The sequence below is a fragment of the Chiloscyllium plagiosum genome, unplaced genomic scaffold (assembly GCF_037043375.1).
Source record: "Chiloscyllium plagiosum isolate Xiang-an unplaced genomic scaffold, Cpla_swu_hap1 HiC_scaffold_69, whole genome shotgun sequence".
In the NCBI taxonomy this organism is placed as follows: domain Eukaryota; kingdom Metazoa; phylum Chordata; class Chondrichthyes; order Orectolobiformes; family Hemiscylliidae; genus Chiloscyllium; species Chiloscyllium plagiosum.
The window spans coordinates 578-144,756 of NW_028270208.1; the positions used below are offsets into that span (position 1 = coordinate 578).

General features: G+C 44.0%; 1 protein-coding gene across 1 annotated transcript; it reads right to left on the minus strand.

The window, feature by feature from the left end:
- Positions 1–3,000: 3,000 nt before the first annotated feature.
- Positions 3,001–83,095, minus strand: LOC148134148 (putative G protein-coupled receptor 139). The gene is made up of 2 exons (XM_087985682.1): positions 82,957–83,095; positions 3,001–3,911 (listed from the first exon to the last, which is right to left on the minus strand). The coding sequence occupies exons 1-2, from the start codon at positions 83,093–83,095 to the stop codon at positions 3,001–3,003; spliced, it is 1,050 nt and encodes a 349-aa protein (XP_087841808.1).
- Between the last annotated feature and the right edge of the window lie 61,084 nt (positions 83,096–144,179).

Genomic DNA, 144,179 nt, shown 5'->3' on the forward strand with positions numbered 1-144,179 from the left:
CCCTGCTCGAAAACCCCACTCTCGCGCCCCTCTCTCACCCCTTCTCCCACTGTGGTCTCTTGTACCCTCTCTCTCGCCCCACTCTCGCCCCCTCTGTTGCAGCCCTCTCTCGCTCCCTCTCCCTCGCCCCCTCTCTCACTCTCTCTCTCACCCCCTTTCACTCTCGCCCCCTTTCAATCTCTCTCTCACACGCCCTGTCTAGACCCCCTCACGTCCCCTCTCTCATCAAACTCTCTCCGTCACTCTAACCCCCCTCTCTTGCACCCCTCTCTCGCGCCCTCAGTCTATCGCACCCCCTCTCTCGCCCCCTCACTCTCTCTTATCCCTCTCTCTTACTCACACCCACTCTCTCGACCACTTTCTTGCCCCTTCTCTCTCAGCCCCCTTCTCACGCCCCTGCTCGAAAAACCCACTCTCGCGCCCCTCTCTCACCCCTTCTCCCACTGTGGTCTCTTGTACCCTCTCTCTCGCCCCACTCTCGCCCCCTCTGTTGCAGCCCTCTCTCGCCCCTCCCCCTCTCGCCCCCGTCTCTCTTACTCTCGCCCACTCTCTCGCCCCCACCACTCTCACCACCCCTCGCCCCCTCTCTCGCGCCCCTCTCTCTCGCCACCTCTCTCTCGACCTCTCTCTCGCCCCACTCTCTCTCTTCCCCTCTCTCACGCCCTCTCTCATCCTCTCTCTCTCTCACCCCTCCCTCTCTTACCCACTCTCTAGCCCCTTCTCTCGCACCCCACTCGCTCCCCTCTCTCACTCCCCTCTCAAACCCCCGCTCTCTCCTTCCTCTCACTCACCCCCTTTCTCTAAAACGCCCCTCTCTCGTCCCCCCTCTGGTTCTCCTGTCTCTCGCTCCCCTCTCTCTCGCCCCCTCTCATCCCCTCTCTCTCGCCCCCTATTTCGCCCCCATTTCTCCCCATCTCTCTGTCCCCATCTCTCTCCCACACCCTCCTCTCTCTCTCATCCTCCTCTCTCTCACCAACTTCCTCTCTTTTTCACACTCTCGCCCCCTCTCTCACGCCCTTTCTCACCCTCTCTCTCTCTCGCCCCCTCCCTCTCTTGTCCCCTCTCTCGTCCCCTCTCTCGCACCCCACTCTCACTCCTCTCTCTCACTCCCTTCTCAAAGCACCGCTCTCTCCTCCCTCTCACTCACCCCTTTCTCTCGTCCCCCCTCTCATTCCCCTGTCTCTCGTTCCCCTCTCTTTCGCCCCCCTCACCTCCTCTCTCCCGCCCCCTATTTCGCCCCCATTTTTCCCCATCTCTCTGTCCCCATCTCTCCTCCACACCTTCCTCTCTCTCACACCTCCTTCTCTCTCACCACCTTCCTCTTTTTTCCTCTCTCGCCCCCTCGCTCTCGCCCCCTCTCCCTTCCCCTCTCGCTCCCCTCTCTCTCCCTAATCTCTCATCTCTCTCTCTCGCCCACTCTCTCTCGCACCCTCTCTCTCATCTCTTTCTCGTCCCTCTCTCTCCCTCACTCTCTGCCCTCTTTCTTCTCCTCTCTCTCCTCCTCTCTCTCCCCCTCTCCCCTCTCTCTCTCCCCTCTCTATCCTCATCTCTCGCCACTCTCTCTCTCACCCCTCTCTCCACTCACTCTCTCCCCTCCCTCATCCTCTCTCATTCCCTCTCTTACCACCTCTCCCCCTCTCTCTTGCCCCATCTCTCTTCCACACCCTCCTTTCTCTCTCTCTCTCACCACCTTCCTCTCTCTTTCTCTCTCTCACCGCTGGCTCTCTGACCCTCTCTCTTGCCCCTTATCTCTCTCTCACACACACATACTCACTTGATACTCTCTCCCTTGCCTCCTATATCTCTCTCTTGCCATCCCCCCCTCCCTGGTCCCCCATCTCTCAACCCCAGTCTCTCTCTCGCCCACTCATTCTCTCTCCCTGCCCGCTCTCTTTTTCCCTCTCCTCCCCTATCTCTCTTGCCCCTTTCTCTTCTCCTCCTCCCTTTCTTGTCTCCTTTCCCTCTCTCTCGCTGCTTCAATCCCTCTCTTTCTCTTTCCCTCGCACAGTCCCTGTCTCCCCTCTCTCTGATTATCTCCTCCCCTGTCTCTCTTCCCGCTCTCCCTCATCCTCATTCTCTCTTGCCCCTCTCTCTCTCTCCGTGCTCCTTCACTCTCTCTCCATCTCTCTCCACCTTCTCACACTGTCGATCCCCTCCCTCGGTGTCTCTCCCTCGCCCCGCCTCCCACTATTGCTCTTTGACTGAATCTCTCTCTTTCCTGTCTCTTCCTCTCTCTCTCTCTCTGACACTCTGTCTCCCTGATCCTTCCATCTCCCTCTGACCCAGAGACTGGGTGTGGGGTTGCTGGGGAGACTGTATATGGGTGGGGTGGGTGTGAGAGGAAAAAAGATTTGGGATGAGGGGAAATGGGGTCGAGACGGAATGGCGAGAGGGAGACGAGGCGGCAGGAGAGAGAGGGAGTGACGGGGAGGGGAGAGGAAAGAATGGAGGCAGCTGGAGAAACCGGGCTTGGGGGTTGTGTGAGAGAGAGGGGGACGAGGGAGAGTGAAAGAGAGAGGTGGTGAGAAAGAGAGACTGTGCAGAGAGAGTTAGGGGGAGAAATGAGGAGAAAGAAGAGGAGATAGGAAATGGGGAGGTCAGTTTGGAGTGGGGACGACAGCGGGAGTTAAACCCAGCTCCTGAGCTCAGGGCGCGGTGCCCCCACCTTCCCTGAGGACCAGTACTTGGGGCTGAGTCTGTCTTCCACCAGCTCAGCTTCTCCAACACAAAGACACACAACAACATCGGTCACTCTGCTGCTCAGCACGCTTTCAAGAACATTTTTTATTGTTTACAAATGGAAGTGATGGATACAGTCAGTGGGATGGTGCCTTTTCTCACCGGCCCCTGAGTTGTGAGAAACATTGAAATGTTTCCCTGTAAACCCGCTTGTGGGATAAGGATGTAAAAACCAGCGCTACCCTCAGTCTGTTACCATAACGACAGGCTGCTCCATCGCTGAAACACTGAACTGAAATAAGAAAATCCCGGATGGAGTGATTAATGAGGGAATTTGATTGATGGATGGATTTGGGTGAAGGGATATTTCAGCACATTCTTCAGCTGCTGCCTGAACTTAGTCTGGGTCACGGCATAAATCGCGGTGTTTGTGCAGCAACTGAGGAGCTGCAGCATGAAGCCCAATTCCTTCACAAAGTCATGGATAAACATAGACTTATACCCAATATTATACATCCGGTACCATATAGAATATACCATTACCGTTGACCATAACAGGATGAAATTGGCCGAGATCACAAACAGTAAAATGATGGATTTTTTTCGGTTTCTCATTTCTGTGTCAGACTGAGCGTCCCCATTGGTGTGAGTGCGGAGTCTCCTGCGGGCTCGGCTGGTCACTAAAATGTGTCTGACGGTGAGAACATTGAGCAGCAGAATCAGGAGAAATGGGACGCACGGGGTTAGAATGTGGTGGAGGAACTCGATTGTGACCCAGACACTGGAGGATGGAACAGCGTTTTTTACATCACAAAACCAGGGCTCGTTCATCAGCCGATACCGAGCCATGAGCATAAAATACCAGAAAAGGTCCTTTAAACAGCTCAGCACAGTCACTGCTCCCAGAACCACAGCCGCCGTTTTCTCACTGCAATATTTACTTTTCAGCTTCTGGCAACAAATGGCCACAAACCGATCAAAGGTGAAAGTGACGGTGAACCAGACAGAGCAGTCAGTGGCTGCATAAAGCAGGACGGCGTGGATATTACACACGGGGACGGAGTACATGAGGAAATGAAACTGTTCCCGATAAACAATGGGAATGTGTCTCAGGATCAGGTCGAGGATAATGACCAGGAGATCCGCCGCTGCCATGGCCCCCAGGTAACGTCTGACACATGGAGACAATCCACAATCTTTATAAAGCAGGACGTAGATGGTCACTACGTTAACTGTGAGGAAGGAAAACAAACCCATTATCCATCAGCCTGGAGGCAAAGGGACCCGTTTGATCGGGGACCCAGTGAGATTTTCAAATGTGTACCTGTATTCAGGGATTTATTAAAATAATTGGAGCTGGAATCACAAATGGGAAGGTCGGAATTACTGACAAAAATGTGACATAAAACACAAAAGACCCTCCCTCTCCTAACACACAGAGACACATCCAAAGGGACAGATGGTTTTTGGAAAATTCCTATCCACTCGATCACTCACGAACAGATACAGGTCACTCCTTCCCAGTTCCTAATACGGAGGATGGAAACGTTGCTGTCCTGAAGGATTCTCTCCCAGTTTCCTGAAGACACACGGCGTTTGGAAATTCCTGTATTTTTGTCTAAATTGTTGTCGATCCTGTGTTTATTCAGCAGGGTAAGGGTCACGCACTGCGTAACCATACAGAGTCAGTGTTTATTCAGCAGGGTAAGGGTCACTCACTGCATTGATCTATAATCCCGGACTAAGTATCTGTCCAGCACAGGGAGCTGTGCAGACCACAGCTCTGCATTGATCTATAAACCCAGACTACATACCTGTCCAGCACGGGGAGCTGTGCCGACCACAGCGGTGCATTGATCTATAAACCCGGACTAGATATCTATCCAGCACGCGGAGCTGTGCAGACCACAGCAGTGCGTTGTTCTATCAACCTGGACTGGATATCTGTACAGCACGGGGAGCTGCACAGACCACACCATTGCATTTTCTATAAACTGAACCAGATAGTCTTACCAGCACAGCGACCTATGCAGTGATCACCCGTGAATTAATCTGTAAACCAGGAACAGCTATCCTCCCAAAATGTAGGACTGTGTACACCACCCCAGTGCATTGATCTTTAAACCAGGAGCAGTTACCCTCCCAGCATGTAGGACTGTTTACCACATCCCAGTACATTGTTCTGGAACACTGTGTTAGATTCCTGCCCAGCGCGGGGAAACTTGCAGCCCATGCTGGAAATGACAGCATGTGCAGCCCCCATCCATTTACAGCTCCACATCTCCATTATGCCATGACAAGTGGTTGTTGTGCGTGTGAACATCACTGCCAGAGAGAGGTGGCGGGGGAATAAGTTAAAATATCACCACATGGGAGGTGTTTGGGAAGTAGACAGAGACGGGGAGACTGAGATACAGTGTCATGGAAGGATGTGTTCCCAGGGTTCAGAATGTTGAAATTGCATCCGGTAACATGAGGCAGTCTTCCTTGGAAAGATTGGGAAAAGGGATATTGGTGTGAGGTGAAATGATGGAGAGTTTTGGATGAACATTTGTTCTACAGCTTTGTAAATCGGATTGGTTTCAACAGAGTCCAATGCTCATTGAGCAGATTCGAACAATAATTTCTCTCAGTGCCATTTTCATTGAGTTTGACAGAGGGATCATCCGCACGAGACCGAGCTAGTTTCCTGGTGCTATCTTATCGGACTCACCTCATTAACTACCCACCCCACCCCATGGTGACCCTCTCATTCAATGCCAGCCTGATTCTTCTACCCATCATGACTGAAGGTACTCACCATCGCCCGGATACCCCTAGGTATTCCGTGACCCCTGGCACTCGTGCCATCTTTAAAAGGCAAATGGGCACAGAGTTGAGCTTTCTCTGTTAGGAGCTGCCCTGCACAGTTTACCCCGAGCATGGCAGATAAGTGGCAATTACACCATGGTTTGTCGACAGGGGCACAGTGGGCCTGGTAGATGCGATAGTACAGAGGGGGACCATTCTCTTCCCAGAGGGGTCCACACCAGCAGACCCACCGAGCACGGTCTGAGCTCACCACCCAGATCAGTGCAGTATAGTTCAGAAGAAATGTCCAGCAATTCAGGAAAAGCTCTGTCAGCAAAAGGGTCACCGTGTACTCTTTGCTCCCTCACACTCATTTTATATCTGTTATCGCACCTCCCCCCCCCCCCCCCCACGCCGCACGCTCTCTCTCCCCCTCTCTCCCTCTTTCTCTCCCTCTCTCTCACTCCCTCCTTCCACTTTACCCCTCACACTAATAACACTTCATGGATACAACACTGTAGACTGACTCCCTCCGGACCTCTTGCCATGTCCCCCACCTACACTGGCACTTCAATAGGGCCACCCACTCCCACCGATTCTCCATCCGTTGCTCCCATTCCAGGAGAAACAGCCTGGAATAGGACAGAAATGACCAAGCCGGGTGGTGGAGAGTCCGATATCCGTTCCCTCACCACACCCCTCCTCCCGCCATGTGGGGAGGACCCTGGTAGGAGCTGGAGAGGACAGGGACACCTCGTGTGGAGATTCTGAAACATCCACGTCCCACCAACCGAGCAAGGAGCAATTTCAGTGAAGGACAATTCTCACTTTAAAATCTCTGGCAGCTCCGTTCCCCCACCCCGCCCTCCACCGCCGCACCGGCACAACTGAGATGCCGTAACCCTGATGCCATCTCCCTTTTGTGTCGAGCTGTTACAAATGGAATCTCCACGGTCTCGGTGAGCAGGAGGGGGGGCTCACAACACATCATCACCGTCACCTCCCAGGAAGGGAGCACGGTGACTCCCTCCTACACCGTCCCCCAGTAAACAGCTCAGATACTGTAACTAATCTGGGATAGTAACTGCTCTCCTCACTTGTCCTGATATCTGTAACAATCTGTGCTCATATACACGCAGCGCTCTCTGCTCCTGCCCGCCCCCCCCCCCCCCGTTATAATGGCACAGCCTATTTTAAACTGTCTTTCATTGTCTTTCCTACCAAAGTGTATCACCTCACACAGCTCTGCACTGATCCCCATCTGCCATAAACCTGAACACTACACCAATGTGTGATTGTCCTGTTAGAGTTCCACACTGTCCTCCATAGACTTCAGAGTTCTTCCAGGTTCGGTGCCATCTACAAACATTGAAATTGTCATAGCCTCACAGTCCCCATGAAACAACTGAAATCCTGTCCCACATACACGAGTGAGAGCAAGTGAAATACTGATATATTCTCACGGACAGAGTCGAATAATGACATGCTGTCAATGGAGCAACATAAATCCTGACACATACGAGACAGAGTAGACGAAATATTGACAAACCACAGAGCAAGAGAAATCGGAGAGTTTCCATTTATCTATATTCATCAGGGTATAATGTGATGAAGTTGAAAGTGTGTACTGTATCTTAAAGCGAGGGTGAATGCTGTTCTGAACTGAGAGCTTACAAGCACCTGTGGTATGACAGGATGGCAGACCCTGAAACAGTATATTGCTGTAGAGCTGGAGTCGGTTAATAAGTGGTTAAGAAAAAGAGGGTCCCAGAGTTGTGAGCAGTTGACGTAAAATGTTCACTTCCAGAGTGGAAAAATAAATTGATGCTTTTATTTAAACAGTGGAATTTAGCAGATCTGTCACTCATATTTTAACAGTTTCCGAGACGAATTGAGCATTTCTTTATGTTTCAATTAAGTTACCAGATGAGCTTCACACCGTGTCCTAACAATTGCTGTGTGTGTATCTGTGTGTCTCTGTATGGGGAGGTCTGGCAGTCTCTGTGGTGCTTAAAGTGATGCAATACCTCCCTCTGCTGGGCTCCCCACGCCACTGTACAGGCATTGGCAGAGGGTGAAAACCAACAGAGATTCATTCAGAGAGGGGGCCGGGGAGGACAGATGCTCATAGCATCATCCAAACTGATGTCTTGTCCATGTACTGATCTAAATGTCCTTAAACGTTGCAGCTGTCCCTGCTCTCACCACTTCCTCTGGAAGTTCATTCCACACACAAGCCAGATTGTGTCTAAAATATTTCCATCTCATGACTTTTGCAGATCTTTTTCCTCACACATTAAAATATCCCCCAGTTTTGAATCCCCACTTCTGGGAAATGACATCAGCCCTTCCGCTTATCTGTACCCCTCATTATTTTATAAACCTATGTAAAGTTACCCCTTAATCTCATATTCTTCAGTGAAAAAGGCCCAGCCTATCCAGTCTCTCCTTATAGCTCAATCCCTCCTTTCCCAGCAACATTCAGGTTAATCTCTTCTGAACCTTCTCCAGCTTAATAATATCAAGGTCAATAATATCAAAGTGAATAGTCCAGGAATTTTCTAAGTGTACGGGAAGTCCAAAACTAGAGGACATCGGCTTAAGGTGAGAGGGGAAACATTTAAATGTGACCTGATGGGCAGCTGTTTCACCCAGAGGGTGGTGTGCCTATGGAATGAACGGGCAGGATGACCAGACTGGACACAGTATTCCAGAAGAGGTCTCACCAATATCCTGTACAAGCTCGACATTGACGTCCCAATTCCGATACTCAAAGGTCTGATCAATGAAGACAAGTGTGCTAAACATCTTCTTAACCACACTATCTATATGAGATGCAAATTTTAAAGAATTGTACCTGTCGGCCTAGGTCTCTGTTATACAGCACTGCCAAAGGCTCTACTTTTAATTGTATAGGTCCTTCTGTTGTTTGATTTACCAAATCCAATACCTCACATTAATCCAAACTAAACTCTATCTGCCACCCCTCAGCCCAGTGTGCGATATTACTGCCACCCCACCACCCTTCTTCAATTTTAAAACGCCCATCCCTCTCCAGGATGCCTTGATTTTCACAAAGATCCTGAGCTTGGTTTGCCTTGTGTGGTTAGGGGGAGGAGGGACAGATTGCAGACACAATCAGTGGGGAGGAGAGGTTGACTGTAATCAGCAGCCAGGTGTCATTTCATGGTTTTAGGAATAGGGCAGTCGCATGTTCGATGTGGGTAAGAGTGATCGGTGTTTTGGGACCAGAAATTAAGCTCTTCCTTCGTCTCTGGTGTTCAGTAATAAATATCTATTTGAGACCCTTCATTGGGCAGAGTGTGTCTGCAGGATTTCTTTCCCTAATATTGCAGACTACAGATAATAGCGATTAAAGCTGATCATAGTTAATTTCGATAGCACAGCACAAACACTCAATACCAACAGATGAGACAAATATCTTGCATTTGTTTAACAATACAAAGTGTTTTTTGTAATTCAGTAATGGTAACCTGATTATAATAAATCCACACCGAGCTGAAAGTGGGCACTAAAATATGACTCAAAATCTGGGTAAGGTAGTGTGGTGGATAATGTACCTGCCTCTGAGCCAGAACTCTGGATTTGATTCCAATTCCTGAACTTGTGTGGTATTGTTCCTAGCTCTGGACTAGAAGGCCTGGATTCAAGTCCTGCCTGTTGCAGAGGTGTGTCACAGCATGTCAGAAAAGGCTGATGAACAAACACACAGGAGAATACTGTTACAGCTTTATGGGTATTGCTGAATGATGTTAGTGTCCCTACCTCCGGACACAAACGTCTAGGTGTAAAGCTCACAGATGTATCGCGTGATACATGTGAACAAAATGATTAAAAGGGATTTAGAATTGTGACTTGATGGAGAAGGAAGAGGTGCCAGCATTGCATTTCAGAATTTAGGCCCAGGATGACTGAAAGCACAGCTCTTCGCGTTGATTGGGGTCACATCTTGCAGCAGTATAAACTCAGGATGGTCATGGGCGGCACGGTGGCACATTGGCACAGTGGTGAGCACTGCTGCCTCACAGCACCAGAGACCAGGGTTCAATTCCCGCCTGAGGCGACTGACAGTGTGGAGTTTGCACGTTCTCCCCGTGTCTGCGTGGGTTTCCTCCGGGTGCTCCGGTTTCCTCCCACAGTCCAGAGATGTGCAGGTGAGGTGAATTGGCCATGCTAAATTGCCCGTAGTGTTAGGTAAGGGGTAAATGTAGGGGTATGGGTGGATTACGCATCGGCAGGTCGGTGTGGACTTGATGGGCCGAAGGGCCTGTTTCCACACTGTAATGTAATGGATAGGGTGAGTAGTCAGAGTTTTCCCCCAGGTTAGGGTCGTCCAAAACTAGAGGGCATTGGTTGAAAGCGAGAGGGGAAAGGTTTTGATGAGGCCTAAAGTGAACATTTTCACGCAGAGGGTGGTGCGGGTCTGGAATGAGCTGCCAGAGGAAGTGGTGGAGGCTGGTACAACTACAGCATGTAAAAGGCATTTGGATGCTGACAGACCTGCCGAGCTTTTCCAGCAATTTCTGTATTTCTTTTTAAAAATGCGTTCATTTTAACACAGGTATTCTGAATAAATTAAACATTTTATTTTTTCAATGACTAGGGACGTTTAAATATATTTCAAATCGACCGAGACCATTTTCTGCTAAGTGTATGGCTCTCTGTATGACAGCAGCAATGCTGCACCTGCATGGAACAGGGAATGTGATGGAGACATTGTTTTGACAATGTACAAGGAGACCTCACATGATCCAGGTTGGGAGAGGATGACATTATTGTGTGGTTCAGCTCAGAGAGGGAGACAATGTAATCTGCCCGAGAAGAAACGACCTATTGCACTGTTTTTCCTTCATCGTTCCTCATCACAGCACTGTGTGCAAGCTAAAAAAACTCTACAGTCATCGTTCCCATTCTTATTTTTATAGAATTTCTGCAGTGTTGTAACAGGCCTTTCGGCCTAACAAGTCTATACCCACCTTCCCATCCCATTCCCCTATATTTACCCCCGACTAATGCACATAACCTAGAAATCCCTGAACACGACAGACAATTTAGCATGACCAATCCACCTAACCGACACAGTTTGAGCTGTGATAGGAAACTGGATCACCCATTAGAAGCTCACAGAGGAAAGTGGAGAATGTGCAATCTCGACACAGAAAGTCATCCAAGGCAGGAATCGGACCCAAGTCCCTGGTGCTGTGAGGCAGCAGTGCTAACCACCGTGCTAACCTTTGCTTGACCTTGGACCAGAATTCACTGGAATCTACTCACTGCCCGAAGCAAAGGGAATTCAGCCAAATCCAACAGTCCCAGGATGAAATCCCATTGCTAGCAGCTTTGTGAGTAGAATATCTTCAGAAGAGAATAATATGTTGGACAATCTCAATTTTTTACTTTTGTCATGAGTTACACTAATATTTGGACAAAGTTCTTTCAAATTAAAATTGCAGAGAATTTGTTAACCGGTTTGTGTGTGTTTGTGAGTGTGTGTGTGTCTCAATGTTTTAAACACGGAAATATCAATTATATATTTGCAATACCCAAACACTTTTCCATTCATCTTTCCATCAGAGCTTGAGTAACATTGCTGTGGATCATAAACTTTTTAAAGAAACTAGCCTGACTTGTTGCTAAAACTGACCCTGACACAGTCTGAGACCGATATCATCGGCCATATTACCAAGCTGGTTACATTTAACATTTGTTCTGAGCAGTGGAGGAGTGGGACTAGAAAGGAAACAGTGACCCAAAAGTCGGGGAACTATAGACCAATTAGCCTAATGTCAGTGGTGGGTAAATTGTTGGAGGAGATTCTGAGGGATAGCATTTACATACATTTGGGAAGGCAAGGGCTGATCGGGGTAGACAACGTGTCTTTCTGCATGGGAAATCATGTCTCATTAATTTGGTTAAGTTTTTTGAAGAGATGACAAAGATTGATGAAGGCAGTTTGGTAGATATTCTATATGGACCTCAGCAAGATGTTCATAACATTCCGATTGGTAGACAGATTAGTAAGGTTCAATCACATGGGATACAGGGGAAGCTGCTCACAATTGGCTTGAAGGAAGAGGGGTATTTTTCAGATTGGAGGCTTGTGAGCAGCAGTGTGCTGCAAGAATCAGTACTGAGTTCAGCATTTCGTCATTTATATCAAGGATTTGGATGTGAACATTGGGGCCATAGTTAGTAAGTTTACAGATGACATCAGAGAGATGGTGTAGTAGATTATCTCAGAGTACAACGAGACTACAATTATATGGTACAAAGGGGCAAGGAGTGACAGATGAAATTTAATTTAGATAAAGACGAGGTTTTGCATTTTGGGTAGACAAATCAGGGCAGAAATTATATACTTAATGGTAAGGTCCTGGGGAGTATTGTGGAACAAAGGGACCTAGGGCTGCAGGTGCATTGTTCCTTGAAAGTGGAGTCGAAGGTAGACAGAGTGGTGCTGAACACACTTGGCACATTTGCCTTAATCAGTCAGAGCACTGAGTATAGGAGTTGTGGTGGCATCTTGCATCTGTGGTAGGAAACTGAGCGCCCATGAGAAGCTCACACAGACAAGGGGAGAATGTGCAAACTCCACATAGACAGTCACCCAAGGCTGGAATCGAACACACGTCCCTAGTGCTGTAAAGCACCGTGCTACCCTTTGGAGTGTCCCCAACCAGAATTCACCGGAATCTCCTCAGTGCCTAAAGCAAAGGGAATTCAGCCAAATCCAACTCTCCCAGGATGTTGGTGAGGCTACTTTAAGAATACTGCGTACAACTTGGTTGTCTCCAGAAAATATTTACACGGATGTTCCAGGACTGGAGGTTTGAGCTTCGAAGAGAAGTTGATTATGTTGAGGTGCTTTCTCCTAGAGTGTCAGAGTCTGAGGGGTGACATTATAGAGGCTTATAAAATCATCGGAGGTATGGATATTTTGAACAGCCAAGTTCTTGATCCCAGGATAGGGGAGTTCAGAACAAGAGGGCGTAAGTTGAAGGCGAGAGGGAGAATGATTTAGAAAGGACCTGAAGATAAATGTTTCACGCAGAGAGTGGTGTGTGTACAGAAATTGCTGTCAGAGGTAGTGATCAAGGAGAGTACAATCACAGGAAGAATATTGGCCAAATGCTGGCAAATGGGTCTAAATCAGATTTGATATCTGATCGGAGTGAACAGATTGGACTAACGGGTCTGTTTCCATTCTGCATGACTCTCTGATTCTATAAGAGGGATGACGAAAAATTCTTAAAGGAACTTTCAAGTGGCGGTTCTCTTCACTTTTTATTGTGCCTCTATGTTCAAATGGACTGAAAGCTGTGTTAGTTAGTTATTTGACAGGGAAGTGAGTCACAGATACTTGGACACAGACTGGAAAGTGGGGCTGAGACCACAACCTGATCAGCCACAATCTTAGTGCCTGGTGGAGAAGGCACAAAATATGTAATGACCCACTCCTGCTCCTCACTCCCATGTTCCTGTGTTCCATTCAGCCCCTCAAACTTGCTAGACAGGAACAGTTGGAGGCTACATACAATTGTAATCTGATGCACAGAAACAGACGAGACCATTCAGCCCTTTAAGGATGTCACGTGCTTTGAAGTGATTTGGGAAATGAATTGAAAAATTCAGGCTGGGTATGAAAGAGGCCCGTCATCTCTCTTTACAGAGCTTCCCATCTCTGAAACTTGTGTTTCATTTGTTGATCATGTTATAGACCCAGATTCACTATGAATACAGCCCATAAACCTCACCAAAGATGTCTCACAAAATCCTCTGGTCTCACTGGCTGCAATATGCAGTAATTGCACATTCATAAAAATAACAGCCACTAACTTTCCAATAACAGAATGTGAGAACATCAGAAACAGGGGCAGGTCCTTCACTCCCCAAGCCTGCCTTGCCCTTCACTAAGATCATAACTGATCTGCTCTTGGTCTCAAATCCTCTTTCATACCCAATTCTTCTCCGCCCTCAACTCTCTGACAGGTCAATATCCATCTACCAACTCTTCAAATACTTGAAGCCATCTGGCTCCCCGAACACTCTTGCAAACAGAAATCCTGACATTCAACACCACCTGTTTGAAGAAAACACTCGCTGCTCCTATAATATGCTCCTATTGATATGAACAAAAGAGGCTGACACAAGGGTTCAGGTAAAAATGACTGGCCCTGATATCAAGGCAGTGGTTGCCTTCTGTTGACATCATGGAACTTAGAAAACTGGATATAATGGGAATCAGAGTAAACTCTCCAGTGTTTGTAGTCAAACATAGCACAAAGGAAGATGTTCGCCATCTCAGTCCTGGGTAAGCTCTGTGGGAAATCGTCAGGGTACCTTCCTCTTCACAAACAGCTGTTTCATCAATGTCTCCCCGCCCCCACCCTCCCGACCATAAGATCAGAAGTGGGGATTTTCACTGAAGATTCCACAATGTTCAGAATATTTTGTCCCCCCTCTGCTCCTGAGCTGGTCTGTGTCCATGTGCAGCAAGACCCAGACACCACTCGGGTTTGTTCTGTTAAAGTGTCTGCAACATTCGTGTAACAGCACTGCCTGGCATTGCACATTGCCACAGTAAAACAAGAGTTCATTCAGCACCTCACGCTGGTTTCACAGGAATATGAGGAAGTCATTCAGCCCCTTGACAGTATTGGAGAAGAACAGGGACAGCCCATTCAGTGCCTCGAACCGATTACTCCGGAAGACAAGGAGTGTAGTGTGATGGACCACACCAGAGCCCCGCGAAAATAATTGAAGGCGGTAGCCTAGACTCTAATATTTTCAAATTTTAAAGGAAATCTACACTGTCTGTTCCAGATGCAATGTGAATGGTCAAACTACTCGGTGTGAAACAAAACACCATTTATTTAAACACAGAAGATAAAATGAAACAAAAAAAAGAGACATTTTGAATAACGTAATTCTATTGGACAAGTTAACAGAATAATAGATCTAGGAACTATTACTAATAAACTGCTCCAATATAGGAAAATCGCATAAACACAGCCCCTGACAAAAAGGAATATTCAGACACAGATTGTCACAAACATTTCCCCAATCCAGGAATTAAAAACAGCATCAAGAGAAAATTCAGAGATAGTGGCAGCCAGGAGACATCTACTGAAGCTTCCAACTCTGTACAGACCCCAATAGTTTCTGATGTTACTGAGAAACCAAAACCCAGTGATCCTTATCTGTGAGAACTGGCCACACCCATTCAGGCTCCATTAAAATAAACGTAAGGCCTTCCTAGCTGTTTACTCCAGTGGTCCGAAGTAGCCAGCTTTGTCACAACCGTTCAATATCTCTGTTAAAAGAATCGAGTAGAAAATAACCTCTTATGCTACAGCATCACCACACTTGTCAGCACATGGAGCTGTCAAACAGGAACCAGGGGTAACCCAATCAGGCCCTTGGCCCTGTCCAATCGGACGAGGAAGAAGTCAGTCAGTCCGTTGAGTCACTGACACAGCAATAGGATGAGGCCATTCATTCCCCTGAGTCAATTACACAGGAACAAGAGGATGCCATTCAGCACCTTGAGCCACTTATACAGGAATAGGAGGAGGCCATTCCTCCTCAACGCACTTACACAGGGACAGAATGAAATAATTGATACTGATTCCTGATGAACGGCTTATTCCCGAAACATCAATTCCCCTGCTCCTCGGATACTGCCTGACCTGCTGTGCTTTTTCAGCAAACGACGCTCAACTCGGATCTCCAGCATCGGCAGTCCTCACTGTCTCCTAATAGATGCTCGAACATGATGAACAAGTGGAGCAGAGGCTGCGCAGACAGACTGCTCAACGTTGTTCCTCGTGCCTCCGTTGCTCATGATACACACATGGGACTTTAGCGTGGTTTTCTCGCGGTGAGGAGAGAAGCCATATATCTTGTGTGAAGTCTCAAGAAGGCATAAATCATCTCCGAGAAGACAGCCTGGTGTTCACTATGTAGGGCGGAAGCTGGTGGGAATGGCTACCTGTTTCAGATGGAAGGTATTGTGGCTGCTGTTGGGGATTGTTCACACGCCGACTTCACATTAATGTCGGGAGAGTTAATGTAGGCATATAAACTATTAGGAAAGTCACATTAGACTGATTAATGTACTCTCTAAGTTCAAATAATGATGATATTAATCATGTTGATCTTGTCTAGTGCACATCCTGTTCAATGTACCTGTATGCCTTACTCTGTCCAAGCCTATTTCCACCCTATGATCTGTCTGGCCATGCTTACTATGACCTGCCTCCACTGCTCATAACTAAAATGTTTCCCTGTACTGAGGTACACGTGGCAATAAATCAAACCAATTAATCCTTTGTAAAGTATGGAATTTCTCACACTATCAATGTCTCTTTTGGAAATAAGTGATCGCTGCCACTCCTCTTGTTTCAGCGTCACCATTTCTCCATCTCACACAGCTCTACAGATTAAACACTCAGCTTCTTCACTCTATTCTCATGCTACCATCATCCGTGTCTGTTGTAAGGAGATCATTCCTTACAAAGGAGATCAACTCTGGAGAGAGTGCCCCAATGCTCTCTCAACACGGCTCTACAACAGCAGGAAGATGGCTTTACTTATGCACTCGACTCATCATACAGTGAAGGACAGTATACCATTGACTGCACCCATTATTACACAGGGTTTGATTCAGAGCAGTCCGCAAAGACTTCTGAGTGGGAGATCATGCGTCCCAAATTTGTTAGAGTTCTTTGATGAAGTGACCAGGAAGGTTGACGAGGGCAGAGCAGTAAATGTAGTCTCTATGGATTTAGTAAGGCCTTTGAGAAGGTTCGAGGAGAAAGTTAGGTCTGCAGATCCTGGAGATCAAAGTTGAAACTTTATTGCTGGAACAGCACAGCAGGTCAGGCAGCATCCAGGGAACAGGAGATTCGACGTTTCGGGCACAGGCCCTTCTTCAGGTTCCTTTGAGAAGGTTCCACATGGCAGGCTGCTCAGGAAGGTTGCATCACGTGGAATACTGGGGGGACTGGCTAATTGGATACACAGTTGGCTTGATGGTAGGAAGCAGAGGGTTTAGTGGAAGGATGCTTGTCAGACTGCAGGCTGGGTCCATTACTGTTTGTTATCTATGATTTGGTTGAGAATGTACAAGGTATGATTAGTAAGTTTGCAGATGACACTAAAGTAAGTGGGAGCATGATCAGTGAGGACGTTTATCAGAAATTGCAGTAGAACCTTAATCAGGTCTGGAAGAGGGCCGAGAAATGGCAAATGGAATTTAATATAAATGTGTGTGGTCTTGCATTTTGGAAACTCAAAGCAAGGTAGGAGTTTCATGGTCAATGGAAGGGTCTAAAGGGGTACAGTGGGCAGAGAGACCTTGGTGATCAGGTGCACACGGTTTTTTAAGAGTGGAGTCACAGGGAGACAGGGAAGTGAAGAAGGCTTTTGGCACATTGGCCTTCATCAGGCAGGATATTAAGTATAGAAGTTGGGAATTTATGTTGCAGTTACACAGTATTTTGGTCAGGCCACACTTGGAGTATTGTGTTCAGTTTTGTCACCTTGTTATAGGGAGGATGTTATTAAATTAGAAAGAGTGCAGAAGAAATTTACAAAGACGTTGCTAGGACCCAATCGTCTGAATTATAGGGAGAGGTTGGACAAGCTAGAACATTTTCTTTAGCGTGTAGGAGACTGAGGGAGTCCTCATAGAGCTGTATAAGATCACGAGGGGTATGGATAGAATTAATGCTCTCAGCCTTTTTCCTCGGTGCAGAGAATCGAGGATTAGAGGAGATCAGTTTATGGTTAAAGGTGAAGGAATAAAAGGCTACCTGGGGGACCAATTCTTTACCAGAGGATGGTACGTTGTTGAGCTGCCAGCAGATGTGGTTGAGGGGTATACATTAACAACATTTCAAAAGCATTTGGTTAAATATGTTGATAGGAAAGGATTGGAAGGATGTGGGCCAACTGCAGGGAAATGGGGTTAGCGTGGATGGACATTTACAAGGTAGAGTCGAACCCCTCTGTTAATTAAAACCAAACACCCAGAAAAAGCTCACCTCACCTCATAACCTGTTAAAATATGAGTGACACAGATATCCTGAATTCCACTATTTAAACAAAAAATAACAAGTTAGTTTCTTAACTTTAATAGTGAACACTAAACAACAACTATTCACAAATACAAGCCCCTCTTTTCTTAACTGCATATTATCTGACTCCAACTCTGTAAAATTATGCTGTTCCAAAAACCCACATATTAAACATTATAATCTCAAGACCACACAGTTTCTATCTTCCCCGCTATGTTCCCTCTTCCAGCTGCTGATCTCCCTGGGTCATTTTGTTTTTTTACTGCAAGTAGGTTTGACATGAGCATATATCTTTGATAGAGAGTGTTTGAGATGTCCAGTTAGCACTCCTGCTCAACAGCAGTTACTCTGTTGTTGGATGGCAGTGGCTCTCCCTCTCGTGTTCAAAATCCTGTGTTCATATACTTCCCATGTTACAATAAATCTCATACTTCCCAGGTGTCCAAACAATAATATCGAAATTCCGTTGGCTTCTGGTCTGTTAAGCGTTATTTAAACTCTTTGGTTGTATTTGAATTGTTGCCAAAACAGCAAACAAAACTCAGGTATCCATTTCCCAGCTAATAGTGACATGTGGAACAGTGTGACCTTTAGCTGGCATCTGTGGCTGTACTTTCTATTCAGCAAAACCCGTTCTGTCTTAAAGTGACCAGACATGCTTACGGCTTAATTCCCCTCCCCCCTTCAGAAATAAAATGCACCATCAGTGTAAAAAGATGGCTTCATTTCTTTTCCTCAAATTCTTAATCCCATTATTATGAAATACAAAAGTCATTAATCTCGGTTATACCATTCATATTAATTCTGTACACATATATAACGTTGGAAAAAGTCAAATCATATCTACACTTTTTCCTTTAAATTCGCGGTAACACATCTGCAATCATATGCTTAGAACCCACAGCATGTACATTTTGTAGGTTTAAAGTCGATAACATTAGACTCCAATGAATTAGTCTCATATTTTGGTCTTTAAATAGTCTAAAAAATGCGAGAGGTTTGTTGTTGTTATCAACAACCAACTGCGACAATTTGTTTGTGACATAAATATTAAATTATTGTTAGAGCAGTACGAAACTCAATCATTCTTTTTCAATAATGGAGATTTTCTATTCTTTCTGTGGATATTTAGTTTTTTGGACAAGTAGCCAATTGGCCATTCAATTCCATCATCATCTTTCTGTATCAATGCATCTCCGACCCCATATCCCTAGCATCAGATACAATTTTCAAAGGGTTTCAAAATAGTTGGTGCAGCTAAAACTGGTGCGGGGATTAATGCTGCTTTAAAATTCTCAAAAGCCTCCTGGCATTGTTCTGTCCACCACAATTCTGTCATCTTCTTTAGTAAATCCAGCAGTGGTGCAAATACGCTGCTGAAGTTTGTAACAAACTTCCGATAGAATCCACTCAATTCCAAAAATCGAAGCACCTCTTTCTTCGAGGATAGTCGTGAAAATTCCTCAAAGCCCTTATTCTTTGTGTTCCATGGAGTCAAACTTCCATGTCCAAAGTAATGTCCCAAGAACGTCACCTCGGCCTTCGCGAATTCTGTTTTCTTTAAGTTTATTACGAAGTTTGCTTCTTGTTATCGTTCAACATGCTCTGCCAACTGTAACATGTGAACTTTCAATCACTTGCTAAAGATTACTACATCATACAGATAACCTGCACAATTTGTTCATCTGGCCACAACTCTGTCCCTGAGTCTTAAATGTGGTGGTGCATTATTCATTCGCATGACATACACGACAACGATTTTGTCATATCGAGTATCTTTACCAGACAGGTTAACTGACTCTTTTTTATTTCATTTGAAAGGGTTTTGAAGGGATTTCCTACCACTGGTGGCAATACTAATACATCGTCCCCACGGGTAATCGTCAAAGTTTCAGATGTTTTACCTTCCACCTGCTTCACTCTTTGCTGTGTCCTCTTCAGGTGCTGTTTAGCTAACTCACCTACTCCATCTAATGTTTCCTCACCTCACATACATAATCCAAGTGTGAGATCTCCGACTTCGATCTTGTCAATTAATATTTAATTAATTTCAAAGGACCTCTCACTTCATGTACGAACATTAACTCAAAGGAAGTAAAGTGAGTAGATTTATTTGGGCATCTCCGATGGCAAGCAATTTAATGGGGCACCTTTTTCCCAAACATTCAGACAATCTTGTCAGGACTACAGATGCAGTCTGAAAACTGTGGTTGGAAAATCACAGCAGTTCAGGCAGCATCCGAGGATCAAGAGAGTTGACGCTTCAGGTACAAATCTTTCATCAGGAAAGTGGGGGGCAAGGGAGGGGGAAGGATGTTGAGAAATAAATAGGAGGAGGTGTTGGAGCTGGTGGAAGGTAGCTTGGAAGGCGATAGGTAGATGCAGGTGGGTTGTGACAGTGATAGGTCGGAAAGCAAGATGAAGTGGATAGGTGGTAGGACAGCTGGAACCCTCAAGATATACAGCATCAACGTTGACTTCACCAAATTCCAAATCTCCCCTCTCCCAACCTCAGCATAGATCAAACCGTTCAAATTAGCACCACCCTCTTGAACCGTCCCAACTTTCCCTCTTCCTTCCCACCTATCTAGTCCACGTTCCCCTTCAACATATCACTATCACTCCCAACTACATCATCCGATTACCTTCCCAGTGACGCTCTGGCCAGCCCAGCTCCTCTTGTCTTATTTCTCTATCAGCCCCCTTGTCCCTCCACCACATTCCTGATGATGGGTTTATGCCTGATATGTCGATTGTTCCACTTTTCGAATGCTCCCCAATCTGTTGTGCTTTTCTGGCACCTCACTTCTCAACTGTTAGAGACTGAGCAGATCCCGTATCTCACAAATTATAATTTCTTATCCACGCCTCCCTCCCTCCCCCACCCCACCTTTCTGAGTAAACTTCATCCATAGAGGCGAATTCTTTGTCGAGATCAGGCACTGACTCCATACCCAGCCCCTGCCTAGGATGTACACTCTCCTGCAGCTCCTTGGCTCCGCTTGGGGTCTCTTTTACCGGTTTCACTAATGTCACTTGCTTAACCTCTTTTACCACACCTTTTCCCAAAGTGACTTCCTTCAACGCCCAACACGGCGTGTCCCAGCTTACTGCAGTGAAAATACCTATTCCTAGTGCCCTTCTAAAACCATCGCCACTGTAATTTTATGTGTTCCACTCCGTTATAGTGAGAACACCTGAGACCTTTCACCACCTTTCAACCCCCTTGGGTTTCTTTTCTCACCTGTGGTGAAATATTGCCACTGTGATTTACTCTATGTCATTTAGCGTAGGATCTCCCCTTCTCCCAATTTCTATTCTTCACATGATGAAAATCCTCCCAGAAGCTAAATTTCATCTCATGCACCGATGCATATTTTCCTTCCATTTCTTCCGCGCTCCTCACTGCTTGAACTCTCTGTTCATTTACATGAATTCTTCACATCTCTGGAAGTGAGTCTTTAAACTTCTCCAGCAGAATAATCTCCCTTCGAGCCCCATTTTTAAGGCCCACACCCATGTTTCAAAATATCTGTATTTAATTCTTTCAAACTCAGCATAACTCTGACCACGTTCCCTCTCTATATTTCTGAACCTCTGTCTATATGCTTCTAGTACCAATTCATAAGCACTCAAAATGGCCTGTTCGGCATCTGCATAATCTCTTGACCCCTCATCTGTTAGCGCTGCACATATCTCACTAGTTGTGCCCACCAGCTTAGTCTAAACTAGCGTTACCCACAAGTTCACTGGACACACCATCTGCCAAGCCAATATTACCAAAGTAATAAAAAAGATTTTGACATTATTCTCACTCAAATATGGCAATGTATTAACATAGTTGTATACATCCCTACGTCCTCCCTTCATCTTCATCCTGCTAATTTAACTTTCTTACCTAATTCCCAACTTCTGAATTTCAAATTCTCTCTCTTTTTCGTCTCTTTCTCTTACTCTTTTTAACTCTCTCACACTTACTGTCTCTTTCTTTATCTTCTAACTCCAGTTGCCATATTTGCAATTTAAGTTTTTCTCACTCGACTGCAGTTGCCTGTTTGTCTGATACATCAAAGTCCTTGGCCAATTTCATTACAATTTCAGCTTTCCTTTTCTCCCTGGTGAAACCTAATTCTAATCTATTTGTTAACTCTAAAAGTATGCCCTTCCTCTGTCTTTCTAAACTTTCTTGGCAAACTTGGGAATCATTTTCAAACCCCAGAACCTCTTTCGCAATGTTAAAAGCCATTTCTTTTAATTTAACCAAATACAAGGAAACAAGATTAAATGAATTTTCTCACCTGTTTTATTTAACAGTCAAGTGATGGAGTCTGCTGGGACCTTTTGTACCCCAAATGTGTCTAAATCCCATACGACAAGCCCTCAAACCGTTATGATGTCGATGTCGAACCCCTCTGTTAATTAAAACCACACAACCAGAAAAGCTCACCTCGCCTCGTAATCTGTTCAAATATGAGTGACAGAGAAGTCTCAAATTCCACTATTAAAAGAAAAATAACAATTTATATGTATGTGAGTTAATTCGCTGGGCTTGAAGGTTTGTTTTTAGATGATTCATCACCATAACTAGGTAACATCATCAGTGAAAGTCTCCGGTATACCATGGTGGTATGTCCCATCTCTCTGTTTATAGGTTTTGGTTTCTTCAGGTAGGTGATGTCATTTCCATTTCTTTTTTTGAAGGGAAGGTAGATAGGATCTAAATTGCTGTGTTTATTAATGTACTTCTGGTTAGATTGCATGCCTCTCAGAACTTCCGTGCATGTCTTGGTTTCGTCTGTCCTAGGATGTGTGTGTAGTCCCAGTCAAAGTGGTGTCCTTCTTTGTCTGTATGTATGGAAAATCGTGATAGTGAGTCATGTCTTTTAGTGGCCAGCTTGTGTTCATGTATCCTGGTAGCATGACAACAGGAGAGTTGAAATGGAGGAAAACTGATTTTATGTACACTGTTTAATCAGAGTGTGTTCAGGTAAGGAAGATTGATCATATGTGTACAACACACTCTGATTGGACAACGGAGACACAGTTAATAAAAACTGGTGCACATGATGTATAACATTTATAATTCATTGAAACATTATTTGATCCTCATCTGAAGTGATATATTCCCCTTCTCTCAAAGATCCCCCTTTTCTGGCATTCCCTACTCCTGTCTCTCATTATTATCAGGATGTGTGTTATAAATCTTGCTTATGGTGTCCCAGCTTATTTCAGTTAATCCCCTTTCTATCAGGATTTAAATATATTGGCCTGTTGGGTTCTTTCCAAAGCTAGTGTCTGTCATATTATTGGAGTGAAAAATTCTGGCATCAGACCCAGCATTTGAACATATTACTCTGTTGTACATGCACTGTACAAAGGACCACAGCACACAGGAATTGACAAAACATTGAGGGATATACATCTACTTCTTTCGATAATCTAGTTTTCGAATTTCTCACATCTCCATATCTCACATCCTCTCTCTCCTTCTCTCTTTGTATCTAGTTAAGAAATCCCCCAATTATTCTTCGTGTCCCTTCTCTCAAAACTCCTTCTTTCGGTTTATATCTGTTGCTCTCTTCTTGATGGTAATGTGATTATAATTGAGAAATGTAACTACAAAGACATTTGGGAGGAGCTGGTCACTGTTAATTGGAAGGGGAGCCGAGCAGGAATGACCATCTGGGGATAATTCAGAAGATAATAAAATTCATCCTAAAGAAGATGAAACATACACATGGGAGGACCAGGTAGCCATGAGCGATAAGACAAGTCAGGGACAGCATTAAACCAAAAGAGAAAACATACAATGTGATGAAGATTTTTGGGAATCCAGGGAATTCATTGGCTCTGAAGCTACACCAGGCTGGTATGACTGACACTACAGAGCTCTTAATTATAGTCAGGGACAGAAACAGAGGGAAACACATTTACTTTAAACACAGAAAATGGCATTACTCAATGAAAAGATTTAGATGAATTAAGCAATTGAATAAAAATCAGTTAAATGCTTTTGTGGAATGTATCAGATTGAAAGCATGACCCGGGAGAGACCCTCAGCAGAACGAAAATTTGCAAACGGAAGCACTATCATATTAGAAACCAGAGTAAGTCATTGAGTAGAGGGCTGATGGGTGAATGGGTCTCGATGTGAACTTTGGAACAGCCAGCAGAATTGCATTGCAGATAGTGCAGCTCTAAACTATGTATTCATGTAGTGCTGCAGACTACAGCAGCAGGGGAAGCAGAACTGCGTTCAATCACAACCTGCATTCAACTACAACCTGCAACATTTCTACCGAGGGATTATCCTTCAGTCTGCCATCAACACGTACTATCAACACGATCTATGGCTCAGTGACGAGTGTGGATGAACATGTCAGGGTCAGAACCACGTGAACATAAACCTGATGCTAACACATTAAAGCTATCGCACTTTACCAACAGATTTGATTGAAGCTCTGCAGTCCTGCCACATTCAGTCATAAATGGTAATGGACGATTAAACAAACGACAGAGGACAGCGCTCTATAAGCATCCCCATCCTAAATAATCAAATAGACCTGCAGCCTCAGTGTAAAAGAGAAGGATTTAGTATCTGCACTATCTTCAGCCAGAAATGTTGAGCCGATGATCCAACTTACCCTCGCCTTGAGGCTCACAGAATCAAAGATGCCAGCCTTCAACCAAGTCGATCCGCTGCAACTGACATGAAGAAACAGCTGAACGCAGTAGATACGACAAAGGAAATTGTACACCAACCCTATACACAATACTCCAGGTACAGTCTTACCAACCCTGTACACAATACTCAAGGTACAGTCTCACCCACCCTGTACACAATACTCCAGATGCAGTCTCACCAACCCTGTACACAATACTCCAGGTACAGTCTCACCAACCCTGTACACAATAATCCAGGTACAGCCTCACCAACCCTGTACACAATACTCACGTTACAGCCTTACAAACCCTGTACACAATACTCCAGATACAGCCTGGCCAACCCTGTACACTATACTCCAGGTACAGTCTCACCGACCCTGTACACAATACTCCAGGCACAGTCTCACCAACCCTGTACACAACTCCAGGCACAGTCTCACCGACATTGTACACAATACTCCAGGTACAGTCTCACCAACCCTGTACACAATAGTCTAGGTAAAGTCTCACCGACCCGGGACACAATACTCCAGGTACATTCTCACCAACCCTGTACACAATAGTCCAGGTACATTCTCAACCTGCACACAATACTCCAGGTACAGTCTCACCAACACTGTACACAATACTCCAGGTACAGTCTTACCAACCCTGTACACAATACTCAAGGTACAGTCTCACCCACCCTGTATACAATACTCCAGGTGCAGCCTCACCAACCCTGTACACATTACTCCAGGTACAGTCTCACCAACCCTGTACACAATGCTCCAGGGACAGTCTCACCAACCTTGTACACAATACTCTAGGTACAGTCTCACCAAGGCGCTGTGAAACTATTTCAACCTGTCGTTGCATCGAAATGCTGACTCCTTTAATTGAAGGTGAACCCAACTTTAACTTGCCTCTAACATACATTCTTCCTAATACCCTTCAAAAAATTCCGAATTATCAAGTATAATTTCTCTTTCAAAAATGTATACTGATTCTCTTCAATATTGCTGTTAATTTCTAAATATCCAGTATCGCTTCCTGTCTCAGATTCCAAACGTTTCTCTACAGATGTCATGCTAATTGGCCTGCATTTCTTCACGCTATCACTTTTTCCTTTCTAGATCCATTCCATTCATCTATCTACCATGCTTGGATCACGTTTATTACCTTCCATTTATCTACAATGGCTTTCCAGCCTCTCTGGAATATACAGGAAAATAAAACACAGTCATTGACAGTGAAATTAATACTTCAATGCTGATTTATTTCTGTCACTTTGAAATGAGTTACATTTGTTTCGTTAGACATGGCAATGATTAATCCAGCTATATGTTCAAGTACTACCTTGTTACTGATATGAATTGACTTATACATGAGTGCACGAAGCATTAGACATAAGATGGATGAGCTTGAGGCTCTTTTGGAAATTGGCAGATAAGATATTGTGGGGATAACTGAGACGTGGCTTCAAGTGGACAGGGCCTGGGAAATGAATATTCAAGGATACACGTGTTATCGCAAGGACAGACTGACGGGCAGAGGGGGTGGGGTGGCCTTGTTAGTAAGGGATGATATTCAGTCCCTTGCACAGGGGGACCTAGAGTCAGGAGATGTAGAGTCAGTGTGGATAGAGCTTCGAAATACCAAGGGTAAAAAGACACTCTTGGAAGTCATCTACAGGCCCCCAAACAGTAGTCTGGATGTCGGATGAAAGTTAAATCAGGAGCTGAAATGTCGCAAAGATGTCACTACAGATGTTATGGGGGATTTTAACATGCAGGTAGACTGGGAGAATCAGGATGGTATTGGGCCACAAGAAAGAGACTTTGGGGAGTGCCTCAGAGATGGATTCTTAGAGCAGCTGGTGCTGGAGCCGACCAGAGAGAAGGCAATTCTGGATCTGGTATTGTGTGACGAACCAGAATTGGTCAGAGACCTCGAAGTGAAGGAGCCATTGGGAAGTAGTGACCATAATACAATAAGCTTCAATCTGCAATTTGAGAGGTAGAGGGTACAGTTGGAAGTGACAGTACTTCTGTTGAATAAAGGGAATTATGGAGCTATGAGGGAGGAGCTGGCCAAAGTTCAATGGTGCAATACCTTAGCAGGGATGACCGTGGAGGAACAATGGCGGATATTTCTGTGTATAATGCAGAAGTTGCAGGATTAGTTCATTCCTAAAAGGAAGAAAGATCCCAGGAGGAGGTATGGGCGGCCGTGGCTGACGAGGGAAGTAAAGAAACATATGAAGTTAAAAGAGAAAAAGTATAACATAGCTAAGATAAGTGGGAAAACTGAGGACTGGGAAGCTTTTAACGAGCAACAGAGGATTACTAAGAAGGAAATACGTAGAGGAAAAATGAGGTATGAAGGTAAACTGGCCAAGAATATTAAGGAGGATAGTAAAAGCTTTTTTTAGGTATGTGCAAGGCAAAAAAATGGTTAGGACAAAAATTGGGCCCTTGAAGACAGAAACAGGGGAATATATTACTAGGAACAAAGAAATGGCAGAGGAATTAAATGGGTACTTCAGATCTGTGTTCACTTGGGAAGACACAAGCAATCTCCCTGAGGTAACAGTGGCTGAAGGACCTGAACTTAAGGGAATTTATATTTGCCAGGATTTGGTGTTGGAGAAGCTGTTACGTCTGAAGTTTGATAAGCCTCCGGGGCCTGATGGTCTGCATCCCAGGGTACTGAAGGAGGTGGCTCGGGAAATCGTGGATGCGTTGGTGATTATTTTCCAGAGTTCAAAAGATTCGGGGATCGGTTCCTGAGGATTGGAGGGTGGCTAATGTTACACCACTTTTTAAGAAAGGTGGGCGAGAGAAAGCAGGTAATCATAGACCAGTTAGTCTGATCTCAGTGGTGGGAAAGAGGCTGGAGTCTATTATAAAGGATGAAATTACTGCACATCTGGATAGTAGTAACAGGATAGGTCAGAGTCAGCATGGATTTATGAAGGGGAAATCATGCTTGACTAATCTTCTTGATTTTTTTGAGGATGTAACTATGAAGTTGGACGAGGGAAGTCCAGTAGATGTAGTGTACCTGGACTTTCAGAAAGCTTTTGATAAAGTCCCACACAGGAGGTTAGTGAGTAAAATTAGGGTGCATGGTATTGGGGGCAAAGTACTAGATTGGATTGAAAATTGGTTGGCTGATAGGAAACAAAGGGTAGTGATAAACGGCTCCATTTCGGAATGGCAGGCAGTGACCAGTGGGATACCGCAGGGATCCGTGCTGGGACCACAGCATTTTACAATATATGTTAATGATATAGAAGATGGTATCAGCAATAACATTAGCAAGATTGCTGATGATACAAAGCTGGGTGGCAGGGTGAAAAGTGATGAGGATGTTAGGAGATTACAGGGTGACCTGGACAACTTAGGTGAGTGGTCAGATGCATGGCAGATGCAGTTTCATGTGGATAAATGTATGGTTATCCACTTTGGTAGCAAGAACAGGAAGGCAGACTACTACCTCAATGGAATCAATTTATGTAAAGGGGCAGTACAGAGAGATATGGGTTTTTTTTACACCAGTCAATGAAGGCAAGCATGCAGGTGTAGCAGATAGTGAAGAAGGCTAATAGCATGCTGGCCTTCATAACAAGAGGAATTGAGTATCGAAGCAAAGAGGTGCTTCAGCAGCTGTACAGGGCCCTGGTGAGACCACACCTGGAGTACTGTGTGCAGTTCTGGTCTCCAAATTTGAGAAAAGACATTCTGGCTATTGAGGGAGTGCAGCGTAAGTTCACGAGGTCAATTCCTGGAATGGCAGGATTACCTTACACTGAAAGACTGAAGCGACTGGCTTGTCTACCCTTGAGTTTCGAAGTTTGAGAGGGGATCTGATTGAGACGTATAAGATTATGAAAGGATTGGACACTCTGGCAGTAGGAAACATATTTCCACTGATGGATGAGTGCCGAACCAGAGAACACAGCTTAAAAATACGGGGTCGACCATTTAGGACAGAGCTCAGGAGAAACTTCTTCACCCAGAGAATGGTGGCTGTGTGGAATGCTCTGCCACAGGGGGCAGTGGAGGCCCACTCTCTGGATTCATTAAAGAAGGAGTTGGATAGAGCTCTCAAAGATAGTGGAATCAAGGGTTATGGCGATAAGGCAGGAACAGGATACTGATTAGGAATGATCAGCCATGATTATATTGAATGGCGGTGCAGGCTCGAAGGGCTGAATGGCCTACTCCTGCACCTATTGTCTATTGACTTTGTTTCTTTAGTTCCAAAAGCCCTATAAGATTACTTGGTATTTCTGGATGATTTTCTGGGTCTTTCTCCATGATGGCAGATGCAGAGTAATGGTTATTTAATCGGCCATTTCCCTGTTCTCCACAATAAACGCTCCTCTCACGATTACAAATTTCCACATTTGACCTTATTTTTGTTTTGTTTCCTTTGAAATACAGATTGTAGATTTGTGCAGTCCTCGTATTCCTGTGTGTGAGCATGCAGCTTCGCTTTTTGATTTCCTTATCATTTTCATCGCCCTCCTTTTCTGTATTGTATATTTCTGACATTTCGCAGGTTTCCACAATGTCTAGAATTCTTCTGAAGTCACTTCTTATCATTAAAATAATCTTCAATTTGTTATCTTAACCATCATTAAGTCACTTTATCACTCTTTGGTGTTTTTACCTTAAAGAAATAGACTTTTGTTTCTAACTTTGCAGTTTTTCCATAAACAAATATATCGACGAACATTGCAAGAAGACAGAGAAGAGATTGCAGGGGGTCTGGCTGATATTGTTACATCATCGATGGCCACGGGTGATATCCCGAATGACTGGAGGACAGGGAATGCTGTGTCCTTATTCAAGAAGGGCGACAAAAAAAAACTTGGGAACTATAAACCAGTAAACCGGACATCTGGAGTAGGTAAGGTACTTGAGAAGAATCTGAGAGATAAGATATACATACATTTGGAAAGGCAGGGTGTGATTAGGAACAGTCAGCACGGCTTTGTGTATGTGAGAGCATGGCTCAGAAATCTTTTACAGTTCTTTGATGAAGAGACCAGCAACATTGACGAGAGCAGGGTGGTATACGTAGTCCAATTGATTTTTTTAAGGCCTTCAATAAGGGTTCACATGGTATGCTGCTATGGAAGGTTAGATTGTATGGAATGGAATGGGAACATGGCAAATTCGATACAAAATTGTCTTGATGGTAGGAAGCAGAGAGTAAAAGTGGAAGGATGCTTGTCGGACTGGAGGCCTGTCACTAGTGGAGTGCCTCAGTGTTCGGTGCTGGGACTATTACTGTTTGTCTTATGTATAATGATTTAGTTTATAATGTACAAGGCATGATTAGTAAGATCGAAGATGACACTAAACGATGTGGTCTCGTGGACAGTGAGGAAGATTGTCAGACATTGCAGCAGGACCTTGATCATTTGGAGACGTGGACCAAGAAATGGCAAATGGATTTGAATGTGGATAAATGTGAGCTCTTGCATTTTGCAAAGTCAATTCAAGGTCGGAGTTTCATGGTGAATCGTTGGGTCGTAAGGAGTGCAGTGGAACAGTCGGACTCTGGAATGCAGGAGCATGGTTCTCCGAAAGTTGATTCAGAGATAGACAGGGCAGTGAAGAAGGCTTTTGTCACACTGGCTTTCATCAGTCTGGGCATTGAATATCGAAGTTGGGGAGTTGTGTTGCAGTTATACAGGATGGTGGTGAGGCCATACTTGTCGCCTTTTAATCAGTTTTGTTCACTTTATTCTAGGAATGATCTTATTAAACTGGAAAGAATGCTCAAGAAATTTACATGGATGTTGCGAAGAACTCTATGGTCTGGATTTTAAGGAGAGGTTGGACAAGCTAGGATTTTTTTAACTTTAGAGTGTATGAGACTGATAGGGATCTGTTAGAAGTGAATAAGATCATGGGAGGCATGAACAGAGTGAATGCACTCAGTCTTTTTCCCCAAAGGTTGGGCAATCCCGGACTAGAGGGCATTACTTTAAGGTCAAAGGAGAAAGAATAAAAGGGAACCTGAGGAGCAATATTTTTACACACAGGGTGGTAGAATATGGAATGAGCTGCCAGTGGAATTGGTTGAGGTGTGTACATTAACATTTAACAGGTATTTGGACAAATACTTGGATAGGAAAGGATTAGAAGGATACTGGGCAATAGCAGGGAAATGGGATAAGTGTGAATGGACATTTTGTTCAGAATGGACCACTTTGGGACGAAGGGAATATTTTTTTACTGTACGACTCTATGACTCAAACAACCATTGCTTGTCTCTCACTGAATGTTATATTGTACTTTTATTATTCACTGGAGCTAACTTGATGCTCTAGCCTCTGGGCTTCCTCGATGCTGGATTATAATGTTCAAATTTTCTATATTGCGTCACAATTCCTCAAAGCTGCTTCAGCGCACGGTTAGTAATTAGTTCTCCAGACCACACAACACCAAATCCGAGCTAACCTGCTCTCCATATTAGTTCACAACATAGTCTCAAACTACCTGATATACACCTACGGAATTTATTTTTCACAACATGAGCAGACACTCAGTTAACGCAGTTTCGATGCAACTTGACACCATCCATTATTACTGCAGCACCCACGATTATTTGTTACTCATTCACAGGAGGAGGGCTTCGCATTTATAACCAGCATTTATTGCCCATGGCAGAGGGCAGGTAAGAGTCAACAGTGTTGCCTTGGGTCTGGAGTCGCATGCAGGCCAAACCAGGGAAGGACAGTAGTTTTCTTCCCTAAAGGACATTAGTGAACCAGATGAATTTTTCCAACAATCGACAATGGGTTACTGGTCATCATAAACCCTTGATTCCAGATACTTATTGAATTCACATTCCATCATCTGCACTGGCAGGATTCGAACTCGGGTACTCAGAACATTACCTGGGTCTCTGGGCTAAGATACCAGCGGTAATATCACTATGTCATTGCTTCCCCTTGCATATACTTGCATATCCAATTTCCAGAGCATATCATGCAAAGTATTTGCGCAACAGTTTTGGTCTCGATATATAAAACATTAATGTTTACTTCTGCTTGCTATTTGTAAGATCCACCCAAGCTGATTCTGTGGAATCTGAGGGACAGGGTCTGTGAAGTTATTAGTGATAGACTTGGACGGGATGATTGGGGAGTCTCACCTCGACATTAAGATGATCTGAAGAATTGGTCAGAAATACAGGACAAGCATCAATATCCTCCCCGCTCTGTCAGGATAAGAGTCATCATATTCTCTCTGCTCCCTCACACTCACTGTTTATCTGTTAAATCACCTACCCCCGAACAAGGCTCACACTCTATCTCCAAATAAGGCTCAAGCACGACCACTCTCACTATTGAATTCAGCACCTTCCCTCCCCCACTTTCTCTGTCACTGACGCAATAGCCCCGCACACTAATAACACTGCATGGATAAAACATTGTGGTCAGACTCCCTCCGGACATATCACCCTTACCCCGTCCAGCACTAAAAGCAGGGACACCCACTCCCAGACTCACTCCTTCGCTCCCTTCTCCCATTTCTGGAGAAACAGCCTGGAATTGGACAGCAAGGGCCAAGCCGGGTGGTGAAGTGCCGATATCCGTTCCCTCATCCCCCTACCCCGACATGTGGGGAGGATCCTTGAAAGAGCCGGAAAGGACCGGGGGGATTGTGTGGAGGTTCTGCGATCACTCTCCATTTAAATTGTTTCCTACTGTTCTATCCTTCCTACCACAATAGACAACTCACTGCATATTATTTCTGCTGAAGGTTTGCTCACGAACCTTTCCTGTCTATATCACAATGCAGATTCACTACCTCCATTCGAAGATATATTGAATGATCATATTGGTGGAAAAGGTAATTCAGTTTTGATCCACTCAGTCCCTTCATCCAGATATTTAACATGATTATTGATCAATGATGACCCCAGAGTGATCTCTGAGGCAAAACTAGTTACTGTTTTGCAAAAATATGCATTTATCTCCACTGTATATTTTCTGTTAGCGACAGCAACTCTGTTCCTCTGCTGCAGTTCAGTTGAATGGCCTCCTCCTGGGCTGTGTAATGTACTCAACGAGCTGAATTACTTATTTCTATATTCCTGAAAGCAAACTTTAAATGTAACCACTTGAGTGCTGTGGCCAATGAAATAGGTATCAGACTGGGTAAAATACATCAAAAAGTTACAAACAGCAAAGAAGTTACATTGTTGGGGCTATACTATAGGCCTCCCAATAGTGAGCATGAGGTAGAAGAACAAATAGGTAAACAGATTATGACTATTTGTCAAAGCATAGTGTGATTAAAGTCAGTCAGCATGGCTTTGTGAGGAGCAGGTCATGCCTCATGACTCTAATTGAGTTCTTTGAGGATGTGTCGAGCAGTGGATGTGGTGTTTATGGATTTCAACAAAACACGTGGGCGGTATGGTGTTATAGTGGTTAGCACTGCTGCCTCACAGCGCCGGAGACCCGGGTTTAATTCCCGCCTCAGGTGACTGACTGTGTGGAGTTTGCACGTTCCCCCCGTGTATGCGTGGGTTTCCTCCGGGTGCTCCGGTTTCCTCCCACAGTCACAAAGATGTGTAGGTCAGGTGAATTGGCCATGCTAAATTGCCCGTAGTGTTAGGTAAGGGGTAAATGTACGGGTATGGGTGGGTTGCGCTTCGGCGGGTCGGTGTGGACCTGTTGGGCCGAAGGGCCTGTTTCCACACTGTAATGTAATCTAATCTAAATCTAAAAACTCTGTGATGCAGATGTTTTTCATATTCCTGGTACATGAATCATATGAAGTCTGTCTGCAGATGTAACAGGTGATTTGGAAGTTTGTGGCAACAGGTATTGGGTTTAATCAGGAATGTTTTACTGCATCTGTACAGGGCATTGCTGAGACCACATCAGATACGCTGGGGGCAGTTTTGATCCTCTAAACTAAAAAAAACGGGTATAACTCCTTTTGAATATGTTCAAAGATGCTTCCCTTTACTCATTCCTGAAATGAAGGCCTTTTGTGATCGGGGATTATCTGCTAAGGACTGAGATGAGAAATCTTACTGAAGCACGATTTTCAGAAAAGTGTTTCAGCTGGATCCATATTTTCTCTTGTTAAGGAGACGAAAGTTAGAGATTTTTTTAATGAATATGATATGTTGATATAAACACAAATATTTTGAAGACATCAACACATTTATGAAAATTACGCAGACACATATAAAGATGTCATCAAATTATAAAGCGGGCACATTTGATTTTGCTAATGAAAGGCACTGTGCACAACAACAGCAATGAGGCTGCATTTTGCAAACAGTCTATTATCATCCATTCAGAGACTCTTCATGGAGATCGCACATGGTCCAGTTTGGTGTTCAGTTGACATTACAGTATCTTTCCAAAGCAGCAGCCTCTAAAGCAGCAGCCAATTTGACTCTCTATCGTACTTTGATGTGCCTAAAAACAAGGTGTAAGAACAGAAAATCCCTGAGTCATCTTTACCACTCGAGGGGAATTCCTGGTGAGAATTCAAAGGATTCTCTCCACTGCCCGAAGCAAAGGGAATTCAGCCAAATCCAACTGTTCCGTGAAAAATCCGTGTTCCCAGACATTTGTGTGAGCAGAATAAGTTCAAAAGCATTTGGGACACTTGATCATTTTAGCATTCGTTCAGCGTTCAAATGTCGGTGTCCTACATTTTTGTAGAAAATTACCCAGTCTGATACCTATTTCATTGGCCACAGCACTCAAGTGGTTACATTTAAAATTTGCTTTCAGCAGTAGAGGAGTGGGAAAAGATATCAGTGACCCTCGGACCTTGGTCAGTACACGATCAATAGATTCTCAAAGGGCTGTTAAAGTTTGTGATGCCTGGATATTTCCATTTATTCAAAATTGCGTATGTTAAACATTTGACAGACAAATGAGAGTAGGAAAATGGTACATAGACAGAAAACTGCTGCTGAGACCATAATCAGATCATAGTGTGTGGTGGAGCAGTGACACAGCGACTGGTGAGCCACTCTTGCTCCACAGTCCCATGTTACTATTTTGCATTCAGCCCCTCACAGCTCCTGCACAAGAGCAAATGGAGGCCACTTGCGCCAAATGCCTGATCCACAGTAGTACAGGATCTCATTCAATCCCTCCAGAATGTCACACACGGTTTGAAATTAAAAATCATACAACACCAGATAATAGTCCAACAGTTTTAATTGGAAGCACGCTAGCTTTTGGAGCGACGCTCCTTCATCAGGTGATTCATCAGGTGGACTATAACCTGGTGTTGTGTGATTTTTAACTTTGTACACCCCAATCCAACAGCGGCATCTCCAAATCATGACCCACGGTTTGGATTGGGTTGGAAAATGTTATTTCGAAATCCAGTCTGCCTTCGAAAGATGCCTCTGGTCTCTTCATAAAGTGCCTCCTTTCTGCAACTTGTGATTCATTTGTTGGTAATTGTCTAGACTAATATTAATTATGAATAAAGCCCCCTAAACTCAGACAGGTATGACTCCAAACTGCTTTGCTCTCTCTGATTGCAATATTCAATAACAGAACGTCGAGGAACATTACAACCTTTAACTTTGTAATTGCAGAAAATATGAACATAACGAATAGGAGCAGGTAATTCGGACGGTCAAGCCATTGTATACGATCATGGCTGATGTACTGTCTTTAATAGGAGCTGGCCCTGAAGAAGGGCTTATGCCCGAAACGTCGATTCTCCTGTTCCCTGGATGCTGCCTGACCTGCTGCGCTTTTCCAGCAACACATTTCCAGCACTCGTCTTTAATACCCAATCTTTCACACTCGCCAGCTCTCTGACAGGTCAAAAATACATCTACCTCCTCTTTAAATACTTTCAGTGATCTAGCTCCCTTAACTCTCTAGCCCAGATAATTCATGACATTGATTACTCTCAGTGAGAGGAAAAAACTCCCCACACAGGCACCGTCACCTATTGATATGAACAAGAGGTGAACACAGGAGCTCAGGAAAGAGTGAATGGCCTTGATATCAAGGCAGTATTTGACTGAGGATGTCATCGGGACCACCTACTTATTTGAACTTAATGGGAATCTGGTGTACCATCCCCACTGGTTGAGGTCTTTCAGAGCACAAAGGAAGATGATCTTGGGCTGTGGCTGCCAATTCTCTCAGCGCCAGGACATCTCTTCAAGAGATCCTCAGGTTAACTTCCTCAGCAAAAACATCTTCAGCTCCTTTGTCAACGTCTACGAATCCGCGGCGCCCGCCATCCATCATAAGATCAGAAGTGGAGTGATCACTAAAGATCACACAATATTCAGAAAATTTTGTCACCCCTCAGCTCCTGAACCAGTCTCTGTGTCCATGTGCAGCAAAATCTAGACAGCATTCAGGTTTGTGTTGTTAACGTGTCGTTAACATTCATGTAACAGCACGGCCAGACACTGCACATTTCCACAGTTAAAAGAGGGGCTCATTCGACACCTCAAGCTAGCTGCAAACGGATATGTGGAATTCATTCAGCTCATCGGAATGACTGATCAAGAAGAGGGGCAGCCCCTTCAATCCACCTGCCTATTCCACGGGAAGAGGAGGGGTCTGGTCAGTACATCGATGTGTTAAACAGGAACAGGCAGAGCCCAATCAGACCCTTGAACCTGTTCCATGTGAGCAGGAGGAGGCCATTCAGCCCGTTAAGTCACTTATACAGGAACAGGAGGGAGTCATTGATGCTCCAACCTGAAAAACCAATGGAGCAGAGAATGCACTCACAGACGGCTCCACGATGTTCCTCGTGGCTCCATTGCCTGTGGAACACATGATACTTTAACATGTTTTGCCGGCAGTGAGGAAAGATGCCAAATGTTTTGTGCCAAGTCTCAAAGAGGTAACTTACATCTCCGAGAAGATGGACACATGTTCTCCATGGAGGTCAGAAACTGGTGGGAATAGTTAACTGTTTTAGTATGAAGGTATTGTGGCTCATGTCGGGATTGTGCAGAACATGAAGTTCTATTCAGGATCACACCCCAAATGTACTGTGTTAATGTGGGGAGAGTTTAGTCAAAGACTGTCCCCCTGTCTCTCTCTCTCTCTCTCTCTCTCTCTCTCTCTCTCAATCGAAATGGGGAGTGGCGTGGGGTGTGAGGAACGTTCTCAGGGGCTTTTAAACTATCGAGAATCATGCAAACCAAGTAACAAACACGCCATGTAATTTATCACCGTATCAGTGTCTGTTTGTAATATAATGAGTGACTGTCCATCCCCTTAAGGTTCAATGCTGTCACCGCTTATTCCCTCAAAGCGCTACAGATGGTATAATCATCCTAACAATTAGTCTGGTGAAACTCCTTTACACGCTTTCTGCCAAGAGGATTATTCCTTATAAAGGAGAGAAAATCTGCCCACAATACCCCAAATACTATCTCAGCAACACTCTCAAGGTTGATCACAATAATTAGGTTCCCTCATTTAGCTGTCTCAGCTTCTTCCTTGTGCCGGAAAAAGCAATTTCTTCTCTCTACGCTGCAAATGTTGTGCAATTTAGAAGATCCCTACATCTGTATATGAGCATCGATGAAGTCAACATTAGAGGTGTCGATGGAGATGTATATCACGGTCAGAGGGAGACTCAATCAGAAAGAATTAACTCGAAACAGGGAATGGTCACCTACCTGAATGGAAATGACTTGCAGGGACATGGAAATCAGGCAGGGGAAGCGAGCTATCTTTTCTTTTGTTCTGCTCTCACGGGATGTGTGCAGCCCTGGTCAGACCAGCATGTTATACTGATCTTTAACTGAGTGGCTAGTTCAGCTGTTCCACAGGACAGGAAAGAGTAAAAGACATTGCTGTGGTTTTGCAGTTACACAGAGACCTGACCATGGAACGGTGACCCATTGCCTTCTCTAAAGGGCATGAGGCAAGCAGATAGGCTTCTGTTTAAAGCAAGTGGTGATGATTTCATTTGCGTTCCATCAACTTCCTTCATGGGACATCAAAAGATTATTATTCTGCACTGTCTGCCCATCTGACAGATTCTGTGGAGAGAACAGACGAACCATCTCAAGTGCAAATATTTTATGATGGAAGCATAGTTAGAAGTGATTTGAAACGGTTACATCTGGATTTAACAAAGGCACAAACAATGGGTTATTCAGCAGTTGAACTGAGGCTGAGAAGGAGACTGAAATATCCTGATAGTGGTCCTGGGCAGGATTGGTGAGTCGGGAGAATATGTAGAAACGTAAACCTGAATGAAGAAAAAAGATCATGGAGATTATGAACAGTCTGGTTTCTCCTCGCGCGTTGTTGCATAAGTTGTGAATAGTAATTTGCTAGTTATAATTTGCAAGGAATAAAATGTTTGACTGGATCTGAAAATGATGACTTCCAAATTCTAAATTTAATTATGAACAGCAATGCAGTTCAACTCAGTTTAATGGTCAGATGGAATGACTTACCAGGAACACCAACTATAGCGAGGATGGGATAGTAACCTCCTTGTATAATCCAAAGGATATCTTCGATTCGTGATGTTAATGATATCCAAGGCTGAGAAAGGTAGTCCAGACCCAAGGATAAACTCCTGTCTGTTGTAATATTCTCGTCTAATGTTCTCAGATGCTGATACATTATTGGAACATTCCAGTCTATTGTTCTCAGCGTCTGATCTCTCCTCCCCCATCTCTCGAGCTGTTGTTCAGTGTTAGTGCTGTCGGTGATGCTCCCGCCCATATTATGGGATAACACATTGAACCGAGTCTCGAATTAATAGAAGAAGCAAACCCTTCAGTCCATGGAGACTGACAGCGATCACAGACGCTGAATAAATAGCTCCAGCCAACGCCTTTCAATTCAATACTGTTTTATTAATATTCAAAACAATGATTCAAGATTTGACATTCTGGATGGGGTCTGTAAGGGTGACTGATGGAGCAAATGTTGAGGCTAGTAGATCAATTGAGTGTAACCATTCAATCTGCCTTGGATATGGGAGTAATGCTGGAGGTTTATCAGAATGTAAACATGCTTCTCTATTTAAAAATGGAAACATACATTCTGTAACTACTGACCAAGCATTATAACTTCAATAAAACACTGAGACAATTTTTATAGTCCATGATCTGAGGGGAATGTGTGCCTGAGAAACGCAGGGGTATAACAGACAAATGGCATGGATATGTTAACAGAGAATTGTACGTGTCAAGTGGAATTCAGATTGTTATTCCATGATCAGAGAGGGCAGATGAGGCATGTGCTATTGATGTTATCGATATCAATGAACTGTGATGAAATGTCATTTACTGGACTTCAATTACAGTGTGATTGTGGCATTGTGGAGGAGACAGAAAACAGAGAGAATTGGGGGACATGGCAGTTCAGACTGGAGGGAGGGGCAATAATATTCCCCAGTCATCAGTATTGGAATGTTACCCTTTATAACTCATATGAAGAACAGATTCAAGGATACATTTAAAGTGACGAATGAGGACTAAAATCTGTTTATGAACTCAAAATACAGGGACAAAATATTTTCGCTCCATACTAAAGTATGGAAAGTACAAAGTGATAAGATAGTTAAAATACACTCATGATATTGCGCTACATAAGTTGAAATGTGTATTACAAAACCATGGACGTGGTGTACAAACTTTATCAATCATTATTTGACGCGCAGCTGAGATGCTGATTTCCCCACTGTCATGATCCACCTCACTGAGTTGCTCTGGCGCAGGATCACAGTAGCGAGGGGGTTTCTCCATTTCGGCGGCTTTTCACCCAGTCTATTTAAAATAATCCACCTTCTCCCTGTAAAAAAAAAATCGCTTGGCCTTTTGCACTCTCTTTACTGTCAGCAACTCAACCCTGTGATATTATTGGTGATAAATGATCTGAGACCACAGCCAGTGTCAACCCAGTGTTCACAGGGTATGGCACAAGACAAAGGCCACGCAGTCCGTGCGAATTTCTAAATAAAACTTCCATTTTCTGTCTTTTCCTGTCTCTCACCCCTCATACTGTCTTCTGATCTATCCGACTCACCCTCGTTTAACACCTCTCCAATCACTCCCTGTTTCCAAATTGTGCAGTTGTACAGCTTGATGTTGTGGCCATTTTGGAGAAATGGACAGGAATGGTTGTTGTATGTTCTGGGGTATAGATCCTTCATTAAGAACAGGGAAGGTACTAAAAGGGGGAGGGTGGCATTTTTGGGCGGCACGGTAGCACAGTGGTTAGCACTGCTGCCTCACCGCACCAGAGACCCGGGTTCAATTCCCGCCTCAGGCGAATCTCTGTGTGGAGTTTGCACATTCTCCCCGTGTCTGCGTGGGTTTCATCCGGGAAACCACAACATCCATTTTCCTCCCACAGTCCAAAAATGTGCAGGTTAGGTGAATTGGCCATTGCCCTTGATGTTAGGTGAAGGGGTAAATGTAGGAGAATGGGTCTGGGTGCGTTACGCTTCGGCGGGTCGGTGTGGACTTGTTGGGCCGAAGGGCCTGTTTCCACACTGTAAGTAATCTAATCTATTACAGTGGCAGCAAGGATGGTTGATAAGGACTCGTCCACTGAGCTTGTATGGGAAGGGGTTAGAAACAGGAAAGGAGAGATCACCCTGTTGAGACTTTTCTATAGACCTCGGAAAAGTTCCAGAGATGTAGAGGGAAGGATTACAAAGATGATACTGGATAGGAGCGTAAGTAACAGAGTAGTTGTTATGGAGGACTTAAACTTTCCAAATATTGACCGGAAACTCTACAGGTCAAGTACTTTATACGGGTCAGTTTTTGTCCAAAGTGTGCAGAATGGTTTCCTGACAGAATATGTAGATAGGCCAACAAGTGATGAGGCTAAATTGGATTTGGTATTGGTAATGAACCAGGCCAGATGTTTGATTTGGAGGGAGGTGAACACTTTGGTGATAGTGACCTCAGTTCAGTTATGTTTACTTTAGCGATGGAAAAGGACAGGTGTATGACAGGTTAATGCAGGGAGCTTACCAAAGGATCTTCCTCGAATCTGGATTTGACATGAGAAGACAATGGTTTCCTTAATCCTCAGCTCAGATCACAAGAGAGATCAAGGGTACACTTCGGGTTTTACAGCAAAAAAACAATCATACTCAACGTAGTCAGGGTCCCCTTCTCACCCCTTCTGCAGAACCAATCTTGTAAAACAACTGATCAATGATGGACACTCCCATGGACAGCCCTAGGCATCTCTTTAAGATTTGATAATTACGTTGAAATTTGTCTCCATGGTTATTCACCAAATCTTTAACTGGAACCTATTGCTATTGTAAATAGCTTCAAATGCACAGCTAGCTTCGTAAAGATAATTTAAGTTGCTGTTTTTGTCGCTGAACACATGCTTATTGAAATCAGAATAAGTTACCTTTTGTAGTGATTCTTCAACATTTGTCTGCTACAATTTCATTAATTCATCCGCGTTCTGTTACAAATCATCAATTTAAAAAATAATTACCGTCTTTATCACTACGTTAGCATGTTTCAGAATCTTGTGAATCAGATTATTCTTTGTTTTGCCTTGGAATAATTCCCGTCTCAAAAGCCCTTTTTTCACTTATGCTGAAACAATCTATTTTAAATTCTGGCTATTTTGTTCAAAAACAGAAGTTGAAGTAGACTTTTAAATTTCGGCTACTCCATGTCTCGAAAAAAAAAGGCCGCTCCAACACCCACAATGATCTGTCAGAACTGTGTATAAACAAAGAGTTTCACTCTATTTAGATACATGCGTCAATAAATCCTACCAAATGTAATTAAACCAAATCATATGAAAGAGAGGGAGAAATTCTCGCAAGGTTAACACACCCAGATTGAAGCTCTGCAGCCTGCCGCATCCAGCCAAAACTCGTGATGGACAATTAACCAACAAACTGGTGGAGTGGGCTCCACAATTATCCCCATCTTATCAATGGATTAGCTCTGCACATCAGTGTGAAAAACAAGGAAATAGTATCTTTACCATCCTCAGCCAGGAGTGTTGAGTCGATGATTCAACTCACCCTCATCATGATGCCCACAGAATCACAGATCAGTTTTCAACCAACTCGATTCGCTGCACGTGACATGAAGATACAGCTGAACACAGGAGATACGACTGACGCCATTCCTGCAATAGGACTGAGGACGTGCTGCACAACAAGCCGTGCCCCTGGGAAATCTGTATTATTCCAGCTCCAACTCTGACATCTCCCTGGCAATGTGGAAAATTACTCAGCTATTTCCAGTCCCTGAAGAGGGGGATAATTACAATCTAACCAACTACAACTCCCTCCGTTTCATCACGATAGCCAAATTGGTGTGAATTATTTTTGACAGAGCTGTCACGCAGCCCAGAAATAACCTGCTAAGTGTGGTTTCAGATAGGTCCCCATGTCGTGATGGGCTGTTGTGGAAATGTCACTGGATTACTAATCCAGACCAGGCTAATTGTCTAGCAGCTGGGGAATGTTAAAAACAATTAATTAAATATCTAGATCTCTAATCTGGTGCCAGTAACATGACCTTGAAGCCAATGTCGATTTTACACACCAATATGTTTCCCCGATGTACTTTCAAGAAACAAATACCCTGTGCTTTCTGGCCTAAAAGTGATTCCAGACAAATAGACACGTGATAAACTCTTCAAGGGTTTCTGAAACAGTCAAGCAAGATATTGTATTGTATCAAATTGCTCCGAGGTCTTAAAGGATAAACACGGACAGATCACACAGCACGAGCCTCGATATCGGAAAAGAGAATGGGAAACACAGTTCTGTCGACCCTGCAGAGACCTCCTACCAAACATCTGAGAGTTTGTGACAACATTTACAGAGCCTTCCCACGGATTGCACAGACACATCGGGAATGGAGAAGGCCGTACTCCATTGAGCCGCCCAATTCTCGTTCATGGCTGAACATCTCCTCAATGCACTTTCCCCACAGACTGTACACATCCCTTAATGTGATTACCTTTGTGAAGCTCTAAAATAGGAACAGCAGTAGTTCCTTTGGTGTGTCGAGTTTGCTACCCAATTCAATAGAATGATCGCTGCTCCTTTATTTCCACACCGTATTCCTGCTCTCTCCCCCATCCCTTCAGCGTCTAGACGTTCTTATTAGTCTTTAGTGCCTTTTCTCCCACCACGTTACGTGGGATATAATTCCCCAGGTTCACCAGTCTGAGTGCAGTCTTTTATTCTCATCTCAATGAAGTGTCACCTGCCTGTACCGAATACTGTCGCCCCTTACTTTAGACATCCCAGTCAGGTGAATTATCATTCCTGCTTCCAATCTGTCTCACACTGTCAGGGTTTTATATATTTCAATGATATCTCCACTCACTTGCCTAAATCCCAGGTAATACAGGTCCAGTTGCCCCAAACTCTGCTCCCACAACAAGCCTGTCATCGCAGAGATCAGTCTGGTCATTCTTTGCTGCAACCCCCAATGTCAGGCTATTCCTTTATTAGGTAGGGAGAACAAAATTACACACAACACTGCACAATGTTTGAGAAGGGATCTCACCAAGGCCCTGTCCAACTGCAGTAAGACACTCTTACTCCTGGACTCACATCCCCCTGAAATGAAGGTCAGCACACCATTTATCTTCCTAATCTTTCTGCCCCTGCAGTATTGCTTTCAGTGACTGGTGTACAGGGAGATCCAGATGCTTTTCAATGTTACAGCTCTCCACTTGATGGGTCTGTGTACATTGGTCAGCGTGACAATGTATTCCCAGTATTGGCTCCTGTCTTCAGAACACACTGCCCTGCATGTAACGTGGAGGTCTGTCCAATTAAAAACAAAAAATAACCCTTTAGTTCCTTTTATAGATCGACATTTCTCAATCACTCCCTTTTAAAATGTTCTGCTGGCATTATATTGTTCCCAACAAAGAAGACAACATCACATCTATCCACACTGCTCTACATCTGTCATATATTTACTCATTCACTCAATTTGTCTCAATCACCTTCTTAGTGTGCTGCCATTCAGTGAGTACTCACCTGTCTGGTTCCTTCTTCCAAAGTACATCACATCATATTTATCAGGGTCACATTCCATCTTCCATTGACCTGCCCATCTGACAATTTCATCTGTATCTTCCTATAACATAAGGCCTTCCACCTCACTGCCAACTACCCGGTGCTTATCACACGTGCTAATCACACTCCCCCTACCCACTTCACATTCATATCACTTATGAGTACCACAAATAATAAGGGACACAGCACTGATCTCTGCGATACACCAGGGGACATTGACCACCAGTCATACAAACAGCCTTCTACCACGAAGTTGAGTTTGCTTGCAACCTGGCAAGTCACTGATATATCCTACTTGTTTCCTGGTTGTTCTAATCCACTTGACATACGTGTAGAATTAGATTAGAGTAGATTTCATTAAGGTGTGGAAACAGACCCTTCGGCCCAACAAGTCCACACCGACCCGCCGAAGCGCAACCCACTCATACCCGTACATTTACCCCTTGCCTAACACTACGGGCAATTTAGCATGGCCAATTCACCTGACCTGCACATCTTTGTGTGAAAAAAAAACAAAGACTCAGTCGAGAATTGAACCCGGGTCTCCGACGCTGTGAGGCAGTAGTGCTAACCACTGTGCCACCGTGCCGCACGCCCACATGTCTTGTTGAAATCCATAAACACCAAAGAACTCAATTAGATTCATGAGGCATGACCTGCTTCTCACAAAGCCATGCTGACTGCCTTTAATCACACTATGCTTTGCAAAATAGTCATAATCTGTTTACTTATTTGTTCTTCTACCTCATGCTCACTGTTGGGAGACGTATAGTATCGCCCCAACAATGTAACTTCTTTGCTGTTTGTAACTTAGTGATGTGTATGTATTTTTCAGACTTTGCAGTATTTCTATCAATAACAACCATTGTTTGTCTGACACTAAATGTCATATTGTATTTTTCCAATTCACTTGATCCTCTAGCCTCCGGGTTGCCATGATATTTGAGCGTAATGTTCCAAAATTGTATATTGTATGCAGACGCCCTGTAAAATGCAACATATTAATGTCACTTATCCTCAAAAGCTGCTGCAGAGCAAGGTTAGTAATTAGTCCTTCTGACCACACAACACCAAATCCGAAATAACCTGCTCTCTAGTGTTGTTCACAACATACTCTTCAACCAATCTCATATACACTTATGGAATTTATTTTTCTAGCATTAGCAATGATTTACTTAACGCAGTTTAGATGCGATTTGAGATCATCCAGTCTTACTGCAGCACAACAATATTTGCATATCTAATTTGCAAAGCATAGGACGCCCAAAATTTGCACAACAGATTTGGTTCAGATATGTAAGGTACCAATGTTTGTTCCTCCTTGCTGTTGGCAAGATCCATGCAAACTGATTCTGAATAAGTGAAGGGATGTGCTCTGTGGAGTTATTAGTGATAGACGTGGACAAGACATTGGGGAGGCATACCCCGACGCTGAGATGACCGATCAATATAGGACACGCATCAATAACCTTCCCCGCTCTGCCAGGATAAGTGTCTCCGTATTCTCTCTACTTCCTCACACTGTCTGTATATCTGTTATAGCACCTAGCCAGAAACAAGGCTCTTGATCCACCACTGTCACTATTTCATGCAACACTCTCTTTCCTTCACTCTCTCTGTCACTGAAAGCAAATTGAGTTTGAATGTATTGTTTTGCCAACATCCAGCCAGTGAGACGATCTGATGCTGGGGATATAAAAATGAAGATATTTTGAAAATTGGGGTAAGAGCAGATGCCATCGAGACGGAAGAAGCCTGGGGATCAAGCAATTTGCTCTGCAAGAAATTAGGAAATACTCTCCATCAAAGTTTTTTTTCATATGAAACATATTCACAATAAACAGAAATATGATGACCCAGGGAATTCATCAGCCAGTAGAGTGACGTCACAGAGGACGGCAGCAGCTGTGAGGTTTTGAAATTAAGTTGATGTAATCTTCATAATTGTCTTAATGTAACAGCATATTGTTATAGATTTGGAGGCAGATAATTAGCAGTTGTGTGTGTGTGTGTGGGGGGGTGTAGAGTGGCGAAAAGTGTGATGTTCACGTTTAGAGTTAAAGAAATAAATTGATGTTATTTTCTTTAAAAAGTGAAATTCGGCAGTTCTCTGTCATTCATATTCTAATTAATTACGAGGTGAGGTGAGCTTTCCTGGGTGTTTGGTTTAATTAACGGCCATGTTCACCGCCATGTCATAACATTTGTAAAGACCAACAGAGAGCAACAAAAAAAAGAAAGAAGGAGTGAGAAGATTAAATATGAAAGTAAGTAAGCCAGTCATATAAAGAAAGACTGTAGGAGTTTATTTCGAAATATAAAGGGCTAACGAGAGGCAAAAAATGTGTACTTGATCGCTAGAAATTGACACAGGAGAGATAATAGTGTGGAACAAGGAAATGGCTGAGGAGCTGAATAATTACATCGGGTCAGTCTTCACGGTGGAAGACACGAGCAATATCCCTAAATTTGAAAAGAGTGAGTGGACAAAGCTGGGTAAGGTGGACATCACCTAGGAGAAGGTGCTGGAAAAATTGCATGGTCTGAAGGTAAGTAAATCACCTGGACTAGATGGACTATACTCTAGAGTTCTATGGGAGATAGCTGCTGAGACAGTGGAAGCGTTAGTGGTGATCTTTCAGGAATCTCTCGAATCAGGGAGATTCCCAGAGAAATGGAAAATCGCTAAAGTGATACCCCTGTTTAAAAAAGGAGTAAGGCATAAGATGCAAAATTATAGACTGATTAATTTAAACTTAGCTATGGATAAGATCCTGGAATCCATTGTGAAGGAAGAGATTTCTGAATACTTGAATGTGGATGATAAAGTATAACAAAGTTAGCATGGCTTCCTTAAGGGAAGTCGTGCCTGAAAAAATCTGTTGGTAAACCTTGAGGACGTAACGAGCAGCTTCGAAAAAGGAGAGCCAATGGATGTCATCCACCTGGACCTCCAGAACGTCTTTGACAACGTGCCGACAGGAGGCTACAGTGTAAGGCAAGGGCCCATGGTGTTATAGGCAAGGTGCTGGCATGGACAGAGGTTTGGCTGTCTGGCAGGAAGCAGAGAGTGTCGATAAAAGTGTCCATCCCAGGATGACAATCGGTGACAAGTGGGGTTCCTTAAGGCTCAGTGCTGGGACCACAATTTTTACTTTATACATTAACGATTCAAATGAAGGAACTGAAGGCATTCTGGCTACGTTTTATGATGTTACAAAGATAGGTATAGAGACAAGTGACGACGAAGAAGCAATGAGGCTCATGAAGGATTTGGACAGGTTAGTATAAATGGCAAAGAAGTGGTAAATGCAGTACAAAGTGGAAATTTTAGGAACATGCACTTTGATAGGAAGAACTCAAATATGGACTACTTTCTAAATGGGCAAACAATGGAGTGCAAAGGTACTTGGGAATTCTACTCCAGGATTCTCTCAATGTAAACTTACAGGTTGAGTCAGTAGTTAGGAAGGCAAATGCAGTGATGACATTTATTTTGAAAGGATTTTAATGTAAAAGCAGGGAAGTAATTCTGAGTCTCTATAAGGCTCTGGTCAGACCACATTTGGAGTATTGTGCACTGTTTTGAGCTCTTTATCTCAGAAAGGATGTGCTGGCCTTCGAATTGGTTCAGAGGATGTTCACAAGAATGGTCCCAGGAATGAAAAGCTTAAAATATGAGACCCCTTGTGGAGTCTGAGTCTGTTCTTGATGGATTTCAGAGGGATTGGGTGGGGTGGGGGTATCTAATTGAAATATACAGAATACTGAATGGCCTGGACAGTGTGTATGTTGAGAAGACTTCCATTGGTAGGAGACTCTCGGACCTGAGGACACAGCCTTAGAGTAAAGGGAACCCCCTTTAGAACGGAGATAAGGAGATGTGTTTTCAGCCAGAGAGTGGAGAATCTATGGAATTCTTTTCTACAGAAGGCATTAAATGTCAGGTCATTGAGTATATTTAAGGCAAAGATAGTTAGGTTTTGAGTATCAGAGGGATCAAGGGTTACATGGAGAAAGCAGGAGAATATGGTTGAGAAACCTGTCAGCCATAATTGAATGGTGGATCAGACTCGATAGGCTGAATTGCCTAATTTCTGTTCCTCTGTCCGATGATCTTATTGTCGTAAGTCTCAGTCTATTGCTCCCCTCTCTCTTACTTTGTCCCTCCTGACATCAAAATGTGAGAGTAAAAAATCCCTGAGTCATCTTTACCAAACGTTGAGGATTCCTGTTGAGGATTCATGAGAATCGCTCCACTGATTGAAGGAAAGGAAATTCTGCCAAACCAACTGTTCCAGGATTAAATCTCACAGCAGCAGCTTTTTTGAGTAGTATAACGTCGGAGACAAAATAGCAATTGGGACACATTATCACATTTCCTTTTGTTATGAGTTGAACTACTATGAAATTCTGGAAACCTTCCTTTAGTGTTTTTTTGTCTTAAGACATGTGCATTGGTACACGTGTGTGACTCTGTGCCTCACATTTTTCAAGAAACTGACTTACGTTACACTTAAAATTTGTTGTAACCAGTGGAGAAGTGAGGCTGGAAAATTAAACATTGACCCTCCAACATTGGTCGGAGCAGGAACGAGAAATTGTCACGGGCTGTTCAAATGGGAATTCTCTTCCCCAGAGAGTCATCCCAAGGGGGCAGCTCAACACCACCACTTCCAGAGTAATTAGATATGGTCCATAAATGTTGGCCTATCAACAGCACCCGCATTCCATATACAAATCAAAAATGATAAACTGCAGCAAAATTAATTGAATGGGAGCAAGACTGATAGATAAAAGCCTGTCGCCTTCCAGAATTGTGCTGCCTGTGTATTTTGGCTTTGTGCAGTTTCCTAGTATTGTGCCTGGATGCTTGCATTTATTCAAAGTTGGGTTTGTTCAACATTTGACAGACATGTGAATGGAGGAACATTGTGGACAGACAGAAAAGTGCTGCGGAGACCACACTCAGATCAGCCATGATCTTACTGTCTGGCCGAGCAATGACAAAGCGTCTAATGACCCACTCCTGCTCCTCAGGTCTCTGTTCCTATGTTCTATTCAGCCTTTATAACCACCTGAACAGGAGCAGATAGAGACCACTTGCTCAAAATACCTGGCCTGCAGTAACACAGGATATCATTCAGTCCCTCAACACTGTGTGGTTTGGTGTGGGTTTGAAAATGTGATGTGAAATCCAGGATGGGTACGAAAGAGGCCTCCCACCTCTTTACAGAGTGTCTCCTCTCTGAGACTGGTGTATAGGACAAACAGGAAGACAGCTAACGATCCGGATCCATGAACACCAACTAGCCAAAAAACGACATGACCAGCTATACTTAGTAGCCACACACTCATATGACAAGCAACATGAGTTCGACAGGGACAACACTACTATTATGGGACAAGCCAAACAGTGAACAGCCAGGGAATTCCTAGAGGCATGGCACTCATCCACAGATTCAATCAATACGCACATCAACCTGGATACAATATTATGACCACTGCAGCGGACAGCTGGAACTCACAACCGGAAGCGGCAGGTACAAATCATAATAAATGCTGGAGGAAACATCTTCGAAGCGTTTCACAGGAGGCTCCCAAGACTGAGGATGTCACCCAGACAGGGGACGAAAGGTCTGCAACACAAAAACGAGCATCACTCTTGTGGAGAGACTCAGTCCGAAAGATTGCACTTGAAACAAGAAATGGTCACCTACCTGAATGGAAATGAAGTGTAGGAATAAAGAAAACAGGCAAAAGAAGGGAGCTAACTTTACTTTAGTTCTTCCCTTATGGGATATGTGCAACGCTAGTCAGGCCAGCATATTGTGCCAATCTTGAACTGAGTGACTGTTTGAACAATTCCACAGGACAGTAAAGATTAAAATACATTGATGTGGGTTTGCACAGACGTGACTGGGAAAGGATAACCCATTGACTTCTCTGAAGGACACGAAGCAAGCAGATGGGCTTTTTCTTACAAATGATGTGAGTTCCATTTCAATTACATCAGTTTTCTTTATGAGATATCGACAGATTATTATTCTGTGCATCTAGATTATGTGTCAATGACTTAAGCAGTATGCAGTGTCTGCCTGTCTGACAGAATCTGTGCAGTGTATAAGTTCAACATACTCAAGTGCAAATGTTCTGTAATTGACACATGGTTAGAAGGGACTTGATAAGTTGCATCCAGATTTAACAAAGGCACAGTTGATGGTTTATTCAGAAGTTGCACTAAGGCTGAGGAGGAGACGGGGATATCATGTTTGTATTGGACAGGATTATTGATTGGGGAGAATATAGAAATGTAGATCTCTGCAGGGCTAGAAGAACTATGGAGTTTAGAACAGTCTGGTTCCTCCGCGCATATTGGTGAGATATTTGTTGTGACTAACTTGCTCGTTATAATTTGTGAGGAATGAAATATTTCATTGGAATTGAAAATGTTGACGTCCATCTTACTACATTTTAAATAATATGAACAGCAATTCAGTTTAACCTGGCTTAATGAACAGACAGAATGACTTCGAGGAGAAAGTGAGGACTGCAGATGCTGGAGATCAGAGCTGAAAAAGGGTTGCTGGAAAAGCGCAGCAGGTCAGGCAACATCCAAGGAGCAGGAGAATCGACGTTTCGGGAATAGAAAAAGAGCTCATTCCTGAAGAAGGGCTCATGCCAAAAACGTCGATTTTCCTGCTCCTTGGATGCTGCCTGACCTGCTGCGCTTTTCCAGCAACACAATTTCAGATCTTCCGCAGCTACACTGGCACGAACCCCCAACCTTTTCCTCCGCTACATTGATTACTGTATCAGCGCTACCTCGTGCTCCCACAAGGAGGTTGAACAGTTCATCCACTTTGCTAACACCATCCACCCCAACCTCAAATTTACCTGGACCGTCTCAGACTCTTCCCTCCCCTTCCTAGACCTCTCCATCTCTATCTCGGACGACCGACTCAACACGGACGTATGTTATAAACCGACTGACTCCAACAGCTACCTAGATTACACCTCTTCCCACCCTGCCCCCGTACAAACGCCATCCCATATTACCAATTCCTTCGCCTTCGCTGCATCTGCTCCCAGGAGGACCAATTCCAATACCGAACATCCCAGAAGGCCTCCTTCTTCAAAGACTGCAATTTTCCATCAGACATGGTTGACGATACTTTCCATCGCATCTCCTCCACTTCCCGCTCCTCCGCCCTTGAACCCCGCCCCTCCAACTCCCACCAGGACAGAACCCCACTAGTCCTCACCTACCATCCCACCAACCTCCAGATGCATCGGATCATCCTTCGTTATTTCCGCCACCTCCAAATGGACGCCACCACCAAAGATATATTTCCCTCCCCACCCCATCAGTGTTCTGGAAAGACCACTCCCTCCGCGACTCCCTTGTCCGATCCACACCCCCCACCAACTCAGCCACTACTGCTGGCACCTTCCCCTGCAACCGTACAAAATGCAAAACCTGCACCCACACCTCCCACCTCACTTCCCTCCAAGGCCCAAACGGACTCTTCAATATCCACAGAAATTCACCTGCACCTCCACACACATCATTCACTGCATCTGCTGCACCCGATGTGGCCTCCTATACATTGGGGAGATAGGCCGCCTACTTGCGGAACGTTTCAGAGAACACCTCTGGCACACCCGCACCAACCAACCCAACTGCCCCGTGGCTGAACACTTTAACTCCCCCTCCCACTCCGCCAAGGACATGCAGGTCCTTGGCCTCCTCCATCGCCAGACCATGGCAACACGACGCCTGGAGGAAGAGCGACTCATCTTCTGCCTCGAAACCCTCCAGCCACAGGGGATGAATGCAGATTTCTCCAGCTTCCTCATTTCCCCTCGCCCCACCTTTTCTCAGTCCCAGGCCTCAGACTCAGCACCGCCTTCTTGACCTGTAATCTTCTTCCCGACCTTTCCGCCCCCACCCCCTCTCCGGCCTACCACCCTCACCTTAACCTACTTCTACCTATCGCATTCCCAATGCCCCTCTCCCAAGTCCCTTATCCCTACCTTTTATCTTAGCCTGCTTGGCACACCCACCTCATTCCTGAAGAAAGGCTATTGCCCAAAACATCGATTCTCCTTCTCCTTTGATGCTGCCTGAACTGCTGCGCTTTTCCAGCCACACCTTTTTAAGCTCTGATCTCCAGCATCTGCAGTCCTCATTTTCTCCTAAGCTTTCCCCTTGTTTGTTTTACCAAAGTGCAATTCCTCACGTGTATCCAAGTCAATCTCCATCTGCCACACCTCATCCCAGTGATATTACTACCCCCTCAACTCCCCCTTGGATTAGAACCACCATCCTCTCTCCAGAAGGCCGGCATACACCAGGCTTGAGTTTCCCAAAGACGCAGAGCTTGGTTTGCCTTGCGCAGGCAGACGGAGGACTGGGTAAAGAGAAGCTGGAAAGTAAACAGTTGCCGTGTATCAATGAATGATCTGAGGAAGAGGGAAGCTACATGCTCGAGGTTGGAAATAGTCACTGGTGTTTTTTTGGCCAGAATTGTGATCTTTCCTCATCTCCAGTGATCAATATTGATATCTACTCGAGATCCTCCATAGTGCAGAGAGTGTCTGCAGGATTTCTTTCCCTGATATAGCAGACGACTGATAATCGCCATTTAAACCGGAAATCATAGCCAAGCAATTGAAGATGTTCATTGTTTATCTCAATGGCACATCGTATGCACTCAACACCCTATAGTTGAGGATAATAAATTGTACTTATTTTTCCATGAGAAATGTCCCCTGTATAATTTGGTAATGTTAACCAGAAGTTAATAAATGTAAAAACTTAAAATAAGACCCAAAATATGGGCACGGTTTCGGCCTTGTGTAGTGGATGGTGCCTTCGTTTCTGAGCCGGAACTCTGGATTCCATTCCAGTCCATGAACGCGTGGTAGGGCCCCTATCTCTAGAGATGGTGGTGTTTATTCATGCCCAGTGGAGGTATGTCACGGGATATTACAACAGGCTGATGAACAAACACACAGGAGAATAATATTACACCTTTAGAGGTTAATGCTGAATGATGGTAATGTCCCTATCACTGCACCGAAAATTCTAGTTTCAAATTCCACAGAGCTGTTTCATAATATGTCTGAACAAGTTGATTAAACTGACTTTAGTATCGTGCCTTGACGGAGAAGGAAGAGGTGCCGCTATTGAATTTGAGAATTTAGGCCCAGGATGACTGAAAGCACAGCCATTCATCTTGATTGGAGTTACACTTGCACTGTCTCGAGGTTTATAAAATTATGAAGGGCATGGAAAGGGTGAGTGGTAAAGGTTTTTTTCTTCCCCAGGGTAGGAGAGTCTAAAACTAGAAGGCATAGTTTTAAAGTTGGAAAAGAAGAATTTGAATGACAATTAAGGGCAACGTTTTTTTCCTGCAGAGGGTGGTGCGTCTCTGGAAGAAGCTGCCAGCGGAACTGGTGGAGGCTGGAGCAATTACAGCATTTAAAAGGCAACTGAATGGCTGTATGAATAGTAGGATATGGGCCAAATGCTGGCAAATGGGACTACATTAATCTAGACTAGTTGGTTGGCATGAACGAGTTGAAGCGTCTGTTTCCCTGTTGTACATCTCTATGAATCGTTGATTTACTTAATGAAGGTCTCTTTTTAATCTTTAATTGTTCACCATTCTATAAACACTGTCCACTATACACCAAAACTTGATGTCATCCGCAAATTTGCTAAATATACCTTCTTTAATTCTCATCTAAATCATTTATATAAATGACAAACAGAAGTGGACTCGACAATTTTGCCTGTGGATCATCGCTGTTCACAGACCTCTAGTTCGAAAAACAACCATCCACGACTACCCTGTCTCCTGCCTTGGAACAGATATGCACAGAAACAACACACACACACACACACACACACACACACATATGTACACGCACACATATACACGCACACTCTCACACGAACATACATATAGAGACACAGACACTGTCATGGTTTTAAGACAGCGATACGCAATTTTGATTAAAACAACAATCAAGAGTTAGAGTGGCGGGAGAATTATGTTGAGATACACACCAGGCAGGATCAAAAAGCAAAGCATTTATGATTGGTCAAATGGCCTAACTCCAATTTCCTAGGCTCTATGGCCTCAAGGTATTGGGATTATTTTCCAAAGAGTGAAGTAGAAGCTAAGTTTGATAAATACTAGACTGAACAGTCAATGGGACTGTGGGATAGGTTTGAGTGGCTGAATAGTCTACGTCTGTTCCTATTTGCTGTGCCCTTGTTTCTGAAAAGAGGAAGCGACTTGCTGTGAGGTTAACTCACTATAAAATTAAAGCAGTCTCCCATTTCCGTTTGAGATAAGATTGCTCCTTTCTCCTTCAGACTGTGTGATCGTGGCGCTGTCATCCCCATGGAACAGTGAAGACTGGGTCATTGAAGACATTCAAAGCTGGCCTTGACTGGTCTTTGTTGGACAGGGAAGTCAATGTTTATTGGGAACAGACAGAAGAGGGGGTGTTCAGCCACAATCAGACCAGCCATGATGTTTCTAAATTGAGTAGCAACCTGGAGGGGCCTAATGGTCAATTGCTGCACAGATCCCATGTGTTTTCCTCTCAATTCATCCCTCGAGGTTGCTATAGAGGTCGAGCAAGATACCATTCAGCTAGTCAGCATCGTGACAATACAGCAGGGGAGGCCATTCTGTCCCTTCATGGGATTAGGCAGGAATAGAATGAAGTGTTCAGTCACTTCAGTAAATTACGCAGGACAGGAGGACGCCATGTAAAAATCACAGGCTGTAATGTCGGAGCAGGGGAGCCTTGGGTAGCTATTAGGAAATATAGAGTAGAAATCATTACTCTTTTCTTGTCTGGAAAGCGATAAGTCGTGGAATTCTTCAGGGATCTATGTGAGGTCATCAACAATCTATACCAATGAATTGGCTGAAGGGGATGGAGCTCGGTTTGCTCATACACAAGGATAGTCATGCAATAAGATGTCAAATCTAGACGGAGCGTCTGCAATCGGTCAAAGACAGGGGGAGGGCAGAGCCCCTGCAATGGGATACAGACGGGGGCGGGCAGAGCGTTTGAAATGGGATACAGACAGGAGAGAGTCAGAGCGTCTGCAATGGGATACAGACGGGGGAGGGCAGAGTGTCTGCAATGGGATACAGACAGGTGGAGGGCAGAGCGTCTGCAATGGGATACAGATGGGGGAGGGAGTGTGTGTGCAATGGGATACAGACAGGAGGAGGACAGAGCGTCTGCAGTGGGATACAGGCAGGGGGAGGGCAGAGTGTCTGCAATAGGATACAGACAGGGGGAGGGCAGAACGTCTGCAATGGGATATAGTGGGAGCGGGCAGAGCGTTTGCAATGGGATACAGAGAGGAGAGAGTCAGAGCGTCTGCAATGGGATACAGACAGGGGAGGCAGAGCGTCTGCAATGGGATACAGACAGGGGGAGGGCAGAGTGTCTGCAATGGGATACAGACAGGGGGAGGGCAGAGTGTCTGCAATGGGATACAGACGGGGAGGGAGAGTGTCTGCAATGGGACACAAACAGGGGGAGGGAGAGTGTCTGCAATGGGATACAGACGTGGAGGGAGAGTGCGTGCAATGGGATACAGACAGGGGGAGGGCATAGCGTCTGCAATGGAATACAGACGGGGAGGGCAGAGCGTTTGAAATTGGATACAGACAGGAGAGAGGCAGTGCGTCTGCAATGGGATACAGACGGGGGAGAGAGAGTGTCTGCAATGGGATACAGACGGGGAGGGAGAGTGTCTGCAATGGGACACAGACAGGGGGTGGGCCGAGCGTTTGCAATGGGATACAGACAGGAGAGAGGCAGAACGTCTGCAATGGGATACAGACAGGGGGTGGGCAGAGCGTTTGAAATTGGATACAGACAGGAGAGAGGCAGAGCGTTTGAAATTGGATACAGACAGGAGAGAGGCAGAGCGTCTGCAATGGGATACAGACAGGGGGTGGGCTGAGCGTTTGAAATTGGATACAGACAGGAGAGAGGCAGGGCGTCTGCAATGGATTACAGACGGGGAGGGAGAGTGTCTGCAATGGGACACAGACAGGGGGTGGGCCGAGCGTTTGCAATGGGATACAGACAGGAGAGAGGCAGAGCGTTTGAAATTGGATACAGACAGGAGAGAGGCAGAGCGTTTGAAATTGGATACAGACAGGAGAGAGGCAGAGCGTCTGCAATGGGATACAGACAGGGGATGGGCAGAGCGTTTGAAATTGGATACAGACAGGAGAGAGGCAGAGCGTCTGCAATGGGATACAGACGGGGGAGAGAGAGTGTCTGCAATGGGATACAGACGGGGAGGGAGAGTGCCTGCAATGGGATACAGACAGGGGAGGGCATAGCGTCTGCAATGGAATACAGACGAGGGAGGGAGAGCGTCTGCAATGGGATACAGACAGGGGAGGGAAGAGCGTCTGCAATGGGATACAGACAGGGGGAGGGCAGAGCGTTTGCAATGGGATACAGACAGGAGAGAGGCAGAGCGTCTGCAATGGGATACAGACAGGGGGAGGGCAAAGTGTCTGCAATGGGATACAGACAGGGGGTGGGCAGAGCGTTTGAAATTGGATACAGACAGGAGAGAGGCAGAGCGTCTGCAATGGGATACAGACGGGGGAGAGAGAGTGTCTGCAATGGGATACAGACGGGGAGGGAGAGTGTCTGCAATGGGACACAGACGGGGGGAGGGCATAGCGTCTGCAATGGGATACAGACGAGGGAGTGAGAGCGTCTGCAAAGGTATACAGAGACAGGTAGGGCAAAGCGTCTGCAATGGGATACCGACAGGGGAGGGACGAGCGTCTGCAATGGGATACAGACGGGGGAGGGCAGAGTGTCTGTAATGGAATACAAATCTAGGGAGGGCAGAGCGTCTGCAATGGGATACAGACGTGGGAGGGCAGAGCACCTGCAATGGGATACAGACGGGGGAGGGGCAGAGCGTCTGCAATGGGATACAGACGGGGGAGGGCAGAACATCTGCAATGGGATACAGAGAGGGGGAGGGCAGAGCATCAACAATGGGATACAGACAGGGGGAGGGCAGAGCGTCTGAAATGGGACACAGTGCGAGGCTGGAAGGAGATACAGTAATCAGAAACTGTAAAATGAAGAGACAGGTTCGGCTGGAACTCGGCAGGGGGCAAGCAATGCCTGGTGGATTAAATTGCATCTGTTTCAATTCAAGATGGCTGACAGGTAAGGCAGATGAATTTAGGGCGTGGATAGGTACGTGGGACAGGGATAGTATAGCCGTTACAGAAGCATGGCTAAAGACTGGTAGCTTTATATACCAGGGTATAGGTGCTTTCGGAGATACAGAGACGTTGGAAGGAGGGGAAGGAGGGGAAGGGTGTTGCATTTTTGATTAAGGCGAGTATCACAGCAGTTTTCAGGGAAAAAATAACTGAAGGATCATCCAGTTAGGATTTGTCGTGGGAGCTAAAAATAAGAAGAGAATGGTGATATTATTGGAGTTATATTATAGGCCTCCAAATAGTAAACGGGGAATTAGAGGAACAAAAATATTTGGAGATATTGGGGAGACTTGCAGGGCCAATAGGATTGCCATAGTAGGAGATTTTAATTTTCTGAACATAGACTGGGAAAGACACAGAATAAAGGACTGAGATGGGGTGTATCTATTTAGTATGCTCAGGAAAGTTTCCTCAAGCAGTATGCAGAGGGAGCAATTCGGTAGGGGGTAAAACTTGACCTACTCTAAGAAATAGGGCAGGACACGTGATTGAGGTGACAGTGGGAGAGCACTCTGGGACCAGTAACTATAGTCCCATTAATTTTAAAATAGTTATGGAGAAGGACGAAACTATTCCACAAGTTAAACTTCTAATGTCAGGCAAGGTGAATTTTGACGGAATTAGACAGGAGCTTGTCGGGGTTGGTTGGAGTAGTTTGCTTGCAGGCAAAGGAACCTCCGGCAAATGGGAGGCCTTTAAAAGTGAAATGGCAAGAGTTCAAATTCTCTATGTTCCTGTGAGGGTAAAATGCAAGGTAGGCAGTAGTAGGGAACCCTGGATGTCAGTAGATATTGAGGCTTTGACCAGCAAAAAGGAGGCATTAGAATGTATGAAGGTGGATAAATCTCCTGGTCCTAAACAGATGCATCCAAGAATACTGCAAGAGGCTACAGAAGAAACTACGGGGACCAGGGTGATATTTTTGTATCATCGTTAACCACAGATTAGGGTCCAGAATATTGGAGGGTAGGAAGTGTTGTGCCATTATTCAAGAAGGTAAGCAAAGAAAAACCTGGGAACTATAGACCAGAAAGTCTAATATCTGTGGTCGGTAGGTTACTTGAGAAGATTCTAGGGGATACGATATGCATGCTTTTGGAAGGACAGGGTTTGATTCGGCATAGTTTTTTTGCCGATTCCCTACTGTATTGAAACAGGCCAGTTGGCCCAACAAGGCCACACCGACCCTCTGAACAGCAACCCACCCGGTCCCATTCTCCTACCCTATGTTTACCCCGACTAATGCACATAACACTATGTGTAACTTACCATGGCCAATTCAACTAACCTGTATAACTTTGGATTGTGGGAGGAAAATGGAGCACCCGGAGGAAACCCACACAAACACGGGAAGAATGTGCAAACTCCACACAGAGACTCACCCGAGGCTGGAACCAAACCTGGATCCATGACACTATGAGGCAGTTGTGCAAACCACTGAGCCACCATACCACCCTTGCTTTTTTCAATACAGTTCAATGACGCAGTAATTAAATCTATTCTGTCCTTGACCCATAATTATGTTCCATCATCACATACCATGGATAATTTATTCTCCACTGAAAATGTCGTCTTATTATTATTTGTTATTGTTTGTTATTAGCAGTTTTAATAATAATTATTAATAGTTGTTTTTATAGTGAAAAGATTCCATAGCTTTGTGAGTGGGAGATCATGCCTCACAAATTTCTTTGAGTACTTTGATGAAGTGACCAGGAATATTGATGAGGGTAGGGCGGCAGACGTAGCCTGTATGGTTTTCAGTAAGGCCTTTGACAAGGTTACCCTTGGTAGGCTGGTCTGGAAGGTTATAATCGCATGGAATCCAGAGGGAGCTGGCAAATTGTGCACACAATTGGCTTGATGGTAGTAAGCAGAGGGTAATAGTGCAAGGATGCTCTCGGACTGGAGGCCTGTGACACATGAAGTGCCTCAGGGGTTAGTGCTGGGCACATTGTTGATTATTATCTATATCAATGATATTCTTGAGAATATGCAACGCATGATTAGTAAATTTGAAGATGAAACTAAATTAGGTGGTATCGTGGTCAGTGAGGAAGGTTATCAGAAATTGCAGCAGAAAGTTGATCAACTGGAGAAGTGGGCTGAGGAATATTTTTTTTCAAATTTAGATCAATGTAGAAATGTCATGGTGAATGGTATAAGGCCTTAAGCAGTATCGTTGAGCAAACGGACCATGAAGTTCAGATCCACCGTTCTCTGAAAGTGGAGTCACAGGTAGACATGGCAGTGAAGAAGGCTTTTGGTACACTGGCAGTCAACGGTCAGGACATGGAGGAGAGAAGTTGGTAAGTTATGTTGCAGTTATACAGGATGTCAGTGAGACTGCACTTTTAGTGTTGTGCTCAGTTTTGGTCACATTGCGATAATAAGGATGGTTTTAAATTGAAATGTGTGCAGACGGAATTTACCAAGATGTTGCCAGGACTCAATAGTATGAATTATAGGAAGATGTTAGACAAGCGAGAACATTTTTTCTTTAGAGCATAGGAGACTGATTTGGATCTTATAGAAGTGTACAAGATTCTGAGAGGCATGGATAGGGTGAATGGACTGATCCTTTTTTTTTCCCAGTGTTGTGGAATTGAGGACTAGAGAGCATCAGTGTAAGGTGAGAGGGGAAAGAATAAAAGGGAAATTGAATGGAGACTGTTTTACACAGAGAATGGTACACAAAGGGAATGAGCTGCCAGCGGAAGTGGTTGAAGCATTCATATTAACAATATTTAAACGGCATTTGGACAAGTACATGGACAGGAAATGAGGAGAAATGACATGTGCTGGGAAAAGAGGTTAATGTGAATGGATATTTGGGTCAGCATGGACCAGTTTGGGTCAAAGGTCCTCTCTCCATGCTGTAGGACTTGATGACGCTATAAATAGAATAGCATTTGGGTCAAATTCTCATTTGTCCTTTGGTCATGAGTTCGAATAATACTTGTACAAAGCTTTTTCAAGATAACTTTGCAGAGATTTTGTTTTTCAGTTTGATATCAAACATATGTGTGTGTGTGTGCATATGTGTGTATGTATGAGTGTGTGTGTGTGTGTGTCTGTGTGTCTGTGTGTGTGTGTGTTTGCGTGCGTGTGTGTGTGTTCCACAGTATTTTTCAAAGGGAAATATCAATGTACATATTTGCAATATCCAATCGTTATTCTTCTTTCAATCATAGTTTGATTAACTTTGATTCGATCATATACATGTTGTTTTAACAGATTAAAGAATTCTGTCTGTTTTGTTCCTAACACTGACCCTGACACACTCTGAGAACTATATCATTGGCCATTTCACCAACCTAGTTATATATTTTTTGTGCCTATTGGACGAATGGGACTAGAAAAGGCAACAGCTATCCAAAAACACAGGAAATTATCGACTCAGTCAGCCTAACGTCAGTGTCGAGGAGATTGTTGGAGGGGATTCTAAGGGATAGGATTTACATGCATTTAGAAAGACGAGGACTGATTAGGAATAGTCAACATGGCTTTGTACGATGGAAATCATGTCTCATAAATGTGATTGGTATTTTGAAAAGGTGACGAAGAAGATTGAGGAAGGCACTGTGGTGTACATTGTTTACACAACTTCAGCAAGGCATTTAATAAGGTTCCTCATCGTAGACAGAATACTAAGGTTAGGTCATATGGAATTCAGGAAAGGCTAAACAATTGTATGCAAAATATCCATCCACATTAACCTCTTTTCCCAGCACATGTCATTTCTCCTCATTTCCTGTCCATGTACTTGTCCAAATGTCGTTTAAATATTGTTAATATGAATGCTTCAACCACTTCCGCTGGCAGCTCATTCCCTTTGTGTACCATTCTCTGTGTAAAACTGGTGGAGAAGGCTCGAAGTACCTCATGACCCACTCCTACTCCTCAGTCCCCTGTTTCTGTGTTCCATTCAGGCCCGCAAACCTGCTGAATAGGAGCAGTTGGAGGCCACTTATTACTATCACCGGGGCACAGAAACAGAGGAGAACATTCACTCCCTCGTGACTGTCACACACGGTTTGGGAAATTTGGAAAATTTAATTGGATAACCCAGGCTGGATACGAAAGCGGTCCCTCATTTCTCTTTACAGAGTTCCCTTCTCTGCAACTTGTGCTCCATTTGTTGGTAGACCCAGATTCACTGTGAATACAGCCCCCATACCTCACCCAGAGATGTCTCACAAAGTCCTCTGGGCTCCTTGACTGCAACATTCCATAACAGACCTTCCAGGTACCTTACTGTAAGTAATCTAATCTAATCTAATCTAATTTTCCAATAACAGAATGTGAAAATATCAAGAACAAACGCAGGTCGTTCACCTCCCAAGCCTGTCTTGCCTTTCACTAAGACCATGGCTTCATAGCCCTCACCTCTCTGACACATCAAAATACATCTCCAGCCTCTATGAGTACTTCCATAGAACACAAAACAAAGAACAGTAGAGCACAGTGCAGGACTTTCGTCACTCGATGCTGTTCGTCCGTTGATCTTACTCTATGATCAGACTAACCTACATGCTTCAGTTCACTTTCTTCCATATGCCTATCCAAGATTCTCTTAAGTTTCCTTCAGGTATTTGACTCTACTTCCACTGCTGGCAGTGCATTCCACACAGCCACCACTCTCTGTCTAAAGAACCTACCTCTGATATCTCCCCTAAAACTTCCTCCAATTACCTTAAAATTACGAACCCTTGTGATAGATATTTCTGCCCTAGGAAACAGTCGCTAGCAATTCACTCTATCTGTGCCTCTCATCATCTTACACACCTCTATCAAGTCACCTGTCATCTTCCTTTACTCCAATGAGAAAAGCCCTCGCTCCCTCAAGCTTTCTTCATAAAACTTGCCCTCCATACCAGGCAGCATCTTGGTAAATTTCCTTTGCACCCGGTCTAAAGCTTCCACACCCTTCCTATAATGGGGTGACCAGAACTGAACACAATATTCCAAGTGTGGTCTAACCAGGGCTCTATAGAGCTTCAGCATAACCTCACGGCTCTTAAACTCAATCCCCCTGCTAATGAAAGCCAACACATCATATGCCTTCTTAATCACACCATCAACTTAGGGAGCAAATGTGAGGGATCTGTGGGCACGGACCCCAAGCTCGCTCTGTTCCTCCACACTGCAAAGAATCCTGTCTTTAAACATGTATTCTGCATTCACATTAGAGCGTGTAAAGGGATTCACTTCACACGTTTCCAGTTTGAACTCCATCTGCCACTTCTCAGCCCAGTTCTGCATCCTGTCAATGTCCCGTTGCAGCCTACAAAAGCCCTCCACATTCTGTACCACTCCAACAACCTTTGTGTCATTGGCAAACGTGCTAGCCAACTATTCAACACCTCCATCCAAGTCATTTATACAAATAACAAAGAGTAGTGGTCCCAGAGACGATTCTGGCAGAACACCACTGGTCCATTTCATGATCTAGCTCCCCTAACTCTGTGTAAGAGAATTCCTGACATTCACTACCCTCTGTTCGAAGAAAACATTATCTGGTTCTACAACATGACCTATTGGTATGAAGAAAAGAGGGAACACAGGGGCTCAGGTAAGAGAGACTGGTCTTGAAATCAAGGCAGTATTTGACTGAGGATGGGATCAAGGAGCCTGAGCAAAATCACACTTAATGAGAATCGATTTTGACATCTCCACTGTTTGGAGTCATTCACTGCAGAAGGGAAGATGACTATCATTGTTGGGCATCAAACATCTCGGCCATGGGGCAACTCTGCAGGAGATCCTCAAGGTAGCTCCCTCAGCCCAGGCATCTTCTGTTTGTCAGTGGGGAATCCCTGCAGTTTGGAAGGGGGCCTTTCAGCCCATTGAGCCAAAACTGAGCAGAAGTGGGGATATCCACTGAAGTTTACATAATGTTTAGAACAATTTGGCCCTCTTCAGCTCTTGAAGCAGTCTGTGTCCATGTGCAACTAGACCTGGACAACATTCAAGATTGGGCTGTTAAAGTCTGGATAACAATCATGTTACAGCACTGTACGTTTCCACAGTAAAACGAGGAGCACATTCACACTTCAATCTGGTTTCACTAGAGTATGGGGAAGCCATTCAACCCATCAAAATGATTAGGAAAAAAGAGAGATAGCCCATTCAGTCCCTCCCACCTATAAAACAGGAAGAGAAGGAATCTGCTCACTCCCACACCCACTTACAAAGGATCAGAAAGAGACCATTTCACTCCCGGTGTCATTAATAAGGAACAGGAAGAGGTCATTCAGCTTCTCAAACCATTAACACAGGAACAGGAAAGGGTCAGAGATGTTCTAACGTTGCAAACAAATGGAGCAGGACTTGCACAGATAGACTGCTCCAAATTGATCCACATGACTTTATTACTCACAGTACAGAAGTGTTACTTTAACATGGTTTTCTGGCATTCGAAATGAAGCCAACCTTTTTAAAGTATTGTCCACATAATTGTTTTCAATCTCCAAGAATGCAGACCCATGGTCTCCATGGAGGTCAGAAGCTGGTGGGGAATGACTAACTCTTTCAAAATGAAGTTAAAGTAGCTGCTGACAGGATTGTGCAAAAAGTGACATTCAATGCAGGGTCAAACACTAACTGCGTATTCAAGTGTCCCGAGTTCATTCAGAGCCTGTAGTTCTCTTTCAATCGACATGGGGCTCTGCAGATGGATGTAAACTATCGGGAATCAATCATCCAATGAAAAGTATGGATGTTTCACACTATTCAGCTGTTTGGGACATAATGAATGTCCGTCCATTTATATCAAGTTTCACTTTCTTATTTTCTCAGAGCCCTACAGATTAAACACATAGTCGCTGCACTCACTCCTCATGGTCCCGTCATGCCAGGGTTTAGTCTGGTAAAACTCCTTTCCGCTGTCTCGGTGATAAAGAGATCATTATCTATAACGCAGACCAAACAAATAATCTCTCAACAAAACACGATCAATGGGAAAGATGTTCTAACTCTGGTGCTTCAGTCATTTTGCATGAAGGGCCACATATGACTTACTTCCTGCCCCTTAAGAATTCTGTTTGCGAATTATGACCAAGAACTTCCAAGTCCTTTTCAACAATATAACTTCCCAATCGCTCACCATTTAATAAATGTAAGTGTACATTATGATATTTATTGCTCTCATCTGAATTATTTTTATACCTTGTGAACAGATATTGACCAAACACTGATCCTGCTGCCATCCATCAAGCCTTCAGTCCAGAGAAACAAAACAACATTCTTCTCGTATCTCCATTACCAATTTTTAATCCATATGGTATATATTCCACCCCTACATACCCATGGATTCTCACATTCCCCACTCAATCTGTATTCAACCAGGTCAAGCGTCCTCTAAAATCTCAAATAATCCACTCCCATTGGTTCTCAATTGTCGATGTCACAATGCACAATCTCCACAAAAAGTTTTATCAACGATCATTACCCTTTCCTGAATCTAGGCCGACTCTACCAAATCATATCATTGTTTTCCAAGTGTCTAGTTGTCAGGTTCCTTACAAAAGGTTCCTTTTTTTTCTCACAGGTAACATCAAGCTATTTAGTTTTCTGTTTTCCTACTCCATCCTGTTTTAAATATTTACGTTTACAATAGCTGCTTTCCAGTCTGCAGGGTCCTTTCCAGAATCTAACCAGCTTTGAAAAATAATCAATAATTTTTTCACTAGCTCTGTTTTCATCTCCTCAATAATCTGGGATGTAGCTCATCAGATTCAGCAACTTATAAAACTTCAGTTCAATTAGATTTCCAAAAGGGTACCCCTCATTAATTCTAATTTCCTGCCTTTCCACATTTTCACCCGTCCCCCTTCTCTCTAGTATTTCTGGAAGGTGGTTTCTGTACCTTCCACTGTGGAGATGGAACCGATGCATTCCTCTCAGCAGGCAGGTGGCTTCTGTCAGCTTGTGATACATCGGAGGACTACAATGCAGAGATGGCAGATACATTTCCCACTCCTGCCTGGAAAATCCCACGATTAAAACAGCTCAATTCATGGTGAGAGTTAGCACAGTCCTGCCCCTGGTGTGAGGCTACAGGTTATATTGAAGGAGGGACACAGCTCAGTGAGCACCTCATTTTTGTAACAAACTGGTTTCACACTTTATACCTGAATGGGCCCAGCTTAGACAAATGTTCCTGGAAATCCCAGGAAGGAAATTGCATTTTTTTGCTCCTCCTTGTTTCCAGAGCTTCCCTTCTGTGTCGTCTTCGCTCTATTTGTTTACCATGGACACAGCCGCTCTGTAAATGCAGTGTCCAGAGTGCGGTCACCAGACCCTCGGGTCTCCATGAATAAACTCAGCAGCTGACAAAACAAACCTGAGAACACCACCCACAGAAACTCCACTGACTTTCTAATGACAGCAGCAAGTTAATGCCCCACACATATGGTGCACCCATTCAGTGTTGAAAATGCCTCCCTCTCCTCAGTTTCTCTTCCTGGCTGAGAAAGACATTGCATCTCTGTGCAGTCCCACAGTAACAGTTCCTCTCTCCAAAGAAGCAGTTGATATTGCAACATTACCTCTGTCTGTATCTCCAGCAACTGTAAGGGCAGCATCAGTATTGCCAATGGAATAGATAATCACATTCAGAGAAGAGAGACGGAGGGAACATCACTCACTTTAATCAGGGACATACCTAAATGGACGTGATATTCGGGAATATGGGAAAGACAGGAATGTTAGAATAACTTGTCATTCTATTTTCCTTCCAGTCCATCGTCAGCAATCCTTTTGTTTGCTTTTCCTTTCTCTCTCTCTCTCTCTCTCTCTCTCTCTCTCTCTCTCTCTCTGGTCACTGGAGAATTTTATTTCAGATCTCCATTATCCACAGTTCCTTGGTTTATTTCACCATTAATGTTGTTGTTTCATGGTATGTCAGCATCACTGGCAAGGGCAGCATGTGTTGTCCATTCAAATTGCCCTTGACTGTGAGGCCATCTGTCAAGACAAAATGGAGCCAACTATTTTGTTGTGGATCTGAAGTCGTCCTTAGTCCAGATCGGAATTAGAAATGATCTTCACCATAGATTATAGAATTGACAGGTATAGATTTACTAGGAACACCAATAATAGCGAGGATGGGGTAGTAACCAGCTTGAATAATCCTCAGTATGGCTTCGATCCGCAACTCTAACCATGGCCAATCCTGAGAAAGCCAGTAAAGACCCAAAGATAAACTTCTGTTCATTGTTGTAACATTCCAATCTAATATTCTCAGATTCGGATCCATTGCTAGATCATTTCAGTCTTTTGTTCTGATTCACTTCCTTTCCTTCTCTCTGGAGCTGCTGATCCCTATCATGTTGAGGATGACGCTGTCCCTAATACCACAGGATAACAGGTTCAAAGAAGCCCCTTGACTATGAAAGAGGGAAACCCTCCAATGACACAGTTAGAGTCCACGGAGACTGACATCAATCATAGTCACTGAACAAACAGCTTCAGTTAACCCATTTCACGGCATCCGTTATATGCCACAAAAATGCTTGTTCTGGGTGGGATATTAACGATACAACTCCAATTGTAAAGTGAGAGGTGACGGAGCGAGATGATCCTTTCTCTTCACAAGCTCGATGATTCTACAGTGTTTTGGCAAGGTAGGAATGGCTGGGCTCATGAGGCCATCTGTGGCTGATCAACAGGCCTGCTGCATCTTTTGATTGATTTATTTATGTTTAACTTTGACATATATCTTACCATCATTTAACGGCTTAGGTGGGGTTAGGCATTTTTGAGAGGCACCTACAGTGCCATAGACGGTGTAGATACAGTCAATTCCTTGTGGTTCTTGCAGCCGCGGCCTGGTCCTGGGGAGTGACGGTCAAGCTTTCCCAGAACCAGGATTCTTAGTTTTACCTTTCGCCATTTATTGCTGGATTGGAAGGCTGGAAATATCTCCCGGCTGCCACACACTCTCTCTGAGATTTTTCTCAGAATTGTCTTTTGATTAACTTTCCTCCTGGATTGGAGAACTGCATGTGAAACAATCTGTTTCCTGAATTTTTTTTGTGAAAAGTGTGTGTTTCAAGGATGTTACCATATTGGAGCAGTTACTGCGTAGTAGTTAAGTAATCTATTATTCTGTTATGTTTACCAATAGAATGAAGTTATTCCAAGTTACTCTTATTTTTGTTGTATTTTGTCTACTGTGATTGAATATATTGTATTTTGCTTAATGTTGAATATTTTCACCAATCGAATTGCATCTGAAACAGAGCACCTCACATTTACCTTTAAATTAGGAAAATGTTTGTGTCAACACTACCTTCATCATATATGTTCAGGTACTTCTGCTCGTGTGCATCGCCAGAAGGACAGATATTCATGTTTTTATTGGATAATTACTTAATGGACAACATGTTGCAGAAATATGGGGTTTGTCAGTGGAATGCGCCAAGCTGGGGGAGTGGTAGCTCTATCAGGAATTATCCCGGATACTCAATCCTCCTCACAGATGCAGCCCAGGCACATATAAGCCTAGGTGAGATATCTACTTAGCGTGGAGCTCCGTGGAGCTTTCTAGAATGGAGCACTATGCAGACCAAGCCCAGTACAACCCAGCAATCTGTCCAGGATGGAGCACTGTGCAGACCTGGCTAAGTACAACCAAGCAATCTTTCTAGAATGGAGCACTATGCAGAGCAGGCTCAGTGCAACCCAGCAATCTGTCCAAGATGGAATACAATGCAGACCAGGTTCAGTACAATCCAGTAATCTGTCCAGGATGGAATACTGTGCAGATCAGGCTCAGTACAACCCAACAATCTATCCAGGATGGAATACTGCGCAGGTCTCACCAGGCCACTAGCTATCTGTCCAACATGGGGACCAGCACAGATCACAGCGGTGCGTTGATTCAGTAACCTAGATGAACCCATCGCCCGGGTACCCCTGGATATTCCGTGATCCCTGGCGCTCGTGCCATTTTCAAAATGCCAATCGGCATGCGATTGAGCTTTCTCTGTTTGGAGCTTCCCTGCACAGTTAACCCAGAGCATGACAGATAACCGGCAATTGCGCCACAGTTTGTCGACAGGGACACAGAGGTCCTGGTGGATGGGCTAGTACAGAAGAGGATTATTCTCTTCCCAGAGGGCGCCACACCACCATGCCCACCGAGCATGGTCTGACCTCACCACCCAGCTCAGTGCAGTTTCTGGGGTCTGAAGAAATGTCCAGCAATACAGGACAAGCTTCAATAACCTTCCCCGCTCTGTCAGGATAAGGGTCACCGTATCTCTCTGCTCCCTCACTCTCACTGTATATCTGTTATAGCACGTACCCCCGATCAAGGCTCATGCTCCACCACTCTTAACTGCATGCAAAACCTTCTCTCTCACACAGAAATACACACACTCTCGCCTTTGCAATATCCCCACATGTTGATAGAATATTCTGAAAAATGCTGATTTTGGAATGTTCCAGCTAGTGTTCCAAATAATTCCCACATTCAGGAAAATGTCAATGCCCCAGCATGTAACACAGAAGGGGAAGGAGTAAAGGTGTACAGTTTTCAAATCACATACAATTCAAATCCACCACGAGGCCATTCTTTCCTTCAAACGCATTCTGGCATTTAATAAGATCAGGGCTGATCTGAAGGTTTTCTCAGCTCCATTTTGTAGGATCTTTCAGTCATTTACCCACGGCTTCCTGTCACTGAGCAGACGACACTTGGCCACTTTTATCCCGGTTTTCTTCAAGCCCCTGTTCGAGGGCATTTTCCATGGGAACGCACTCTCCTATCAATATATTCCATCAGCTTTGTACTTTTATGTAATGGTAAGTATGCTTTACCCGGACCAATCAAAAACAGGCGCTTATATTATGGTTATCGATATCCAATCACATTTGGTCATTCTGGTTATTTCACTTATCTCACCTTATTGTATTCAGTGAAAGACAGCTGCTAATCACTTGTCTCATTGTAAAATACAATTTCTGGCAGAGAACGTTTTTATCCTCAGTCGTTATCTTGACCATTATCAGAATTGTACTTTTATCCTTGTTGTAAAGGTTTTTCTTGCCCTTTTTCTGTGACTGTTTCTGTCTGTGACAGTTATACAGTCTCCCACTCAGGTTGGCTGAACGGCTGGTTTGTGATGCAGAGGGATGCCAACAGCGCAGGTTCAATTTCCCCACACTGACAGAGGTTACCATGAAGGGGAAGCTCTCTCACCCTCAACCCATCACCCGAGGTGTGGTGACCCTCAGGATAAATCACCACGAGTGGTCTCACTCTAATGGCAGAGCAGTCCCATGGTCCTTTGGAACGCTATTATATCACTGTTAGCTTTTTAAAATGTTTTCTAGATTATCATTTCGTTTTGCCATACGTTCTGGAGCAGTGCCATTTTGTACCACTGTCAGCGTTTCCCCATGCTGCACATTCCTGCCCATTCCCAGATAATCGTTGACTATATTATTACTTTATGAACCTTTTGTCTGCGCCTCAAAACTATTCAATATATCTGCCTTTATAGCGCTGTGGAGAAGAGAGTTCCAAAGACTCACCACACTGAGAAAACAAACAAACAAAAAAATCATCTGGGGCATGTGGTTACTTTCTGTCTACTTATCCGAGAAAGGATATAATTACTTTGGAAGCGGTTCAGAGATGTTTCACTTCATGTATTCCAAGGTAGAACACCTTATATTATGGAGTCTTTAACAGGTTTCTCTTATTGAAATATACAACACCTTGAGGAGAGTGGATCAGGTCGATACCCACTGGGTATTTTTATGGACTAAACCTGTTGTCATTATTATACAATCTCGACCGTGTGGAAGCATTCATTCTGTCGATCAAATCTGCACTGACCCACCGACCAGCGTCCCACCCAGACATAACCCCCTACCCTATCCATGTAATCCTGCATTTCCCATGACTAACCCACCTAACTGACACATCCCTGAGCACTATGGGCAATATAGCATGGCCAATCTACTCGAAGCTGCACATCATTGGACTGTGGCAGGAAACTGGAACATTGCAAGGAAACCCACATAGATACATGGAGAATGTTCAAACACCACATAGAGTGTCACCTGACGTTGGAATTGAACCCAGCTCCTTGGTGATGTGAGGTAGCAGTGCTGACAACAGATCCACCATGCTGCTCCGTTAGCTCTATTAATTACAAGTGGCTGACCAATGAAATCTGCCTGACATGTTCCTAGCACTGTGTTTGACCCTGTCTGAAAACTTTATCATCGGCCATATCACCAACCTGTTTACATGTAAGATTTGTTAGGAACAGTGAAGGAGTGGGACGAGAAATAGAAACAGTGACATTTTCCAACCCCATTCAGAACCGGAGTGAGGAGAAATTCACCAAGTGGGATTTCATTCAAGTGGGAATTCTCTTTTCCATAAGCTTGGGATGGCTGAACCTTTATATTATATCAAGGCTGGCTTCGTCTGATTTTCCATAGACAGGTGAATCAGTGATAATGGTGCATGGAGAGAAAAGTGCAGCAGGGTCCACAATGAGATGAGCCACGACCTTATTTACTGGTGGAGTAGTGTCAAAGGCCCGTATAGCCCACTCGTGTCCCTCAGCCCTGTGTTCTGATGTTCCATTCAGCCCTTCGGACCTTCGGACAGGGGCAGATCAAGGCCACTTCCGATTGTTAGGTGTAGTTTCAGAAAAGTACTTGGAAAATCCAGGCTGGGTCAGGAAGTGACCCCTTCACCCCAATCCCTCTCTCCAGGCCTCCCCTCTCTGCATCTTCTGCTCCAGATGTGGGTCATGTTACAGATCCAGATTCGGTGTGAATACAGCCATCTACCCGCATCCAATGTTAACTCAAACAAATCCTCTTCTCTCCCTGAATGCAGCAGCGTACAACACCATTTTCAGGACACAATGAGTTAGTTTCCAAAAGAACGTAAGAAATACGAACAAGAGCAGGATATTCGTCCCCTCAAGCCTGCACTATCATTTAACCAGAACACGGCTGATCTACTTCAGGGCTCAACTTCAATTTCGTGTTACCCCCTATTACCCCTCATTCGTTGATATGTCAAAACCCAATCCACCCCGTCTGTAAATACATTCAGTGACCCAATCGCCACACTCTCTGGGTTAGGGATTTCAAGACATTCACTACCTTCTTAAAGAAGACATTTATTTGCATTTCAGTTTGAAATCGATATCCTTTATTCTGTATTAACATTCCTGTGTTCGGGATTCTGTCCTGAAATGGATCCACATTCTCAAAAGCTACCTTGTCAAGCCCCCTCTGTGTCTTCTGCATTTCAGTAATATTATCTTCATTCATTTCAACCAGAATGAATAATGCCTCACCATTTTAGATGTACTCAATAATTCAACACGATCATTTCAGGAACCTGCCTAACGAATCAGCGTATTTACTTGCTGCATCAGCATGCTGACGTTATGCTTCAGATACAAGAACAATTCCATCCCTTTGCACTGCTCCTTTTGTGGAAGTCTTCTCCTTTAAATAACATCTGCCTTTTGGTTCTCAGTGTCATCCTCAACCTCGGAAGTACATTTCACTCAGCTCCTGCCGTCAGGCTATCAGTATAGACTGCAAATAAATGTTGCCATTGGACTGATATTTGTGATACTCCAGCTGATACATTTTACCAGGGAGATCCATTACCCCTGACTCTCTGATTTCTATGTGTTAAACAACCGTTATCCCATGTTAATATTTTATCTGTCATACTATGAGCTTCTGTCTTATATAACAATTTTTATTTTGTGATACTTTGTGGAAAATGTCTGGAAAGCCTCATGTCTGCCAGTACCCCTTTATCACGCCCTCTTGTTCCATTCTCAGGGATCTCCAGAAAAGCTCTGCATGATTTTGCAGGTAAAATATAGATCCCCTTTCACAAAACCATGCTGCCACAGTGTGAAGATTTTCTAAATGCCCTGCAATGTGTTCCTTAATAGCAGAGTCTCGCATATTCCCAGCAATAATGGTGAGGCTAAATAGTTCCTGCTTTCAGTCTCGCTCCTTTCTCGAAGACAGGCGCCACAATAGAGGGTTTCCAGTTTCGCTGGAACACTCCTGTAATCCAGAGAGTTATGGAATATTTCACACAGTACCTCCAGTCATTCTGGAATCACTGCTTTTAAAACCAACAATGAATTACTGCTTCGAGGAGAAAGTGAGGACTGCAGATGCTGGAGATCAGAGCTGAAAATGTGTTGCTGGAAAAGTGCAGCAGGTCAGGCAGCATCCAAGGAACAGGAGAATCAACGTTTCGGGCATAAGCCCTTCTTCAGGGCATTCCCTCCGAGCATCATTTTGATTACATCATTGAAATACTGTGAGGAATGACGTAAAATTCTGGTGTTGATTATCTATCTGCTCCCTCTGGGCACACCCTCCAAACGTCCTCATTCATCTTGAACTTTCTTTATAGACATAGAAAAGCTCGTGCTGTTTGTTGTTATATTTTTTGCCAATTTGCTTACATCATATCTTTTCTTCCTTTTTCGTCGCTTTCTAGATTCATACAGTCATATAGCGCACAAACAGACTCTTTGGTCCAACTTGATCACGCGGACCAGGCTTTCCAATCTAACCTAGTCCCATCTGCTTGCATGTGGCCCATATGCTTCTGAACCTTTCCCATTCATATGTTTGTCCAAATGTCTTTGAAATGTTGTAGCTGTACTTGCATCTACTACTCTTCATCTGGCAGCTCCTTCTATACACACATCACCTTCTGTGTGAAAACATTATCCCTTCGTCTCCTTTAAATATTTTCCATTTCACCTTAAAGCTACGTCCTCTAAATTTAGACTCTACTATCCCGTCGAAAAGACCTTGGCTAGTCACCCTATCCATGCCTCCATGATATTATAAACTTCTAGAATGTCACCCCTCAACCTCCTACACTCCATCTGATACGAGCTTCAAGAACAAGCATTTTAAAGTAAGCAATACTAATTTGATACAGTATTCAAAATGACAGGTAAACAACACTCAGCCCAAAGTTCATACTGTGATTTGTTTTTTCTCCATGTTACAATACTAAGGTAGCGTGAAACTCGTACTAGCGCCAATAAGACATCAAGTACCTGAATTCTTTTGTCTAAAGGGGCTGATGATCTCCACAGTGAAAACGTATCTCTGGCCAGATCTATGTTAGAAAAGAAATTCTTATACTAGACGGTCAACATGCAATTGCCTTTAGCAGAGTGAGATGAAGGCTGAGTATACTTTTGGAAATTTGGATCACAGTGTGAATTCAGTGCAAAGGGGAAGAGGTGTTTTCAATATGGTTTACTCCAAGAAGGAAACTTTCCGGAATGAGATGTGAGTGGGAGGTGTAAAACAGCATGAATGGGGAGGCCGAACCACACTGAGACTAGAGGCAAAGTGACAGCACAAAACGTAGATTGATGTTTGGGCAGGGAAGGTGGACTGGATCAAAGAGCTTCAGGTGAAGGGGGTTGGGACCATAATGTGAGAAAATGTGCTCTGTAATGTGATAGGGATAACCTGGCAGCAGGAAGGGGAGACGAGCAGGGAATGATTGGAGTAGCAATGGCAGGCATTTCTGGGGGTAGTTCAGGAAGCACAGCTGAAATTCATGTCCAGTATCTGCTCATGGTCCCTGGAATAAACATTCTCAATCTGGCCCTTCACTACTGCTTATCAATTAGCAAATTAATAGTATCCTTGACAGCTTTTGTGTGGTCACCTTCTTATCGAGTCCTTCTTTTTGAACAGAAACAATTATTTCTGAGCATTATGTGATATCTCCTTGAATGTCTGCCCATGTATACCCACTGACCTTCCCCTGGGTGTATTTCCACATCGCAATTCAAACTAGATGTGAGACAGAAATCCGCAATTTGTATGCTTGGTTCTTTTCAAATATTCAGGAGGAACTTCTGCATGTGGCTAAACACATGATCAGCGGAGGCTGACTCCATTCTCCCAGTTTCTCCATCTCTGTTGTTTTTGGTTAATGATGCCATATACCAGTGGGCAGCCGCTGACGTGAGCTCCTTTTCCTTCAAACCTGAAATCCCCAAACTCCGGTAGACTGAGCCTTCAGCTGTGACTATCCCGTCTCCCTCACTCCTGCCCTCACTCCGTCCACTACTTCCCAGAACAATGATAGACCTCCCCTTGTCCTCACTTCTTACTGCACTAGAATCACAGAATCATACTTCCCCACTTCAACCACCCTCCAGCAGGACAGCACCATGAAACACATCTTCGCCTCCTGTCCACTGTCAGCAATTCACAGGGACCATTCCCTCTGTGACACCCCCCATCATTCCGAACACTTCCCCACTCCCCCATGGCACCTTCCCATGCAATTGCAGAAACTGCGACACTTGCCCATCACCTCTTCCCTCTTCACTGTCCAAGGTCCCAATCACACCTTCCAGGTGAAGCAGCATTTCACTTGTACAGTTTCAATCCAATCTCCAATCATTGCTGCTCACAATTCAGTCTCCTTTACATTGGGGAGACCAAACAGAGACTGCATTGAGGAATATTCCCACTCTGGAGGAATAATCCTGACCTTCTCATTGTTTCCAATTTTAATAATCTACCGTGCTCTGATGCTAACATTTCAGTCCTGGGCAGATGCAATGTCTCAATGAAACACAACCCAAACTCGAGTCACACCTCAGTTTGCACTTTGGAACGTTACAGCCTGTAGGAGTTAATATTCAATCCCATAACTTCACAGCCTAACCCCAATATGGCCATTCTCTATTTCTATGACCTTGTGTGATTGTGTCTTCTTTATCTTGCACTCAATAGAGAGAACCCCTTTCCCCCATTCGCATCTTAATTGAAAGCTATTTCACATCATCTTCTCGTTCACCACTGATAAAAATCCGGTTATATTTTGCCATGCCCTCTTTTCCCCGTCACCGACCCCCTCATTTCTGTCAACGGATTAAAAAGCTCAGGTTCCAATCCTTTCCAGCTCTGAAGAAGTGTCACACTAGATTTGTAACTATAACTCTGTTTCATAGTCTCTGCAGATGCTGCCCCTCCTGTTGAGTTTCTCCTGAAATAAATAGGCACAGAACACATTTTCAATTAAACAAATACCGACGGATACTGGGAATAAAAATGCAAGTTTTAAGGGAGACACTGCGAGCTTTGTAGAAGGGTGACTGGACCTGAAAGATCAACTTTACATTCACTCCACAAGACGCTGCCAGACCCGCTTAGTTTCTTCAGAAATTTCTGTTTTTGAACAAGTTCCACAGACGTGTGTCAAAGCTGCTCGAACGCCCTGTCCGACATGGATCGTTGTACACCAGAAAGTGGACAATAGCACTAGGTGCACACGTTCATTGCCACTGCCACTAAATAAGGTTTTCGCATCAACACAGATGATGGCATTATGGGAATTGAAAGTAATCAAATGAATATTTTAAAGGGTTTTAGGAAGGTAATACATTGGAGGCCATGACATCAAGGATAGACCCTCAGTGGAATGAGAATATGAAAATGGAAGTGTTCCTACATCACAAACCAGAGCAGGTCACTTAGTACAGGGCTGATTGGTGAATGGGGCTCGGTGCGAACTGTGGAACAGTCAGTAGAATTTAATTGCAGATATTGCAACTCAAACGGGGCATTCATGTGCTGCTGTAGCTCACAGTAGCAGCAGCAGAATTGTATTCAATCGTAATCTGTAACTCCGCCCTCAGGATAATCCCTCAGTCTACCATTACCATCAAGCCAATCTATGGTTCAGTGACAAGTGTGGCTGAACATGCCAGAGTCACAACTATGTGTACCTAAACCTGATGATAAACAAAAATTCTGTACAGCTACAGTGACACACCCGTACTCCTGTACACAAATCCTCCAAAATGAAAGTCAACAAACCATATATCTTCCTAAGTGCTTCTTCTTCCACAATGAAACCGTCACAGAAGCGTAGACACTGTTCTATCAAAAAAAGCATGATCTATATTAGTCTTACTTTCTTGCATGCGATCCATAGCCATAAATGTTATGACACTTCAAGGTTTGGTCCAATTACTGTTTAATGGTTGCGAGATTACCCATCACAACTACCTTCTCAGGTAGTTTATTCATGACCCCAACACCTTCTCGGTGAAAAACAATCCTCAAATCCTCTCTAAACCTCAAACCCTTCAGTTCAAAAGTCTGCTGCTTGTTCTTGGTCCTTTGACTAAAAGGGACAACTGCTGTCCAACCATCATGTCCATGCCCCTCGTAATCTTATCCTTCTAAATCATGTCACCTCAGCCTTCTCAGCTCCAAAGTAAACAACCCGAGCTTATTTAGCCTCTCTCCATAGCTGATATGCTCCATCCTGGTGAATCTCCTCTGCAGCCCTAGAGTGCAATTACATCCTTCCTACAATCCCAGAACTACACATAGTATTCCATTTTGGCCTAACCAAAATCTTGTATAACTCTTACAATCTATGTCTCGTTGAATAAAAGCTATGCCAACAGTCGCATGTAACTACTTAGCGAACCTATTACCCTGTCCATCACATTCAGGGATGTGTGGAGAAGCACCCTCCGAGTTTCCTAGTGTGCTGCCATTCATTAAGTTCTCCCCTATCTGGTTCCTTCTTCCAAAGTGCGTCACCTCATATTTATCAGGATTGCATTTCATCTGCCATCGATCTGCTCATCTGACCATTCCATTTGCATCTTCCTGTAACATAAGACCTTCCTCCGAGCTGACGACCACCTGTCAAATCTTTGTTTCGAACATATAATTATTTATTACACTCCCCCCACCCCCCTCCACTTTCACATCTACATAATTTATGAATACCACAAATAATCAGGGTCACAGTATTGATACCTGTGGTACACCAGGGGACTTTGGTCTCCAGACGCACAAACAGCCTTCTCCCACCATCCTCTGTCTCCTGCCACTAAGACAATTTGAATACCAATTGCCAAGATACCCTTGATAGCGTGAGATTTTACTTTCTTTATCAGTTTCCCCCGTGCGGCTTTGTCAAAGGCATGGCTGAAAAACCATTTAAATGACCTCTTCGAACAAAAGTCAATAAAATTCGTTCAGTATGACTTCCCTCTGATGGCTTCACGCTGACGATCCCTGATCAAACATTGTACAGAATTAATACACTCAGCCATTAATTCCTCTTACACAGCAATTGGAGGAGATCTTTTGCAGTTTTGTGCCTGTTTCACAGGAATTGAAAGGGAATGTGCAGGTTATAGATAGGGAAGAACTTAGAATAACCAACTTCACTAGGGAATGGAAAGTATTGGGCAAATTATTGGGATTGAAGACAAATTGTTAGAATCTAGTATGAAGGAATTAATAACGGGAGATTTTCAAAGTCACGCCACGATCCGTGACAGTTAATATAGTATTACTAAGGATAAATCATGTTTGAATGATTTGACTAACATTTTAAAAATGTGACAAGCAATGTGGACAAAGGAGATCCTACAGATATATTATATCTGGACTTCCAGAAGCAATTGCAAAACGTGCCTCACAAAAGACTAATAGGCAAGACAAGAGCACATTGTGTTAGAAAAGAAATGCTATGAGAAAGGACTGGCTAACTAATAGAAACCATGATACGAAGATGCTGGTTTTGGACTGGGTTGGACAAGGTCAAAATCCACACGACACCAGATTATAGTCCAACAGGTTTATTTAAAAACACTAGCTTACTGTGAGCTGCTTCTTCACCAGGTGTTAGGGAGAGAAGAAGACCTTAGAGACAGGATATATGAGGAAAAGATCAAAGTGTGTACAACTCTTGCACATGAATTGAACACACCGAAGATGGCTCTTAAATCTTTATTCTTTTCGAACGGGAAGGCTGGTTTAGCTTGATTAATATGCAAGTCTCTGCGTTTTTTTTTCAAGTCGCTGCCTCGAGATAGCTTCTGGTATTATCGATGGAAAGAAGTTGACACCTCCGGTCAGACAATGTATTTTAGGCATGAGGTCTTGTTTAGAGTCTGACTGCGTCTTCACCTGGAGTCGGACTAGGTTTATTTCCAACGTAGGAGGTGATGAATACCACATTGTCCAACTGACTACAAATTGTATGTTTTTGAATAAAATAGATTATGTATGCAAATACAATTGTGCAAGTGTAAATTCACCCTACAAATTTATATGCATACGTATGCGTCTATATGTGTTTGTGTGGTTGTGCGTGTGAAAGAGAGAGGAGTGTGTGTGTGTGTTTCTGTGAAGGGGAGAGAGAGACAGTATGTGTATGCGTGAGAGAGTGAGGGCAAGTGTATGTGTGAGTGTGGAATGGAGAGGAAGAGAGGGTGTGTGTATGTATGTGCGCATGTGAGATGGGAGAGTGTCAATGTGTGCGTGGAGCAGATAGGGTGAGTGTGCACCGGTGTATGTAATGAGGAGAGTGACAGTGTGTGCTTCTCCAGGATAAGACAAAGATAGATACGACAGATTCTTTTCCTCACAGATGCTCTCTCCGTGGTTTCAGAGCTTATCGTCTCTGCAGCCTCTGCTCCATTTGATGTTCACATTGCAGACCCAGAAGCTCTAACTACAGTCCCCATGCTCCATGCAGATTTGGATCACCAAATCCTCAGGACTCCCTGAATGTCTCAGGCAACTCACAGCACAACCTCCAGCAAACTATCCCCAGCACCTCCACTAACATTTCAATAACAGGAGTCAATCACAAGCCCCTCAGCTACAAGTGTTTTAAGAAGGCAACCTCAACCCTACAATTTCCTTATATTAAATGGAGACATGAATTGGATGTTCCAGATGTGTTGTGACTGGTCAAACCACTCAATGTTAAGCTCAAAGCATTCAACCACTCTAGTTAAAACAAAATCACCGAGATGAACAATTTAGGATTGCTTCTTTATTGGAACACTTATGCAAACAATAGATGCAATGCCTTCTACTAATTAACTGTGCTGATACAGGAACATCCCACAAACATACCCCTTGGCAAATAGGTAAATTCAAGCACAGAATCTTTCGTGCAGTTCTCCAATCCAGGAGGAAGCCGCTTCAAGAGAGATCTCACAGAGAAGAGCAGCGGTGGATAATGTATTGAAGCTTCCACCCCTTCTGGGACCCCGAGCAGCTTCTGAATGCTGCAGCTAAGAACAAAACGAGGAAACCTGGTCTGGGAGAGCTGGCCACTGCCCTTCCATTGTTACGACCGGTTTAATAAAAGGTCTCCTCAGTTATTTAATTTAGCCGTTTTCAGTAGGCAGTTCTCCACCTCTGCCTTTAAGACCTCTCTTAAAAAAAAACCTAAGAGAAAATAACTTTTTTAAAGTGACAGTTTCATAACAACTCCCCGTTTAAAACAAAATGAACCATCCATATACAAATATTGCCTCATTTTAAATCCTTTATTCTAACTGTTTTAGTAGACTACAATACATATATATTGCATTGACACGAAGCGTGTGAACATCCACAACTCCATTCTATTTCAGTCAGTTTAATTGCGCCTAAGAACGCCTCTGCATTTCTTCATCCAAGCCTCAGCAACTTGTCAGCAAGTACGGTTTCTCGTCCTGTCACCTGTATAACTTCCAGATTGAATGCCAACAATAATAACCTCTATCTGAACAGACCGGAAGTTTTCTCCCTAAATTTCTCCAATAACGTTTAGGCGTTATGATCGCATATAGATTTGTGTCAGGCATGTTAATTCCAAGTTAAATGCTGAAATGTTGCAATGCCAACAGCAAGCTCAAGGCCTCCTACCCAATTGTGAAATATTTTTGTTGATGGTTTCCCTGGACACTCCAACCACACGTTACATAATGGAGCAGCTTACATCTCTCTCACAGTCCTTCTGAATGACATGTCTCCTCATGTCTCAGCTTAAAAACATTTACATACTTGGGTACCTCTTAATGCTGCAACCTCTTCTCCTCCTACTCCTGGCCTATGCCAGTAAATCTTACTCGCACAAGTATATGTTTTAAGAAGGTCTCGCACATTCTTCTCAATCCCTCACAGAAACCAAACTTTGATTTATAGGCCAACTGAAAATCATCAGCCATTTCAGTTCTCATCTTGCCATTTTAACTCTCTGCTCTTCCACACGAGTTCTCACGACTGAAGGAAGTGAATTCTTGAACATCTCCAAAATAAGAATCTTTCTAACAGTGCCATAGGTTGCTCTCTTTTTAATACCCTTACCCACCTTTCAAAATTACTCTGTTTGATTCTTTCAAACTCAATGTACATTTAACCAGGGACGCTTTTTTAGATTCCTGAAACACTGTCTGTAGCCTTCTGACCCAAGCTCATATGCAATTTGATGGCTTTCTTCACCTCCTCATACTGGCCAGATACCTCTTCCGAAAGGAATGCAAATACCTCACTCCTTACATCGACCAGCTTTGTTTGGATCAACTAAATCCACATAGTCACTGTCCACTGCATTCGTTAGCCACTTTCTCAAATAAAATTATAAAGGCTTCTACGTCCTTCTCATCAAACGTCGACAATGCTTGAATGTATTTAAACAGATCCCCATCAGGCCTTTGACTCCCATAGGGTTTCTCATTCTCACTATCCTCCTCATTCAGCCTACCATCTACCTTCATCTCCATCCTGCTAAGTCGACTGTCCTCTCTAATTGCTAACTTATAAAGTTGAAACTCTCTCTCTTCCTGTTTTTCTTCTTTCGTTTACTGTCTTTCTTCGTCCTTGCCTTTTCTTTTAATTCTACTTTTAATAATTTTTCAAACTGTTTCAATACATTTTCATGTTCAAGCTGCCTCATCTGCAATTGAAGTCTAGCCATTTCCAAAATTCTGTTGGTGTTTCAACCAAAATTTAAATGCCAAGCTCTAGCTGCAATTATCTCTCCTTTTCTCACAAAACAAACTCCAGCTTGTCTGACAATGTAGATGTGAAATGGGTGTTCCAGATGCGATATGGCTGGTCAAACCACTCAACTTCAAGCAAAACACAATTTAATTAAACACTCTAATAAAAACACACACAAAAAGAAGAGGAATTAAGAATGACTTAACTATTGGAAACCTTAACAGAATAATAAATACAGTACCTTCCACGAATGAACTGTTCCAATGTAGAAACATCCCATAAACTCATCCCTTGGCAAAAAGACACATCCAAGGCCAATCAGTCTTGCATGCAGTTCTCCAATCCAGGATCAAGAGAGATTTTAGGGAGAATAGCAGCAAGGGGTCATTTACTGAATGATGCAACCCTTTGCCGAACCCAAGCACCTGGTGACTGTTACAGCTCAGAAAAACTGGAAAGCCTGATTTGTGAGAGCTGGCCATTGTTATCATTATTTAAGAAAAACCTAAAAGCCTCTTAAATTATTTACTTCAGCCGTTTGCAGAAGGCAGTTCGGCATTTAAGTGCTGTCTTTAAAGAAAAGGAGCAAATAACCTTTTTTTAAAGGGGCAGCATTGTGAGAGATGTTAGATACCTGGTCCTTTACAAGGGGTGTCCTCGTGTTACTGACCACATGATCAGCTCAGAGGGACAAACACAGACGTCAGACGTTAAGTGGATTGGTACAGACTAAGTTTCAAAAACGTGAGTCAAGCTGCTGAATCACCTTCCAACATGGAGCACCACATGGGGCACACCGGAAAGTGAACAACAGCCCGGCACACTCCAACTTTCGCCCCCCCTCCCCCTCCCATGGAACACCACATGAGACACACCACGACGTGAACAACTGCCCAAGACACACCATTTTATTGCTTCTGAGTTTCACAATGTCAGCACTCAATACACGAGGGAGCTAAAAACCAAGGCCAGGAAAGATACAAAGGGACAGAAAGATTCACATTAAAGACAGACACAGATAGTTAAATAACTGAGAACATGTTGTGGAAATATGGAGAAAAAGTGGGACTAACTGGAGAATTGACCCCTTAGAGAGCAAATATTACAAGAATGAGAACATTGAATAAAGGTATTTTCACATCAGCTTAAATGAATTGTTTCTGCATTTGCTTCACAGAACACTTCAAACAACATAAGCAAGGACAAGATGACTAACACGGATAGCTGTGCAGACTGTGCTGGTGCATTACTCAGTAACCTGGATTATCTGCCCAGCAGGAGGAGCATTGCTACCATTTATTATCATATGGGGACGATACACACATCAAATACACACAGCAGGGGAAGGTTTCTATCTCCATTGGACCAGAAGAAGGTGTGTGTGTGTGTGTGTGTGTGTGTGTGTGTGTGTGTGTGTGTGTGTGTGTGTGTGTGTGTGTGTGTGTGTGTGTGTGTGTGTGTGTGTGTGTGTGTGTGTGTGTGTGTGTGTGTGTGTGTGTGTGCGTGCGTGCGTGTGTGTGTGTGTGTGTGTGTGTGTGTGTGTGTGTTTGTGTGTTGTGTGTGTTTGAGAGAAAATACACTTGAAGGGACAATCAAGATAGAAAGACTGAGGTAAGTTTCATGGACAGATGAGTTAAAGTGCTTGAGAATATTAAAATAAAGGCATTGGTAGACACCATAGCGAGATAGATCAGCATGCACAGGAATGTCAGATATATAGTAGTTTGGTATGAGTTCGAATCAGATTTGTTTCTACAGGTTTCAAGCTGACAGTGTCAGCAGCAGATTGTTGTCATCATACAGTCTGTACTTCACAGCTCAAGGTTCAAACAGCAGATGAGTTAAGCCAATGAAGTACAATCTGGAGCATTGTGTAGTCAAAGGTAAGAATGGTCAGGGCATTGTGTCAGGAATCAGCTTCACCAAAGTTGTGATTAGTCTGCTTTAACCACCACCTGTAAATTCACCTCCAAGCCACTCATACCCTGACTTGGAAATATACATTCGTTGGGTTAAAATCCTGGAATTCCTTCCCTTTTGGCATTATGGGTCAACCGACAGCAAGTGGACTGCAGCGATTAAAGAAGGAAGCTCACCACCATCTTCTCAAGGGCACGTAGGAATGGGTTATCAAGGCTGGCCAGCCAGCAATGTTCAAGTCCCAGAAATGAATGAAAAAAATATTGGCCAGGAATGAGATGGAGTCCCAGGAAAGAATTGGAGTTTGTAAACATAATAGTGGGCAATGACCTCCACGCTCCCAATATTTAAATAACAAGGGCAGGGAGACAATGGTTCACATCTGAAACTGAGTACGTCAACATAGAGACCCATGAGTAACACTGCCAGAAGCAAGGAGGGAGAAAGTAAATGATCAAGTTCCCTGATTCATTTCGTCGTGATCTGCAGAGTGAATATCTGGATTCAGAGTCTCAACATGAAACAATAATAGTGACAAGAAGTGAAGACTATATGAAAGAACAGTAATGCAGTCACAGTTGGTTTATAGAAAAAAAATATCTGGACGCTGAGACTTACCAAAGACACCAACGATAGACAGGAGAGGATAATAAAAATGTTGAATAATGCGAAGTGCATAATAGATTCTTGAATCTAATGGCAACCAATCATAATATTTAGAAATAAGCCAAACATAATAGAATAAAGTCCTGTCCATTTTTGTAACATTCCAGTTCAACATTCTCAGATTCGCTTCCATTGTAGGGACAATGCAGTCTAATATTCTCAGATTCGGATCCATTGTTGTAACATTCAAGCCGAATGTTCTCAGATAATGATCTTTCCTCCCCCTCTTTCTGGAGCTGCTGATCCCTGTCAGTGCTGTCGGCGATGCTCCCGCTCAGACTATGGCAAAATACTTTGAATGGAGCCCATTTATCATTTGAAGATGGAAAACTTCCATTGGGATAATTATAATCCATGGAGGACTGACATTAAACACAGTCACTGAACAAACATGTCCCGTTAACCATTTCCTTACAGAACATTTCATATCACAATAAAAGGGAATATTTAATGAGTCTGGATGGAATAGATGAGGGTTAATGACGGACGGACTATAAATCTTCCATTTTTTTACTTTTGTCTTGCATGTGGGAGTATTGCCAGACCACTGCAGGGCTGTAAATGTCCCACTCTGTTTCTATAGGTGAGAGGGATAAAATAACAGAGCAGCTGCATAAAATGTCTGGTAGGAACATTTCTGGATACATTTACTCAAAGGAGAAAGTGAGAATTGAAGATGCTGTAGATCAGAGTCGAGAACGTGGTGCTGCAAAAAAAAAAGCGGGTCAGGCAGCATCAGAGGAGCATCGACATTTCTTGTGTAAGTGCTTTACCAGGAACGAGGCTTATGGCTCAAGGGTACTGAGAGATAAATGAAAAGGGGATGGGGTTGAGGGAAGATAGCTGAGAATATGATAAGTAGATAAAGTTGGGTTTAAAGTTGAGATGTTGGAGAGGAGGATGGAGCGGATAGATGGGAAGGAAGATGGACAGGTAGGACAAATCATGAGGAGGTGCTGAGTTGGAAGTTTGGATCTGGGATAACGTGTGGGGAAGAAAAATGTGGAAACTTGTGAAATCCATACTGATCCTATGTTGTTGCAGGGTCCCAAGACAGAAGATGAGTATTTCTTCCTCCAGGCGTCGAGTGATTAAGATTTTGGGATGGAGGAGGCCCAGGACCTGCGTATGTACGCCAGAGTGAGAGATGGAGTTGAAGTGTTCAGCCACAGGGTGGTAGGGTTGGTTGGTGCGGTGGCACAGCCATGTTCTCTGAAGTGTTCCACACGTTGGCATCCTGTCTCCCCAATGTCGATGAGACATTATCAGGAGCAACGGATGCTGTAGGTGACTTGTGTAAGTGCAGGTAAAAGTCTGATGGATGTGGAAAGATCCTTTGTGGTCTCGGATGGAGGTGAGGGGGAGGGGGAGATGAGGGGAAGTGAGGGGGAGGTGAGGGGAAGGTGAGATAGGAGATGAGAGGGAGGTGAGAGGGTGTTGAGGGGGAGGTGAGGATGCAGATTTTCTAATTCTTGTGGTTTCAGGGGAAGGGGACAGCAGTGGAGGGGGGTTAGTGGGTGGCGTGGACCTGACAAAGGAGTCACACTGGGAATGTTCTTTATGGAACGCAGATCGGCGTGTGAGGGAAATGTATCCCTGGTGGTGGAGTCTGTTGGTGGTGGCACAAATGGGGGAGGATAATGCATTGTGTCTGGAGGTTTGGTGGGTTGGAAGGTGAGGAAGATTGGTGTACTTTCCCTGTTGCGTTTGGAGGGGTGGGATTCGAAGTCGGAGATGTGAGAAGTGGATGGCATGCGTTGGATGACATCGTTAACCATGTGGGAGGGGCAATTACTGACTTTGAAGAAGGAAGCCATCTGGGATATACACTGTGTTCAGAGTGTGGTCCTGGAAAACACAGCGGGTCAGGCAGCATCCGAGAAGCAGGAAACTTCGACGTTTTGGGCAAAAAGTGCTTCACCAGGAATCGCGCTTTTGCCTGAAACGTCGGTTCTCCTGCTCCTCGGATGCTGCCTGACCAGCTGTGCGTTTCCAGTACAACACTCGCGACTCTAAACTCTCGCATCTACAATGCTCACTTTCGCCTCCACGCTCGGTGCAGCCACTTCTGTAATACTGCCTTTAATTTTGTTTTCACTGCTGTAGGAACGATGTTGTTAAACTTGAAAGCGTGCCAAAAAGATTTCCAAGTATATTGACAGCGTTGGGTGGGGCGATGGGGGCGAGTGATGTTGAGCTACATGAAGATTATGAATTGGCTGGGGCTATGATCCCTGAAACGTTGTTTCTGAGGAGTGACTTTACTGAGGTTTATCGCAATGAATCCTGATGCTCCAGGGTAAGCAATGCCAAAGGCCAGGGAAATCGACAGCACAGATATTCACATTGAAACTGGAAAATTAAAAAATCAACAACATGTTGTCGAACGATGGAGGTAGACTGAAGAATGGGAACAGAATTTGGAGGGTCCAATCACATGAATGAGAACAAAAATACAGGCATTGAAAATATTTATTATATAACATTCTCAATCCACCTCAGCGAACCAGACCAGACTCCAGAAACCCAGAGGAGATATCTGTTCAGCATGGAGCACTGCGCTGACCAGGCTAGTGTACTGCTGAACACCACCCTGCAATCAGTCCAGAGAAGAACACTGTGCATTGATCCATAAACCCAGATGACACATGTATTCAGCCGGGAGCACTGTGCAGACCCGGCTGGTGTACTGTGCAATGCAACCACAATCAACCCAGAGTGGGAAGATATGCAGACTACAGTAGTGCATTGATCTATAAACCCAGATGAGATATGCGACCAGGGTGTGGAACTGTGTCCATCATCCCAGTGTATTGTTCAGTAACAATACGTTAGATCACTGCCCAGCTTGGGAAAACTTGCAGTCCATGCTGGAAGTGACAGGATATACAGTTCCCATCCATTTATAGCTCCATATCTCCATTGTGCCATGACACGGGGTGCTGTGGGTGTGAAAACCACTGCCAGCGAGGAGTGGCATGGGAATCAGTTTAAGTATCAACAAATGGGAGGGGTTTGGGGAATAGACAGAGAGAGCGATATTGAGAGACAATGTTATGGAAGGATTTGTTCCCAGGATCCAGAATGCTGAAATGAAGACATTTCAACGGTATCCTGCAGCATAAGCCAGTGTTTCAAGGAAAGATGTGTGAACGGGATATTGGTGTGAGCTAAGATGATGGAGAGTATTGGATGAACATTTGGTTGGCAGCTTTGTAACTGTGAGTGGGGTCAGTAGAATCTTCGATACATTGGGCTGCACCTAACAATAATTTTTCACAGTGACATTTTCTCTGAATAAGACAGAAGGATTGTCTGCATTAGACTGAGCTAGTTTCCTAGTGAAATCCCATCGAACTCACCTCATTAACTACCTACCCTACCCCTTGGCGTCCCTCGCATTCAATGCCATTCCGATTTCCTTCATCATTGGAAGTAATCACCATTGCCCGCATGACCCTAAATATTCCGTGATCCCTGGCACTGGTGCCATGTTCAAAAGGCCAATGGGCACAATGTTGAGCTTTATCCGTTTGGAGCTGCGCTGCACTGTTTACCCCGAGCATGGCAGATAACCGGCAATTACACCAAAGTTTGTCAACAGAGACACGGAAGTACTGGTGAATGGACTAGTACAGAGGAGGACCATTCTCTTTCCAGAGTGGGCCACACTACCAGATCCACCGAGCATGGTCTGAGCTCATCACCCAGCTCAGTGCAGTATCTTCGGTCTGAAGAAATGTCCAGCAATACAGGACAAGCATTAATTATCTTCCCCGATCTGTCAGGATGAGGGTCACTGTATTCTCTCTGCTTCCACCCACTCACTGTATATCTGTTATAATACCTACCACTCATGCTCCACCACTCTCACTATTGCATGCAGTCTCTCTTTCTCTCTCTCTCCCTCCCCCCTCCACTTCACTCCCCACACCAATAACACAGCATAGATACAACATTGTACACTGACTCCCTCCGGATGCCTCACCATGTCCCCTACATACACTAGCACTAACAGCAGGGCCACCCACCCCCACCCTCCCTCCATCCCTTTCTCCCATTCCAGGAGAAACAGTCTGTAATAGGACAGAAAGGGCCAAGCCGGGTGGTGGAGAGTCTAATAACCATTCCGTCACCCCCACACGCCATGTCGGGAGGACTCTGGTAGGAGCGGGAGAGGAGATTCTGAAATATCCACGTCCCATCAACCGAGTAAGGAGCAATGCTCAGTGAAGGACAATTCTTACTTTAAACCCAATGGCAGGTCCGTTTTCCCCTGGCACAACTTACAAAATCGTGGCCCTGATGCCATCTCTCTTTTGCGTCTAGCTGGTACAAGTGGAATTCCCACGGTCTAAATGGTCAGGAGGGTGAGCTCACAACACACCGGCACCACCACCTCCCAGGAAGGGAGCACGGAGGCTCCCTCTTACACCTCCTCCTGTAAACAGCTCAGATACTGAAACTAATCTGTCATAGTCACTGCTCTCCCCACTTGTCCTGATATCTTCAATGATCTGTGCTCATATACACCCAGTGCCCTCTGCTCCTACATCTGCTTTATAATGGTTAAGAATGCTTTATTTGACTTTCAGAGTTATTCCTACCAAGGTGCATTACCTCACACTGCCCTGCCTTGATCCTGATCTGCCATAAACCTGAAAACTACACCAATGTGTCACTGTCCTGCTGGAGTTGCACACTGTCCTCCACACACTTTATAATTCGCCCAGTTTTGGTATCTGCAAACATTGAAATTCTCCTACAGTCCCACTCCACACAGAAATACTGACTCACTCACTATTGTGAGCAAGTGCCACAGTAACCCACTCCCTGGGGACAGACTTAAATACTGACGCACAACAGACAGAGTAAGTGAAATCAACAAGGTAAAAACAATGACTGCAGATGTTGGAAACCAGATTCTGGATCAATGGTGCTGGAAGAGCACAGCAGTTCAGGCAGCATCCGAGGAGCTTCAGCAAAATCGACGTTTCAGGCAAAATCCCTTCATCAGGAATAAAGGCAGATAGCCTGAAGCGTAGAGAGATAAGCTAGAGGATGGTGGGGGTGGGGAGAAAGTAGCATAGAGTACAAGGGGTCATCTCCTCCCCCACTCACCCATTGTACTCTATGCTACTTTCTCCCCACCCCCACCCTCCTCTAGCCTATCTCTCCACGCTTCAGGCTCTCTGCCTTTATTCCTGATGAAGGGCTTTTGCCCGAAGCGTCGATTTTGCTGAAGATCCTCGAATGCTGCCTGAACTACTATGCTCTTCCAGCACCATTGATCCAGAGTAAGTGAAATATTGACAAAGCCAATGTGGAGCAAGAGAAATACTGACAGACACACCATGTCTATTCTTGTTTCTGTGTATTAGTGAGTGTCTCTATGTCTCTGTGTTAGTGTGTGTATATCTGTGTGTTTCAGTGTAAGGCGAGTCTGCAGTCTCTATGGTGCTTAAAGTGATGCAATATCCCCCTGACAGGAGATCTGAGGAAGGGTCCTTTCATTTCTGTCCACAGATGCTGCCAGACCTGCTGAGCTTTCTGTTGCTGTCAGTCTCTGCTGGCCTTCCCAACCTTTGTTCAGGTGGGAGTGGAGGGTGAAACCCATCAGGGATTCAGTTTGGGAGGGACAGAGAGAAGGCAGCAGCTCACAGCACCATCCAAACACAGACAGATACACAGACGCACACACATACAAATACATAGACACAGACAAACAGACACACACACACAGACACACACTGACACACACACACACACTCACAGAAATAGACACACAAAGTCGCAGATACACACACACACACATAGATCCAGACGCAGACATAGACAAACACACACACTCACAGGAAAAGACACACACAGATGCAGACACACACACTCGCAGTCAAACACAGATACACACACAAATGCACCCACACTCACAGAAACAGACACACAATCACACAAATGCACACAGACACACCCAGATGCAGAGAGACACACAGACGCACAAACAGATACACAGAGACTTACGCACGATCGTGTCCCCCAGCCCGATGTTCTGATGTTCCATTCAGCCCTTCAGACCTGCTACACAGGGCAGATCGTGGCCACTCCGATGGTTAGGTGTAGTTTGGAAATGTACTTGGATAGTCCAGGAAGTGACCCCACCCCCACCCCAATCCCTCTTTCCAGGTTTCCCCTTTCTGTAACATCTGCTTCAGATATGTGTCATGTTACAGACCCAGATTCGTTGGGAATTCAGCTCCCATATCCCACCCAGGATTAACGCAAACAAATCCTCTGCTCTCCTTGAATGCAACATTGTACAACATGACTTCCAGGAAAGTAACCAGTTACTTTCCAAAAGCATAACATGAGAACGTACGAAATGGGCACCGGAGTAGGAAATTCGGCCCCTCAAGCTTGTACTGTCATTCAATAAGTGAATGGCTGATCTACTCCAGGGCTAACCTCAACTTTCCTGCTAAAGCCTTGCATCCCTCACCTCGCTGATATGTCAAAGGCCGATACACCCTGTCTGTAAATACATTCAGTGTCCCTTGGATGCTGCCTGAACGGTTGTTCTTTGTCAGCACTACAGTCTTTCAACACAGACACGAAATCACACACACACATACTCACAGCCATCCCACACACACACACACACACACACCCACACAGACACGCACATACCTGACAGAGACATACACAGACGCACAGACACGCAGAAACATACACACGCCGATCGAAACTCCCACACACACACGCACACACACACACACACACACAGAAATGCACACAGCCACAGATTTCGCCATTTCCCCTCCCCCTACCTTATTCAATATCCAACCCTTCAACTCGGCACCTCCATCTTAAACTGTACAACCAGTTCATCTTCCTTCCCACCTATCCACTCCACCTGCCGCTCTCACCTATCACATTCACGCTACCTTCATTTAACAATAGGCTTCCCAGCTACTTTCTCCCCCAGCACCCCCCCCCCCATTTATCCCTCAGCCCTCTTGGCCCACAAGCCACATACCTAATGAAGGGAATATGCTCGATTTTTCGACTCTCCTGCTCCTTGGATGCTGATTGAACGGTTGTGCTTTTTCAGCACCACACTTTTTCAACACAGCACACGCACGCACACAGACACAGAAACACACACACACAGAGACGCAGACAGACAGACAGACGGGCACACACAAATACCTGTACACGCACAGACACACAGACAGCCACACGTACCACCCACGAAGACATCTACACTCCCCCTCCACACACACAGACACCAACACTCCCCCCCCCAGACGCATACATAGGCTCACACACAGACACACAAACACAAACAAACATATTCAAACAGTCACGTACACACCCACACTCCCCACACATGCACACATACGCTAACATTGACACACGCAAACAGATACATACACTCAACAGACACACACAACACAGATGCAGACACACACAAAAACACATACACACACACATACACACAGACGCACACACACACACACACACATGCAGGCACATAGATACACGCATAGACAGATGTACACACAAAGGCACACAGACAGAGGCGCACATGCATTGACATACACCACACAGAAAACACACCCACACAAACCAACACACAGGCACAGTGTGGGCGGCACGGTGGCACAGTGGTTAGCACTGCTGTCTCACAGCGCCAGAGACCCGGGTTCAATTCCCGACTCAGGCGACTGACTGTGTGGAGTTTGCACATTCTCCCCGTGTCTGCGTGGGTTTCCTCCGGGTGCTCTGGTTTCCTCCCACAGTCCAAAAGATGTGTAGGTCAGGTGAATTGGCCATGCTAAATTGTCCGTAGTCTTAGGTAAGAAGGGGTAAATGTAGGGGTATGGGTGGGTTGCGTTTCGGCGGGTCGGTGTGAACTTGTTGGGCCGACGGGCCTGTTTCCACACTGTAAATAATCTAATCTAATCTAATCACACACACGCAAACAGACTCTCACACACACAAACAGACAGATACCCACAACCACCGATACACAGACACTTACACTCCACACACACATGTACACGCGTGCACACACTGAGAGGTACACAAACACACAGGCATGCACGCAAACAGAACAAGGACACACATTAACACACAGAGACACTCAGAGACATGCGCCCACATACAGACATACAAACACATAGACACGCACGCACACATCCTCTAAAGTGAAATGTTTAGTGACTTACCCTTATAAATAATCTTACAGGTAAGGAAAGATCGAAAAGTCCTAAAACACACCAGCAATGTATCACTTTCCGCAAAAGAGGGAGAGACAGAGGTGGATGGGGAGGGAGGCAGGGAGGCTTTGAACCCCATTCAATGATCCACCCCAAAACAAAACAGAGACGCAGACAGAGATAGAGATGCAGAGATAGAGATGCAAACATACATACACACACTAATGCAGAACACACAGAGAGATAGATACACATAGGTACACAAATAGACACACGTAAATCGAAAAGCGCAGGCAGAAATATGCAAAAAACAAACTTGGACATACAAATATATAGGGTTTATACGAGGGTTTGAAAACAGACATATCAGCCCATACAGTCAATTCTAACGATGATCTCAAACTAAACTAGTCCCATGTTCCTTTGGTTGGGCCATATTTTTCCAACGCTTCTCTTATTCTTGTATTTAATAAAACGTCTTTTAAACGTTGTAACTTTACCCACAACTATCACTTCCGAGGACGTTCATGCCACACACGAACCAAATGATGTGTAATCACAATGCACTTCATAGATCCTGATCAGGTCCACACAAGAACTCTGTGAGAAGCTCGAGAAGTGATTGCTGAAATCTTGATGCGATGTTCTAATCATCAATATCCACAGGTGAGGTGCTGGAAGACATGAGTCTGACTAACGTGGTGCCATTATTAAACAAACTGGAAAGGAAAAGCCAGGGAACAATGGAGCAGTGAGCCTGACATCGGTGGTGGGCAAGTTGCTGGAGAGAATCCTAACGACAGGATTTACATGTATTTGGAAAGACAAGGACTGCTAAAGGAAAGTCAACATGGCTTTGTGCATGGGAGATCATGTATCACGAACTGGATTACCTTTTCTTGAAGAAGTAACAAAAAGCATTGATGAGAGCAGAGCATTAGACGTGAGCTATATTGACTTCAGCATGGCATTAGACAAGGTTACCCATGGAAGTTTGGTTAGCAAGGTGAGATCTCATAGAATACAAGGAAGACTAACCATTTGGATACAGAACTGGCTCAAAGGTAGAAGACAGAGGGTCGTGGTGGAGGGTTTTGCTCAGACTGGAGGCCGTGACCAGTGGTGTGCCAAAAAGATTGGTGTTAGTTCCACTGCTGTTGATCATTTACATAAATTATTTGGATGTGAACACAGGAGGTATGGTTAGCAAGTTCATATTTGACACCAAAATTGAAGGTGCAGTGGATAAAGAAAATGATTACCTCAAATTATAACGGGATCTTGATCAGATGACCAATGGGCCGGGGAATTGCAGATGGAGTTTAATTTAGATAAATGTGAAGTGTTTCATTTTGGAAATGAAAATTAAGGCTTGGCCTATACATTAAATGTTAAGTCTCTGGGGAGTGTTGCTAAACAAACAGACCTTAGAGTGCAGGTTCATAGTACTTTGAAAGTCGAGTCGCAGGTATTTAGGATAGTGAAGATGGTGTTTGATATGCTTCTCGTTGTTGAATAGTACATTGAATGTCGGTGTTGGAATATCATATTGCGGCTGTGCAGGACATTGGATAGGCCAATATTGAATACTTCGTGCAATCACGGTCTCGCTTTTCGAGGAAGGATTTGTGAAACCTGAAAGCTTTCGGAAAAGATTTGCAAAGAAATTGCCAGGTTTGGATGTTTTGAGATTCATGGAGAGGCTGAATATGCCGGAGCAATTTTTCCTAGAGCATGAGCGGTTGAGAGTTAATCATAGAGGCTTGTATACTCACAAGTGAAATGGATAGTGTCAATAGCCAAGGTCTTTTCCCCAGGGTATCACTTTCCAAAGTTAGTGGACATAGGTTGACTGTCAGAGGGGAAAGACTTAAAAGGGATCTAAGGGTCAACGTTTTCAAAGAGAGGGTGCTTTATATCTAACGATACGCCCGAGGAAGTTGTGGAGGCTGGAACAATTACAACATTTAAAAGGCACCAGGATGGACACATGAATAGGAAGTGTTTAGGGGAATGTGGGCCAAATGCTGGCAAATGGAACTACATTAATATAGAACGTCTATTTGACAGGGTCGAGTTGAATAGAAGGGTCTGTTTCCATGCTGGACAGCTCTATGAAACTACATCTTCTGTAAAACTTTCTCCTGTCATATTATAATTACCCCCTTACCTTTAAATCCACCACCCCAACGATATGACACGTGCCACTCCACAGTATCTATACCCCTCATTATTTTTTCACCCTCTATTAGGTTGATAAGGTCTCAAACTTCTACGCTGCAGTGGAAGAGGTCCCAGTCCATCGAGCCTGTCCTTATAACTTCAACCCTCCATTCTCAGCACAGCCAGAATTAGGTGACCAGAACTACACAGTACTCCAGGAGAGACCTATCGAATATCCAGTACAGCCTGAAGATAATGTTTCAGCTCCTGTTCTCAAATGTCTGAGCAATGAAGGCCTGCAAGCCAACCGCCTTCATAACCATCCCGCCCACCCATGATGCAAGCCTCAAAGAAATATATCAGAACCCCTTGATCTGTCTGTTCTACAACGGTACCAATGGCTCGACATTGAATTGTGTATGTCCTCTCCTTGTTTCTTTCACCAAATTGCGATACATTGTATTTATTGAAATTAACTCCATCTGCCACTCCTCAGCCCAGTGAGTGATCGTACTGGGGAAGAAAGGCTGCACAGTAATCAGCTGCTTTGGATCATTTTGTGGTTTTCAGAAGAGGGCAGTCACACGTTAGAGGTGGGAAAGAGTGATTGGTGTTTTTGATCGAGATAGTATGCTATTTCTTCGTCTCTGGTATTCAGTAATAACTCTGTATTCCAGGTTCTTTCTCGTGCAGAGTGTGTCTGCATGATGTCTTTCCCTCATATTGCAGATATCAGATAATAGCCACTGAAGGTGGAAATCATAGCCAAACAATTAAAGATCTTCATAGTTTAACTCGAAGGCAAAACACATGAACTGAACATCCTATAGTTGAGTTGAGTACCTTTCATTAGTTTAACAATGTGATTCTTTCAGCTGTGTAATTCAGTAAAGTTAACCAAATGTTAATGAATCCACACAAAGCTGAAAGCTGACATTTAAAATGTGATCCAAATTCTGGGCATGGGTTAAGTCTTGTATCGTGGGTAAGGCCCATGCCTCTGAGCCAGAGCTCTGGGTTAGATTCCAACACCTGAACTTGCGTGGTAGTGTCTCTCACTCTGGACCAGTAGGTCTGGATTCAAGTCCTGCCTGTCATGGAGGTATGCCACAGCATTTCAAAACAGTCTGATGAACAATCACACAGGAGAATAATGTTGCAGCATTTGGGATTATTGCCAAGTGGTGGTAGTGCCCCTACCTCTGAGCCCACAAGTCTAGATAAAAATGCCGCGGGGTGTTTCATAGTGTGGCTGAACAAGTTTTTAAAATGATTTTAGAATTGTGGTGTGATGAAGAAGGAAGAGGAGTCAGTATGAATTTCAGAATTGAGGCCTCGGTTTACTGAAAACACAACCATCCGTGTTGATTGGAGTCACATTTGCACCTGCTCGACGTTTATAAAATGATGATAGAGTGATTAATCAGGGTCTTTACCCCAGGGTAGGGAAGCCCAAAACTAGTGGACATAGAATTAAGGTGAGATGGACAAGATATAAAGAGGACCGAAGGGGACCATCTGCATACAGAGGTAGTGTGTGTATGCAACGAGCTGCCAGACGAAGCGGTGAAGGATGGTACAAATTACAACATTTAAAACGCATGTGCATGGGGACATGAATTGGAATGGTTTAGAGGGATATGGTACAAATGCTGGAAAGTGAAACTAAGTTACTTTATGACATCTGGTTGGCAAGAATGAGTTTGACCAAAGCGTCCGTTTCTGTGCTGTACATTTCTATGATTCATTGATCCAATTAAAAATGATCTCTTTGTAATCTTATGTAACCTTCTTCACCTTACACTATATAACTAAATTTGGTGTCATCTGTAAACTTTCTCACCATACATTGCATAATTCTCATCTAAGTTACTGATATAAGTGACAACCAAAAGTTGATCCAGCACCAATCCCTGTGGAACGCCACTGGTAACAGGCCTCCAGTCCAAAAGACAACTTTCCTCCACCACCCTCTGTCTCCTGCCAATAAGCTGAAACACACATACGCATACAGACATAGAGGCACTGACATAATCTGTCTTTAAGACAGCGATTGATACATTTGATTGATAAGAGGATTAAGATTACAGTGAGAAGGCAGGAAAATTTTGTTGAGAAACATGTCAGCCATGATTGAATAGCAGATCAGATTGGATGGACCAAACAGTCCAGTTCTGCACCAATTTCATACACTCTATGGTTATGCTATCTGAAATATCTAACCAAGAGAACAGTGGAGGCTGAATTTGATAAATACTTTACTGAACAGAGGCAATGGGAATGTGGGATAAGTTTGAGGGGCTGAATGGTCTATGTCTTTCCTAATGGGAAGCTGACTTGCTGTGAGGTTCGTATACTTTAAATTTAGAGGTTTCCCCATTTATGATTGAGATAAGGATGTTCCTATCTTCTTAGGGTTGTGCTGTTTGTGGTATTCTCATCCCCAGGAAACAGTGAAGACTGGACATAGAGTCATAGAGTCCAAGAGATGTGCAGCACGGAAACAGACCTTTTGGTCCAACTCACCCATGCTGACCGCATATCTCAACTCAATCTTGACCCACCTCCCTTATCCCTCCAAAACCTCTACTATTCATATATCCATGCAGATGCCTTTTAAATGTTGCAATTATACCAGCCTCCACCACTTCCTCTGTTTGAAAACGTTGCCTGCTAGTTCACCTTTATATCTTTCTCCACTCACCCTACACTTATGCCCTTTCGTTCTGGCCTCCATTATCCCAGGGAAAATACCTAGTCTGTGTATCCTATCCATGCCCCTCATATTTTATAAACCCCTATAAGGTCAACTCTCAAAGAAAATCGCTCATTTTAATGTGTAGTGCCTGCATCAATTTTTCAACACAACAGCCAAAAATGAAAGTAATGATGGACATTATTGGTTATGTTGTTAAGGGGACGCATGTTTATCAGGCTAATAGGGACTCTCCCCCCTCCTCAGGGTCTGAAGGTCAAAATTGAGCACATGATAGACATTGCAGATGGTTATTTCGTTTCATCTGAAAGATAGGGATGCCCCCAAATGTTAGTTTATATTCTGTGATCATCTTTTAAACTCTCAGGGATCAGGATAATTGACAGTACGAACTCCACCTGATCATCTGACAACAAATAGCCCGAATGGAGGATCGATGAGATCAGAAACAAATCGACAACCAGCTACACAGCATAGCAGGAGGCCATGCAACCTTTCTAGGCTGTTAAACAGGAACAGGGAAGTCCTCGTCCACCACCAGGAAATACAGAGTCGAGATAACTACTTATTTTCTGTTTGGAAAACTATAACTAGTGGAATTCTTCAGGAATCAGTATGAGGACATCAACAGTTTACAATGTAGGTTAATGATTTGGAAAAGGGTCTGAAAAATTGGAGCTCAGTTTCCTCATACACCAGGATAGTCATTCAACAAGATTTCATGTGGAGGCAGAATGTATGCAATGGAATACAGAAAGGGGAGGGCAGTGAGTAAATCTTCACCAAAAAAAAATTAGCAGTACAATGTGGGTGATGGGAATTTTGTGATTGGGAGGAAGCATAACACAACCGTAAATTATATACCTGGAGGCAGAATGCAGAACTCCGTGGTACAAAGGGATTCGTGTGTCCTGGTACAGAAATCACATGAAGTTAGTCTGTACAGGCAGCACATGATTTGAAAATTAAATGAAATGCTACTTCTTCTTGCAAAGAGTATTAGGGCTGATCTTAAGGATGTTTTACTGTATCTGTCCAGGCCTGAGACCACATCTGTCCATGGTTGCAATTCCACTGAAGTGAAAAACAAATTGCTTTTGAAATGTTTTTGAGGTGTTTCTCTTTACTCCATCTTGCGATGAAGGCATTATGTTATGAACGATTAAAAGTTTAGGTTTGAGAGTGAGAAATGTTCTTATTGACCATATAAGGTTTTGAGCTGGTGCATACCAGATGAATATTTTATCTTCAATGGGAGAATAAGACTGGGAAGCTAATTTAAGAATAAGATGAAGATCTTATTTTGAAGATATTACAAGTTGTATTATAAAAGTATACGTGAACATATAAACACATCTTCGAAACTAGTGGCTCTATTTGTTGTGAAAGAAATGGCTGGGTGTCCAACAGCAGCAATGATGTACCTACATGGAGCAGGGAATGTGCTGGGAACGGACACTGTTCAAACAGACCTCAGTTGGTCCAGTTTGGGGCCGGATAACGTTATTGTGTGATTCAACTCAGAGAGGCAGAAAATGCATCCTTCCTGAGAAGATACAGCCTGTTACTCACTCTCTCTCTGTGTTCCTCTTCCCCGCAACGTGAGCTGAAAACTCCTCAGTCGTCTTTACCACTCATGGAGGATTCCTGTCGAGGATTGACTGGAAACTCCCCACTTCCTGAAGTAAAGGCAATCCAACTAAATCCACCTGTTCCAGGAAGTAATCCCATTACCAGTAGCTTGTAAGAGCAGAATAGCTTCATAAGCTGAATGTTATTTGGAACTGTCACTCATGTTTCCTTTCGTCATGAGTTCAAGTAATATGTGGGCACAGTTCTTTCAAGTTTACGTTCTGCAGAGATTATATTTTTCAGTTTGTCATCAATAGCATGCATGTGTCAGTATTTTAGAGAGGGAAACATCGACGCACAGATTTGCAATAGTCAAACTATTTGTCATTCATCATTCCATCCTAGTTTGAGTAACTTTGTTTCGGTCATAAACGTGTTAATTTTAGCAGATTAAAGAATCCTGCCTGACTTGTTTCTAATCCTCACACCGTCTGAGACCTATATTATTGATCATATCACCAAACCGGTTACATTAACATTTGCAATGAGCAGCAGAAGCGTGGTACGAGCAAAGGGAATAATGCCTTGAACTATAGATCAGTCAGCCTGACGTCATTGGTTGCCATGTTGTTGGAGTGCATTGAGAGAGGCAGGATTTACATGTATTTGCAAATGCAACAACTGATGAAGGATGGTCAACATGGCTTTGTGCATGGGAAATCATTTCTAACAAAGTTGATTGCATTTTGTGAAGAGGTGACAAAGAAGATTCATGATGGCAGTGTGGTCGACGCTGTCCATATAGATTCAGCAAGGCATTCAACAGGATTCCACATGGCAGACAAGTTAGTAAGGTTAGTCATAAATAAATCCAAGATAAGCTAGCCAATTAACGACAAAAAATAGAGTGAAGGTAGGAGGCAGAGGGTGGTAAACGACTGCTTTTCAGACTGGAGGCCTATTACCAGTGATGTGCCACAAGGAACCGTGCTGAATCCACTGCTTGTCATTATTTATATAAATGATTTGAATGCGAATATTTGCCTGCTTAATATGTTTACACATGACATTAAAATTGGAGGTGCAGTGGCCAGAAAGTTTTACCTCAGAGTACAATAAGACCTTTATCAGATGGGTCAATGTGTCAAGGAGTGACAGATGTTGTTAAATTTAGATTAATGTGAAGTATTGCATTTTGGGAAGGTAAAATAGGGCAGGACATATACAATTAATGGAGAGGTCCTGGGGAGCGTTGTTGAACAAAAGAGCGCAGGATCATAGATCCTTGAAAGTGAAGTTGCAGATAGATAGTATAGTGAAGGAGGGGTTTGGTATGCTTGCCTTTATTGATCAGTGCTTTGACGATGCGAGTTGGGAGATCGTGTTGCGATTGGGCAGAATGTTGGTGATGCCAGATTTAGAATACTGTGTTTAATTCACTTCGCTCGGTGACAGGTAGGATATTATTAAACTTGAGAGGGTGCAGAAAAGATTTACAAGGATATTGCCGGGCATGGAGGGATTAGGCTACAGGGAGATGCTGGACAGACGGGGGCTTGTTTACTTTGGAGAATTGGGGGTTGAGGCGTGACATTGCAGAGGATTATAAAATCATAAGGAACATGGATAATCTGAATAGCCAAGGTCTTTTTTCCCACGTTAGGGGAGTCCAAACCTATAGGACAAAGGCTTCAGGTGAGAGGAGAAATATAGTAAAGGGTCAATGTTTTCATACAGGTTGTATAATGTGTATGGAATGAGCTCTCAGACAAAGTAATGGAGGCTGGTACAGTTACAACATTTAAAAGGCATCTGGATATGCATATTAATAGGAAAGATTTAGAGGAATATGTGCCTAATGCTGGCAAATTGGACTAGATCAGACTGGGATGTCTGAGTTATGTGGACAGGTCTCCGTGCTGCAAGACACTGTAAGGGAGATGAGGAGAAATTTTAAAAGTACCATTTGAGTGGGACTTCTCTTCTCAAGAGGTATGTGGTGTCTCTTTGTTCACATTTATCCAAAGCTGAGTTAGTTAAATATTTGACAGAGAAGTGAGTCACAGATGATTGGATATAGACAGGAAAGTGGGGCTGAGACCACGACCTGATCAGCCACAATCGTAGTGCCTGGTGGAGAAGGTTAATAGTGTCTAACGATCTAACCCTGCTCCTATTCTGATGTTACATTCAGACCCTTGAACGTGCTAGACAGGTGCAGTTTGATGCCACTTACTGATATAGCTCCTCTGACTCTCTGGAATAGAGAACTCCTGACATTCACACGACCGCTGTTTGAAGAAATCACTGCCTGCTCCTACATCGATGGCCTATTGATATGAGCAATAGAAGTGAATAGAAGGACTTTGCAAAGTGCGACTAGCCCTGAAATCAAGGTAGTATCTAATATCAAGAAGCCTGAGCAAAATTGCACTTCATCAGATTCCATTGCAAACTCTCCAGTGTTTGGGGTCACCCACAGCACAATGGAACATGTTTATCATCGGTGGGCATCAATCATCTCAGCCGTGGTACATCTCTGCAGGAAATCCTCAGAGTAGCTACCTCAGCCCAGGCATCCCCAGTTTGTCAGCAGGGAATCTCTGCTGTGAGGAAGCAGGCCATTCATCCGATTGAGCCCACATCGATCAGAAGTGCGGATTCTTACTGTGTGTTAAACAATATTCAGAAAGCTTCGTCATCCTTGACCGCCTGATGCAGTCTGTGTCCATGTGCAACAAGACTGTGACAACGTTCAAGCCTGTGCTGTTAAACTGTCGATAACATTCATGATACAGCGCTGCACATTTCCACAGTAAACGGTGGAGTTCACTCAGTACCTCAATCTGGGTTCACAGGAATATGGGAAAGTCATTCGGCCCATCGAAACTACTGGACAAGAAGAGAGACAGCACATTCAGTCCCTCCTGCCATCACATAGGAAGACAAGAAGTCTGCACACTCCCACACATCAGTTACACGGGATCCGAAAGTGACCATTTCACATTTGGAGTCGCTTACAAAGGAACAGGACGAGGCCATTCAGCTTCTCAAGTCAGCAACACAGGAACAGGAAAGTGTCAGAGATGCTTCAGCATAGCAAACAAATGGAGAGGGAACTGCACAGATGGACTGTTCCATGGTATTCCTCGTGGCTTCATTATTCGTAGTGCATCCATGTTATGTTAGCATGCTTTTGTGGCAGTGGGAATGAAGCCATTTTCTTAACGAGTCTCAAAGGCATCTTCCGTCGCTGAGAGAGCAGACTATGTTGTCTCTGGAATTCAGAAGCTGGTGGTGAATAGCTAACTGTTTCAGAATGAAGGTATTGTGGCTGCTGACAGGATTATGGACAATGTAACATTGAGCGGAGGGTCACACGGAAACTGTGCATGACAGTGTTCAGAGTTCATTCGGAGCCTGTACCTCTCTGTTAATCGAAATGAGGTCTATGCACTGGCACGTAAACTACTGGGAATCGAGCATCCTATGGAAAGTATGAAATTTCTCACCTTATCAATGGCTGCTTGGGACAAAATGAGTGTCCGTCCATAACCGTCAAGTTTCAACTTCGTATTCTCTCACAGTGCTACAGGTTAACTACATAGTTACCACTCTCTCTCGTGATGATAACATCATGCCAGGGTTCAGTCTGGTGAAACTCCTTTGCACTGTCTCGGTGACGTGCTGATCATTATTTTTGAAGTAGACTCAGTCTGTATATTACACCCCAAATGCTCTTTCAACAAAACACTACCATTGAGTAAGGTATATTTACTGTGGTACTTCAAGTATTTTGCATGAAAGACCAGACATCATTTCCAGTTATAATTACTTATCGTCCCATCTGAATCCTGTTAATGACTTATAACCAAGAACATTCAGGTCCATTTCAACAACACAACTTCCCAACCTCTCACCATTTAATAAACTTAAATGAGAATTATTGTATTACATCTGAATCATGTCATACCTTGCGAACAGCTATTGCCCAAGCACTGATCCTTCTGATATTCCACAAGCCTTCCACCCACAGAAAAACACTACTCTCTTCATTTTGCCCATTATCCAATTTTTGATCCATTCTGTGTGTCCCAACCCTACCTATCCTAAAATTCCCCATTCAACAGTATTCAACCGTGTCAAATGTTTTCTGAAAATTCAAATCCTCGACTGCCACTGGTTGTCAATTTTCGATGTCACAACGGACAATCGCCACAAACTACAGCAGGTTTATCAAAGACCATTTCCCTTTCCTGAATCCAGGCTGCCTCTACCAAATCATATCATTCTTTCCAAGTGTCTAGTTGTCACATTCCTTATAAAGGGTTATAGTGTTTTTCTCACAGCTGCCATCAAACTGTTTAGTTTTCTGTTTGCCCTCTCCGTCCTGTTTTAAATGTTTCGGTTTACAATAGCTGTTTGCCAGTCTGCGGGATCCTTTCCAGAATCTAACCAGCTTTGATGAATAGTCAGTAATTCTTCCACTAGCTCTGTTGCCACCTCCTCAATACTCGGAGATGTAGCTCATCAGTTCCAGCAACATACCAATATTCAATTCGATTAGGTTTTCAAAGACATAGTCTTCATTAATTCTAATTTCGTGCAGCCCCTCATTTCCACTAGGGATCCTGTTTCCTAGTATTTCTGGGAGTTAGTTCCAGCAACTTCTTCTGTGGAGACAGAACTAATGTATTCCTCTCAGCAGGCAGGTGGCTTCTATCAGCTGGTGATATATCGGAGGACTGCACTCCGGATATGTTTCTCACTCCTGCCTGGAAAGTTCCAGACTCAATCTAATACACTTCATGGTGATGGATATGTCACTCACTCTTGCCTGGAAAGTTCTAGAATCAATCCAGTTCACTTCATGGTGGGTGTTAGCACAGTCCTGTCCCTGGTGTGAGTTTGAAGGAGGGGGCACAGTTCAGTGAGCACCTCATTTTTGAAAGAGGCTGGTTTCACATTTTACACTTGGTATGGGTCCAGCTTAGACAAATATTCCTGGAAATTCCTGGTAGGACCATGCAGTGCCCTGCCCCACCCTGTGTACGGAACTTCCCTTCTGTGTAACCTCGACTCCATTTTTTAAACATGGACCCAGAACACTGTGTAAATGCATTGTTAATATCTCGTCCAGAGTGGGGTCACAATACCTTTGGGTCTCTCTGAATGGACGCAGCAGCTGATAACACAAACCCGTGAAAAGCGTCCACAGAACATTCCTTTATCTGTAATGACAGCAATAAGTCAAATTTTCTCACACACGATGGACTAATTCAGTGTTGAAAATGTTTATGTTCTTAGCAGAAAAAAAACAGTTGTATCTCTGCACAGCCCTACAGTTACAGTTCCCTTCTCCAAAAAAAAAAGTTGACAATGTGACATTCCGTTTCTTTGTATCTCAGCAACTATAAGGGCGGCATCAGTATTGCCGATGGAGTTGATCTTCACTCAGAGAAGAAAGACAGAGGGGAAATAACTCATTTTAAACAGGGACACATCTAAATTGACATGATATTCAGGAATATGGGAAAAGGGGAAATTTTAGAATAAGCTCCCATGTTATTTTCCTTCTGGTTCATTATCAGCAGTTCCTATGTTTGCTTTCCATTTCTCTCTCTCTCTCTCTCTCTCTCTCTCTCTCTCTCTCTCTTCTCTCTCTCTCTCTCTCTCTCTCTCTCTCTCTCTCTCTCTCTCTCTCTCTCTCTCTCTCTCTCTTTCTCTCTCTCTCTCTCTCTCCCTCTCTCTCTTTCTCGCTGGTCATTTCTACATCCATTCACCTAACCTTCCCCTCACACATCCGGCCATCCCTGATATAAATAACATTACTTCAAAGTTGCTTTCAGTTGTGATATAGGATCACGAGATTCTAAATTTTATCTGTTTTTCTCCTGACAGAGGCTACCATACTTGCTGTGATTCTTCAATATTTTCAGACGCTGGAGAATTTTATTTCAGATCTCCATCATCCACAGTTCCTTGGTTTATTTCACCTTTAATTCTGTTGTTTCACGAGATGCCAGCATCACTAGCAAGGGCAGCATTTGACATCCGTCACTAATTGCCGCTGACTGCGAGACCATTTGTCAAGACAATATGGAGCCAACCTTTGTTTGTCACACTTAGTTTCTTTACCAAAGGCTATAAGTGAAATAATAAAAGAAATCCTAATGGATTATGGTTGCCGTGTGTAAAATCAGGTTCTTTCCGATTGTTGCCATTTGAAGTTGAGTTCTATCATTGTTTCTGGTAGAATTTGAAACAATGCTTTTAGAGTCATAACACTGCCAGTGACATTATTACTCTGATATTATGAAATAACTGGAGAGATAAGTACAAGTTTGTAGTCAAAATATTTGTAATTGAAAGAGTGGTCAGAAAAGAACTGGAGCCGTAAAATCTGAAGTTAACAAGGGGGCAGATGATGGCTTATTCTACAACAGCACTGAGGCAGAGCTGGAGACTGGGGATATTATAGTGGTGGGCGCAGGCAGGATTGAAGCAGAGAGAATATAGAGGCATAAAACAGTTCAGGGCAAAAGGAAAACTCAAGGGTCTGAACAGACTTGTTCCTTCTTAGATGTTGATGAGTGAGGATTCGGAAATTGATAGAAATGAAGTGGAATTTGTGACTGAAACTGAAGATAACAGGTTATGTGTTTATTAAATATAACTAATAAAAATAGCAATAACCTTCACCGTCGCTAATACAATTAACAGAAATACGCTTACCAGGAACACCAATAATAGCGAGGATAGGATAGTAACCTGCCCGTATCCTCAGCTCTAACCATGCCCAATCCTGAGAAAGCAAGTATAGACCCAAGGACAAACTATTGTCCATTGTTGGAACATTCCAGTCTAATGCTGTCAGATTCTGATCCATTTTTGGAACATTCCAGTCTGTTGGTGTAAGGTTGTCTTCCTCTCCCTCTCCCTGTAGCTGCTGAGCCCAATCACCTTGAGGATGACACTGCCACTGACATTATGGAGTAACAGGTTGATGGAAACCCCTTAATAATAGAAGAGGGAAACCCTCCAATGACACATTTAGTATCCATGGAGACTGACAGTAATCACAGTCAATGCAGAAACAGCTCATTTCACTTACAATCCTGATAAATCACAATAATACTTGATCTGGTTGGGATGTTGACATCGCTGACTTTTGGGCTAATAGTATAATCTCCAAATGTAAGGTTAGAGGTGAGGCAGAGAGATGATGCTTTATATTCAATAGCTCGATGATCCTAATATGTTTTGGCAGGGTCGGAATTGCTGGGGTCCCAAAGCCGGCTGTGTCTGATAACAAGGCCTGCTTCGTCCTTTCGTTTTATTTATTTATGTTTAAATTTGACATTTATCTTACCATCATATAACGGCTTAGGTTGGGTTAGGCATTTTTGAGAGGCTCCTACAATGCTATAAACAGTGTAGATACAGTCCATTCTTTGTGGCCCTTGCAGCTGCGGCCTGGTCCTGTGGAGTGACGGTCAAGCTGTCACAGAAACAGGATTCTTAGTTTTACGTTTCGCCAGTTATTGCTGGGATATCAGCAGGATTGGAGGGCTGGAAATCTCTCAGCTGCTACATTTCCTCTGAGATTTCTCTCAGAATTGTCTTTTTGATGTTCTTTCCTCCTGGATTAGAGAACTGCATGTGAGACAATCTGTTTCCTGAATTTGTTCTTTGACAAGTGTGTGTTTATAGTATGTTACCATATTGGAACAGTTATTGTTTAGAAGTTAAACAATCTATTATTCTGCTTTTTATGTGTTTTGTCGACAATGGTTGAATGAATTGTTTTTGCTTAATGTCGAATATTTTGACGAAGCGAATTGTATCTGAAACACAGCACCTCACATTTATCTTTAAAATATGAAAATGTTCCGGTCAAGACTACCTTCATCATATATTTTGAGATGTGTCTGCTCAGTTCCATAACAAAAGGGACAGATATTCATGCTTTATTTGGCTAATTACTTAATGAACTACATGTTGCAGAAGCACAGGATTTGACAGCGGAATGAGCCATGCTGGGGGAGTGATAGCTCTATCAGGAATTATATTGCATAGCTAATCCAGCTCACAGATCCAGCCCAGACCGTATAAGCCCAGAGGAGTTATCTGCTCAACATGGAGCACTGTGCAGACCAGGTTCAGTACAACCCAGCAATCGGTCCAGGATGGAATATAGCACAGGTCTCTCCAGTCCACTAGCTAGCTGTCTAACACGTGGAGCAGTACAGTACACACCGATGCATTGATACAGAAACACTAATGAAACGGTCTGTCCAGCATGGGGTGATGTGCAGCCCACACCAGTGTTTTGCTCTAGAGACGTGGACAAGGCACTTGTATAGTCCGGGGAGCTTTGCAGTGAATTGATCTGTAAACCTGGAGCAGTTACCGTCAAAGCAGCTGTTTTCACCACTCCAGTACATTGCTCAGTAACACTGTGTTATATCACTGCCCAGAGTGAGGAAATTTGCAGCCCATGCTGGAAGTGACAGGATGCGCACCTCCCATCCATTTGCAGCCCCAGAAGTCCACTGTGCCATGTCAAGGGGATGTTGTGGTTGTGAACGTCACTGCCAGAGAGAGATGGCGGGGGAATCAGTTTAAATATCAAGAAACAAAATAATTTTGGGGAGAAAAGGGAAAGGGAGATCGAGAGACAATTTCATGGAAGATCACAGGTTTCAGGAGTCTGAAATGAAGATATTTTGACAGCACCCGTCAACGTGAGCCAGTGTTTCCAGGAATGAGGGGTGAATGGAATATTGGTGTGAGTTCGGATGATGGGGAGTTTTGGGTGAGCATTTGTTCTTCAGGTTTGTAACTGGAAGTGGAGTCAGCAGATTCTTCAACTCATTGGGCAGAAACTAACAATAATTTATCTCAGTGCCTTTTTCATTGAGTGTGACTGAGGGATTATCTGTACGAGGCTGAGTTTGTTTCCTGCTGCTATGTTATCGAACTCACCTCATTAACTACCCACCCCACCCTACAGTGTACCTATCATTCAATGCCAGCCTAATTCTCTCCCCCTTCAGTGCTGGAGGTAAACACTATCGCTTGGATGCCGCATGGATATTCTGTGATCCCTGGCACTGGTACCATCTTTAAAAGGCCAATTGGCAAATAGTCAACATTTCTCAGTTTGGAGCTGCCCTGCACAGTGGTGGCAGCTCACCACCCAGCTCAGTGCGGGATCTGCGGTCTGAAGAAATGTCCAGCAATACAGGACAAGCATCAATAACCTTCCCCATTCTGCCAGGATAAGGGTCACCGTCTTCTCTCTGCTCCCGCACTCATTGAAATCTGCTATAGCATCGACCCCCGAACAAGACTCATGCTCCACCACTCTCACTGCTGCATGCAGTACCTTCTCTCTCTCTCTCTCTCTCTCTCACCATTTTACCACCACATTATAAATACTGTATATCTGTTATAGCACCTACCCGAACAAGGCTCACGTTCCATTCTCTCAGTGCTGCACGCAGCGCCTTTCCTCTTTCTAAATTTTCTCTCTCGCCTTTCAATACCCTCACATGGTGATAGAATATTCTGGAGAATGCCGATTATGGGTTGTTCCAGAAAAATGTTCCAAGCAATTTCCGTTTTCAGGAAAATGTCAATGCATCAGTATGTAACATATAAAGGGAAGGAGCAGAGATGTATGTTATTTAAATCACATTACAATTATAATCCATCACGAGGCCAATCAACTCTTCAAATGTGCTCTAGCATATAATAAGATTGCGGCTTATTTGATGGTTTCCTCAGCTACATGTTGCAGGAACTTTCAGTTATTCAACCCCCTGGGTTCCTGTCATTGACTAGACGACACTCAGACACTTTTACCCCGGTTTTCTTCAAGCGCCTGTTCGAGGGCATTTCCCATGCGGACGGACAGTCCAAACAACACGTTCCATCAGTTGTATTCATTTATGTAATGATAAGCTCATTTTACACAGACTGACCAAAATCTACACTTATTTTATGGTTATCGGTAAGCAATAACAATTAGTATCCTGGCTATTTCAATTGTCTCACCTTATTTTATTCAGCCAAAGCAGCTTCGAAACACATATCTCGTTATAAAATACAACTTCTAGCCGAGAAAAGTTTTATCCTCAGCCGTTATCTTGACCGTTATCTAATTTGGACCTTTTTCCCTTGTTATAAAAGTTTCAATCGTATTTTGCCTGTGGCTGTTTCTGTCTATAACAGTTACACAGTCTGCCACTCATTTGGTTGGATGGCTGGTTTGTGATGCAGAGGGAGGACACCAGTGCAGGTTCAATTCCGCACACTGACGGAGGTTGCCATGAAGAGGACGCTCTCTCAACCGCACCCCAACACCTTAGGTGTGCTGACCCTCAGGTTAAACCACCACAAGTTGTCTCTCTCTCGCATGACAGAGCAGCCCCATGGTCCTTTGGAACTCTATTCTATCACTTTTACATTTGTTTTATTTATCTACGTTACCATTTGTTTTGCATTATGTTCCTGGGTGTTTTGGATCAGTGTCATTTTGTACTACTGCCAGCATTTCCCCCACACTGCACATTCCTGCCCAATAATCCTCGACTCAATTGTTATCTACGAACCTTCTGTCTGTGCCTCAAAAATATTCACTATCTCTGCCTCCACTGCTCTCCGGGAAGAGATTTCCAAAGTCTCACAACACTGAGAAAATAATAAATAACTTCATCTGGGGTGTGAAGTTGTGACTTTGTCTCCTTACGTGACAAAAGATATAATTATATTTGAAGCAGTTCAGAGATGTTTCCCTTCAAGTATTCCAGAAATGAAGGGCTTATATTATGGAGGCTTTAATAGATTATTCTTGGAATGAGAGGTGATTCAATTGAAATATGCAAGGCCTTTGAGGAGCATGGGTCAGATAGATATCCACTGGGTGTTTGTCCAGTCCAAACTTGTCATTGTCATAGAACTTCTACAGTGTGGAAGCAGGACATTCTGTCCATTGAGTCCACACTAGCCCACCGAACGGCATCCCACCCAGACTTATTCCGCTACCTTAACCATGTAATCCTGCATTTTCCATGACTAAACCACCTAACCTACATATTCCTGAACACAAAGGGCAATTGAGCATAGCCAATTAACTCTAACCTGCACATCTTTGGACTGTGGGAGGAAACTGGATCACCGGGAGGAAACACACACAGACACGGGGAGAATTGAAGGTTGCAATTGAACCCAGCTCCTTTGTGATATGAGGAGCAGTGCTAACCACAGATCCACCATGCTGCCCCGTTATTTCTATTAGTTATATGTGGCTGACTAAAGAAATCTGCCTGACACGTCCCTATCACTGAACGTGACCCAGTCTGAGACCTTTATCATCGGCCATATCTCCAACCTGGTTACATTTTAATTTGTTGCAAACAGTGGAGGAGCGGTAATAGAAAACGTAACAGTCACACCCTCCAACCACAGTCAGAACCGGAGTGAGGAGAATTCACAAAGTAGGTATTTATTCAAGTGGTAATTATCTTTCCCAGAAGTTTGTGATGGCGGAATCTTTATATTATATCGAGGCTGGCTTCGTCTGATGTTCCATGGACATGTGTATCAGGGATAATGTTGCATGGAGAGAAAAGTGCAGCTGAGAGCACAATGAGATGAACCATAACCTACTTTACTGGTGGAGTAGTGTCAAAGGGCCGAATGGCCCACTCGGGTCCCTCAACCCTGTGTTCTGATGTTCCATTCAGCCCTTCGGACCAGCTACATAGGAGCAGATCGAGATCACTCCGATGGCAAGGTCTTGTTTCGAAAATGTACTTGTAGAATCCAGGCTGGCTCAACTGGACTTTCCTGCTACACCCTCGTATCTCTCAACTCGCTTATATGTCCGAAACCAATCCACCCCTCTGTAAATACATTCAGTGACCCACCTTCCACAACTCTCTGGGTTCGGGAATTCCAGACATTCACTATTTTCTGAAAGATGACATTTCTTTACATCTTAGTTTGAAATCGATATCACTTATTCTGTATCAATGTCCCGGGGTGAGACACTCTGCTCAGATGTGGAACCACATTCTTAACAAATACCTTGACAAGCCCCCGTTGTACCTGATCTATTTTAGTAATATCACGCTCATTCAATTCATGCACAATGAATAATTGCCTCACCATTTTAGATGTACTCATTAATTCAACCTTGTCATCCCAGAAACCCGCTAATGTACCAATCTAGTTACTTTCTGCATCAGCATGATGACTTTATGTTTCATGCGCAGAAACACTCCAATCCCTTTATACTGCTCCTTCGTTCGGACTCCTCTTCATTAAATAACAGCCTGCCTTTTGGTTGTCAGTGTCATCCTCAAACTCGGATGTGTATTGCACTCAGCTCCCTCCTTCAGGCTCTCAGTATAGGTGTAAATAACTGAAGCCATTGGACCGATATTGGTGCTACTCCAGTAGATATGTCTTCATCATAAAGATCGATGAATCCTGACTCTCGAATTTCTATGCGATAACCATCCGTCATCCCATGCTAATACATTATCCATCATACTATGAGTTTCTGTCTGTGGAAGAACTTTTAGTTTGTGATACCTTGTGGAAAATCTCTGGAAAGCCTCATGTCTACCAGTTCCCCTTTATCAAGCCCGCTTGTTACATTCTCAGACATCTCGAGAAAAACTTTGCATGATTTTACAAATATAGATTCCCTTTCACAAACCATGCTGACTCTGCCTGAAGCTTTTCTAAATGTCCTGCAATTCCTTCCTTAATAACAGACTGTCGCAGGTTCCCAGCAATAATGGTTAGGCTAAGTGGTTCCTTCTCTGTGTCGCTCCATCCTTGAAAACAGGCGCCATATTGGAGCTTCACGAGTTTCGCTGGAACACTTCTGTAATCCAGAGAATTATGGAATATTTCACACAGTGGCACCGGTCACTCTGTAACCACTTCTTTTAAAACCAATTATGAATTACTGCTGACGTGCCTATCCTTAGACTTATCTGTTCTTAAAAACCTTGTACTTTTTGTTAGAGACAGTTCGAGAACGCTCCGATTACCATTTCTTTGATGATTTTGAAATACTTACAGTGCGTTCCCTGTGAGGATTGATGTCAAATACTGGTGTAAATTATCTGCCTGTTCCCTGTAGCCACTTCCCCAGTCACACCCTCCGAATGTCCTCAATATATTTTCCTGACTTCCTTTCTACCAAAGGTCACACACTCTTCTTCAAATTTTTATATACACACAGAAAAAATTGTGATGGTTGTTTTTATATTTCTTGCCAATTTATTTACATCATATCTTTTCATCCTTTTTCCGTCAATTTCTTGCTTTTTCCCTCGCTTTCTAGATTCATACAGTCATATTGCATACAAACATTTCATCCAACCTGTCCATGCTGACCATGTTTTCCAAACAAACCTAGTCTCATGTGATTGCATTTGGTCCACATGCCTCTAAACGGTTCCAATTCATATGTTTGTCCAAAGGTCTTTTAAATGTTGCCACTGTACTTGCATCTATCAGCTCATCTGGCAGCTCATTCCATCCACATACCTCCTCTGTGTGAAGCGTTGCCGTTTTATCCCTGTTAAATCTTCCCCTTTTCACCTTAAATCTGTATGCTTTCTGGTTGGTCTCCCCCATCGTGTGGAAAAGACCTTGGCAATTCACCCTATCCATGCCTCCCATGATTTTATTAACTTCCAGAATGTCACCTCCATTCCATTTGAAACTAACTACAAGAACAAGCATTCACTAATAAGCATTGAAAATTTGAAACAATATTTAAAAAATGACAGGTAAACAACACTCAGCCCAAACTTCATACTGTAATTTGTTTTTCTCCATGTTACAATACTGAGGCAGCGTGAAACTCTTCCTAGTGCCAATAAGACGTCAAGAAAATAAATTCCTTTGTCTAAAGGGGGTGATGATCTCTACAGTGAAAACGTTTCTCTCGCCAGAGCTATGTAAGTAAGGGAATTGTTACACGGTCAGCGTGCAGTTGCCTTTAGCACAGTGAAATGAAGGCTGAGAATATCTTTTTGAAATTTGGATTATTCAGTGCAAAGGGGAAGAGGTGTTTCCAATAAAGTTTACTCCACGAAGGAAACTTTGTGGTGTGAGATGTGAGTGGGAGGTGTAAAACAGCATGAATGGAGAGGCTGAACCACACTGATACCAGAGGCAAAGTTGCAGCACAAACGGAGCTTGGTGCTACTGCATGGAAGGTAGATTTGATCAAATAACTTCAGTTGTAGTGGGTAGGGACCATAATGTGAGAGAATGTGCTCTGTAATTGGAGAGGGAGAACCTTGAGTCAGAAAGGGGAGCCAAGCAGGGAAGAGGATAGAGAAGCAATGGCAGGGGTTTCAAGGTGTAATTTAGGAAGCACAATTGAAATACATGCATCGCATCTGCTTCTGGTCACTAAAATGAATGTCCTAAATCTGGGCACACACTAATGCTTGTTAATTTCTGATTGAATAGAATGCTTGACAGACTTTGTAAACCACGGATGTTTCATCTTCTTTCAAGTACTTCTTTTTGAACAGAAACAATAATTTCTGAGCAGTATGGGATATTTGCTTGCATGTCTGCCCATGTATATCCAATGACCTTCCCCTGGGTGCAATTTCACATCACGACTCAGACCAGATATGAGACTGAAATCCTCAATTTAGATGTCTGGTTTATTCAATCATTCGGGGGAACTTCTGCATGTAGCTGAACATATGATCAGCGGAGAGTGACTCAATCACACCTACTGGTACTCTTTCAATCCAGTCTCCTGTCATTGCTGCTCACAATGCAGTCTCCTTTACACTGGTAAGACCAAACAGAGACTGCACTGAGGAACATTCCCACTCTGTCTGAAGGAATAACCTTGACTTTCTAACTGCTTCCCATTTCAATTACCTTCTTTGCTCTCATGCTGACATTTCGGTCCTGAGCTGCTGCAATCTTCCAATGAAGCACAACCCAAGTTCGAGTAACACCTCACTTTACGTATTGTACATTACAGCAAGTAGGAGCTAACATTCATTTCCATAACTTCACAGTCTGAACCCATTATGGCTGTTCTCCATTTTACATACATTCTGCTCTCTGGTTTCCCTATGACTTTGTCTATGTCTTGTTTCTTTTGCACTCAGTAGAGAGAAACCATTTCTCCCATTCACACTTCAATATACACCGAATTTACATCTGTTTCTCTTTAACACAATCAAATGCCCCTCCTCTGTGATATTGCACCCCCACATGCTCTATTTCCCATAATCCCAATGTTCACTTTTGTCAAGGGATTAAAACGTCCTTTTCAGTTCTGAACAAGGGTCAAGCTGGACTTGAAACACTACCTCTGTTTCTCTGTCTCCACAGATGCCGCCAGACTTGCTGGGTTTCTCTAGAAATTTCTGCTTTTGAATAGCTTGAAAGACTGTATCAAAGCTGCTCAAACGCCCTGTCCAACATGGAGCACCATACACTGGGAAGTGAACAATAACGCAAGATGTACAAGTTCCTTGGTTCTGAAATTACTTAAGATTGGCATCATTGACACTACAAAGTTCTTAATCAAGGCTATGGAGAGAAACAGAGAGAAACAGTTACAATGTTAAAACCGAAAGTGGCACGACTGGACGGAAAAGATTCAGATGGAAGCAGGCCCTTCGGCCCAACAAGTCCACACCGATCCTGTGAAGACCAAACCAACCAGACCCATTCCCCCATCCTATATTTACCCCTGACTAATGGACCTAACCTGCACATTCCTAAACACTATAGGCAGTCTAGCAAGGCCATTAACCTGCACATTATTGGATTGTGGGAGGGAAACGGAGCACGCGAAACAAAAACTCACACAGACACAGGGAAAATCTGCAAGACATTTGCCAGAGGATGGAATCGGAGCTGGGTCCCCAGCGCTGTGAGGCAGCAACGCTAAGGACTGAGCCACGGTGCTGCCCCATGGAAAATATTTAGGGGTTTTCTGAAACATGACAAAAAGAGGTGTGACACCATGGACAGACACTCAGAGGAATGAGAATATTAAAATGGAAGAGTTACCACATCAGTAAACAGGGTAGGTCACGGGGTGATGGGTAAATGGGTCTCGGTGTGAACTGGGGGACAGACAGCAGAATTGCATTACAGAAATTGCAGCTCAAACCTGGAAATGTATGTGGTACTGTAGATCGCAGCTGGACAGAAGAAGAATTGTACTCAGTTACAAGCTGTAACGTTTTGCCCAGTATAATCTTTCAGTCTATTATTCCCATTGTCGGATCAATGTTTCATTGACGATTGTGGGTAAATATACCAGGGACAGAACCATATGTACCTAAGACTGATGACAATTCGTTTGAAGCTATCACACTGCCTACTGTACTTACATTCCAGGACTAATATCTGATAAAGAGGGCAACCTGATTAGAAAGCAAACAGAACAGATCGAAAATCTGCAGTCCTGCCACATCCAGACAAAAGTAGGATGAACCATGGAACAACTCACGAGAGAAAAGGACTCCACAAATATTCTTTGAAAACAATGTTCATTGGGATGAGGGTGTCGCTGACTATGTCAGCATTTATTGCCCAGAGGACTGTTAAGAGTCAATGACATTGCTCTGATGTCTGGAGCTACATGTGGGCCAGAGCAGGTATGGATGGCAGTTTCCTTCCCTAAAGGACTTCAGTGAATCAAATCGATTTCTCCCACAATCAGCAATTGATTCATGATCATCATTACACTCTTAATCCCTAACATTTATTGGATTGGAGTTCGATCATGTACTGTAACAGGATTCGAACTCAGGTCACCAGAACATTACTGGGGTTGTTAGACTAACACATCAACAGCAACAACATTCGGCTATTGCTTTACCATTCCCCATAAAAATGGAATCTTCCTGCACATCAGTGTAAAAGACAAGGATGCAGATATACACCATCCTCAGCCAGAAGTGTTGCCTGGATGGTCCCCACAGAATCACAGATGCCAGACTTCAAACAATTCGATTCGCTGCACGTAACATGAAGAAACAGCTGAACACAGTAGATACGACAAAGGGACTGGGCCCTGACTCCATTCCTGCAATATAACGAAAGACTTGTGCAGCACAACAAGCCGTGTCTCTGTGGAAGCTGTTTCATTCCAGCTCCAACTCTGACATCTCCCTGGCAACTCGGAAAATTACACAATCCCGTCCCCTAAGAGGAGAATAATTACAATCTGACCAATTACCACCCCCTCAGTCCCATCACAGTAATCAAATTGGTGAGCATTCCTTTGACAGAGCTGTCGACCAGCACAGAAACAACGTGCACAGTGTTGTGTCCGATAGGCCCCCATGTGGAGACGGTGTTCCTGTGGAAATGTCACTGGATTACTAATCCAGACTAGAATAATGCTCTGGCAGCTGGTGAAAGTTAGAAATAATTAATAAAATATCGAGATCTAAAATCTGGTGCCAGTAATATTGACCTTGAAGCGCATGTCCATTGTCGTAAATTTCCATCCCCAATATACATTCAGGAAGTGAATCTCCAGTGCTTTCCTGGTCGACCCAAAAAGTGACTCCAGATATACAGACATGTGGCAAACTCTTCAATTGTCTCCCAAGCGGCCATGCAAGGCCGTTATATCAAAATTCTCCGAGGTCTTAATGGCTAAAAATGATATAACACCCTGCACCATCCTCTGTATCGGAAAAGGGAATAGGAAGCACAGTCCTGTCGACACTGCAGAGACCTCCTTCCTTACATCTGAGACCTTATGGCAATATTAACAGAGCTTTCCCACAGACTGCAAAGAAACATCGCGAAATGAGCAGATCTTTCAACACATTGTGCCTTCTCCACTCTAGGTTTTGGCCAAACAACTCTTCAGTTAACTTTTCCCTAACACTATATACTGTATGTCCTTTGAAGTGATCATATATCAGAAAAATATGAAGTAGGAAATTTGATCCGTCAATTTTGCTCTCCCACTCAATATAACAATGGCTGATCCTCTGTCTCCACACCAAACTCCTGCTGCAACTTCACTCCTTTAGTGTCTAGATATAGTTATTATATTCAGTGCCTTAGTTTCCACAGTCTTATGTGCGTCAGAATTCCCCAGGTTTACCAGACTGCGAGTGCAGACATTTATTCTCATCTCAATGCAGAGTGGCTTGCCTGTACCTAACACTGTGACCCGTGTTTTAGACGTCCCAGCCAGTGAAATTATCATCCCTGCTCACCCTGTCTCACCCTGTCAGAGTTTTATATATTTCACTGTGATCTTCACCCATTTTCCTAAGCTCCATGAAATACAGGCCCAGTCGCCTCAAACTCTGCTCTCACAACAAACCTGTCATCCCAGAGATCAGTCTGGTCATCCTTCACTGCACCCCCTGAATATCATGTTTGTGCTTTATTAGGTAAGGAGGCCAATACGAAATAAGCACAATGTTCGAAATGGGGGCTCACCAAGGCCCGGTGTAGCTGAAGTCAGGCACACCTGGATTCAAATCCCCCGGAAATGAAGGTCAACACATCATTTATCTTTCTACCTACTTTCTGTTGCAGCAGTGTTGCTTTCTGTGACTGGTGTATTAGGTGATCGAGATCCTTTTCAATGATACAGCTCCCAACTTGGTGGTTCTATGTATACTGGTCTGTGTGCCAATATCAATCCCAGTACTGACTTCTGGCTTCAGAACTCAATGCCATGCATGGACCTTGGAGTTTGGTGAAGAAGTCATCAAAAGTATACACAAAAGTATGTTCATGCATCAACTGTTTTACATTAATTTGTTTCGAAGTGCTCGCCTGTTCGTCTATTTTTCCAACCAAATTGCTCAAAGTTATGTCTATGCACATTGTTCTTCATCTGCCACGTATTTTAACATTTCGTCCACTTTGTCTCAATCACCTTGAAACTTTTTCATATCCTCCTCACCCACTCACAACCTCAGTTTGGTACCATCAGCAGATTTGGAAAGACTAGATTTAATACCCATGAACAAATGTTTGATCTGTTTCTGAATAGATGGGGCCCAAACATCAATTCCTGGATTATCCCGCTATTCCTTGCTTTCTACTGCAAAATATATGGAATGGTTTATGCTGATTCATTTATTTCCTGTCAGCTCTCCTATTCTCAACCCATGCCAGTATATTAGATCTCGCTGTTACACACTGTTCTGCGCCAGGACAGACCCCCCTCAAATCATTTCAAGGCAGTAGCACAGACCCAACTTTTGCTAATTGACTTAAACAAGTGTAAGGCGGGTATTTCAGGAGTGATGCAGCGAGTTGTAAAGATGCACTTAGTTTTAAAGAAAACAGAATGTCTTTGCAAGGTTACTGCGTAAGACACAAACACAAGAATATACAATACAGAATAACTTCACCTATCCCAACAGATTCTTCCAACTTAATGATGGAGTTCCAAGTCCTTGATATAATCTCCATAAACACCCCATGGCATAACCGAAAGGAAAGAAAAATCAAACCCAGTTTCTTACAGGAGAGATGTCAGAGAGAGGGAGGAACAACATGGACCTGCTTCTTTGGGTCCAGTAGCTTCACAACTGGCTGCCTGCTTTAAGTAAACAGCCAGACTGCGGACATCAGACCAAACAAACCAAAGCAGAAGAGCTGAACTTGGATAACTGGCGACTCCCCTTTCATAAGAACAGAAAATCAGAAGGACTAGGAGCAGGAGTAGGCCATCTGGTCCTCTGCCATTCAATACGATCATGACTGATCTACTTGTGGACACTGATCTACTTTCCCGCGCTCTCACCATATCCCTTATTTACTTCATTATTCAAAATGTATCTACCTTAGTTTTAAATACATTTACTGAAGTAGTACCAATTACTTAACTGGGCAGGGAATTCCAGAGATTACAAACCACTGGGTGAAGAGGTTCCTTCTCAATTCAATCCTAAATCTACTCCCTCTAGTGTTGAGGCCATTCCCTCTTGTCCGAGCTTCAACAGCCAGTGGAAACATCCTCTCGACTTCGATCTTATATACTCCCTGCATAATTTTATATGTTTCCATGAGATCATCCTCTCATTCTTTTAAATTCCAATGAATATAGTTCCAGTTTGCTATGTAACACCTCATAAGCCAACCCACTTACCTCTGGAATCACCCGAATAAACCACCTCTGCATCCCCTCCAGTGTCAGTATACCCTTCCAGAAGTAAGGAGACCAAACTGCATGCAGTACTCCAGGTGTGGCCTCATCAGCACCCTGGACATCTGCAACATAACCTCCCTGCCTTAAACCTCAATCCTTCTAGCAATGAAGGGCAACGTTCCATTTGCTTTCCTCAGTAATTTCTGTACCTGCAGACAAACCTTCTGTGATTCATGCACATGGACATGCAGGTCCCTCTGTATAACAGCATGCTGCAACGTTTTACCATTCAAGTAATAATCCTTTTTTACTGGCACTCCCAACAAAATGGATGACACCACATTTATCAACATTGTATTCCATCTGCCAGACCTTTACTCACTCACTCAAAGTATCTATGTTCATCCACGAAGTCTCACGGTCCACTGCATGCTTTGCTATTAAACGCATCTTCGTGTCATCTGCCAACCTTGACACACTACACGTTCTCCGCAACCCCAAATCATCCATATAAAATGTGAATAATTGTGGCCCCAACTCTGATTCCAGAGGCACACCACTAGGTATTGATTGCCAGCCAGAATATCACTCACTTACACTCACAATTTGCTTCCTGTTAGTCAAGCAATCCTCCATATATGCTGATACTTTACCCGTAATGCCATACACCTTTTTCTTATGCAGCAGCTTCTTGTGCGGCAAATTGTTGAAGCCATTTTGAAAATCTAAGTACACCATAGCAACTGGGGCCTCGTTGTCCACCTTGCTCGTATTGTCTCAATAGATTTCCAAAAGACTTGTTAAACATGACCTGTTCTTCATGAACCCATGCTGCGTCTGTGCACTGGGACGATTTCTATCGAAATATCTTGCTAGTTCTTCCTTGATAATACACCCAAGAAGTTCCCCCACTACACAGGAAAAGATAACTGGTCTATAATTCCCCATATTTTGTTTATCTCCCTTTCTAAACAGTGGCGTCACATTTGCTGTTTTCCAATCTGTTGACACTGCCATGGAGTTCAGCAAATTTTATCAAATTGCCACAATTGCATTTACTATTTCTCCCACTATCTCTTCTAGAACCCTGGGATGCATTCCATCACGGCCAGGAGACTTGCCTATCCTCAGCTCCGTTAGCTTGCCCAACACTATGTCTTCCATAACAATGATTGTTTCAAAGGTCCTCATCTACCTTCGTCTCTTTGGCAATTACTAGCATGCTATTACTGTCCTCCACGATGATGAGAGATACAAAACACCTGTTCAATGCCTCGATCATTTCGTCGTATCCTATAACTAAATGACCCTTCCCATCATCTGAAAGACCGATATTTACTCGAGTCATATTTTTTTTCATTTTATATATTTATGGTATATACCATCATCTATCGTTATATTCTTTACTTGTGTTTTTCTCTCGTGTTCTACTATACTTCTTTTTATAGTTGATTTTGTGGATTTCCGTTGACATTTATACTTTTCCCCAATCTTCTGGGTTTCTCCCTTCGTCTCCGCTCCCTCCCTCTCTCCCTCTATCTCGCTCTCTACCTCCATCTCCCCTCTCTCTCTCCCTCCATCTCCCCTCCCTCTCTCCCTCCATCTCGCTCCCTCTCTCCGTCTCGCTCCAATGAGAAAGAGAGAGTGTGCAGGGAGAGGGGGAGGGAATTGAGGAGAAAGACTAGGAGAGAGGAAATGGGGAGGCCAGGTTGGAGTCGGGGCACAGAGGGAGGAAAACCCAGCTCCTGAGATCCGGCCCGGAGCCCTCCCCTTCCCTGAGGACCAGGACTTGGGGCTAAGTCTATCTCTCTCCACCTCAGCTTCTCCAACACAAAGACACACAACAACATCGGTCACTCTGCTGCTTGGCACGCTTTAATGTACATTTTTATTGTTCACAAATGGAAATGATGGATACAGTCAGTGGGATGGTGCCTTTTCTCACTGGCCCCTGAGTTGTGAGAAACACTGAAATGTTTCCCTGTAAACCCCCCTGTGGGTTAAGGATGGACAAACCAGTGCTACCCTCAGTCTGTTACCATAGCGACAAGCTGCTCCATCGCTGAAACACTGAACTGAAATGAGAAAATCCCGGAAGGATTGATTAATGAGGGAATTTGATTGATGGATGGATTTGGGTGAAGGGATATTTCAGCACATTCTTCAACTGCTGCCTGAACTTCGTCTGGGTCACGGCATAAATCGCAGTGTTTGTGCAGCAACTGAGGAGCTGCAGCATGAAGCCCAATTCCCGCACAAAGGGATCGAGAGACACAGACCGATACCCAATAAACCACATCCGTCTCCATATAGAATACAGCATTAACGTTGACCATAACAGGATGAAATTGGCCGAGACCACAAACAGGAAAATGATGGATTTTTTTCGGTTTCTAATTTCTGTGTCAGACTGAGCATCCCCATTGGTGTGAGCGCGGAGTCTCCTGCGGGTTCTGCTGGTCACTAAAATGTGTCTGACGGTGAGAACATTGAGCAGCAAAATCAGGAGAAATGGGACACACGCGGTTAAAATGTAGTGGAGAAACTCGATTGTGCCCCAGACACTGGAGAATAGACCAGCGACTGTTACATCACAAAACCAGGGGGCGTTCACCAGCCAATACCGAGCCGTGAGCATAAAATACCAGGAAATGTCCTTTAAACAGCTCAGCACAGTCACTGATCCCAGAACCATAGCCGCCGTTTTCTCACTGCAATATTTACGTTTCAGCTTCTGACAACAAATGGCCACAAAACGATCAAAGGTGAAACTGACGGTGAACCAGACAGAGCAGTCAGTGGCTGCATAAAGCAGGACGGCGTGGATATTACACACGGGGACGGAGTCCCTTAGGAAATGAAACTGTTCCCGATAAACAATGGGAATGTGGCTCAGTATCAGGTCGAGGATAATGACCAGGAGATCCGCCGCTGCCATGGCCCCCAGGTAACGTCTGACACATGGAGACAATCCACAATCTTTATAAAGCAGGACGTAGATGGTCACTACGTTAACTGTGAGGAAGGAAAAAAAAATATCCACCAACCTGGAGGCAAAGGGACCCGTTTGATTGGGGACCCAGTGAGATTTTCAAATCGAAATGTAAACGCAGGGAAAACGTATTCACCCCTTTAACTGCCTGAGGGGCCTTCGGAACAGTGTCTCATTCTCCCTGGAACGGGATCTCTTCCCTCGGGATCTTATCGTTTGTTCAATTCACTGACGTCCGGCCATTCACAAACAATGTCAGAGACAGAACGTTCCGGGGAATGTCGGTTATAGAATGTCAGGGACAGAACGTTCCAGGGAATGTCAGTTATAGAATGTCATGGACAGAACGTTCCTGGGAATGACAGTTATAGAATGTCAGGGGCAGAATGTTCCGGGGAATGACAGTTATAGAATGTCAGGGGCAGAATGTTCCGGGGAATGTCAGTTATAGAATGTGGTGGTCAGAACGTTCCGGGGAATGACAGTTATAGAATGTCAGGGGCAGAATGTTCCAGGGAATGACAGTTATAGAATGTCAGGGACAGAACGTTCCGGGGAATGTCAGTTATAGAATGTTGGGGACAGAACGTTCCGGGGAATGGCAGTTATAGAATGTTTGGAACAGAGCATTCCGGGGAACCCCTTGACCTGTCCATGACCTTTCCCCCCTACCCACCCCACCAACATGATGTACTGTGCCTGGGCACACTGTAACATTAATGGGGTGAGAGACGGAGGGTCCAACCACAGGAATGGGAACTAAAAGCATCGCCAGATCAACCGAAATGGTTAGATATACCACATTCTCAATCCACCTCACAGAACCAGCACAGACACCATAAACCCAGAAGAGATATCTGTTCACCGTGGAACACGGTGTAGACCCGGCCAATGTATTGCTCAGTACAACCCAGTAATCTGTGCAGATTCATCCACTGCACTGGTCAATACAATCCAGCAATCTGGCCAGAGAGGAGCACTGCACAGATCAGATCAGGGCATTGATCGATAATCCCAGACCAGATAACTGTCCAGCGCGGTGAGAAGTGCAGACCACAGCAGTGCATTGATCTAAAAACCCGGATTAGCTATCTGTCCAACACCGGGAGCTGTGCAGACCACCGCAGTGCATTGATCTATAAACCCGGACTAGATATCTATCAAGCACGGGGAGCTGTGCAGACCACAGCAGTGCATTGATCTATAAACCCGGACTAGATATCTATCAAGCATGGGGAGCTGTGTAGTGCATTGATCTATAAACAGGGATTCGATATCTGTTTAGCACCGGGACAAGTGCAGATCACAGCAGTGCATTGATCTATAAACCCGGACTAGATGTCTGTCCAGCACCGGGAGCTGTGCAGACCACAGCAGTGCATTGATCTATAAACCCGGATTAGATATCAGTCCAGCACGGGAGCTGTGCAGACCACAGCAGCGCATTATTTATAAATCTCAACCAGAATGACTGACCAGCATAGGGACCTGTGCAGTGATCACCCGTGAATTAATTTGCAAACCAGGAGCAGTTACCCTCCCAGCATGTAGGGCTCTTTACACCACCCCAGTGCTTTGATCTGTAACCCAGGGGAATTTACACTCCCAGCATGTGTACACCCCACCAGTGCATAGACCTATAAACCAGGAGCAGTTGCCCTCCCAGCATGTAGGACTGTGTACATCTCCCCAGTGCATTGAACTGTAACCCAGGAGCAGTTACCCTCCCAGCATGTAGGGCTTTGTACACCATCCCAGTGCATTGATCTGTAATCCAGAGCAGTTACCCTCCCAGCATGTAGGATTGTGTAGCCCATCCCAGTGCATTGATCTGTAACGCAGGAGCAGTTACCCTCCCAGCATGTAGGACTGTGTACACCACCCCAGTGCATTGATCTGTAACCCAGGGGAATTTACACTCCCAGCATGTAGGACTGTGTACACCACCCCAGTGCATTGATCTGTAAACCAGGAGCAGTTACCCTCCCAGCATGTAGGACTGTGTATACCACCCCAGTGCATTGATCTGTAAACCAGGAGCAATTACCCTCCCAGCATGTAGGACTGTGTACACCACCCCAGTGCATTGATCTGTAACCCAGGAGCAGTTACCCTCCCAGCATGTAGGGCTGTGTACACCACCCCAGTGCATTAATCTGTACCCCAGGAGCAGTTACCCTCCCAGCATGTAGGACTGTGTACCCCACCCCAGTGCATTGATCTGTAACCCAGGAGCAGTTACCCTCCCAGCATGTAGGACTGTGTACCCCACCCCAGTGCATTGCTCAGTAACACTGTGTTAGATCCCTGCGCAGTATGGCGAAACTTGCAGCCCATGCTGGAAGTGACAGGACGTACAGCTCCCACCCATTTCCAGCTCCATCTATGCATTGTGCCATGACAAGGGGGTGCTGTGGCTGTGAACATCACTGCCACAGAGATACAGAGATGGAGGGGGAATCAGTTTAAACAATAACAAATGGGAGGGGTTTAGGAAATATACAGAGAGGGGGAGACTGAGAGACAGTGTTATGGAAGGATGTGTTCCCAGGTTTCAGAATGCAAACATTTTAACAGCATCCTGTAACATAACTGTGTCCAGGAATGGTAGGTGAATATGATATTGGTGTGAGTTCAGATGATGCGGAGTTTTGGATGAGTATTTGTTCTCCAGCTTTGTATCTGGGTGTAGGGTCAGCGGAGTCTTTGACTCATTGAACTAAATCTAACAATAATTTGTCTCAGTTACAATTTCCATTGACTGTGACAGAGGGATCATCTACACGAGGCCGAGTTAGTTTCCTGTTGCTATGTTATCGAACTCACCTCATTAACTACCCAGCCCACCCCATGGTGCGCCTCTCATTCAATACCAGCCCGATTCTCCCAACCATCATGACTGGAGGTACTCACCATCGCCCGGGTGTCCCTGGATATTCCATCATCCATGACACTGGCGCCATCTTTAAAAGGCCATTGGGCACACGGTTGAGCTTTCTCTGTTAGGAGCTGCCCTGCACAGTTTACCCCGAGCATGGCAGATAAGGGGTAATTACACCACGGTTTGTCGACAAGGGCACGGAAGTCCTGGTGAATGGGCTAGTACAGAGGGGGACCATTCTCTTCCCAGAGTGGGCCACACCACCAGACCCACCGAGCATGGTCTGAGCTCCCCAGCCAGCTCAGTGCAGTATCTGTGGTCTGAAGAAATGCCGAGTAATACAGGACAAGCTTCAATAACGTTCCCTGCTCTGTCAGGATAAGGCTCACTGTATTCTCTCTTCTCCCTCACACTCACTGTACATCTGTTACATCACCAACCCCCGAACAAGGCTCATGGTCCACCACTCTCACTGCCGCATGCTGCACCTTCTCTCCCTTTCTCTGTCTCTCTGTGTGTCTCTCTCTCCCTCTCTTTCCCCCCCTCTCTCCACTTCACCCCCACACTAATAACACTGCATGGATACAACACTGTGGACTGACTCCCTCCGACACCTCACCATGACCATGTCCCCCAGCTACACCAGCACTAACAGCAGATCCACCCACTCCCACCCTCCCTCACTCCCTACACCTTTCTCCCATTCCAGGAGAAACAGCCTGGAATAGGACAGAAAGGGCCTATCCGGGCCCGATACCCGTTCCCTCACCCCCCCTCCCCATGCCATGTGGGGAGGACCCTCGTACGAGTCGGAGAGGACAGGGACACCTCGTGTGGAGATTCTGAAACATCCACGTCCCACCGACCGAGTAAGGAGCAATGTTCAGTGAAGGGCAATTCTCACTTTAAACCCACTGGCAGTTCCATTTCCCCCCGGCACAACTTAGAAGCCATGGCCCTGATGCCATCTCCCTTTTATGTCGAGCTGGTGCAAATGGGATCCCCACGTTCTCGGTGGGCAGGAGGGTGGGCTCACAACACATCGTCACCATCACCTCCCAGGAAGCGAGCACAGAGACTCCCTCCTACACCTCCCCCAGTAAACAGCTCACATACTGAAACTAATCTGTGATAGTAACTGCTCTCCTCACTTGTCCTGACATCTTCAACAATCTGTGCTCATTGCCACCCAGCCCTCTCTGCTCCTGCAGTCCCTTTATAATGATACAGCCTGTTTTAAACTGTCTTTCATTGTCTTTCCTACCAAAGTGTATCACCTCACACTGCTCTGCATTGATCCCCATCTGCCATAAACCTGAACATTACATCAACGTGTGATTGTCCTGTCAGAGTTCCACACTCTCCTCCATAGACTACAGAGTTCTTCCAGGTTCGGTGCCATCTACAAACATTGAGATTGTTATAGCGTCACAGTCCCCATGAAACAACTGAAATCCTGTCCCACATACACGAGTGTGAGCAAGTGAAATACTGATATATTCCCATGGACAGAGTCGAATAATGACATGCTATCAATGAAGCAACAAAAGTCCTGACACATACGGGACAGAGTAGATGAAACATTGACAAACCACAGAGCAAGAGAAATCCGGATAGACTCCACTTATCGATATTAATCAGGGTATAATGGGATGAAGTTGAAAGTGTGTACTGTACCTTTAAGATAGGGTGAATGCTGCTCTGAACTGAGAGCTTACAAGCACCTGTGGTATGAGAGGATGGCAGACCCAGATGCAGTATATTGCTGTAGAGCTGGAGTCGTGTATTAAGCAGTTAAGAGAAAGGGCGTCTCAGAGTTGTGCGTAGTTAATGTAAAATGTTCACTTTCAGAGTGAAAAAATAAATCGATGTTTTTATTTAAACATTGGAATTTGGGTGTTCACTGCCATTCATATTTTAACAGTTTACGAGACAAATTGAGCATTTCTTTATGTTTAGATAAATTACCAGATGAGCTTCACGCCGTGTCCTAACAATTACTGTGTGTGTATCCGTGTGTCTCTGTGTGGGGCAGGTCTGGCTGTCTCTGTGGTGCTTAAAGTGATGCAATGCCACCCTCCGCTGGCCTCCACACGCCACTGCACCGGCATTGGAAGAGGGTGAAAACCAACAGGGATTCATTCAGAGAGGGGGAGGGAGAGGGCAGCTGCTCACAGCACCATCCTAACTGATGTCTCATCCATGGACTGATCTAAATGTCCTTTAAACGTTGTAACTGTCCCTGCTTTCACCACTTCCTCTGGAAGTTCATTCCACATGCAAGCCAGCTTCTGTCTAAAATAATTACCTCTCATGACTTTTGTGAATCTTTTTTCCTCGCACCTTAAAAATCCCTCAGTTTTGAATCCACAATTCTAGGGAAAAGACATCAGCCCTTCAGCTTCTCTGTACCCCTCATTATTTTATAAACCTCTGTAAAGGTACTGCTTAATCACATATTCTTCAGTGGAAAAAGTCCCAGCCTATCCAGCCTCTCCTGATACCTCACTCCCTCCATTCCCAACAACATCCAGGTTAATCTCTTCTGAACCCTCTCCAGCTTAATAATATAAACGTCAGTAATATCAAAGTGAATAGTCAAGGTGTTTTATAAGGGTACCGGGAGTCCAAAACTAGAGGATATAGGATTACGGTGAGAGGGGAAACATTTAAAAGTGACAGCTTTTTCTCCCAGAGAGTGGTGTGCCTATGGAAAGAGCGGGAAGTGTGACCAGACTGGACACAGTATTCCAGAAGAGGTCTCACCAATGTCCTGTACAACCTCAACATGACATCCCAATTCCGATACTCAAAGGTCTGTCCTATGAAGACATGTGTTAAACACCTTCTTAACCACACTATCTGTATGAGATCAAATTTTAAAGAATTATACCTGACGGCCGAGGTCTCTGTTCCACAACACTGCCAAAGGTCCTACTTTTAATTGTATAGATCCTGCTCTTGTTTGATTTACCAAATCCAATACCTCGCATTAATCTAAACTAAACTCCACCTGCCACCCCTCAGCCCAGTGAGTGATATTACTGTCACCTCCCCCTCCCCCTTGAATTTTTAAATGCCCATCCCTCTTCAGGAGACCTGCACACTCCGGCCTTGATTTTCACAACGAACCTGAGCTTGGGTTGCCTTGTGTGGTTAGAGGGAGGAGGGACAGGTTGCAGATACAGTCAGTGGGGAGGAGAGGCCGGACAGTAATCAGCGGCCTGGTGTCATTTCATGGTTTTAGGAAGAGGGGAGTTGCACGTGAGAGTTGGGTAAGAGTGATCGGTGTTTTGGGGTCAGGAATTAAGCTCTTCCTTCGTCTCTGGTGTTCAGGCATAAACATCTGTTTGAGACTCTTCATTGGGCAGAGTGTGTCTGCAGGATTTCTTTCCGTAATATTGCAGTCTACAGATAATATCAATTAAAAATGTTTATAGTTACGTACACTCAATATCCTACAGTTGAGACAAATATCTTGCATTTGTTTAATAATACAAAGTGTTGCTTGTAATTCAGTAATGGTAACCTGATTATAATAAATCCACACCAAGCTGAAAGTGGGCACTAAAATATGACCCAAAACCTGGGTATGGTAGTGTGGTGGGTAGAAAGTGAGGTCTGCAGATGCTGGAGATCAGAGATGGAAATGTGTTACTGGAAAGGCGCAGCAGGTCAGGCAGCATCTAGGGAACAGGAGAATCGACGTTTCGGGCATTAGCCCTTCTTCAGGAATGAGGAAAGTTGGTCCAGCAGGCTAAGATAAAAGATAGGGAGGAGGGACTTGGGGGAGGGGCGTCGGAAATGTGATAGGTGGAAAGAGGTCAAGGTGAGGGTGATAGGTCAGACTGGGGTGGGGGCGGAGAGGTCGGGAAGAAGATTGCAGGTTAGGAAGGCGGTGCTGAATTTGATGGATTTGACTGAGACAGGCTGGGGGGAGGGGAAATGAGGAAACTGGTGAAATCCGAGTTCATCCCTTGTGGTTGGAGGGTTCCTAGCCGGAAGATGAGGCGTTCTTCCTCCAACCATCGTTTCGCTGTGGTCTGACGATGGAGGAGTCCAAAGACCTGCATATCCTTGGTGGAGTGGGAGGGGGAATTGAAATGTTGAGCTACAGGGTGGTTGGGCTGGTTGGTCCGGGTGTCCCAGAGGTGTTCCCTGAAACGATCCCCAATATAGAGGAGGCCACATCGGGTGCAAAGGATGCAATAGATGATATGTGTGGAGGTACAGGTGAATCTGTGGCGGATATGGAAGTTTCCTTTGGGGCCTTGGAGGGAGGTGAGGGGGGAGGTGTGGGCGCAAGTCTTGCACCTCCTGCGGTTGCAGGGGAAGGTGCCGGGAGTGGAGGTTGGGTTGGTGGGGGGTGTGGATCTGACGAGGGAGTCACGGAGGGAGTGGTCTTTACGGAATGCTGATAGGGGAGGGGAGGGAAATATATCCTTGGTGGTGGGGTCCGTTTGGAGGTTGCGGAAATGGCGCCGGATGATGCGCTGTACATGGAGGTTAGTGGGGTGGTAGGTGAGGACCAGTGGGGTTCTGTCCTGGTAGCGGTTGGAGGGGCGGGGTTCAAGGGCGGAGGATCGGGAAGTGGAAGAGATGCGGTGGAGGGCATCGTCGACCACGTCGGGGGGGGAATTGCGGTCCTTGAAGAAGGAGGCCATCTGGGATGTGCGTTTTTGGAACTAGTGTGGTGGGTAGTGTTCCTTTCTCTGATCCAGAGCTCTGGATTTGATTCCAATTCCTGAACTTGTGTGGCGGTGTCCCTAGCTCTGGGATAGAAGGCCTGGATTGAAGTACTGCCTGTTGCAGAGGTATATCCCAGCATGTCAGGATAGTCTGATGAGCAAACACACAGGAGAATACTGTTACAGCTTTATGGGTATTGCTAAGTGATGCTTGTATCCCTGGCTCCGGGCACAAAGGTCCAGGCATAAAGCCCACAGAAGTGTCTCTGGATACATCTGAACAAACTGATTAAAATGGATTTAGAATTGTGATCGATGGAGAAGGAAGAGGTGTCAGTATTGCATTTCAGAATTTAGGCCCGGGATGACTGAAAGTACAGCTATTCGTGTTGATTGGGGTCACATTTTGCAGCAGTAAAGGTTTATAAAATCAGAATGGCCATGGATAGGGTGAGTAGTCAGGGTTTTTCCCCTGGTTTGGGCATTGGTTGAAATTGAGAGGGGAAATGTTTTGATGAGGCCTAAAGGGCACCATTTCACACAGAGGGTGGTGTGTGTATGGAATGAGCTGCCAGAGGAAGTGGTGGAGGCTGGTACAACTACAGCATCTGGGTACTGAGAGACCTGGTGAGCTTTTCCAGCAATTTCTGTATTTCTTTAAAAAATGCATTCAGTTTAACACAGGTATTCTGAACAAAATTAAACATTTTTAATTTTTTAATGACGCAGGGACATATAAACATATCTTCAAAGCGACCGAGACCATTTTCTGCGAAGGGTATGGCTCTGTGTATGACAGCAGCAATGATGCACCTACATGGAACAGGGAATGAGATGGAGACATAGTTTGTACAATGTACATGGAGACCTGACATGGTCCAGTTTGGGAGAGGATGACATTACTGTGTGATTCAGCTCAGAGAGGGAGAAAATGTAATCTGCCTGAGAAGGAATGGCCTATTGCACGCGCTCTCCTTCATTGTTCCTCATCACAGCAATGTGTGCGAGATAAAAAAGAAAAACCTCCACAGTCATCGTTACCATTCTTATTTTTATAGAATCCCTGCAGTGCTGAAACAGGCCCTTCGACCCAACAAGTCCATACCAACCTTCCCAACCCATTTCCCTATATTTACCGCTGTCTTTTGCACATAACCTAGAAATCCCTGAACACTACGGACAATTTAGCATAACCAATCCGCCGAACCTACACAGTTTGTGGTAGGAAACTGGATCACCCATTAGAAGCTCACACAGACAAGGGGAGAATGTGCAAACTCCACACAGACAGTCACCCAAGGCTGGAATCGAACCCAAGTCCCCAGTGCTGTGAGGTAGCAGTGCTAACGACCGTGCTGCCCTTTGTGTGATCACTGACCAGAATTCACTGGAATCTACTCACTGCTTAAAGCAAAGTAATTCTGCCAAATCCAAACTCTCCCAGGATGAAATCACATTGCTAGCAGCTGTGTGAGTACAATATCTTCAGAAGCAGAATAACGTTTTGGCCAATCCAATAATTTTTCCAATCATAGTTTGAGCAACATTGCTCTGGATCATAAACATGTTTTTTAGATCAGAAACTAGCCTGACTTGTTCCTAAAACTGACCCGACCCAGTCTGAGACCGATATCATCGGCCAAATCACCGACCTGGTTACATTTAATATTTGTTGTGAGTAATGGAGGAGTGAGACTAGAAAATGAAACAGTGACCTCAAAAAGCCGGGGAATTATAGACCGGTGAGCCTGCTGTTGGTGGTGGGTAAGTTGCTGGAGGGAATTCTGAGGGATAGCATTGACATACATTTGGGAAGGCAAGGGATGATCGGAGTAGACAACGTGTCTTTCTGCATGGGAAATCATGGGTCATTAATTTGGTTGAGTTTTTTGAAGAGGTGACAAAGAAGATTGATGAAGGCAGTTTGGTAGGCATTGTCTATCTGGACCTCAGCAAGGTGTTCATTTAAAGAACAAAGAGCAAAGAAAATTTACAGCGCAGGAACAGGCCCTTCGGCCCTCCAAGCCTGAGCCGATCCAAATGTACTGTCTAAATCTGTCGGTCAATTCCTAAGCATCTGTATCCCTCTGCTCCCCACCTACTCATGCATCTGTCCAGACGCATCTTAAATGAATCGACCGTGCCTGCATCTACCACCTCTGCTGGCAACGCGTTCCAAATGCCCACCACCCTCTGTGTGAAGTACTTACCGCGTGTATCCCCCTTAAACTTTCATTCTCTCACTTTGAAAGCACGACCTCTCGTTATTGAATCATTCACCCTGGGAAAAAGCTTGTCTCTATCCACCCTGTCTATACCCTTCATGATTTTGCAAACCTCAATCAGGTCCCGCCCCCCCCCCCCCCCCAAATCTCCCTTTTTCTAGTGAAAATAAACCTAACCTACTCAGCCTGTCTTCATAGCTAGTATTTCATTCTGATTGGTAGACAGATTAGTAAGTTTCAGTCACATAAGATACAGAAGAAGCTAGTCACAATTGGCTTGAAGGAAGAGACGTATTTTTCAGCCTGGAGGCTTGTGAGCAGCAGTGTACTGCAAGAATCAGTACTGAGTTCACTGCATTTCATCATTTATGTAAAGGATTTAGATGTGAGTATAGGGGTAATAGTTAGTTGAGATGACATCAGAAAGGTGGTGTAGTAGATTATCTCAGAGTACAACAAGACCGCAATTAGATGGGACAAAGAGGCAAGGAGTAATAGATGAAGTTTAATTTAGATAAATATGAAGCTTTGCATTTTGGGAAGGCAAATCAGGGCAGACATTATATACTTCATGGTCAGGTCTTGGGGCATGTTGTGGAACAAAGGGGCATAGGACTGCAGGTGCATTGTTCCTTGAAAGTGGAGTCGCAGGTAGACAGTGTGGTGCAGAACACATTTGGCACATTTGCCTTAATCAGTCAGAGCATTGAGTATAGGAGTTGTGGTGATATGTTGTATCTGTACAGGACGTTAGTGAGGCCACTTTAATAATACTGTGTACAACTCTGTTTTCTGCAGAAATGACTCACACAGATGTGTGTGTCATTTCTGGAAGTTTGAGCTTAAGGGAGAGGTTTATTAGGTTGAGGTGTTTCCCCCTGGAGTGTCAGAGACTGAAGGGTGACATTATAGAGGTTTATAAAACCATCAGGGGCATGGATATTCTGAACAGCCACGTTCTGCTCCCAAGGATATGGGAGTCCAGAACAAGAGGGCATAGGTTGAAGGCGAGGGGGATTGTTTCAGAAGGGACCTGAAGATAAATGTTTCACACACAGAGTGGTGTGTGTACAGAAAGTGCTGTCAGAGGAAGTGGTGAAGGCAGTTACAATCGCACATTTAAAAAGTATCTGAAAGAGGAGGGATATTTACCAAATGCTTGCATATGGGACTGGATCAGATTTGATATGTGATCGGAGTGAACAGATTGGACTAACGGGTCTGCTTTCGTTCTGCATGACTCTCTGGTTCTATAAGAGGGATGATGAAAAATTTTGTAAGGTCCTTTCAAGTCATACTTCTCTTCTCTGGAAGTTTATCGCGACTCTATGTTTACATTGATTGAAAGCTGCATTAGTTAAATATTTGACAAAGAAGTGAGTCACGGATAATGGGATACAGACAGGAAAGTGGGGCTGAGACCCCAACGTGATTAGCCACAATCTTACTGCCTGGTGGAGATGGTTCAAAGTATCTAATGACCCACTCCTGCTCCTCAGTCCCATGTTACTGTGTTCCATTCAGCCCCTCATACCTGCTAGACAGGAGCAGTTGGAGGCCACTTACTCCTATAACCTGGTGCATAGAAGCAGAGGAGACCATTCTGTCCCTCAAGACTGTCACACAAGCTTTGAGGTGATTTGGGAAATGTAATTGGAAAATCCAGGCTGGGTATGAAAGAGGACCCTCATCTCTCTTCACAGAGCTTCCCCTATCTGCAGCTTGTGCTCCATTTGTTGGTCATGTTGTAGACCCAGATTCACTGTGAATACAGCTGACATACCTCACCCATAGATGGCTCACAAAATCATCTGGTCTCCCTGACTGCAATATGCAATGCCAGAACATTCATAAAAATAACACCCACTAACTTTCCAATAACAACATGTGAGAACATCAGAAACAGGGGCATGTGGTTCACTCCCCAAACCTGCCTTGCCCTTCACTAAGATCATGGCTGATCTGTTCCTGGCCTCAAATCCTCTTTCATACCCAATTCCTCATAGCCCTCAACTCTCTGACAGGTCAATAGCAATCTATTTCCTCTTCAAATACCTTCAGTCATCTAGCTCCCCGAACACTCTTGAGAAGAGAAATCCTGACATTCAATGCCACCTGTTTGAAGAAAACACGTGTTGCTCCTATATCATGGCTTATTGATGCGAACAAAAGAGGTTGAGGCAAGGGTTCAGATAAAAATGACTGGCCCTGATGTCAAGGCAATAGTTGACTTCTGTTGACATCAAGGAGCTGGACTTAATGAGAATCAGACTAAACTGTCCAGTGTTTGGTATCAAACATGGCACAAAGGAAGATGTTCAATATCTCTGTCCTGGGTCACCTCTGTGGGAGATCCTCAGGGTAGCTTCCTCTTCACAAACAGTTTCAGCTGCTTCATCAATGTCTCTCCACTCCCCACCATAAGATCAGAAGTGGGGATGGTCACTGAAGATTGCACAATGTTCAGAACGCTTTGTCCCCCGTCAGCTCCTGAACTGGTCTGTGTCCATTTGCAGCAAGACCCAGGCTCCATTCAGGCTTGTGCTGTTAACGAGTCCATAACATTCATGTAACAGCACTGCCTGACACTGCGCATTGCCACAGTAAAATAAGAGTTCATTCAGCACCTCACGCTGGCTTCACAGGAATATGAGGAAGCTATTCAGCCCATTGAAACAATTGGTGACCATCAGGGACAGCCCATTCAGTGCCTCCAGCCTATTACTCAGGAAGAGAAGGAGTCTAGTGTGATGGACCACACCAGAGCCCCTCGCAAATATTTGAAGGCGGTAGCCGAGACTCTAATGTTTTCTTATTTTAAAGGAAATGTAAAGTGTCTGTTCCAGATGCAATGTGACTGGTCAAACTACTCGGTGTGAAGTAAACACCATTTATTTAAACATGAAAGATGAAATTAAACCAAAGAAAGAGGAATTTAGAATAATGTAATTCTATTGGGCAACTTAACAGATTAATAGATCTAGGAGCTATTACTCATGAACTAGTCCAACATAGGAAATTCCCATAAACATAGCCCTTGGCAAAACGGAAAATTCAGGAATTGAAAATAGCATCAAGAGAAAATTCAGGGAGTGTAGCAACCAGGAGGCATTCCCTGAAGCTTCCAACTATGTGGAGACCCCTATAGTTTTTGATGTTACTGAGAAACCAAAAAACACAGATCCTAATCTGTGAGAGCTGGCCACACCCATTCAGGCTGCATTAAAATAAACTCAAGGCCTCCCTCGCTGTTTACTCAAGTGGTCTTAACTAGCCAGCTTGGTAACAATCGTTCAATCTCCCTCTTAAAACAAACCTGGACAAAAAAAAACTCTTGAAGCTCCAGCATCGTCACACTTGTCAGCAGATCGAAATGTCAAACAGGAACCAAGGATAACCCAGTCAGGCCCTTGGCCCTGTCCAATTGGACGAGGAAGAAGCCAGCCAATCCCTTGAGTAACTTACACAGGAACAGGAGGAGGCCATTCCCACCTCAATGCACTTACACGGGATGCCAGAATGAGGTAATGGATGCTGATTCCTGATGAACGGCTTATGCCCAATACGTCGATTCTCCTGGTACTCGGATGCTGCCTGACTTGCTGTGCTTTTCCAGCAATCGACGCTCTACTCTGATCTCCAGCCTCGGCAGTTCTCACTGTCTCCTAATAAATGCTCTAACATGATGAACAAGTGGAGCAGAACTGCTCCCCGTTGTTGCCCCTGGCTCCATTGCTCATGACATACAATTGGGACTTTAGCGTGGTTTTCTAGAGGTAAGGAGGGAAGCCATATTTTTTGTGTGAAGTCTCAAGAAGGCAACTTCCATCTCCGAGAAGACAGCCTGGTGTTCTGTATGTAGGGTGAAAGCTAGTGGGAATGGATACCTGTTTCAGAAGGAAAGTATTGTGGCTGCTGTTGGGGATTGTGTTCAACCTGATGTTCAGTACGGCTTCACACGCTGACTGCAAAATAACATGGGGATGTGCAATTTAGGCATATGAACGATTAGGAAAGTCATGTTAGACCGATGCATGGACTCTCGAAGTTCAAATAATGCTGCCATTGCTCATGTTGATCTTGTCTCGTGCACGTCCTGTTCAGTGTAACCTGTATGCCTTACTCTGTCCAAGTCTATATCCACCCTTTGATCTGTCTGGCCATGCTTACCATGATCTGCCTCCACTGCTCATAAATAAAGTGTTTCCCTGTACTGATGTACATGTGACAATAAATCAAACCAATCAATCCCGGGTAAAGTATGACATTTCTCTCTCTAGCAATGTCTCTTTCAGAAATATGTGATCGCTGCCACTCCTCGTGTTTCAGAGTCACCATTTCTTCATCTCTCACAGCTCTACAGATTAAACACTCAGCTTTTTCACTTTATTTTCATGATACCATCACCCATGTCTGTGGTAAGGAGATCATCCTGACAAAGGAGATCAAATCTGTAGAGAGAGCCCCGAATGCTAGCTCAGCAAGGCTCGACAACAGCAGGAAGATGGCTTTACTTATGTACTCGAATCATGTTACAATGAAGGACAGCATACCATTGTCTGCACCCATTACTTACACAGGGTTTGATTCGGAGCAGTCAACATAGACTTGTGAGTGGGAGATCATGCTTCCCAAATTTGTTAGAGTTCTTTGGTGAAGTGATCAAGAAGTTTGATGAGGGCAGTGTGATAGACGTCGTCTCTATGGATTTCGGTAAGGCCTTTGATAAGTTTCGACATGGCAGGCTGCTCTGCAAGGTTCCATCACGTAGAATAATGGGGGAACTGGCCAATAGGATACACAGTTGGCTTTTGGTAGGACGCAGAGGATTTAGTGGAAGGATGCTTGTTAGACTGGACATGGTTCCATAGCTGTTTGTTATCTATGATTTGATTGAGAATGTACAAGGCATGATTAGTAAATTTGTAGATGACACTAAAATAAGTGGTATCGTGATCAGTGAGGAAGATTATCAGAAATTGCAGCAGGACCTTAATCAGGTGGGCAAGTGGGCCGAGAAATGGCAAATGGAATTGAATATATATATGTGAGGTCTTACATTTTGGAATCTCAAATCAAGGTAGGAGTTTCATGATGCATGGGAGGGTCTTAAGGGGTATAGTGGTCAGAGAGACCGTGGCAGGATATTGAGTATAGAAGTTGAGAATTTATGTTGCAATTACACAGGAATTTGGTAAGGCCGCACTTGGAGTGTTGTATTCAGTTTTGTCACCTTGTTATTGGGACAAAGTTATGAAATTAAAAAGAGTGCAGAAGAAATTTACAAGGGCATTGCCAGGACTCAATGGTCTGAGGTATAGGGAGAGGTTGGACAAGCTAGGACCTTTTCTATACAGTGTAGGAGACTGAGGGGAGAACCTTATAGAACTGTATAAGACCATGAGGGATATGGATAGGGTGAATGCTCTCAGTGTTTTCCAATGTTTAGAGAATCGTGGACGAGATAGGATCAGTTTAAGGTTAAAGGGGAAGGAATAAAAGGGAACCTGAGGGGCCACTTCTTTACACAGAGGGCTGGTACGTGGATGAGCTGCCAGCAGATGTGGTTGAGGGGGTTTTTTTATTAACATTTCCAAAGAATTTGGATAAATATGTGGATAGGAAAGGACGTGAAGGATATGGGCCAACTGCAGGGAAATGGGGTTAGCGTGGATGGACATTTACAAGGTATAATCGAACCCCTTCGTTAATTAAACCCAAACACAAAAAAGCTCGCCTCACCTCGTAATCTGTTAAAATATGAGTGACACAGATCTCCTACATTCCACTATTTAATCAAACATGAGCAAGTTAGTTTCTTACCTTTAATAGTGAATACTAAACAGCAGCTAATCGCAAATCCAAGCCTCGCTTGTTTTAGCTACTTACTATCTGACTCCAACTCTATATAGATGTGCTGTTCCAATAACCCACATATTAAACATTACAATTTCAAGATCAGACAGACTCTATCTTCCCCGCTGTGTTCACTCTTCCAGCTGCTGATCTCCATGGATCATGTTTTTTTGACTGCAAGTAGGTTTGACATGAACATGTACCTTTATAGAGAGTGTTTGAGATAGCCAGTTAGCATTCCTGCTCAATAGCAGTTACTGTGCTGTTGGATGCCAGTGACTCTTCCTCTAGTGTTCAAAATGCTGTGCTTATGTACTTCCCATGATACAATAATTCTCATAACTTGATTGATTTCCATATGTACAAACATTAATATTCAAATTCCATTGGCTTCTGGTATCCCGAGCATTATTTAAAATCTTTGATTGCATTTGAATTGCTGTCAAAACAATTATCAAAACTCAGGTTTCCATTTCCCAGCTAATTGTTACATTTGGAATAGCCTGACCTTCAGCTGGCATCTGTGGCTGTACTTTCTATTCAGCAAAACCTGGTCTGTCTTAACGTGAACAGACAAGCTTTCAGATTCATAACACCTTCCTTCTTCAGAAGTAAAATGAACCATCAGGATGAAAGAATGGCTTCATTTCTTTTCCTCTAATTCTTAATCCAATTATTCTGAAATAAAAAAGTATTAATCTCAGTTATACCATTCTGTACACATATATAACACTGCAATAAGTCAAATCTTATCTGCACTCTTTCCTTCAAATCCGCAATAACACATCAGCTATCACATTTTTCGGGCCCACGGCATGTACATTTTGTAAGTATAAAGTCGGTAACATCAGACACCAATGGAATGGTCTCATATTTTGGTCTTAAATATCCCAAACAGTCCGAAAGGATTGTCGGTGTTGTCCACAACCGTCTCTGACAATTTGTTTGTCATTTAAACATTAAAAGATTGTCAGGCCAGTACGAAACTACATCATTCTTTTTCAATAATGGAGATTTTGTATTTTTTCTGGTGGATATTGCGTTTTTTCGACAAGTAACCAATTAGCCATTCAATTCCATCGTCATCTTTCTGTGTCAATACATCTCCGACCACTAAATTCCTAACATCATACACAATTTTCAAGAGATTTCAAAATATTTGGTGGAGCTAAATCTGGTGCGGTGATTAATCCTTCTTTAAAATTCTCAAATGCCTCCTGGCATTGTTCTGTCCACCACAATTCTGTGTTCTTCTTTCGTACATCCATCAGTGGTGCCAATACGCTGCTGACATTTGGAACAAACTTATGATAGAATCCACTCAGTTCCAAAAATCAAAGGACACCAGTCTTCGAGGATGGTCGTGGAAATTCCTAAATGTCCTTCGTCTTTGTGTTCCATGGGATCAACCTTCCATGTCCATTGTAATGTCCCAAGAACATCACTTCTAACTTCGCGAATTCTGTTTTCTTTAAGTTTTTTTTACTAAGTTTGCTTCTTGTCATCGTTCAACATGCTGTGCCAGCTGTAACATGGGAGACAGATAAGCTGCAGAATTTGTACATCTGGCCACAATTTTGTTCCTGAGTCTTAAATATGGCTGTTGCATTGTTCATTCACATGACATACTCGATAACGTTTTTGTCATATCCAGTATCTTTACCAAATAGTTTAACTGACTCAACATTTGTTTTTTAATTTGAAAGGGGCCACGAAACCTGGCTTTGAAGTGATTTCCTACCACTTCTGGCAAAACTAATGCGTCATCCCCATGGGAAATCGTCAAAGATTTAGAGTTTTCATCTGTCACCTGCTTCACTCTGTACTGTGCCCTCTTCAGGAGCTGTTTAGCTAACTCACCTACTCAATCTAATCTCTTCCTCACCTCACATACGTAATCCAAGTGTGAGATCCTCAACTTCTGTCCTGTCAATTTATATTTCGTTAATTCAAAGGGCCTCACACTTCATGTACGAATATTAACTCAAAGGAAGTAAACTGAGTAGATTTATTTAGGACATCTCCAATGGCAAACAATTTAAAGGGACACCTTTATCCCAATCATTCAGGCAATCTTGACAGTAAGCTGTTAACATTGTCTTCAGCGTCTGATGCTAACTTTCCAAGGCTCCCTGGGATTCAAAATGGGACACACTTGATTTGAAGTGCTTATGACTACGCTATCCATGATTTACTTAAACAGCTGAGCGGTACAATGAGACCATTGGTCTGACTGAATCTCTCTTGGCAGCCCACAGCAAGTAAAGAAAGCTACCAACTCCTTCACCTGCCTTTTTGTCTTAACACTCCGTAATGGAAATGCCTTCAGAAATTTGGTAGACACATCTATTATGGTCAGCAAATATTGTTTTCCACTTTTATTTTAGAAAGGGGGGATACACAATTAACCATAACCCATGTGAAAGGTTCTTTGGATACAGGAATTGGCAACAAAGGTGCTGATTTTATGACTGCCTTTGATTTACCTACCATTTGGCATGTATGACGTAGAACAAAAATGAAACATGTCCTTGTGCATTCCAGGCCACAACAAATGCTCTTGTACCTTAGCCTGAGTCTAACGTACACCTAGGTGACCGTCTGCAGTTAGTTCATGAGCTAACCGTAACACTGTCTGCTACCAGTAACACAATCTGGTGCACTTCGGCCCATTTCCCTTCTGCACTAACCTGCTGTGGTCTCCGTTTTAATTTTAGGATTCTATCTTTAAATTAATAACATTTAACAATTTGTTCTGATTCCTTTTCTGTGTGTGAATATGGTTGTAATTCCATTAGCCTTTCAGGACTGAACACATCTGCCTGACCTACTGCATGTTCTGGTTTTGTTTCCTGCACCGTATCATCAAATAGGGTGATGATACAGTTAACTGGACATCAACTCCTTCGTCTTTTTCTTTCGTTTTTCCTTCCTATCTGTAACTTATGACAGTAGGATCTTGTTACTACACAGTCTGGAAAAATTCCTCGGTATTTTTCTTTTAACTCCTCAGTTCCCTAGTCTTCCATTGGCTTCTCCGCCAAAAGGGGTGACCATCCCACCTTGGCTCCTGCTAAATCGTTCCCAAGAACAAACTGTATTCCTGGAACTGACACTCTATCACTCACTCTCACTGTTACTTCCCCAACCTTGATTTCGCACTCCAACCTGATGTTTCACAAGGGCATGCTTAATTTCTGTCCCAATTCCACAGATTACCAAGCTCTTGAGTATCATGTCAGGAAGAGTGAAAATACTTCTATCACTTACTATTAGAGGCTGAGAAAAAGTGAGCACTGCAGATGCTGGCGATCCGAGTTGAAAGGTGTGGGGCTGGAAAAGCACAGCAGGTCAGGCAGCATCCGAGAGATAGGAGAGTTGACGTTTCAGGCACAAGCTTTTCATCGGGAAAGTGGAGGCAAGGGAGAGGAAAGGGGGCTAATAAATAAATAAGAGGGTGTAGGCGGAGATGGGTGGAAGGTAGCTTGTAAGGCGATAGGTAGGTACAGGTGGGGATGATGGTGATAGGTCGGAGAGGAGGGTGAAGTGGGTAGGTGGTAGGACAGCTGGAACCCACAAAATATACAGCATCAACATCTACTTCACCAATCTCCAAATCTCCCCTCCCCCCACCTCATCCCAGATCCCACCTTTCAAAGTAGCACCGCCCTCTTGAACTGTCGAAATTGTCCATCTTGCCATCTATCCATTCCACCCTCCCCTCCGACAGACAACTGTCACACCCATCGCCTTCCCATTGACCGTCCCCCCAGCCCAGGTCCTACCCTCATATTTATCTTTCAGCCCCCTTGTCACCAAGCCATATTCCTGACGATGGGTTTATATCTGATACGTCAAATGTCCTACTCTTCGGATTCTGCCTGAACTGTTGTGCTTTTCCTCCGCCTCACTTCTCAATTAGTAGAGACTGAGCAGATCCCATAGGTCGCAAATTGTAACATCCTGTCCTCCACCCACCGCCCCCCCCCCCCCCCCCGCTCTTTCTGAGTAAACTTTATTCACAGAGGCGAATTCTTTATAGAGATCAGGCACTGCCTGCATACACAGCCCCTGCCCAGGCTGTGCACTTTCCTGCCGCTCCTCGGCTCTACTTGGGGTCTCCTTTACCAGTTTCACTAATGAGACTGGCTTAGCCTCTTTTACCACAGCTTTTCCCAACGTAATTTCCTTCAATTCCCAGCTTACTGCAGTGAAAAGACCTTTTCCCTGTGCCCTTCTTAAACCATCGGCACTGTAATTTTATGTGTTCCACTTCGTTATAGTGAGAACACCTAAGGTCTTTCACCACCTGTCAACCTCCTTGGGCTTCTTTTATCACCTGTGGTAAAGTATTGCCAGTGTGCTTGACTCTATGTTTTGCAGTGTAGGATCTCCTCTTCTCCCAATTTCTCTCCCTCACAGAATGAAAGTCCTCCCACAATCTACATTTCATCAACTGCACCAATGTATATTTACCTGCCATTTCTGCTGCGTTTCTCACTTCTTGAACTTTATTCATTCACATGAATTCTTACCATCGCTGGAACTGAGTTTTTCAACACCTCTAGCAGAATAGTCTCCCTCCGGGCCTCACAGGTCTTATCCATATTTAAGGCCTGCATCCATCTGTCAAAATGACTGTGTTTAATTCTTTCAAACTCAACATAACTCTGACCTGGTTCGATCTCTATACTTCTGAACTTCCGTCGACATGCTTCTTGTAACAATTCATAAGCAATCAAAATAGTCAGTTTGACATCTGCATAATCTCTTGATCCCTCATCTGACAGCGCCGTAAACACCTCACCAGCTGTGCCAACCAGCTTAGTTTGAACCAGTATTTCACTGGACACACCATCTGCCGCGTCTATATTTCGAATGAAATAAAAAAATGTTTTGACATTTTTCACCCAGAAATATGGCAATATATTAACATAGTTGTATACATCCCAACATTCTCCATTTACCTTCATCCTGTTAATTTAACTTTTTTATCTAATTTCCAACTTCTGAATTTCAAATTCTCTCTCTTTTTTTCCCTCTATTTCTCTTTCTCCTTTTTCTCTCTCCCTTTCTGTCTCTTTCTTTATCTTCTAAGTTCAGTTGGCAGATTTGCAATTTAAGTTTTTTCTCACTCGACTGCAATTGCCTGTTTCTCTGATACACCAAAGTGCTTGACCAATTCCATTACAATTTCAGCTTTCGTTTTGTCCCTGGTTAAACCCAATTCTAATCTATTTGTTCATTTTAAAAGTATGCCCTTCCTCTGTCTTTCTAAATTTACTTGGCAAAAGTGGGAATTATCTTCAAACCCCTGAACATCTTTGGTAATGTTAAAAGCCATTTATTTTAATTTAACCAACCACAAGGAATCAAAATTAAATGCATTTTATTATCTTTTATTTGAAGATCTAGGTCACTAACTGCCAAGTGATGGAATCTTCTGGGACGTTTTGTACCCCAAATCTGTTCAAATCCCATACGACAAGCCCTCAAGCTGTTATGATGTCGATGTCGAACCCATCTGTTAATTAAAACCACACACCCAGAAAAGCTCACCTCGCTTTGTAATCTGTTAAAACATGAGTGACAGAAAAGTCCCAAATTCAAGTATTAAAAGAAAAATAACAATTTATAAGTATGCAAGTTAGCTTACTGAGCTTGAATGTTTGTTTTCAGATGTTTCATTACCATGACTAGGTAACATCATCAGTTAGAGTCTCCGGTGACACACTGGTGGTGTGTCCGTCCTCTCTATTTATAGGTCTTGGGTTCTTAAGTTGGGTGATGTCATTTCCAGTTCTTTTCTTCAAGAGAAGGAAGAAAGAATATAAATTGACGTGTTTATTAATGAACTTCTGGTTAGAATGCCTCGTATCGAAGAACCTTCGTGCGTGTGTCTGTTTCGACTGTGCTAGGATGTATGTGTAGTCCCAGTCAAAGTGGTATCCTTCTTTGTCTGTCTGTATGGAAACTAGTGATAGTGGGTCATGTCTTTTGCTGGCCAGTTGGTGTTCATGCATCCTGGTAGCACGACAACAGGACAGTTTGAAATGGAGGAAAAATGATTTTATATACACTGTTTAATCTGCGTGTGTTCACATAAGGAAGATTGTTCAAAAGTGTACAACACATTCTGAATTAAATTTATGAAGCATTAAGACATTATTTGATCCTCATCTGAAGTGATGTGTTCCCCTTCTCTCAACAATCCCTTTTTTCTGGGATTCCACACTCTTGTCTCTCATTCTTATCAGGATGTATGTTATAAATCTTGCTTATGGTATCCAAACTTATTTCAGTTAATGCCCTTTCTCCCAGAAATTAAATATTTGGCCTGTTGGGTTCTTTCAAAAGTTAGTGTCTGTCATATTATTGGAGAGAAAAATTCTGCAAAAGACCTAGTACTTGAACACATTACTCTGTTGTGCATGTACTGTGCAAAGGACCACAGCACACAGGAATTGCCAAAACATTGAGGGATGTACATCTACTTCTTTGGATAATTGATCAATGTAACTACAAAGATATGTTGGAGGAGCTGGCCAGAGTTAATTGGAAGGGGAGCCAAGCAGGGAAGACCATGGAGCAGCAAAGGCAGAAATATCTGGGGATGATTCGGTAGCTAATGTCAGAAATTCATCCCAAAGGAGATGAAACATACTCAGGGGAGGACAAGGCAGCCATGAGCGATAAGGCATCAAACCAAAAGAGGAAACATACAATGTGGTGAAGATGATTGGAATGCAGAGAATTCATTAGCTCTGAAACTACATAAGGCTGGCATCACTGACACTGCAGAGCTCTTATTCATGGTCAGGGAGAGAAACAGTGGGAAACACATTCACCTCAAACACAGAAGATGGCATTACTGAAGGAAAATTGCAGATGAATTAGACAATTGAATTAAAATCAGTTAAATGCGTTTGCGGAAAGTGTCAGATTGAAAGCATGACCCGGGGAGAGACCCTCAGCAGAAAGACAATTTAAAAATGGAAGTATTTCCACATTAGAAACCAGAGTATGTCACTGAGTACAGGGCTGATGGGTGAATGGGTCTCGATGTGAAGTCGGGGACAGACAGCAGAATTGTTTTTCAGATATTGCAGCTCAAACCTACATATTTATGTAGTGCTGTAAACCGCAGCAGCAGAAGAAGTCGACCTGCATTCAACCACAACCTGTAACCTTTTGCCTTGAATAATCTCCTCAGTCTGCTATTACCATCAACACGATCTATGGTTCAGTGACGAGTGTGGGTGAACGTGTCAGGGTCAGAACCACATGAACATAAAGCTCATGCTAACCCATTAATGCTACCTCTCTTGACCAACAGATCTGATTGAAGCTCTGCAATTCTGCCACATTCAGTCATAAATGCTGATGGATGATGGAACAAATGGCGGGGGAAAGGGCTGCACAAACATGCCCATCCTAAATAATGGAACAGTCCTGCATATCAGTGTACAAGATAATGATATAGTATCTGCACCACCCTCAGCCAGAGGTGTTGAGTCAATGATCCATCTCACTCTCGTCATGATGCCCACAGAATCACAGATGCCATCCTTCAACCAATTTGATGCACTGCACGTGACATGATGAAACAGCTGAACACAGCAGATTACGATAAAGGCAATGGGCCCTGACACCATTCCTGCAATAGGACTGCAGACTTGTGCTACACAACAAGCCATGTCCC

Coding starts and splice junctions, on each gene's coding strand:
- LOC148134148 (XM_087985682.1), bottom strand. CDS start 83,095: ATGGACAGGACTTTATTCTATTATGTTTGGCTTATTTCTAAATATTAT. Junction 3,912..82,956: donor GTCTATCGTTGGTGTCTTTG/GTAAGTCTCAGC, acceptor CCTTCCTCACAG/TTAACGTAGTGACCATCTAC.